We start from the raw sequence: 144,179 nt of genomic DNA on the forward strand, positions 1-144,179 counted from the left end.
TGCAGTATTTGTCTTTCTGTGCCTGGCTTATTTCATTTAGCATAATGTCTCTAGGTTCATCCTTGTTACAAATGATAAGATTTCCTTCTTTTTGAGACAGAGTCAAAAAGACTGGCCAGTTTTCCTTCTTTTTTATAAGGCTGAATAGTATTCCAATTTTAAAAAGTCATGCATCCCGGACAGACGCACTGGCTCACGCCTGTAATCCCAGCACTTTGGGAGGCTGAGGCAGGCAGATCACCTGAGGTCAGGAGTTCCAGACCAGCCTGGCCAACATTGCGAAACCCTGTCTCTACTAAAAATACCAAAAAATTAGCTGGGCATGGTGGCACATGCCTGTAATCCCAGCTATTCAGGTGGCTGAGACATGAGAATCATTTGAACCCTGGAGGCAGAGGTTGCAGTGAGCTGAGATTGTGCCACCGCACTACAGCCTGGATGACAGAGCGAGACTCTGTCTCAAATAATAAATAAAATTCATGCATCGCTTGAGGGACACTCGGGTTGATTTCATATTTTGGCTATTGTAAATAGCACTGCAATGAACAAGAGAGTGCAGATATATCTTTAACATGCTGATTTCATTTCCTTTGGGTAAATACTACAGAAGTGTGACTGCTGGGTCATATGGTAGTTCTATTTTTAATTTTTTGAGGAGTCTCCATACTGTTTTTCCATAATGATTGTACCAGTTTCCATTCTTATCAACAATATAGGCTGGGCATAGTGGCTCACGCCTGTAATCCCAGCACTTTGGGAGGCTGAGGCAGGCGGATTACCAGAGGTTGGGAGTTCGAGACCAGCCTGAGCAACATGGAGAAACCCTATCTCTACTAAAAATACAAAATTAGCCAGGCGTGGTGGCACATGCCTGTAGTCCCATTCCCAGCTACTTGGGAGGCTGAGGCAGGAGAATCGCTTGAACCCGGGAAGTGGAGGTTGCAGTGAGCCGAGATCGCGCCATTGCACTCCAGCCTGGGCAACAAGAGCAAAGCTCTGTCTCAAACAACAACAACAATATATAAGGTTTGCTTTTTTTTACGTCTACATCAAGATTTGTCTTCTTTTTGATAATGGCTATTCTAACAGGTGTGAGATGATATTTCATTGTGGTTTTAATTTGCATTTTCCTAATGATTAGCGAAGTTGAGCATTTTTTTGTATATATATATACTTGTTGGCCATTTTTACGTATTTTTTGAGAAATACCTGTTCAGGTCCTTTGCTCATTTTTAAATTGGGTTATTAGTTTCCTTGCTGTTGAGTTGAGTTCTTATATATTTCAGCTATTAACCCCTTATCAGATGTATGGTTTGCAAATATTTTCTCCCATTTTGTAGGTTGTCTCTTCACTGTTGAGTGTTTCCTTTGCTGTGCAGCAGCTTTTTATTTTTATTTATTTTTTTTGAGATGGAGTATTGCTCTGTTGCCCAGGCTGGAGTGCAGTGGTGCGATCTCGGCTCACTGCAACCACTGCTTCCCAGGATCAAGCGATTCTCCTGCCTCAGCCTCCCAAGTAGCTGGGACTACAGGTGTGTGCCACCATGCCTGGCTAATTTTTTGTATTTCTAGTAGAGATGAGGTTTCACCATGTTGGCCAGGCTGGTCCTAAACTCCTGACCTCAAGTGATGCCCCCACCTTGGACTCTCAAAGTGCTGGGATTACAGGCGCAAGTCACTGCACCCAGGCTGCAGCAGCTTTTTAGTCTGATGCAATCCCATTTGTCTATTTTTGCTTTTGTTGCCTGTGTTTTAGGGTCATATCCAAAAAATCATTGCCCAAACCAATGTCAAGAAGCTTTTCTCCTATGTTTTCTTCTAGTAGTTTTACAGCTTCAGGTTTTGTGTTTAAGTCTTTAATCTACTGTGAATTCATTTTTGTATATTGTGTGAGATAAAGGTCTAATTTCATTCTTTTGTATGTGGATATCCAGTTTTCCCAGTGCCATTTGTTGAAAAGACTGTCTTTTTCCCGTTGTATGTTCTCAGTACTTTTGCAGAAGAGCAATTGACTATAAATGTGTGGATTTATTTCTGGGCTCTCTATTCTGTTCCATTGGTCTGTATGTCTGTTTTCATAGCAGTGCCATGCTATTTTGATTGCTGTAGCTTTGCAGTATATTTTGAAATCAGGTGGTGATGTATTCTTTTCATTCAAGATTGTTTTGGCTATTCAGGGTCTTTTTTGTTTTCATATGGACTTTAGGATTATTTTTTCTATTTTTATGAAAAATGTCATTGGAATTTGGATAGGGATTGCATGGAATCTGTAGATCACTTTAGTAATATCATTTTAACAACATTAATTTTTCCATTCAATGAACAAAGGATATCTTTCCATTTGTGTCTGTAATTTCTTTCATTGATTTTTTTGGGGGAATATCTGTCATCTCAAACATTTATCCTTTCTTTATGTTTCAAACAATCCAATTATACTCTTTTAGTTATTTTAAAATGTACAATAAATTATTGCTGTCGGCCGGGTGCGGTAGCTCACGCCTGCAATCTCAGCACTTTGGGAGGCTGAGGCAGGCAGATCACCTGAGGTCAGGAGTTCCAGACCAGCCTGGCCAACATTGCGAAACCCTGTCTCTACTAAAAATACCAAAAAATTAGCTGTGCATGGTGGCACGTGCCTGTAATCCCAGCTATTCAGGTGGCTGAGACATGAGAATCATTTGAACCCTGGAGGCAGAGGTTGCAGTGAGCTGAGATTGTGTCACTGCACTCCAGCCTGGATGACAGAGCGAGACTTTGTCTCAAATAATAAATAAAATTCATGCATCCCTTGATGGACACTCAGGTTGATTTCATATTTTGGCTATTGTAAATAGCACTGCAATGAACAAGAGAGTGCAGATATATCTTTAACATGCTGATTTCATTTCCTTTGGGTAAATACTACAGAAGTGTGACTGCTGGGTCATATGGTAGTTCTATTTTTAATTTTTTGAGGAGTCTCCATACTGTTTTTCCATAATGATTGTACTAGTTTCCATTCTTATCAACAATATAGGCTGGGCATAGTGGCTCACGCCTGTAATCCCAGCACTTTGGGAGGCTGAGGCAGGCGGATTACCAGAGGTTGGGAGTTCGAGACCAGCCTGAGCAACATGGAGAAACCCTATCTCTACTAAAAATACAAAATTAGCCAGGCGTGGTGGCACATGCCTGTAGTCCCATTCCCAGCTACTTGGGAGGCTGAGGCAGGAGAATCACTTGAACCCGGGAAGTGGAGGTTGCAGTGAGCCGAGATCGCGCCATTGCACTCCAGCCTGGGCAACAAGAGCAAAGCTCTGTCTCAAACAACAACAACAATATATAAGGTTTGCTTTTTTTTACGTCTACATCAAGATTTGTCTTCTTTTTGATAATGGCTATTCTAACAGGTGTGAGATGATATTTCATTGTGGTTTTAATTTGCATTTTCCTAACGATTAGCGAAGTTGAGCATTTTTTTGTATATATATATACTTGTTGGCCATTTTTATGTATTTTTTGAGAAATATCTGTTCAGGTCCTTTGCTCATTTTTAAATTGGGTTATTAGTTTCCTTGCTGTTGAGTTGAGTTCTTATATATTTCAGCTATTAACCCCGTATCAGATGTATGGTTTGCAAATATTTTCTCCCATTTTGTAGGTTGTCTCTTCACTGTTGAGTGTTTCCTTTGCTGTGCAGCAGCTTTTTATTTTTATTTATTTTTTTTGAGATGGAGTCTTGCTCTGTTGCCCAGGCTGGAGTGCAGTGGTGCGATCTCGGCTCACTGCAACCACTGCTTCCCAGGATCAAGCGATTCTCCTGCCTCAGCCTCCCAAGTAGCTGGGACTACAGGTGTGTGCCACCATGCCTGGCTAATTTTTTGTATTTCTAGTAGAGATGAGGTTTCACCATGTTGGCCAGGCTGGTCCTAAACTCCTGACCTCAAGTGATGCCCCCACCTTGGACTCTCAAAGTGCTGGGATTACAGGCGCAAGTCACTGCACCCAGGCTGCAGCAGCTTTTTAGTCTGATGCAATCCCATTTGTCTATTTTTGCTTTTGTTGCCTGTGTTTTAGGGTCATATCCAAAAAATCATTGCCCAAACCAATGTCAAGAAGCTTTTCTCCTATGTTTTCTTCTAGTAGTTTTACAGCTTCAGGTTTTGTGTTTAAGTCTTTAATCTACTGTGAGTTCATTTTTGTATATTGTGTGAGATAAAGGTCTAATTTCATTCTTTTGTATGTGGATATCCAGTTTTCCCAGTGCCATTTATTGAAAAGACTGTCTTTTTCCCGTTGTATGTTCTCAGTACTTTTGCAGAAGAGCAATTGACTATAAATGTGTGGATTTATTTCTGGGCTCTCTATTCTGTTCCATTGGTCTATATGTCTGTTTTCATAGCAGTGCCATGCTATTTTGATTGCTGTAGCTTTGCAGTATATTTTGAAATCAGGTGGTGATGTGTTCTTTTCATTCAAGATTGTTTTGGCCATTCAGGGTCTTTTTTGTTTCATATGGACTTTAGGATTATTTTTTCTATTTTTATGAAAAATGTCATTGGAATTTGGATAGGGATTGCATGGAATCTGTAGATCACTTTAGTAATATGATCATTTTAACAACATTAATTTTTCCATTCAATGAACAAAGGATATCTTTCCATTTGTGTCTGTAATTTCTTTCATTGATTTTTTTGGGGGGAATATCTGTCATTTCAAACATGTATCCTTTCTTTATGTTTCAAACAATCCAATTATACTCTTTTAGTTATTTTAAAATGTACAATAAATTATTGCTGTCGGCCGGGTGCGGTAGCTCATGCCTGCAATCCCAGCACTTTGGGAGGCCGAGGCAGGTGGATCACAAGGTCAGGTGATCGAGACCATCCTGACTAACACGGTGAAACCCCGTCTCTACTAAAAATACAAAAAATTAGTAAAATACAAAAAATTAGTAAAAATACAAAAAATTAGGCGTGGTGGTAGGCACCTGTAGTCTCAGCTACTCAGGAGGCTGAGGCAGGAGAATGGCGAGAACCCGGGAGGTGGAGCTTGCAGTGAGCTGAGATTGCCCCACTGCACTCCCGCCTGGGCCACTGTGCGAGACTCCATCTCAAAAAAAAAATTTATTGCTGTCTATAGTCACCCTGTTGTGCTATCAAATACTAGATCTTATTCATTGTTTCTAACGATATTTTTGTGCCCATTAACCATCCCCCCTTTCCCCCACCACTGCCCTTTCCAGCCTCAGGTAACCATTGTTGTTCTACTCTCTATCTCCATGAATTCAGTTGTTTTAATTCTTAGCTCCCACAAATACGTGAGAACATGAAGTTTGTCTTTTTGTGCCTGGCTAATTTCACTTAGCATAATGACCTCTGTTTCTATCCATGTTGCTGCAGGTGTCAAGGTCTCATTTTTATATGGCTGAATAGTCCTTCCTTGTGTATATGCACCACATTTTCCTTATCCATTTGTCTACTGATGAACACTTAGGTTGCTTCCAAATTTTGGCTATTGTGAATAGTGCCTCAGTAAACATGGGAGTGCAGCTATCTTTTTGATATACTGATTTTCCTTCTTTTGAGTATATACCCAGCAGTGGGATTGGTGGATCATATGGTAGTTCTATTTTTAGTTTTTTGAGGAACCTCAAAACTCTTCTTCATAGTGGTTGTACTGTCTATCATCAGTGCTTTTTGGTTTTCAGAAGGCATTATTTCTATCTGAGGTGGCTCTGTAAAAATATTTTTTTATTTTCACTGGGCACGATGCATGATGGCTCACCCTTGTAATCCTAGTACTTTGGGAGGCTGAGGTGGGAGGATTGCTTGAGGATAGGAGTTGGAGACCAGCTTGGGCAACACAGCAAGACTTGTTTCTGTAGAAAATAAAAAATGTTGCTGGGTATGGTGGTACATGGCTGTAGTCCCAGCTACTCGGGAGGCTGGGGTGAGAGGGTCACTTGAACCGAGGAATTTGAGGCTGCAGTGAGCTGTGATTTTGGCACTGCACTGCACTGCAGCCTGGGCAACAGAGTGAGACCCTGCCTGAGAAAAAATATTTTTTAAAAAAGTTAATTTTGAAAACATTTCAAACGTGCAGAAAAGTTGTAAAAGTGGTAAATCTTAATACAGATTTATCAATTGTTAATATTTTGCTATATTTTTTTCTCTCTCTAGACACACATATGAACAGACTATTTATCTGAAACATTTTAAAGTTGAACATATCGTGATCCTTTGCCCTTAAATATTTTAGCATGAATTTTTTAAAGCACTAGGCCATTCTCTTACATAACTACAGAATAACTTTTAAATTCAAAACATTTAGCATTGTTATAATGCTATTATATAATAAAACGTCAATTTGCAAATTTCACCACTTGTTCCAATAATGTTGTTTTTTTTTTTTTTTTTGAGATGGAGTCTTGCTCTGTCCCCCAGGCTGGAGTGCAGTGCCACAATCACAGCTCACTGCAACCTCTGCCTCCTGGGTTCAAGTGATTCTCCTGCCTCAGCCTCCTGAGTAGCTGGGACTACAGGCACGTGCCACCACGCACAGCTAATTTTTATATTTTAAGTAGAGATGGGGTTTCACCATGTTGGCCAGGCTGGTCTCGAACTCCTGACATCGTGATCCACCCACCTCGGCCTCCCAAAGTGCTGGGATTACAGGTGTGAGCCACTGTGCCCAGCCAAGTAATGTATTTTATAGCAGTTTTTTTTAAATGCCAATTTAACATCCAATCCAGGATCACACATCGCATTTAGCTCTCATGTTTGTCTTCTCTAATCTTGAACGTTTCTTCAGCTTCCCCTTCTTTCTTCCTGTCTCCCTTTTCCTTTCCTTTCCCCCTCCCCTTCTCCCTCTTCCTCCTTTTTTTCCTTCTGCCCTTGCTTTTTTTGACGACATTGACATTTTTAAAACAGGCTAGTTGTTTGGCCCTGTTGTCCAGGCTGGAGTGAAGTGGCAGGATCATAACTCACTGTAATCTTGAGCTCCTGGGCTCAAGTGATCCTCCTGCCTCTGCTTCCTAAAGGGCTGGGATTACAGGCACAAACCACCCTGCCCGTCCTTTCTTTTTTCTTTTGAAATATTTTCAAATTTACAGAAATCTTGCCAGAATTATATAGCATTTTGCAAGTTTTTTGTACATTTGAAATTATTTTTACCCAGATTCACCAGTTTTTGATGTTTTGCCACATCCACGTTTTAGCACTTGTTCTCTCTCTCTTCCTTTGTGTGTGTGTATATATGTATATTATGTATGTGTGTGTGTGTATATATACATATTTTATATTTTTATTTTTTATTTTTATTTTTTTCTTGAGACAGAGTTTTGTCTTGTCACCCAAGCTGGAGTGCAGTGGCACCATCTTGCCTCACCTACAACCTCTGCCTCCCAGGTTCAAGCAGTTCTCCTGCCTCAGCCTCCTGAGTAGCTGGGATTACAGGTGACTGCCACCATGCCCAGTTAATGTTTGTATCTCTAGTAGAGATGAGATTTCACCATGTTTTTCAGATTGGTCTCTAACTCCTGACCTCAAGTGATCTGCTCGCCTTGGCCTTCCAAAGTGCTGGGATTACAGGCCTGAGCCACGGTGCCTGGCCTATGTTTGTGTATGTGTAAAAAATAGTTTTAAAAAATTGAACCAGGCCAGGTGCAGAGGCTTACACTTGTAATCCCAGCATTTTGGGAGGCTGACATGGGGGTGGATCACTTGAGCGCAGGAGTTGAAGACCAGCCTGAGCAACATAACAACACCCTCTCTCTCTCTCAAAAAAAAAAAAATAAAAAAAGAAAAAAATTGAACCACTTAAGAATAGGTATCACCCTTTATATGATAGTTTTTGAAGTGGGCCTTGAGGTTCTTGCCAATTGGACAGAACTTGGTGTGAGGAAGGAAATTAGCCAAAGGGCTCTGCATGTGTGGAGATTAAGCCCGTATGTACGTGAAGTGGCTGGCAAAAAGCCAATGTTTTGGAGTAAGTGGGCTTGGGGAACAGGGAACAGAAAGGCAGCTGGAACTTACCCTTACATTAAGGAATTGGGACTTCATTCCATAGGAAAAAAGAAAACGTTGAAGGTTTTAAAGCCAGCGATGATAGTACCAGATTTATTTATTTATTTATTTTAGAAAAATTAACTCTAGGGCAATTAGGAGGACAAAGGACAAGATAGACCAAGTAGGTAGATATTGCATTCCACCAGGTAGCGATGGAGACCCAAAGGAAGGGGATGCAGTGGAATGTTTGTTGAGTGCTTACTGTGTGCCAGCTATTTTACATATGATATCACATTTAATTATCATAAAAAGCTGAGGTCAGAGAGGTTAAGTCACTTGACCAAAAATAGTCATTAGTAGGTTTATGGCATAGTTAATATTTGAACCCAGGCCCATGTGACTCTAAAGCCCACTCTGAAATACACTGGGGTCACATAGGATGGAGCAGGACTCGGGGAAGCCATGAGACTCTGAGGTGGGACTCTCAGGCCCTGATAGCCAGTTGGACATGCTGGGTGAGGGAGACATAAGGATAACAACTGATGTTTCCAGCTTGGACTCCTGGCTAGACTATAACAATGACATTCCAGTCCAAGCTGGAAACTTGAGAAAATGATTACTAGGGGCTGGGCGTGGTGGCTCACGCCTGTAATCCCAGCTTTTTGGGAGGCTGAGGTGGATGGATCACTTGAGGTCAGGAGTTCGTGACCAGCCTGGCCAAGACAGTGAAACCTTGCCTCTACTTAAAATACAAAAATTAGCCAGGTGTGGCAGCATGCGCCTGTAATCCCAGCTACTTGGGAGGCTGAGGCAGGAGAATCGCTTGAACCCAGGAGGTGGAGGTTGCAGTGAGCCGAGATCACACCACTGCACTCCAGCCTGGGCAACAGAGCGAGACTCCATCTCAAAAGGGAAAAAAAAGAAAATGATTACTAGGGAAGGGAAAGAATTGGGTAAGGGAGAGAAAATAATGATTTAGTTAACAGTCTCTATAAATTTGGTTTGGATGACTGAGTTTGTGAAAACCTTAGACAGTAAATTTAGTGGACAGTTTGGCTCAAGAGCTCAGAAGGAACATCTGGGCTAAAGATAGAGATTTGGTTGCTGAAGTCTTAGAAGTGTTCACCTAGTGATAAAAAGATGGCTAAGGGTGGAAACCCAGGCACACAAGCATTTAAGGGATGGTGGAGAATTAAGACTCAGTGAAAGAAAAGAGAAAGGATGGGGAGAGGCAATACCATGCAAAGCAAAGACTGGACCATTTCAAGAAGGTGAGTGACTGGGTCTGTTAAGTTCTAAAGAAGAGTTCCAAAGGCCTGAAAGATTAAGTGGGATAATGAATTAGGAAGTTGCTGGTTCTTTTTTTCATTTTGTGTTTTCGTTTGTTTTTTCTATAACCTTATATTAGAAGTTATCACTGGTCATCTTAATGAGAGCAGTTTCAGTAGATTGACAGCAGCCAGCCCCCCCAGGGATTAAAGAGTGAATGACAGTAGAGAATAGATGACTTTTTTTTTTTTTTTTTTTGAGACGGGGTTTTGCTTTTGTCACCCAGGCTGGAGTGCAGTGGCGCGATCTTGGCTCACGGCAATCTCTGCCTCCCAGGTTCAAGCAATTCTTCTGTCTCAGCCTCCCAAGTAGCTGGGATTACAGGTGCCTGCTACCACACCTGGCTAATTTTTTTTGTATTTTTAGTAGAGACGGGGTTTCACCATGTTAGCCAGGCTGGTCTGGAACTCCTGACCTCAGGTGATCCTTCCAGCTTGGCCTCCTAAAGTCCTGGGATTACAGGCATGAGCCACTGTGCCCAGCCTGAGATGACTCAAGAATTGGGGCAAATAATGATGATGACAGCAGTTGGTTAGTGAAGGCTTACTGTATACCAGGCCCTGGACTAACAATTTACATGCATTATCTGGGATAATCCTTACACTACTCCTATGGGTAGGTACCATTATTATCCCCATGTTCTGATGAGGAAATTGTAGTGGAGAGACTATAGAGAGGTTATGTAATATGCCCAGGGTGTTCTACCATGAATACATAGTGGAACAAGGATTCAAATCTAAATCTTTCTGGGTTCAGTGCCCGTGTTGTAAGATGGTGGTAGCTTGAGCTGAGTTATTCTCTTATTTTCCCCAGGCCTGAGACTGAGCCTGTTTATAAGCAGAATGGGGGTAAAACCCTATAGTAAGGAGGATATTGACCATGTATGTAGCAAGGAGAATAACTGATCAAGCAAGAGTTAAAGGAAGGATATTAGATCACATTAAAAAATGGAGCACCTAGTTTCAGAAAGGAGTTAAGGACATCTCTTTGTCAAGGGCCAGAACAGATGAAAGAAGAATCAGTGAATATGTACTCAGCTGTCAGCTTAAGGCAACATTCTTTTCTGAGATTTAAGTAACATTGGCTTAAGTCCCCATTCTTCATCCATTGGGAAACTCAATCCAAGATTTCTGTGAATTCCTGGAAGCTCTCCTTCTTATGGTTTCTTTGGCTTTGAGTTTCTGCTTCCATTAAATTCTTTATTTTACTTGTAACTGAACTTCCGTGGCTGTTCTCATTTCTTGGTTCTTTGCTGACCCAGTTGTGGAGCTCAGCCCCTTGCAATCCTTTTTCTTAATTCTCCCCCAAATCACTCACATAAGGCATTTGTGCATGTGACAGATATTACTGAAGGCTTAGGGGATTTTATATCCTTAGCAACACAAATAACTTAAAATTCCGACAATAGATATCTCTATTTTAAACATTCTCCAGCTCCCCTATCACTGGGAACTCTCTCCCGCAGCTCCAGCCTCCCACACTGTTATTTGAGCCCCATCTCTTCTTATCCACCTCCATTTCCTCTCCTCCAGTCCCCATGTTTTTGGATTTTAAAAAATATAGATCTGACTAGCTGTCTCATTGCTTCAGAGTTTTATTCTAAGTCATTCTCTTTTTCCATACTTCAAATGTCATTTCAAAGTATTTTCCTAAATAAGGCATTTTCCATCCTTAAGAACTCTAGCATCTACTAAAATAATAGTTTTCACCTCAATACTTATAGTTTTAAAGGTGGAAGGAAGGCATTTCAAAGAGTTCATATCTGTTGTCTTTTATTTTCTTAGTGAAATATAAGACATGCTCCTCTTTTGAGGTAGGGATGAGTCTAGCAAAGATTTGGACAGCTGGGGTTAGGGATTCTGTCAATAGACATTTACCAGTTTTCTAAAATTTCATAAAATACAATATTTACATAAAGTAATTCCTTTAAGCATATAAACTTGCAGGATTGATTCCCTTGCTAGAGATGGATTATTCGGTTTACTGAGTACCCTGGTCAATAGAAGAAAAGTAGAAAAAGCAACAGAGAAGAAAAAAGTCAGAGTATGTAAACTAAAGCCAGGGTAAAGGAGATCACAGTCTTTGCTGATCCAATCTCTCTTCCAACTCAGCCATAAATACAGTTTCTGCATTGCACCACATTGCATCCCAGGGGGGCTACAGGAATGTTCATTTTGTGGCTGAAATAGGATAAAAGCGTTGTATTTATTATCTATTGGTTGATAACAAATCACCTCAAACTTGATGGTTGAAAGTACAAATATTTATTTATTTAATTTTAATTTAAAAAATATTCTACACATTAATTTTAATTTTTCTTTTTTTTTTTTTTTTTTTTTGAGAGTCTCGCTCTGCTGCCCAGGCTGGAGTGCAGTGGCACAATCTTGGCTCACTGCAACCTCTGCCTCTCAGGTTCAAGTGATTCTCATGCCTCAGCCTCTCAAGTAGCTGGGATTACAAGCACATGGCACCACACCCAGCTAATTTTGAAAATATAAATATTTATTATTTCATAGTTTCTGTAGGTTAGGAATTCAGAAGTGGCTTAGCTGGGTGTTTTTTGTCGGTGGTGGTGGTAGTGGTTTTGTTTTAAGTTCAGGGGTACATGTGCAGGTTTGTTGTAGTAAACTTGTATCATGGGGGTTTGTTGTACAGATTATTTCATCAAGCTGGGTGGTTTTGGCGCAGGGTCTTTCATGAGACTGCAGTCATCTGAAGGCTTGACTGGGGCTGGAGGATCTGTTCCCAATCTTATTCATGTGGCTGTTGGCAGGAAGCCTCAGTCCCTCACCTGGGCCTCTCCACAGTGTTGTCACAACATGGCAGTGAGTTTCTCCCAGAGTGATCTAAGAAGGAGAAAGCAAACAAGTTGGAAGCTGAAATGCCTCGTGTCGTTTAATCCTGGGAGTGACATACCATCACTTTTGCTGTGTTCCACTGGCCACACAGATGGATCCTAGTTAGGGTGTGGGTGGAGACTTCACAACAGTGTGAATACCAGGGGGCAGGGATCACTGGGGGCCCTTTCAGAGGCTGGCTGCCATGGGAGTCTCCAAAAACATTCTGTATTGTGGGGGTGAAGTTGGGGGGAAGTGTATGCCTTAATATATATGTGTGTTGTTAGACAGGCTAGACTGGTATTATAGTTACCAGACTTTTAGATTTAATAGACCAGTAAAATAAAAAAATAACTGGGTAGGGGATACCAAAATTAGTATATTTCAGTGTTTTGCTGAATGAGGAAAATACAGAAAAAGCTGCCGTTCACCACCACCACGATCATTTCATAAACACACATTTTAACATAAAAAAGGGAGAAGAACATAATCTCAGAATAAAGTCTAATCCTTTCAGTTGAATCATTCAACTTTGTTAAAAACTCACAAACTTGTCTGTGCTTTTCACATTTAACTGTGGACTGATGAAAACTTCATCCTAGCTTGGTCAATAAATTGTTATTCAGGAATCACTGAGCTAGACCATAGGATGCTCCAGTAACTTTCAAGATGACTGTGAGGATCATGTAGAAACATAATAGTTCATTCAAAGTAAGTGAAAAAGAAGGACTTGAAATGGTTGACACATAGGGATAGCAATTTTATAAAATTATGCTCGTGTGCTGGAAAGAAGCCACAGAGTTGGTAAATATTTAATGTATCAGTTTTTGTGATTTTTTTTTTTTTTTTTTTGCTATTGTGTTCCTACTAATATTTAGATGTTGGCCGGCCACGGTGGCTCACGCCTGTAATCCCAGCACTTTGGGAGGCTGAGGTGGGTGGATCACCTGAGGTCAGGAGTTTGAGACCAGCCTGACCAACATGGAGAAACCCCGTCTCTACTAAAAATACAGAATTAGCCAGGCGTGGTGGCGCATGCCTGTAATCCCAGCTACTTGGGAGGCTGAGGCAGGAGAATCGCTTGAACCCGGGAGGCAGAAGTTGTGGTGAGCCGAGATCACACTGTTGCACTCCAGCCTGGGGGACAACAGAGAAACTCCGTCTCAAAAAATAAAAAAAAAAATTTAAATGTTTATTATTTAATTAATGAAATAAAGATAAATAGAGCATTATTGAAGCCTGGTTAAATGTACATAAAAGTAATACAAGGCTCGGCATGAGCTTTTAAAGAGCTTTCATAGTTAATACATTTCACAGATACTTAATATATTTTTTGAGTATTTGCATCATTTATGTCAAGTATCCTTTTTCTAAATAATCACCTCTTCACTTTAAAGATATGCTTTTCTTAGTAACCTAGATGATGTAATTATACATGTTTCTTTTGACATGAGGATGAAATATCTAACACTATCCATTAGAGATGGGCTTTGGATTGTTAGTTTTTTGCCCTCCAAATTGATGGATTTGTAGAAATATGGTCACATTTTCATTTGGTTCCACTTTTGATCTGTGGCACAGTGTTTGCAAGGCTGAAGGTTTGGGTTGGGGAAGGGATCAATTATTATTGTGTTCTGGGATTGACTTGGACCCTACTAGAATCATGCTGTCACCTTTTGGGTTGAGAATTAATTTTGAGTAATATTTAGGAAAATAGGGGAAAACTTTCTCTTCAATAAAATCTTATTGCAGATCTTCATAAATTGGTTTAAAACCTATATATTTTTCTTTTGAAAATTCCTGTGGTGGAAACTACTGTTTCTTTCCATACATAAAGTCCAAATGTTATTATCAAGTTATATATATTTCAAAGTATTTAGCATAATTAGTTTTGGAAATTGCACTTTCAGTTTTGATTTTACAGCCAAATTGGTTGACTAAGAAGCTAATTGATGTTCTTTAAGAACCTCTATGAATTTTGCCAGTTTTCAGTTGGAATGCCTTGTTCACACAAGGCATTTTTAAATGAAAGCAGTGAGCAGTTGATTTTTTGAATCTATGAATAACTTTTTTTTGGTGTAAGGACAATTCTAGAGTCATTGAGCTGTATATAAATGTGACACTGGAACTCAGCCATCAACACTCTGCCTAATTTTACTTCTTTCCTCTGGGTATAGCTCTAACTGCACTAAGTTCTTCCAACAGTCAGACCATGTTGTGACATGTTGCGTCTAACTGAGCACATTTTTGCTACTCACTGGCATAATTTAGGGTAAATGTTAGATGCCTTTATGCTTGCCTTAGGGAACATTTGTAGGTGCAAGCTTAGAAAACTTTGATGGCATTTTGATACCCGCTGTTGGTGCTAGCTAATTTGAGTCTTAATTGGTCATTACAGGTTAGGTGTCTTATGCAGATAACAGATTTTTTTTTTTTTTTTTTTTTTTTGAGATGGAGTCTTGCTCTGTCACCCAGGCTGGAGTGCAATGGCATAATCTCGGCTCACAGCAACCTCCGCCTCCCAGGTTCAAGCAATTCTCCTGCCTCAGGCTCCTAAGTAGCTGGGATTACAGGCGCCTGCCACCACACCAGGATAATTTTTGTATTTTCAGTAGAGGTGGGTTTTTGCCATGTTGGCCAGTCTGGTCTCAAACTCCTGACTTCAGGTGATCCCCCCACCTCTGCCTCCCAAAAGTGCTGGGATTATAGGCATGAGCCACAGTGCCCAGCCACAGATAACAGATTTGAATCAGGCTAAGCTTTCTAATGTGAAACTTGAATGTTTATTTTTTTTTAACAGCCACATGGCAAGGCAGAGAATACTATCACATGAGGTAATGAGTTAACAAATAGTTTTTTAACAATAAAATGTGTTTTGTCTTGCAACTGATATTAACTCAGTGTTCTTGCCACAAATTATCTGTGAGCCACCCAAATGGCCCCACCTTTGGCCAGACAAAAACCAGCCACTTTTAAAAGGTAACATCAAAGCCAGGACTTCTAGAGTCAGCCATTTATCAGAGTAATGAGTGCTATCCCTGGAGTCTTAGAAGATGACCTTTTGGCTTTTTGGCACTGATAGACCAAAGAGAAGAGTAACCTTGGAATCTCAATCTAGAAATTGTCATGCATTGTTCTAATTATAAGCCACAAAATTGCTCAGTCATTTATATATAGAAAAGATCTTGAATAGTGGCTGTCAGCACTTTCTTTTAAAATCGAAGCCTTACAAATAGACTAAGTTCTTATCTGACTTAACCTCACTGATAATTCCCTTTGAAGATTGCTGGGGGTCACCAATGGCTTGTTTGGGATTGATCTAGAAGGCTTGCTGAGTGGATTGTGGGGCTGGCAGCCATTAACATGGAAAATGACTCAGGCACCTCCCTCTCTGAGACTTGAAGTAACTGTTATCACCAGTTTCTCCTTCTGTGGGACTCAAATCCCCTTCTCCTGGATATTAAACACGTGGGGAAAAATAAGCAATCAGTGAGGGCCCCCAAGAGAGTATTTGCTGAAATCTGTAAAATAATTTATTGGTAAGAGAACACAGACTTGTTTGGCATATTTGTCACACTCTATGCAGTTTACATTTCTCTGGCTTGTATACCTCAAACGATCATTCCCTTGTGAAAGAAATGTGCGCACCAGCTTCTCTGGACAGCTGATCTTTTGTATCATTTCTACATTTGAACTCATTTAACAAATCAAATGCCTTTGTTAAATCTACTAATGCAGCAGACAATTCACATCACCATGGTCAGCATTTCTCTTGCACCACAGCGGAGCACAGTTGGTAAAGTTTCAGGCTCTGGAGTTAGACTGTCCGGGTCCAAAACCTGGCACCACCACTTACTAGGCTGGTGATTTAGGCAAATTAGTTAACCTCCCTGGGCTTCATTTTTCTCATTTGTGACAAAGGACTAATAATGGTCCTTATTGTTTAGGGTCGTTAAAGGAGCACATGGGATGACACATGCAAAGTGCTTAAGAGTCTGGCTCTGAAATAACTACTTAGGGGCTGGGCGCAGTGGTTCAAGCCTGTAATCCCAGCACTTTGGGAGGCCAAAGCGGGCAGGTTGCCTGAGTTCAGGAGTTTGAGACCAGACTGGGCAACCTGGCGAAACCCCATCTCTGCTAAAAATACAAAAAATTAGCTGGGCGTGGTGGCACATGCCTGTAATCCAGCTACTCAGGAGGCTGAAGCAGAATTTCTTGAACCCAGGAGGCAGAGGTTGCCAAAACTGAGCCGAGATCACGCCACTGCACTTCAGCCTGGGCGACAGAGTGAGACTCTGTCTCCAAATAAACAAACCAACAAAATAACTACTTAGTTTCTTCCAGGGAAGAACACGCAGGGTCATGTTTGGTGGCCGGAGACAGAAACGTATTCATGTTATTTAAGTAAATGAGGATTTTTTTTTTTTTTTTTGAGGTGGAGTTTCGCTCTTGTCACTCAGGCTGCAGTGCAGTGGCGGCATCTCGGCTCACTGCAACCTCTGCCTCCTGGGTTCAAGTGATTCTCTGCCTCAGCCTCCTGAGTAGCTGGGATTAGAGGCACCCACCACCATGCCCGGCTAATTTTTGTATTTTTAGTAGAGATGGGGTTTCACCATGTTGGCCAGGCTGGTCTTGAACTCCTGACCTCGTGATACACCCGCCACGGCCTCCTAAAGTGCTGGGATTATGAGAATTTTTTAAATAGTAAGGCTACATAAGCAATCACGTGGACACCCAGTGTCACCTGGGACATGTGGGTACCAGAGGTCAATGTCAACAGCCTCTGAGGCTTCTCCATCTCTGGTGGGTTTGTTTGTTTCCCTCTCTATGCTGACTCTATTTGCTTCTGTTTTCTGCAGACTAGATTTCTGGGCTTATCACTGTGCACATGCCCAGAAATTCTTTCTTCCAAATCTGTGTAAATTAATAGATCAAGCACTCTCTCTGTCACGTGACTCAGTTACAGTGACCTGTTCCCACAATTCCAGGTGAGAAGTCCAGTAGGCTGGGACCAGAGGGGAGGAGGTCATGCGGTAAATATAGTGGCTCCTTCCAAAGGCTCCAGTGTCTTATGTCTCTAAGAAGGGGGCATAATGGTGGTGGTGGTGGGGAGGAGGTAGGGAGTGTGGGGATAATTGGCAACTCCAGGATAATCATGGTGCTGATGTTCAAGGGAGATTAAAGGTGTCTTACTTTGAGTGCCAATTATTTATTTTTATTTTTTTAAGACATAGTCTCGCTTTGTCACTCAGGCTGGTATGCAGTGGTGCGATCACGGCCCACTGCAGCCTCAGCCTCCTGGCTCAAGCGATCCTCCCACCTTACCCACCTAAGTGTGCCACCATGCCAGGCTTTTAAAATTTTTTTGTGGAGACAGGGTCTTCCTGTGTTGCCCAGGCTGGTCAAACTCCTGGACTCAAGTGCTCCTCCCACATCAGCCTCCCAAAGTGCTGGGATTACAGGTGTGAGCCCACCACACAAGCCCAATTATTTATTTTTTAAAAACTTTTTATTGAAGGATGACATACATATAGAAAAGAAGATGTATGAGAAGTGTAAGCTTGATGAATGTGACAAACTGAACACACCTGTGAACCCAGCACCCAGCTCAAGAAACAGCATTATCACTGCCCAGATGGCCCCTTTTGTTCCCCTTACTTAAGACTCCATAAGGGTGAATTAATTTTGCCTGTTTTTAAGCTTTCCATCAATGGAATCATATACTGTACACATTTTTGTGTGTCTGGATGCTTTTGTTTAACATTGTTTGGGAGAGTCAGCAATATTGTGTATATTTGTAGAACACTCATTCTTATTGCTGTAAAGTATTCTGTGCATGCATACACTATACATATACACTTTTTTCTTTTTTTTTGAGATGGAGTCTCGCTCTTTTACCCAGGCTGGAGTGCAGTGGTGTGATCTCGGCTCACTGCAACCTTGGCCTCCCAGGTTCAAGCGATTCTCTTGCCTCGGCCTCCTGAGTAGCTGGGATTACAGGCATGTGCCTGGCTAAGTTTTGTATTTTTAGTAGAGATGGGGTTTCACCATGTTGATCAGGCTGGTCTCAAACTCGTGACCTCAAGTGATCTGCCCGCCTCAGCCTCCCAAAGTACTGGGATTACAGGTGTGAGCCATTGTGTGGTGTTATATTTTATATTTTGTTTATCTGGTCTACCTCTGATCGACATCTGGGTACTTTTCTGTTTTTGTGTAAATGGTGCTGCTGTGAGCTTTTGTTGATCACGTACACATTGCTGCTAACTACTTTTACCGCCAGTGGCTTATACTAGGTATAATGAATTATCTTCCATCATGTGTAACTGAATTGATGGTCACTCATGAGTACTTATGAATACTGTTATGCTTTTTTATCTGGTGACTTCTTTTTATGTGGTAACTTTCATGGTGTGAGGGCAGGGCCATGTTTTATACATTTTGCATACATAATAGAACCTTGCATATATTTCTATAGATGCTCAACTATTTGCTGATTGAATGAATGAATAAACAAATGAATGATGTGTACCTCCCTCTTTTTTGGGAACAAGCTCTATTTACAGGTGAGGCCCCCAACTGCGATGTTTGGACCCGGATGACCTGCTGCTTGGCCAAAGCTGATTGATTAAAGGGGTGGACACGTGACCCAAGCTGGGCCAATGATGTCTCTCTTATGGGAGTTTAAAATTTGGAGCTGAAAGGACAGTGGATGCTGCTGATGCTCGGTCCTTGTGATTGTGCTCCAGACAGAAGACACACAGGCTCCTGCTGCTGGGTACCAAAGGTTCAATGCATCCTGCTTTTCCTAATTTCTGGATGTGGATAAATATCTACACACATTGGGGGGCTGGGTGCAGTGGCTGATGCCTGTAATCTCACCACTTTGGGAGGCTGAGGTGGGCAGATTGCCTGAGCTCAGGAGTTCAAGATCAGCCTGGGCAACATGGTGAAACCCCATCTCTACTAAAAATAAATTAGCCGGGCATGGTGGTGTATGCTTGTATTCCCAGATACTCAGGAGGCTAAGGCACGAGAACTGCTTGAACCCAGAAGGCGGAGGTTGCAGTGAGCCGAAATCACGCCACTGAACTCTAGCCTGGGTGACAGAGCCAGACTCTGTCTCCAAAAACCAAAAAAAAAAAATCTACATACATGACTGTTAAACAACAATGCAAAACTATTTTGGATTCAGTTTCAAAATACAAAGTAGAGATAATAAGTGCTGTAAAATGTCAAAATATGGAGAGATCAGTGAAGACTCACTTCATTGTGCATACTGTTGCCTTGGCTTCCTTCTTGGGGACAGCTGCTGTGAATGTGATCATATTTTCCAAGCCAGGATTTCAGTGTTAAGGGATGGGCCAGGAGAGAAGTTATGGGGATTTGGGAATGAGAATGGGATGTAGGTGTGAAACTGTAGAGGATCAATGGTAGAGATCCTACAAATAAAGCCTTTAAGTCTTGGAAACTGTTGAATGTGAAGGTAAAAAGAGAAGTCAAAGATGATGCCAGGTTTTGAGTTTCTGGGTTAGGAAAGATAAAGGTAACTATTTTAAACAAGGACATTGGAGGAGTGCAAAGTGGGAAGGGATAAAGATGAGTTCAGTTTGGGATATATTAAATTTAAGGCCCTGGTGAGATAGCCAGATGAGCACATGAGTTAGGAAGATTTGGAGTCCCGTGTCCTTTGCTCCATGCTCTGTGGTGCTGGACACCTTATTTAGCTTCTTGAAGTCTCAGCTCCCTATCTGGCAGCCGATACCTCCCTGTAAGGATTAAAGTGAGACAGTGAATAAAAGGGTTTAGCTTATTGCCTGGCAATTATCATAAAGTATATATTAATAGGGCGATGAAGGCCCCGTGTGGTGGCTCACGCCTGCATCCTAGCACTTTGGGAGGCCAAGACAGGCTGATTGCTTAAGCTCAGGAATTTGAGACCAGCCTGGTCAACATGGTTGAAACCCCGTCTCTACAAAAAAAAAAAAAGCAAAACAAAAATTAGGCTGGGCATGGTGGCTCATGCCTGTAATCCCAGCACTTTGGGAGGCCGAGGTGGGCGGATCACTTGAGGTCAGGAGTTCGAGACCAGCCTGGCCAACATGGTGAAACCCTGTCTCTACTAAAAATGCAAAAATTAGCTGGGCATGGTAGTGCGTGCCTGTAATCCCAGTTACTTGGGAGGGTGGGGTAGGAGATCACTTGAACCCAGGAGGCAGAGTTTGCAGAGAGTCGAGATCATGCCACTGCACTCCAGCCTCGGCAAAAAGAGTGAGACTCCGTCTCAAAACAAAAAACAAAAATTAGGCAGAGTGGAAGGGATCTGTGGTCCCAGTTATTCCAGAGGCTGAGGTGGGAGGAACACCTGAGCCCAGGGACATCGGGGCTGCAGTGAGCCATGATCGCACTACTGCACTACTACACTCCAGTGTGGGCGACAGAGCAAGACCCTGTCTCCAAAAAATAAATAAAAATAGGATGATGATGATGATGTGAGGGTGTCCAGAGTGCTACTGGGCAGCAGGGCCCCAAGCTCTGCTGTAAAGGACCAGCTTGCAGGTGGAGATGATGCAGGGAAATTGGTTGAAATTAGCAAGAAGAGAGTGTGAGAAGGAAAAAAGAAAGTAGCCCCAGTCATATCATTGGCAGAGAATACAAGGTAGGAGAAGGAACAGGAGCTAGAGGAGACTGAGAGAGGGGAGCAGGAGAGTGCAGGCTCACAAGATCAAAGCGGAGGGGGGCTCAGCAGCAGGTGAATATCCCTGTTCTTCCTAAGGCTTCATAATCTTTTTTTTGTTGTTGTTCCCTAGATGGAGACTTGCTCTGTTGCCCAGGCTGGAGTGCAGTGGTGCGATCTCGGCTCCCTGCAACTTCTGCCTCCTGGGTTCAAGTGATTCTCCTGCCTCAGCCTCCCGAGTAGCTGGGATTATAGGCGCGCGCCACCACGCCCAGCTAAGTTTTGTATTTTTGGTAGAGACAGGTTTTCACCATGTTGGCCAGGCTGGTCTCGAACAGCTGACCTCGTGATCCACCTGCTTCGGCCTCCCAAAATGCTGGGATTATAGGCATGAGTCACCGCGCCTGGCCAGCGTCATCATCTTTAAAAGCAAGTAGGTCAAAGTTAAGGGCAGCAATGTGTTAAGTTACTCCAACGTAAAAGACTGAGTCCAACAGGTAGCAGGTACCTGCACGTCCTCTCTCGCCAGTGTGGAGATGAACCAAGGCCTGGTAGTTCTTCCCTGTCTTCTGTAGTGTCTCCTCCCACACTGCCAAGCCCCTGCCTGCTGCGGCCGCGTACCTTTGGAGGAGAGCCAAGTAGAGGAACTGTTAAAAAAAAAAAAAAAAAATTTATGATACCCAGGCAACACTCACTCCATTTTCATTTCCTGCAATGCTTCTGATTTTTAAACTTTGCCTCCTCCTGTCTTGACTTCAACAAATTGGTAACAGTAAGGGTTGCATATGTACACATATGATGGCGGTAAGACTTGGAAAGCATTTGTTTATAGTAATCAAGAGGAAAGGAGAGGAAAAGTGAATAGGAGAGGGGAGAGCAAGAGAAAGAGGATAGGAAAAGGAGGATCCGAGTTGGGACTAGTTTGGGGGTGGAGAGATGAAGAGTGTGCTCTAGGAAACAGGTTGCTGTGGGTTTTCAAAGGTTTGTTTTGCAAACGTTATCCTTAGCCCAAGCTGTCCCCCGTGGGCATCAGTCTTCAGCATTTTCTCAGCCTCCTTGCTGGAACACTGGGCCTGGGCTCCAGCAGGAAGGGCGAGTGGATAAGGTCGGCAGCTGCGAGCCTGTCTCTGGGGTGCAGTTCTTCTTAAGGCAGCCGACCACCCAAGCGCAGGGCCAGGAGCCAGCTCTACCCGGCTTCTCCAGGTCCTGTGTGTTTGGGGTTCCCTGGCGAGGAAACCCTGGAGTAGAAGCCCTGTGTTCTGGGTATTAAAAACATTAAAAAAAAAAAAAAAACGTTAAGGCAAATTTGATCGTAGCTCATACTGCAGTTACAGGTTTTAAAAGCTGGTTTCTAAGTTAAGCAGGTGACCAGGTAGGGTGCCTGCTCCCACCCCCATCCCCTGTTCCATTATCCAAGGGGTCTCGTCCTGACTTCCCAAGTGTGGAAACACAGTCACGTGTTCCTTGGGACTGTGGAAAACGTGCACTTTGGGGCTCACAGGGGCTGGCTTTTCAGCATTGACACGGTGTTCTTCTTTCCTGTCTTGTTTTGGTGATCATCCCACACGACTAGATTAACCTGTTGTTTTTGCAAAGCCCCAGGATTTTCCTAAGTGTCCAAGCGGCCCGGCCTTGTCTTTGTTATGAAATAGTCAAAGGGCTTCAAAACTGCAGGCAGTTGCCGCGCACGGTGCCCGTCCTTGGAGGCCTTTTCTCTGAGGATGGAGTTTTAGATTCGGGGATTTATGACTTGACTTTCCCGGGGCCGGCGCCCCTGCGGAAGCGGCGGTGGCTCGGCAGTCAGACCCGGTTCCCGCGCCGCCGGGAGCATCCTCCCCGCCATTCGCAGTCGGGTCTTCTCGACAGGGCCCTGCGGCCTTTGCAGGACGCGGGTCGCGGGGCTCCGAAGGCAGCCGGCGCGCCCCCCGCGCCACCCACAATCCCCGGCGCCCGGCCCCGCGCCCCTGACCCGGGTGTCACTGAGGTGCTGCGGCAGGCCTCGGCGGTCTTCAGACGCGGTCGGGAAAGTGGCGAGCGCGCGCTCGCGTCCGCGCCCCCGCTCCCGAACGCCGGCTTCGGCCATTTCCGGCGCGGCGCCCTTCGGCAAGTTCCGCAGTCGCCTGTCGGAAATGGCTGCCGGCCGGCAGGGGGAGCGGCGGATCAGGCGCGGCCTGGAAGGCGGGCGGCCGGCAGCCAGAGCGGCTTCTGGGACGCCGACTTTCGCGCAGGCAGCGGCAGCGGCGGCGGCGGGTCCCTGAGCTGGAAGCCGGTAGGACTGCTGGCCGCGCGTGAGCCCGAGGAGCGGGGGCCGCGCCGGGAAGGGCTCATGGGAGGGTGCCGGGGCTGGCCCCGAGCGCTGGGGACGCGGCGGGAGGGACAGGGTCCGCCGTGCCCTGGGGAGGCTGCTGCCCGGCGGCGGGAGGTGTGCAGCCTCCGAGCGGAGTAGGCCTGCCCGGTGGCTTGGGGGCCCGGGGAGAGGCCGCCAGGCCCTCGGCCGGCAGCGGGGAGGGCTAACGGGTCCCTGGGCTGGGGCACCCCCTCCCCGCCCCCACACGCCCTCTCTCGCCCCAGTTTGGGCTGCTCGGGACCCGCCTCCACCTTTTTTTGGACGCTCGGCTGCAGCTGTTGGGCTTCCTCTGCTCCCTGAAGCCCTCCACCCTCTGTGACCTGCGGCGTTTCTCCGGCTGCTGGCCCGGAGCATCTTCTGTCGGCGGAGGCGCAGCTCCGGACTACCCCCACCCCTTCCCGTGCACACCTTCCCACATCTGCCACCCGCTTCTACACGCAGTCGCCTGCTGCCCTCCCCGCTGGCTCTTTTTGCCGGGCTCGTCTCCTTTCAGGAGCCACGGTCAGAGGAGCCGCTTCCTGTCCGAGGGTCCAGGTGCTGCAGGACCCTGGTTCCCAGGCCCAGCTCCCCTAGAGCCGGCCTCGCGCTGCACGGGCTGGACCGGACAGGGCTGCGCGGGGCGTGTGTGCGCGGCGGAGCTCCGAGCCCAGTGACGGGGACAGCACCTATTCCGAGCCCCTCGGAGGCGAGCCAGGGCTGCCCGGCTGCTGATGGGTGCTGCTTTTTCTTCCCCACATTGAGCGAGAGCTTCGGCTCCTTTTATTAATAAAATCTGTATAGCTCTCAGAAGACTTAAATTTTGTGGATCTTGCCCCTCCCCCGCCACTCGCACCACCCCACCCCCGCCCTTCCCCGCAACCTGGATTGTTTTTCTTCCCTTTTTAAAAACTCTAAAAGCTTCATCAAGTTCTCTTGGTTCGACTCTTTTGGTGGAGGAGGAAGCGCAGAACACCACCACATGTCCATTTTTTCCCCCATATGTGATTTACTTAAGAGTCGTCTTTAGCATTTCTTGTCACTTTGTCCTATTCTTTGTCCAATTTAGGTAGCTTCATTTTTACTGGCCGAGCTCCCCGTGCTTTCTTTTGTTTTTAAAGGCTTTGTGTGTTGCAGCCATGCAGACTCTGCAGTTTTCTGTATTTTGTTCGGCAGTGAGTCCTGCATTCTGATACAGTGACTATCGCTGTGACCTGTGTGCTGGGATAGTAACTGCGGGGCACAGAGTCTGGAGCGAAGCGAAGCCTTCTCAGCGACTTGCTATTTAGCAGAGGGACTTTGAAATATTTTGTGATGAAAGAAAAACCGTTTTCTTAAACTGTTATTTGATGTGTTAAAAATACCTTATCCTGTGGGAATTTCCCATTCATTTGCCTGTGGGGAGCCGGAGGAATCATAAGAACTCAAGAGCATGAGAGAATCTAGCCTAAGTGCTTTCTGGAAGAGTCAGAATTGTGGCTCTTCAGACTTCCGGAAACGTGCTTAATATCCAGAGATGTGAGGGGCATACCTACCTAAAAAATGATTGACAGGCGTATGTCTGTATCCCTCCACTTCTTGCTTTTCTAGTGGGGGAAAACCCTGTTAATACTTGGTGCGTAGTTGGGATCTTTCAGTGATTAGGCCTCAGAGTTTTGACCTCGGAGTAAAAAGATTTTAAGTGAACAGTTTGGAGAGAAGTAAGTCAGGGGCCAGGCTGAGGATGGGAAATGTATTTCTAGGAGAGAGGGCAAGTCCAGAGGGTGGTTTGAAGCCAGCAGAAGAATGTCTTAGACTAGAGAGAGACCAGTTCTTTTCCGCAGGGCCCTAGGCCAGCTGTGGATTGGAGGGTTATGGGTGATGAGGGGCTGCAGGAGTGATGCAGGGTCCCTGTCTCAGTTGAGACTGGTGGTCTTCTGGAGGAGGGTGGGAGGGATTCCCTGATGTAGACTCAGGTGTTAGGAGAAAAATGAAGGTCCCATCAGACCTACTCTTGGTAAAGGTTCGAGCGCCTTTGTATGTTACTCTAGAGTGAGGCAAGGAATATGAAACCAGGACCTTTCATAACGTCCTAAAACTGCCTACTCCATTCGCTGGTTATTAAGTTTAGCTCAGAAAACTTCTATTAACATATTTCTATTTTATTTTTGTTACCTCTTCATTTCGGCAACTATCAATTCGAAGACTTTCAATGATAGGGCAACTGACTAAGAGGGAAGAAAGGATTTTTCACGTTTGGAGGTTTCATGGAAATAGCATAGCCTAGGCAGAGAGAGTTTGTGAGCGCAAGAGGGACAGAGGTGGGCTCACCTGTAAGCTTCATCTTTTCTTTTCTTGCCTGAACCAGTTGCACAGTCCCTTTAAATTTTCAATCATTCAGACCTCTTGGGTGATGTTACTAGGGAGAAGCGAAGCAGGATTTAAAAAACCTGTGATCTTGAAAATAGAAGAGGAATGGGGAGACTCATTACTAACATACTTCCCTCTCCCACACTTAGGCCATAAAGTGCAATGTAGGATACTACTCACATGCACCCAAATGACCCATTAAAAGTCTAGAAGTGGAGCCATAGGAAGATGAACTGTAGAATCTGTTGGAGAGTAAAAGCATCATATACATAATATATAAGAATGCCTACCAAACGCAGCCATACAAACGGAATCCATAACTGAATGAGCAAAGCTGTATTCCAGTGAAACTTCATCTACAAAAACAGGCAGCTGCCGCTTGCAGGTGCCTGCCTTAGAGTGCCACCCCTCACACACATGCCTTTCCTTTGGTATATTCCTTCATTTGGCTGTGTCCAATACCTTTTGGACTGGTCAATAATATTAATGGTTAACGTCCTGGATGTTTGCTTTTTTGACCATTTTCTCTTTCAAGCCTCTTTTCCAACTTGCTTTTAAATGTTTTCTCAGCAATTTTGACCTACTCTTTCCAGCATGGCTTCTTTTTTCTTTTTTTGTTTTTTTTTTTGAGACGGCGTCTCGCTCTTTTCGCCCAGGCTAGAGTGCAATGGCATGATCTCAGGTGACTGCAAACTTCCGCCTTCCAGGTTCAAGTAATTCTCCTGCCTCAACCTCCCGAGTAGCTGGCATTACAGGTGTGCGCCACCACACCTGGCTAATTTTGTATTTTCAGTAGAGACAGGGTTTCACCAAGTTGGCCAGGCTGGTCTTGAACTTCCACCCACCTTGGCCTCCCAAAGTGCTGGGATATAGGTGTGAGCCGCCGCATCCGGCTTCCTTTGTTTCTGAAATAGAGCTGTAAAATATAAAAGCACAGTGGCTTCGAATGGAGAAAATAGTTGATGGGATCCCAAATTATTAATGGAGTCTGTGGAAAATTAAGGGGGGGCCTTAAAGGAAAGCCTTATGCTTGAAATCTTGGAGGTGAAATGAGAAGGAGGTCTTGGGAATGGCCTTGCTGCCTTGAGTAGATAGGGTGGTGAAATTTTCCCCACAGTGCAACAATTGTCAGTGAGGGCCTAGAGTCTAAAAGGATCTTTGAGGTCATCTGGTCTAACCCCTTAATTTATGAGTTAACAAAGGACAAGGAGCTTATGAGTCAAGAACAAGGAATTGGGAAGTTAGGGGACCTGATTAATCAGAAAGATGGTAATGATGATGGGATGGTAAAGCGTCTCAAGCTGAATTCACCCACAAAGGTTGAAGGAGGATGCCCGAGTCATAAGCTGATTTAAGGCTGGGCACGGTGGCTCACACCTGTAATACCAGCACTTTGGGAGGCAGAGGTGAGAGGATCACCTTGAGTCCAGGAGTTCAAGACCAGCTTGAGCAACATTATAGTAAGACCCTGTCTCTTAAAAAAAGAAATAAAAAACCTGATTTATGTATGGCTTAGCAAACTTGCTTCACTTTCTCTATCTCATTCAGGGAGGCCCAGGACATTAACGATATCAATTGTATGCCTCCACAGCATAAAATAAGAATCATGTGTGTTTGAGAAGCGGAAACCGTTAGAGAGATTAGTTTATACTCCGGGCACTTGCATACTAAGTTGACTGTTCTGAGAATAAGTTAGCAAAATCCATCTGAAGACCTTATTTAAAAACCTTGTTTCTACATCTCTACCCAGTCCTTATGAAAATGATGCATCTCATTTTAGGAGGGAGAGTAAGAAAGATAGGAAGAATGCAGAAATCACCTATAATTTCACAATCTAGAAGTGCCTCTGTTGGTGTTTTTGTTTCCGTTTTTCTATTCAGAAATATATACATATGCATTTTAAGCATGTTATACTGCATATATGGCTTTGAATCTGTATTTTTCCGGTTAACATTATATTGTGAACATGTTTTCATTTTATTTAAAACCATTGAAAAGCTTCCTAATGGTATCATAGTCATATCAGTGACAGTCACACTTTGTTTAACCTTGCTCCTAGTCTTGGACATTTAATTTATATATTTTATATAGATGATAAAGAATGAGGTGATTGCATCTTTATATACAAATCTTGCTCACCTAAAATATATTCCTAGAAAGTGAAATTGTTGAATCAGAGATAAGAAAATTTTGAAGGTTTTTTTCTTACAAATGGCAGATTACTTTTTAGTTTACCTTTCTACTAACACAAGAGTACCTGCCACATTGTAGCTTTAATCACTTTATTTTAATGTTTTAGTATGAACATTTTGGAAGTTAAATCTTTTTTCTCGCTCATGATTCTTTAAGAATAGTTTCTGGGATAGAATAACAGGGAAAGAGGATAAACACAGTTTCAGTGTTTTTGTTACTGCCAAATTGTGCTCCAGAAAGGTGTGCCAATTTGCAATCTCAGCAGCCAAGTGTGGGAATGTTTACCCTGGATCCTGCTTAGCACCAGATATTATAATTTTACAATTCTTTGATGATTTATTAGTGGAAAATATCACATTATCTTGTTTGAAATATGTATTTCTTTGATTGCTAGGAAGGTTAAACATACAAACATGTTTATCACTTGAACCCTTTTTTGTATAACTTCTTGTTTATATCCATTGACTACTGTTGATTGCCTTCTTTTAATTCTGTCATATTGCGCAGGCTTCCCCGTTTTTAATCAAATTTAAGCTTTTTTTTTTCCTTCTGAATACATAGAATCCTTTGATTCTTATATAGTCAAACCTGTTAAACATTTCTGGATTTTACTTTTGCTTGGATTCCTGGAAAAGTGGCTGTACTTGAGATGAAATTACATGTATGTTTTCCTTTTCTTGTTACAGTTCATTTATTATAATTAACTCTTGAATCCATCTGGAACTTATTTTTGGATTTGGTTTGTCATGCAGTAATCTGACTTTATTTTTTTTTCCAAATAGGTGTGTCACATTATTTATTGAAAAATGTAATGAGATGTTTTTTAAAAAGATTGCAACAAGGTAATATTTTTAATTACAAAAGTAATACATAATGATTGTAAAATGAATTAAGACAAAATGAATCCTCTAAGTAAACAAATGGTAGATAAGCAAGAAGCAGTATACAGGGCTGTAGGTCATACGGACCTGGATTTGTAACTTGGTTGCTGTGTTGCCTTGAACAAGTTTCCTATCCTCAATGATACACCACTGCTTCATTGGTGAAGTGGAAATGACAGTACTCCCATGTGGCTGATGAAATGAGGTAATATGTCTGAAGTGTGTTATCTAGAGTACTGTGCCTAGCACACTGTAAATGTAAATCAGTAGCAATTATGAGAAAGCCCTCTCCTCCCCATCTTCCAAGGATATGTGGTGCATTGTAGTGCGGACTTTCTGCATTAGCTAAGGGATAGTGCTGTTTGTCTTCCTTAGCTGTCTACATTGATTCAGCTGCCGTCAATCTGAATCTCCATTACTATCAATTCTTCATTAGACCAATAGTTTTGGAGTTAGGGTTGTGTGCTCTGCATTAAAATCACCTGGGAACTTTGTCAAACTGCAGGAGTTTGGCCCCCACACCTAGGAATTCTGATTTAGTTAATGTAGCACGGGCCCCAGTTTGTTATTTGAAAAAATTCTTAAGTGGTGAATCTGATTTTGACACATAATTAAACTGACTGGTAAGACAATACGATTTGGATTTGTGGGACATTAGCAAACTGGTAGGAAGGGAAGCAGATAAGGCAATGGCATAATTTTCAAATTGAGGACTTATCCTGCGAGTTGAGACTTCTGGGCCCAGGTTTGTTGCCAAGTAAACAGGTAACTTGGAGTAATCAATAGCCTCATTTTCCTTGTTAATATCTATATATTCAGCAGCGGAAGGAATGCTCACCACTTATTGATGAGTTCCTCTTGTATTTTGTGATTTGTCTGCTAGTGGCATTTGTGGAACACCTCGGGATTTAGAAATCTGCTCTTAAGCCCAAAGAATAAATTGTTTTCCCTTTCAAACAGCCCTGTAATAAGGGCGGCTCAAACTCGGGTTCTCTGGTTGCATCATCATCTTCACTCTTCAGTCAGTAGTAGGTCAAGGCACAACCAGTTTTTCACACTTCATTTTGCTTTTTAATTGCTGAGGATGTTGTTTCCCTTTTTTCGTCCAGGCTAGGTTATACAGTAAGAAACCACTGTGGCCGTTGGATTGTGAAAAACATAGGGCCTTGGTCTCCTATAACTTGGGAAGTGTCTACATGTAGTTCTTACAGCTTACTCTTTATCTACAATTAGCTTCCCTGGGAAGTGCCTTTTTTTTTTTTTTTAAACAGAAGACAAATCAGTGATAGCGTTGGGAAATGTGTTTTAGCGCTTATTAACATACTTCCTGACTTCATGAACTAGGTACTGTCTTGCCTTGACAGGCTGTTTGTCATGCCTGTAGTTAGGAAATCAGGAAATGATGCTTTTTGGGTTGTTAGTACTTAAAAACAAAACAATCCTCTGAAATACTGCTTTCAACGACCTCACTGAAATGGTTTCCTGTGGAGAACTCTCTTTACCTAATTGGAGGGGCTCCTGGTGATGGCAGCAATGGCAGCAGCGTGCAGACAGCTCTGTAGAACCCGCACCTGGGTTGTCATGGAGTTCTGCCACTTGATGGGCCCATTTTGACCTAAATGAAAAAGAGAAAATAGTACTACAAGCACAGATATACAGGTGGGCCATAGGCACGGTGGCAAACATATTTTGTTCTGAGTCTGCTATTCTCTTTAGCAGGTAAATACTTTGAATATAGTGTTGGCTTTGGGTTTTAGAGGAATATTATGTGTGTCAATTGTAATTATTATTCATGGTTACAGCGGAGTAGCAGTGATATGGAGAATGTAAAAATGATACACATGATAAGCATGTGTGTGCGCCTGCTCACACTGTTACTTGAATTAATATAGACAGTGTAACATAATTAAGGCATTAAAGGTATGAGCCTTACAGCCAGCTTGCTTTGGTTTGAATTCAAGTTTTACCACATAACATGGGTGATCCATGGCTCATTAGCCTCTGTGCTTTGGTTTCCTCATGTACAGAACAGGAATAACAGTAAACCCACTTCATGGGATTGCTGTGAGGATTAAGTGAGTGTGTTGAGGAATATGTGGTAATAGGTTTAACCCGGCATACAGTAAGCATTCAATATCTGTTAGCTATTATCGTAATTATTTAAGATATTAGAGGCCGTTGAAGGTTTCATTGGGAACATCTGGAAAGCGTCTAGCCTCTCTCTCTCTCTTTCTCGCTCTGTTCTCTCTTCATACCTTCCACGTGGAAGGCATAATAGCCAGATGGAGCAGCGACTCCCTTCTTTCCCGTCGTGCCTCCTGTCTCTCTGGGTGAGTGTTTTAGTGTAGTTTAACTTTTTTTCTTTCTTTTGGAGCTGCATTGTAGTCTGATAATTTTCTGCGTATAAAAAAATTATACAGTTTTATTAAAAGATGCAAAAGAAGACCTAAATAGAGGCATATCCCAGATCCGCAATGGGAAGTTTCAATATCAGTGTTTTAGTTTTACAAGGAGAAAAGTCGAGTCCGTAGGATGGTTGTTATATCAACAAACTCTTGAAAGCAAGGCCGTGAGTAATGTTCCTGCAGATAATCGCAGTTTGCTGTTGTGATAAGGGATGTGAGAGGAGGAGGGCCCTGGTATGTGGAGGTGGAGGGGCGAGAAGGTGAAGGGGAACACCAGCACGTGCACAGTTCTGGATTGGAACTCTGAGCCTCGACTTCTCAGCCCACCGCTCAGACTCTTGAATGGAGTGATTACATTACAGCTTTCCAGGGCTACGGCTTGATTCAGCCCTCCAGTGAGTAGCTAGCAGATGGAGACTTCTACTTTGCATTTGTCAGCAAAAATGTCTGATTAGGGAAAAGAGTGAAAGGTAGAATGCTGGCCACAATCTGAATGATAAATCTCTGTATACAACTATTTTAATTTTTTTTCCCCTGGGAGAAGACACTGTCATGATCCTGTTCTAGTCATAGAAGATGTGCTTGCTGCCATTGGACCTCTGAGGTGTAGATGTCTGTGTTGCTGACCACTGGAAAAAGGATATCAGGAGGGAGGTGAAGATGGGAAAAGTAAATTTGAGAGTCAGCCCATCAGGGGGCCAACCGAAGCTCATTGGCAAGCTCTGGGAAGTGAAGGCAGAGAAGAGGTTAAGGACAATCCTGCAGGAACAGCTACATTTGGGAGTGGTGAAAAGGGATCAGAGAAAGAGAACCAGGAGAGGACATGGGCAGGAAGTGTAAAATGCAGACTGACTTAATATGAGGTGCACAGCATGGGTGAGAATGCAAGACACTTTGATAGGAGAAGTGAAGGTGTAAGTGGGGAGAATTTTTATGCTTCTGGGTAGGATTAACTATATTAAAATACTTAAGACTTTGCTACTTAAATGCAATATAATGGGATTCTTTTTATGTATCGCTGAATTCTATCCCTAATATTGTGTTAAGTATTTTTGTGCCTATATTCATGAGAGATTTTTTTTGTAGTTTTCTTTCTTTTTTTTTCTTTTTTTGAGGCAAGGTCTTGCTCTGTCACCCAGGTGTGATCTCACTTCCCACCTCAGCCTCTAGTAGCTGGGACCATGCGTGGCTAATTTACATTTTTTTTTTTTTTTTGGTAGAGATGAGGGTCTCACTGTGTTGCCAGGGCTGGTCTCAAGTCATCCTCTCCCCTCAGCCTTCCGGAGTGGTGGGATTACAGGCATGAGCCGCAGCGCCTGGCTTGTGGTGGTCTTTATTTTGGTACTGTCTTTGGCTTTAGTCAGGGCAATGCTAGGTTTATAAAATGAACTGGGAAGTGTTCCTTCCTCTGGAAGAGACAGTGTAGAATAGGTGTTTATTTTTCTTTAAATGTTCAGTAGAATTCTTCAGTGAAACCATCTGGGGCTGGAGATTTCTTTCTTGGGATTTTCAAAAGTATGAAGTCAGTTTACTTAATAGTTATAAAACTAATTCAGATTATTCCCTATTGGATGAGTTGTGGTACTTTGTGTTTTCCAAGGAGTTGGTCTATTTCACTGAAGTGTACAGAGTTGTTTGTAGCCTGCAGGGACTGTGGTGATAGCCCGTTTCATTCCTGCTATTGGAAATTTGTGTCTTTTGCCTTTTTTCTTTGTCATTCTTGTAGGTTTTTCAAACCAGTGACAAACCTCTTTGTTTTCTTGATTTTTCTCTTCTGCTTTTCTGTTTTTGATTTCGTTGATTTCTGCTCTTTAGGTTTTTTTTTTTTTTTTTCTGGGTTCTTGAAGGAGGAGCATAGGTTATTGATTCGAGACTTTTCTTCAATGCAAGAATTTATGCATAAATTTTCCTCTTAGCACTGTTTTAGCCATGTTCCCGTTTTTTTTTTCCTCCAACTATAATATCTTACTTAATTTGTGCAATAACCCTGGCGGTAGGTAGAGATTTTCAGCCTCACTTTACAAAGGAGGAAATGAGCTCAGGGAGATTATGTAACATTCTGAAATTCTCAAGGCTGAGCTGCATCCTGAGTCAGGTAGTCTAGCTGCAGGTCCATATGGCCATCCAGCTGCCTCCTGGCTCTGAAGTTCTCTCTCTGTAGTTTATAATGTATTCAATACAATATATTATTTGTTAATGGATTCATTAACATTGTGTTGAGAGCCATGGGGAACACTTTCAGTATGAGGTAGGAGGACTGGGTCCCAGCAAAGCAGAAAGGGAGGATGAGTCAGGGAAGTAGATGGAACACTAAAAAAGCACAGCTTCATGGAAGTCCAGGGGAGAATTGAGAGTTTGTAGGATGAGGAAGTGATCAGTGATACGATTCATTTATTTAACAAATATTTATAGAGTGTTTACAGTGTTCTGGACACTGGGCTGGGTGCTGGCCACACAGCAGTGATCCAAGCACAAAGGGTTCCTCCCTTTGAGGATTAGGCTTTGGTGGGGAAGGGACGGAATTAATAAATTAAAAGATATTAGGAAGTAAATCAGTGGGTCAGTGCCAGAGAGCATCAAGGGGTAAGAAAGGCAACTTTAAATGGGAATGCCAGGAAAGTTGAGGCCTGAAGGATGAGAAAGAGTCTGCGAGGCAGAAGCCTGGGGAAGAACATTTCAGACAAAACAGGCATAAAGTTTTGAGAGCGAGAAGCTTGGCACAGTCGAGGAGGTAAGAGGAGGCCAGTGTGACTGAAGCTGAGAGAGCAAGGGGAAGAGCGATGGTAACTGAGATGGGTCTGGGGGGCCCGGCAGTACAGTGGGCAGCCTTGAAAATATTGAGAGGGGAGGCGTGGTCTGACTCACGTTTCAAGATGGTCCTGGTTGCTGTGTATGGAGTGCATTGTAGGGGCAGGAATGGAGGCCAGCTGGCAAGTTAAGCATGAAATGCTGTGGCAGGTGACTAAGAATGAATTAGACATGTACATTGTATATGGAATAAAAAAATCTGAAGGTTGCTCCTTATCATTGTTTCAGTGACATTTATTTCTAGAGGCTGATATGTTTATTGTCATTTTCCAGAGAATGACGGAAGAGATTCTGAGGGTATTCTTTTTCTTTTGTGCTTGAAATAATTTATTTAGCTGTTTAGGAAGGAATGCTCATACTATTGGACATGGATGATGCTTTTGCCTAGCTCCAGTAAAAGAGATGGGAATTTAGTGGGGATGCATTCTTTTGAATCATTGTCGAATTATTGGTTTCTGTGAGAACATTTGTTTCTACTCTCAGCTCTGCTTATATGTAAGTTGGTAGCACTAGAAATATTAGACTAGGTATAGTCAGTCTCCAAATGACTTTTTAATAACCTCTGTTTAGACGCTGTATGTAGTATCTTTTTGAATTTTTGGTATGAAAAATTTCAAACCTAGACAAAAGCAGAGAGCCTGATATAATAATCCCCCATGGGTACCCATCATTCAGTGTCAACAGCAGTTAGCTCATGGCCGATCTTGGATTTATTTCTACCTGCAAACATTCCCCGCCACCCTCATCCTGTTTATTCTGAAGCAAATTCCAGGTATATCGTTTCATCTGTAAATATCTCAGTATATACTTTCAACAAGTAAGGACTTTTCCATATTTTAGTGTTTGGTTTTATTCCCCCTTAGAGCACATAAATAGGTAACGTCTGTCTGGACGGTTTGCCTGTGAGAGTCCCCGTGTATACCTCTTGTCCCAGTGTATTTATTAATAGTCTCCCTTTCCACTTCAAAGAGTCTCTGTTTGGACAGTAAATTATTCGGTGACCTCATGTACATAAGAGAAATCTTTTCATAGGGGACAATAAATAGGTTCTTTAATAGCACTTTCAGTATTGAGTATTTTTCTAATAGTATGTCACTGTTCAATTTGTGTTGTTGTTTTTTTTAATCAGGAGAGCAAGCCCTGGAGGTTCACTCTTTCAAGAAGTCGTGTGCTGAGGTGTAATGCTACACAAGTCAGAGGAAGGAAGGGTCCTGAAACACATGGTGAGGAAGGAATGAGTCAGCTGGATTGCTATGATTAAGCATTCTTTTCTTTTTCTTCCATTCTGTTGTTTCTTTGTTACAATTTGGTCATGAGTGCAAAGAAGATTCTTTTGAAAGCAAGAGATTTAAATGTTTGAATCACAAGGATAATGTAAATTTGAGTATTTAGTCAGCTGCTAATTATCCAAGTTTAGATTATCCAAATACTTAAACATTTTAGTAATATTATCATCAACTTTAGGTCTGATGTCTTGTCAGTGTTCTTTCTAATGGACAAAGTGACTCACACCATCATTTCCCTCCTCTCATTCTTTGCTGTTAGCCGATTCTAATATCCTCTTTTCTTTCTTTTTTTTTTTTTGAGATGGTGTTTCACTCTTGTTGCCCGGGCTGGAGTGCAACGGTGCGATCTCGGCTCACTGCAACCTCTGCCTCCCGGGTTCAGGCGATTCTCCTGCCTCAGCCTCCTGAGTAGCTGGGATTACAGTTGCGTGCCACCACACCCAGCTAATTTTGTATTTTTAGGAGAGATGGGGTTTTGCCATGTTGGCCAGGCTGGTCTCAAACTCCTGACCTCAGGTGATGCACTCGCCTCGGCCTCTCAAAGTGCTGGGATTACAGGCGTGAGCCACCACGCCCGGCCTAATATCCCCTTGTCTTTAGAAATTGTTATTATAATTTATTGACAGATTAAAATTTAATGTCAGATGTTACGATGAAATCAAATGTTGCTTGAAAAAATGTTAGAATGTTTAAAAAATCTTTATTGTGAAACATAATTAAAATTATGTTTATAAAAATGGTAAAAAGGAGAGAAGACTATTACACCTTTAATAGTTAAACATCTTTGACAGAGGTAGAAGCTAGAGAAAGTGGTTGTGCCTCTGTGAAGTCCTACTCATTTTATGCTACGTGTACCCTTGTTTGTTTATATCTTATCTCTTAGGGTAAGGAAAGTTCCATGAGGTCAAGGATTATACATCCTAGATTCTCCCACAGTTATACTTGGCATGTCTTAGCCCTGTTAAGAGTATGGTGAATATTTTTTGGAAGAATTAAAAAAAGAAACCAGGAATATTCCCTGGCATAGAATATTATGATTTGCTTCTAGCTGTGTTGAGTTTGAGGGAAAGCAAGTGGCAAGCCTCTGTAGCCGGTGGCAGTGAAGCTTGGTGAGAGAGCAGGGCTGGGAGTGTTGCTGAAGGACTGAGTCGCTACAAGCATCCTCCCATCCACTGCACTTTGTATCACAGCAACGTGGTGCATTGCCATCTCCGTGCACCTATCTCCATTTTAGAAGATTAGGAAACCGAGGTCTGATAGCAAATCTGTCAGCAAAGAAGGAGAACGAATGCCTCTCATTTCTAAGTATAGTGTTCTTTCTAAAAGAGCAAGTTACTATTTATATTTTAAGAAAGAGCACATGATGTCTGCTAATGGAAGATAAATGAGAAGCAAACTGGGAAATACATTTTATCTCAGGATTACTGCATCTACTACTGGATAAAGATCAAGAGTTCTCTTCAACCCTTTCAACTCTACATGGAACAAATTGAGCTTTTCAGAGTCTTTTTTTGTAAAGTATTTCCAAAGAAGACTTACAGGTTAGGAGTAAACATAAACTACCCCGGTTGGCTAGGAAGGTATTTCTCTTCATCTAAAGATGATGCCCAGGTGTGGAACAGGATGAGAAAAGACCATGGACATCTTTGTCCCATGAATTTAGTTGGTCATCATGTTGTAGGGCTGTAATGCTGCTCTAGATCCAGTTAAATAAGAAGTGGGGAGGGGTTGTAAACTGCAGCTTTTTGGGGCACTTATCCATTTATTACCCCAAGTAAAAGACCTATACCAAACAGCAAACAACATCTCTGCATTGTCATTATAATGTTCTTTGAGACACAACCAGTGTTCCAGCCATTGTTCCATCTAAGATTTAAGCATTTTCTAGAAATGTATGGTGGCAGGGGTGTTGAACATAACTTCTTCAAGACTGACATGGTTCTCTTTCTTTTGCAGGCCTGATTGTTGGCAAAGGCATCGTAAGAAGCTGGAGTTTATTTCTGTTCTAACCCATTACTGTATAACTGTGAATAGACACTATGCATATTTGTTGGTCAGCAAAACCAAGAAACAAGAGCTATGGCAGTTGAAAAAGTCTGTCTCATTCCAGGGTGTTTTTCCTGGGTTTCATCATCAGGTACCTCCTCCCTTTCATCTCAGCAAGAATGTGGCACCTTTTACCGTTTGATAAAGATTAAGGACATGTTCTTTGGTCGACAGCCAGAACTTAAAATCTGCTGGAATAGGGTCAGAGACCATTTCAGCTGCAGCTGAGGAAAATGAAATTTTCATTTTATTTGGTGCCTTGTCCAGGGAGCACACTAACTCTTCCAGAAACGTGTCAGTGAAACGGAGATCGTTTTGTGGAATAGCAACCCATGGTTATGGCGAGTGACCCGACGTGATCTGGGGGGCAGGCTGCAGAGGACTCATGACAGGCTATACCATGCTGCGGAATGGGGGTGTGGGGAATGGAGGTCAGACCTGCATGCTGCGCTGGTCCAACCGCATCCGTCTCACATGGCTCAGCTTCACGCTCTTTGTCATCCTGGTCTTCTTCCCGCTCATCGCCCACTATTACCTCACCACTCTGGATGAGGCTGACGAGGCAGGCAAGCGGATTTTTGGCCCCCGGGTGGGGAACGAGCTGTGCGAGGTGAAGCACGTGCTGGATCTCTGCCGCATCCGGGAGTCGGTGAGTGAAGAGCTCCTGCAGCTGGAGGCCAAGCGCCAAGAGCTGAACAGCGAGATCGCCAAGCTGAATCTGAAGATCGAAGCCTGTAAGAAGAGCATTGAGAACGCCAAGCAGGACCTGCTCCAGCTCAAGAATGTCATCAGCCAGACCGAGCATTCCTACAAGGAGCTCATGGCCCAGAACCAGCCCAAGCTGTCCCTGCCCATCCGACTGCTCCCAGAGAAGGACGATGCCGGCCTCCCTCCCCCGAAGGCCACTCGGGGCTGCCGGCTACACAACTGCTTTGATTATTCTCGTTGCCCTCTCACCTCTGGCTTCCCGGTCTACGTCTATGACAGTGACCAGTTTGTCTTTGGCAGCTACCTGGATCCCTTGGTCAAGCAGGCTTTTCAGGCGACAGCACGAGCTAACGTTTATGTTACAGAAAATGCAGACATTGCCTGCCTTTACGTGATACTAGTGGGAGAGATGCAGGAGCCGATGGTGCTGCGGCCTGCAGAACTGGAGAAGCAGTTGTATTCCCTGCCACACTGGCGGACGGATGGACACAACCATGTCATCATCAATCTGTCACGTAAGTCAGATACACAGAACCTCCTATATAACGTCAGTACTGGCCGTGCCATGGTGGCCCAGTCCACCTTCTACGCTGTCCAGTACAGACCTGGCTTTGACTTGGTCGTATCACCGCTGGTCCATGCCATGTCTGAGCCCAACTTCATGGAAATCCCACCACAGGTGCCGGTGAAGCGGAAATATCTCTTCACCTTCCAGGGTGAGAAGATTGAGTCTCTGAGGTCTAGCCTTCAGGAGGCCCGCTCCTTCGAAGAGGAAATGGAGGGTGACCCTCCCGCCGACTACGATGACCGGATCATTGCCACCCTGAAGGCGGTGCAGGACAGCAAGCTGGATCAGGTCCTGGTGGAATTCACCTGCAAAAACCAGCCCAAACCCAGCCTGCCGACTGAGTGGGCGCTGTGTGGGGAGCGGGAGGACCGCTTGGAATTGCTGAAGCTCTCCACCTTCGCCCTCATCATTACCCCCGGGGACCCTCGCTTGGTTATTTCGTCTGGGTGTGCAACACGGCTCTTCGAAGCCCTGGAAGTCGGTGCCGTCCCGGTGGTGCTGGGGGAGCAGGTCCAGCTTCCGTACCAGGACATGCTGCAGTGGAACGAGGCGGCCCTGGTGGTGCCCAAGCCTCGTGTTACCGAGGTTCATTTCCTGCTCAGAAGCCTCTCCGATAGTGACCTCCTGGCTATGAGGCGGCAAGGCCGCTTTCTCTGGGAGACTTACTTCTCCACTGCTGACAGTATTTTTAATACCGTGCTGGCTATGATTAGGACTCGCATCCAGATCCCAGCCGCTCCCATCCGGGAAGAGGCGGCAGCTGAGATCCCCCACCGTTCAGGCAAGGCGGCTGGAACTGACCCCAACATGGCTGACAACGGGGACCTGGACCTGGGGCCAGTGGAGACGGAGCCGCCCTACGCCTCACCCAGATACCTCCGCAATTTCACTCTGACTGTCACTGACTTTTACCGCAGCTGGAACTGTGCTCCAGGGCCTTTCCATCTTTTCCCCCACACTCCCTTTGACCCTGTGTTGCCCTCAGAGGCCAAATTCTTGGGCTCAGGGACTGGCTTTCGGCCTATTGGTGGTGGAGCTGGGGGTTCTGGCAAGGAGTTTCAGGCAGCGCTTGGAGGCAATGTTCCCCGAGAGCAGTTCACGGTGGTGATGTTGACTTATGAGCGGGAGGAAGTGCTTATGAACTCTTTAGAGAGGCTGAATGGCCTCCCTTACCTGAACAAGGTCGTGGTGGTGTGGAATTCTCCCAAGCTGCCATCAGAGGACCTTCTGTGGCCTGACATTGGCGTCCCCATCATGGTAATAGAGAAACGAACAGTTCATTTTGGTGCATGAAATAGTATTTCACTCTTAATCCCTTTTCCAACTTCCTTCACTTGAGCAATCGTAACTTCTAGCAGAGGAGAATACATGCATACTCATGAAAAACCTGTATAGATTCCTTTCTTCCTGAAGGGTTTGCTTGCTGCTTTTTCAAGCCTTGGTAGTTCTGTTGCTGTTACTCACTTCCTAAACTGAGGATCCCCAAAACTGAAACTGATTGTATATTCAATATACAAAACCTTGTCAGTTATCCCATAGACTTCCATGTCATAACAAGATGATAATGATAATGATAAGCTACCATTTAGGAAGCACTTAGCCTCTAGGCACTATAATAAGCATTTTGTGACATATTATCACTGTTTCTTCAGCTTATTCATATGGGAGCTGAAGCTTAGGTTAATGAATTTGCCCAAGATCATGGTGAGTAATGGAGAAGCTGAGATTAAGTATGTCTGATTCCAGAAGCGGCAGCTTTAGTCACCTCCCAAAGGGTTTAGGAAGGCCTGTGTCATTTTCCAGGTATTCATAGAAGTCTTTTGGAAGACTGGAGTTGGGGTTTGATATTTTGGAGTTGGAGAACCAACTCCAATTGAACCTTCCAGGGTGTCTTGTAGGTTCTTTCTCATTCTTTACTCCATCTCATGGTTAGGTGCTGTATTTTACAGGAAAAATAATAGCTAAATATTGCAGGACAGGGCATTAGTTCTGAGAGTTTATCCATCTTCAGAATTAAACTTGGCATTCTAGAAGAGAGATGGCGACCATCTCTCTTAAATGTGCAGCCTTAGAGCAGGTCTTAAGCAGACTGCCAACTATTTAACCTGCTGCATATGTAGTTACTTCCTGGCAAAAGGTAGCAAAAGGTCTAATGGGCCACACGTTGCTAGAAGTCTTGGTTTTTAAAAAATGTATTTCACTGGGAAGCCAATTCATTTGAATTATTTTTCTAAGCAGCAGCATGGTGTAATAAGTATGAGATTTGGAGTGATACAGACCTGGGATTAAGTAGTCATTTCGTGATCTTTGATAATTAGCTTTTTTGATCTCAGCATTAGAGAGGAATCTAAGATAAGACAACTAAGGATTCTAGAAAGGTGCTCACTTATTTGATTCCTTCTTACCCCTTAATGTTAAAGGAGATGGAAGCCAGTATGTTTGTCTTGCCTATGCTCTGGGCAGCTTTAACTGATTTCACTCATAAAGGCTTCTTGTATCCTCTCTACATCATTTCCGTTTGTGTCATAGTTGTTACTGCCTACTTCCTTGTGCAAAGTACCTCTTTGCTTTAAAGTTTTTCTTACTGCTGCTAATCTTTTTTTTATTTAATTGAATTTATAATCAGAAGCTATTCAAAGACTGTAGAGTTATAAATCCTTTTTATCCCAGTTTATTTTGTATATTAAGTTTTGTAAATAGGGAATTTTTTTAATAGACTTCTCAAAGTTCACTTTTTTTCTTTCTGTTACAACTTTATGTCATTGAAATTAAGAAAGCATTTGCTCTGTGAAAGATAGATGCTCCTCAAATAGTGGAATAATAGAGCAGCCATTGTTTTCCATTTTTCCTGAGTTTTCTTTGATTTTGATAGGGATGTAGAGAAGCTGGTGCCACACCAGTTAAGTTGACTGAAATTCATCGAGAACTTACCAGAATGAATCTTTTTTAAAAAAACTCTGGTGGGAAATAACTAGTCCTGACTATTGGGCAGCCCATCGCAATAATACCTAATTGGAAAATGCCAGAAACTTTACAGATAGGCCATTCTAAACAGCTTTCTCATATTAGCAATACAAGTTTTTTTTCTGGTCCTTTTAAAAAAGAGGAAATAGCTTCAGATGGAGAATTTCACTCCATCCTGTAAATATTCTGGTTGTGCTTTCTATCTAGGAGAGGCGGGTGTTCTGGGCAGCAGTTGAAGTTGCTGACATCTTGGATGTACTCAACTATCAGAGCTAGAAAGAGACTGGTAGCTCTCTCTGGTATAGAAAAATGGCACTACTGTGATACACCTCAGAGTGGGTTTTCCATCTAGATGTAGATATAGCCAATTCAATATGCTAAGGTTAATTTTTATAAATTTAGCACCAAGGTTGTTCCCAGGCATCAGTGAATCTAGCCAGGAACCTCCGTGCCATTTCAGAAAGTGCTGGGTAATACGGGCTCCTCTTATGTTTAGGTTCCCACTAAGCAACAGGCATAAATGCTGGATGTTTGTGGGCTGTGAAGTGTATTGAGCCCCAGCTATTTTAAGTGGAGGAGGATTGTCTTAGGGGTGCCCCATAGGACTTATATGTTAAAATTCCTCATTCTTTTAAATAATTATTTGCATAAAAAGATCTAGCTTAGAGTGAAGGTGATCTTTATTGCCACCACCCTTGAACACTCCTGATTCAAATGCTCTGTGTAAAGAGAACTTCAGCACAAATGGGATGGTGGCGGGCCAAGGAGACAGGACTTGCAGAGAGATGGGAGAAGTGCCACCAGTTGAAGTGGGTCTCCTGTTGAATGGGGAGGACTACCAAACAGAGGGGCAATGGTGGGTGTCTGCTCTCTCCCTTGCTCTTGTATATTTTGTAAACACACGGATCAGGTCCCTTAGCTCCTGGAGCGTAACAACAAAGATATCTAATGAAAGCCAACTGAGAGTATTATTATGCAAGGGATTTGAGGTCTAGCCTTTTGTTGAAAAACTCTCCACTATGTTGGGGACCACCACTTTCATGGCACCTGAAAGATGTTCCACTGTTTCCAGGCCTCCGTTGTTTCTGAGGATATATCAGTGGTTTTCAAATTTTTGTTTCCTTGTATGTGAGGTGTGGTTTTCTCTGGCTACTTTTGAAATTTTTTCTTTGTATTTGGTTTTCAGCAGTTTGACTGTGGTATGCCTTAGCATGGTTTTCTTTGATTTTTATTCTGGAAAGTGTTGATATTTTTGTTTTAGTAGGTGGTTAGCTGTATTGACTCAGACTGAAAGCCCTGTCTCGTGAATGGCCACTCTCATGTTGAGTACTTTTATATGTAGCTGCTCTGCTTACAGCCTGCACCAAGCATGCATGGCTTAGGGGTGGGCCAGAGACAGGGCAGTTTCTACGCAGAACTTGGAGCTCCCTCTCTCTGGCTTTCTCCTGTCTGGAATTTCCTCCATTCTTTCTACGGGCTATGGTTACCTTATACATTTCCTTTACAGGCCAGAAAGACCATGGGTTTTGTGTGAGAGTTTTAGCTGTCTTTCTTGTACCAACTCTGGCCTACTCTCAGGGTGAAAGCAACAGTAATTCTCCCTGTGTCAGTAATTCCCTCCCTCTGAATTTTAGCACCCCTCCATAATTGGTTGTCTTTTGTTCACTCTCTAGTGCGTTCTGGAGATTCTTTTCTTGGTATTTTTGTGTAGAGGTTATAGTTGTCATCTGAGGGAGGACTGGGTCTGGCAGGAGCTTACTGAACTCTTCTGGAGGCAGAAACACCAAGTGATGCCTTCTTGATAGATAGTCCCATTAAAAATTTTGGTTTGAGTTACTGCTTTATTCTGACCAGTTTACACATCTTCCTTACTCTGCTTTATACTCTGGAAAATAGTAAGTAGGGTGGCTGTTTTAGAGTCTGTCCTTTTGGAGTTGTAACATGTGGGCTGTTAGGAAAGGGACATCTTTCGGTTACTAACAGTGTAGTCTAGTTCACTCAAGGCATTGCTTCCCTTCACACTGTATACTCACTGATTGCTGAGACAGTCTCTTGGCAGCCCGTCCCTGAGTCTTAGGTTTTCATTCTCTTCTTCATAAAAGGTATGGCTAATTGACGCAGGGTGCCTTGGAAGGGGGCTTTTAGAAGGGGTGACATTTGAGCAGAAGCCTGAATGAAGCGAGAGAGAAAGCCACGTAAATTCTGGAGGGATGTATGGGGAATGGCAAGCACCAGAAGCAATGCCCAGTGCATCCGGGTGGCGCGTTTGAAGGAGGTTGGAGAAGGCAGTGGGACCAGCAGGTGCAGGGCAGTGCAGGTCGTGGTTAGGAAGTCTGGGTTTTATCCTGTCTGCCTTAGGATGCCCTTGGAGGGTATTGAGCAGAGGAGGCACATGATTTTTATGGAACTATGGGGAAAAGAGCAGAAGCAAAAAGACTTGCAGTAGCCTAGGCGAGGAGTGGTGGTGGAGAGAACCAGTTCAGAGATCAGCATAGCACACATCCTTGCAGACTGCAAGGTCTCTGTGGAAGTGATGAGGTCAGAATGCACCATTTTTTTTCCAAATGAAAATGATAGTGCCGGGCGCAGTGGCTCACGCCTGTAATCCAGCACTTTGGGAGACTGAGGTGGGTGGACTGCTTGAGCCTAGGGGTTTGAGACCAGCCTGGGCAACATAGGGAGACCCTGTCTCTACAAAAAAATAGAAAAAATTAGCCAGGCATCATGCATGCCTGTAATCCAGGTTCTTGGGAAGCTGGAGGGTGGGGGGGGGATTGCTTGAGCCTGGTAAGTCAAGGCTGCAGTGAGCTGTGATTGTGCCACCGCGCTCCAGCCTGGGTGATAGAGGGAGACCCTGTCTCAAAAAAAAAAAAAAAAGAAAGAGATACAAGATTATTTTTCAGTGACCTTTTCTCTCTCTCCCAGCCCTTGATATTCAAATTGAACACGGAGAGTTCTTTGTTTGGGTAATATAAATATCATTCCAGGGGAGTTATTTTCATCCTCTCCCCAGTAGTCTATTAGGGAAAAGGGAAGACTGGAAGAGAAGCTGCATCCGTAGTGAGCTCCTGGTGTCAGGAACTTTCTGGCTGGGGACTCTGCCTCTCAGGCTAAGAGGCTTGGCTTCTGGCTAGACCTTAGGCAAGAGAGTAGAGACCGTTCTCAGGGCTTACTCCTTAAAGTGTTGGTAAGCTGTATTTTTTATCTCTGCCCACTCTACTTTTAAAAATATACCTTGAACGAATGAGATGATAATTTCCTAAAATTGTGATAGCTAGGTGAAGCCAGCAGGAAAAACCTTGTCCAGCTTCTCCAGGTCCAAGACTGTGCAAGGTCTGGTGCACTTCACTAGGAGTTGGCACATCTGGGTGGTTTGTTTTTCTCTTTGACAACATTTTACGTAATAACTTGGTGGCTATAGCTGTGGGTTGCTGTTTGCGAATGGGCTGTATGGCTGCAAAGGAAAATTATATAAAACAAGGCTACCCCAAACTGAAAATTAATAGCAAGAAATACAGAAGTTTAAAGGAATTGCTGGAAAGTCATGATGCATAATTTACTAATTGCAGCAAATTGATTCTTGAGGTAATGTCTTCCCCTCTTAGTGTATATGTACTCTTTTTACTAATTCAAAGTAAGGAATCTGAGACTGTAAGAATTCTGTTGCTTCAGGTCACTTGACTAACTGATACCTGTATTAGAACGAGGGCTCAGGCTTTTTTTTTTTTTTTTTTTTTTTGAGACAGAGTCTCACGCTGTTGCCCAGGCTGGAGCACAGTGGTGTGATCTTGGCTCAGTGCAGTCTCCGCCTCCTGGGTTTAAGTGATTCTTGTACCTCAGCCTCTTTTGTAGCTGGGACTACAGGCGCACACCACCACGCCTGGCTAATTTTTGTATTTTTAGTAGAGTCGGGGTTTTGCCATGTTGGCCAGGCTGGTCTCGAACTCCTGACCTCAGGTGATCTGCCCACCTCTGCCTCCCAAAGTACTGGGATTACAGGTGTGAGCCACCACCAGCCCCAGGTCTTAGGACTTCTGACAATAGATATGTATTTTTTTCTTTTTTTTTTTTCCACATGTAAATTTCTTGGAGAAGCACAAACTTGTTTTTTAAATAAAAATATGTATAAAATATAGAAAATGTATAAAAATTAAAATACATACAGAATATGAAATATACATGTAAAATGTATGAAAATTAAAATAGAGACTGCTAATATCACATTATAATAATTGTTAACAGTTTTTGGGCATTTTCTGTGTGCTAGGCACTGTGGATGGTCTTTATCTGCATTCTCTCTTTTGTTGACCTGCTAACCTAGGCTTTGTTACCTGCACTTGCACTGGGATCATTGGCAACTTTTTCTCTTATAAGTTAAAACAGACTTGTCTCATCTAAAACATGTACAATTTTGTTTGTACTGTATAACATCCCTATGTAAAGTTATAAATGGAAAACCAATGCACTGTTACCTTCTTATTCTCTTTTCTTCCTTTGCATTTTCTTGCTTTCTGCCCCATCACTTGATGTTTATTGAATGAATCCCTTAAATAATGTAGTCCTTGGCCGGGCGCGGTGGCTCACACCTGTAATCCCAGCACTTTGGGAGGCCGAGATGGGTGGATCACGAGGTCAGGAGTTGGAGAGCAGCCTGGCCAAGATGGTGAAACCCTGTCTCTGCTTTAAAAAAAAAAAAAAAGAAGAAGAAGAAAAAAAGAAAAAAAAAAATACAAAAATTAGCTGGGTGCGGTGGCAGACGCCTGTAATCTCAGCTACTCGGGAGGCTGAGGCAGGAGAATCGTTTGAACCCGGGAGGCAGAGGTTGCAGTGAGCCGAGATTGTGCCACTGCACTCTAGCCTGGGTGACAGGGCAAGACTCCGTCTCAACAATAATGATGATGACAATGTAGTCCTCCTTCTATCATCTTCTCTCTGTCGCTCACCTCCCTCCCCGTTGCTCACTTCGCTCCCCACTCCAAGCTCTGTTACGTAGGTCCTCCTGAGTTAGGTGGGCATGACTGTGTGCCTCTTCCTGGATCTCATTTTCCTGATTCGTGAGTTCTCTGATGGTTCCTCTTTTAAGTTGGAGGAAGGGTATGATGGAAAACTAAGGTCAGTTGCTGTTTCCTTTCTTGCCTGTGTGATGGCTTGATGTTAAGTTTCGTTCTCAGATATGGATTTGCTATAGGGATGTATTATGTACGTATATATGTTTTGTTGGAGGATGGAAATTGTCGGGCTTGGCTGGGCTGGATGTAATCTGAAAAAGGGCATTTCAAGTGTATTTAAATGGCCAAATTTCATAGGTGGCGGGTTCTAGGCCACAGTTGCTGTCCCTTTTCCTTTGTGATGGGAGAAGGTCAAGGGTCCCGTGAATGATATTGTGCAGAAGAGCTAGTGAGGCACCGTCAGGGAGCCCTGTGTGAGACAAGCCAAGCAAAGAGTGGGCATTGCTCCTGGCTTGATGGAGGTGGATGGGTTTTTTGCTATAGAAAACTACACTAAATACTAAGAGGTTTCCTAATTCCTCTCTATCATTCTTTAAGATTATTAAAGATATTGAATGTTTACCTATAATTTTGATCTAGAAACTTCTCAAGTCCTTATTTCATATTCTGTAAATAGAATGGCAGGGCTAAATTATGTTCTATTTTCTGCCCATTCATTCATTTATAAAACATTTGTTGAACATCTGCTATATTGCCAGGCACTATGGTCTATTCATTTTGGTTAATGTCATACCAGTAATTAAAGCAATCACTTGAAAGTGAGTCTTCCTGTTAGCAAGTTACTAAGGTGTAATCATAAGGCATCTAATAGCAATATGCTATATAACATGAAGAAATAGCCAGTATTGTGGGGTTGGGGGAAGAGTGTTGGTTTAATTTGATACAAAACAACATCAACAAAAATGAGAACCTTTCCTAAACATGACACAGTCCCTCTGGTTGACTTGTTTCTTTTATGTTCGATCTGTCTTTTCTCAGATTCTTAGAGGCCGTGCTGATCTGTGAGTCTGCATTTAGAAATGTTTTTTTTTTTCCTCCCCCCCTCCCCGAGATAGAGTCTCGCTCTCTCACCCAGGCTACAGTGCAGTGGCACAATCTTGGCTCACTGCAGCCTCTGCCTCCCGGGCTCAAGCAATTCTCCTGCCTCAGCCTCTGAGTAGCTGGGATTACAGGCGCACACCACCACGCCCGGCTAATTTTTGTGTTTTCAGTAGAGACTGGGTTTCATCATGTTCGCCAGGATGGTCTGGATCTCTTGACCTTGTGATCCGCCCGCCTGGACCTCCTAAAGTGCTGGGATTACAGGCATGAGCCACCGCGCCCGGCCTGCATTTAGAAATGTTTGAGCCTTTCTGTTCTGATTTTGGTACCAGAATGGATAATAGTTGGTTTGCTGAGCTTTAGTTTAGCCATTAAGCACTGTACCTTTGGAGCAAAACTGTTAGAAGAAAACTTTTACTCTTCCACCCATTTAGTTTTAGTTGGTGTTTGCAAAGTTTGTGAGGGCAGAAATCTTTTTGGGGTTATGGGGAAAAGGGGAACGTATTAGGTAATGAACTATAGTTAGTCTTCCAAGTGCTGTTTGGTTTACTGTCTCCTGCAGGTTGACTCTAAATCAGGGTGTTTCAGCAGTGGCACAGTGACATTTTGGGTCAGATAATTCTCTGTTGTGGGGGCTGTCTTGTGCACTGTAGGATCTGGCAGCATCCCTGGCTTCTGCCCACTAAATACTAGATGCAAGTAGCACACCCTTTTCTCCAGTTGTGACAACCAAAAATCTCTTCGGACATTGCCACACGTAGCCCGGGGCAAAATCATTCCTGGTTGAGAACCACTGCTCCGAATTCTTAAAGCTGACTTAACTGCCTGCAGTTACTTTTGTCAGCTAACCACAAACTGTAGTGCTTGGTATTGTGTTTCTGTGAATCTTTAATAGCTTTTCTTTTCTTTTTTCTTTTTTTTTTTTGAGACAGAGTCTCACTCTGTTGCCCAGCGTGGAGTGCAGTGGTGCAATCTTGGCTCACTGTAACCTCCACTTCCTGGGTTCAAGCGATTCTCCTGCCTCAGCCTCCTGAGTAACCGGGATTACAGGTGCCCTCCCTCATGCCTGGCTAGATTTTTAAAAAATTATTTTTAGTAGAGATGGGGTTTCGCCATATTGGCCAGGCTGGTCTTGAACTCCTGACCTCAGGTGATCCGCCCGCCTTGGCCTCCCAAAGTGCTGGGATTACAGGCATGAGCCACCATGCCTGGCCCTTTTATTCTGATTGCTGTTCTGATTGTTAAAATGCAGTTTGCTATACCTGAACAGCTGCTGTCATCCAGCCCAGAGCAGTTGTGCTCAGAGGGTGAGCAGAGGTGGCAGGCACCCTGTGTTCCTGGAGTCCTTAATAGTTGTTCTCTTGTTGCTTCTTGATATCTAAGTAATGGACTTTAATAAACTTACTGAAAAAAAAAAAAACTAATGTGAAATCTAGGCCAAAACACTTTGATATTTGACCTCCAGCTCCATGACCTCACCTAAGTCTTCTAAAGCACAAGTAGGTTCTCTTGATTTGGTTATTTGTAAATTAGATAATTTTGGATATGATCTAGATATCAAATCATTGTAGTTTTTCTTGTTTTTCATTTTCAGGTGCAGAGTTAGGTTGTTTATATGATTGTCAAGTTTGGCTGATAAGTAACTTTAGATTTTGCAAACAGCGTGGTGCTATGTTGATTTAGCAGAGAGGGTGCTGACATTCACACGTCTAGTAAGTGGAGGAGTTGGAATTTGAACCCAAGCTTTTCTGATTGGCTCCAAAGCCATGCTTTCTCCCTCTGTACCAGTGCTTCGCCCCTTTTAATGTGCACAGGAATCCCCCAGGGGCATGTTAAAATGCAGATTCTGACTCAGTGGGCTTGGGGTGTGCCTGCACCCCTGCAGGCCCCGGTGGTGTGTGCTGCTGGTCTTCGCCTCACACTTTGAACTCTGAAGCTCCTTGCTATATTCCTGGTTTACTAATTGTGCCGTAGATAATCCACCTGAAGGTTAACCCACAAAACTGATAATCTACAAGCCAATATTCAAGAACTGAAGTGGTTTTTCTTCATTTTAAGCTGTGCGAGGGGGAGCTTTGTTTGGCTGAATTGGCAGAATCAGTTCTGTACTGAGTGAACGCTAGGTGTGTTAGGTAAAGTGAATGTTCGAGGGGAGTTTGTGAACAGCTACCATATGCCGTTGTTTCCAAGGGGGACCTTATTTTACATTTTGTCGTCTCTGAAATTGAGATGTGTCTTACAATGGATGACCTCTTACCACTGCTGAGCTTGCCATTCAAGTCCGGCCCCTTCTTGTCACCCTCTCGCCCTTTGGCGAGTGGAACCGACAGCTGCTAAGGTGAGCACTTGGCATCTCCTCTCCTTGCCGCTCTCTCTTGTCTGACCTAGGCCTCACTCGGTCCTTCGTTTTGTCATTGTGGAGTCTGAGCTTAGAATACCCTGGGCTGTACACTTGGGGATTTTTATGCTGGTCAGACATGCTGCAGGGCAAGGTGGATTTCTCGGTCTGTTGCTTGGCTTGAACATCTGTTAACTGTGGTAGTGAATCTGTTACCGATCCTTCTTTGTCTTGAGTTGGGCAGGAACTCCCCTGGGGCTGAGGTGAAGTCTTAAAGAAAGCTCTGGCCAAGAGTGTTGGCTCTCGCCTGTAATCCTGTCACTTTTTTTGGAAGGCTAAGGGAGGGGGAATGGTTGAGACCAGGAGTTTGAGGCCAGTCTAGGCTACATAGCCAGACCATGTCTCTACAAGTTTTTTTTGAAATTACCAAAGTGTGGTGGTGTATGCCTGTAGGTCCCAGCTACTTGGGATGCTGAGGCAAGAGGATCAATCACTTGAGCTAAGGAGCTCTAGGCTGCAGTTGAGCTATGATAGCACCATTGCACTCCAGCCTAGGTGACAACTCAAGACTCCATCTCTTAAAAGAAAAAAAAAATTAAGTTCTGTAATCAAGTAAACAAGGGATCATCAATTTCACATGCTTTCTTAATTGGCAACATTGTTTTTCCTTGATGGTACACAGATTAATAATGCATTTTCAGGCCAGGTGTGGTGACTCATGCCTGTAATCCCAGCACTTTGAGAGGCTGAGGCAGGCAGATGCCATGAGATCAGGAGTTCGAGACCAGCCTAGGCAATATGGTGAAACCCCGTCTCTACAAAGATACAAAAATTAAATGGGCATGGTGGTATCTGCTTGTAATTCCAGCTACTTGGGAGGCTGAGGCAGGAGGATCACTTGAGCCTGGCAGGTGGAAGTTGTAGTGAGCCGAGATCGCACCACTGCACTCCAGTCTGGGCCACAGTGAGACTCTATCTCAAAAAAAAAAAAAAAAAAAAAAAGGCTGGGCGCAGTGGCTCGTGCCTGTAGTCCCAGCGCTTTGGGAGGCCGAGGTGGGCAGATCATGAGGTCAGGAGTTCAAGACCAGCCTGGCCAAGATGGTGAAAGCCAGTCTTTACTAAAAACACAAAAAAATAGCCGGGCGCAGTGGCAGGCGCCTGTAATCCCAGCTACTCGGGAGGCTGAGGCAGGAGAATCGCTTGAACTCAGAGGGGCGGAGGCTGCAGTGAGCCAAGATTGTGCCACTGCACTCCAGCCTGGGTGACAGAGTGAGACTCCATCTCAAAAAAAAAAAAAAAAAAAAAGCGTTTTCTATGGTGGCTTTGGTTTGAAGAAGTTTATAAAGTTAACAAAAGTTTAGCAGGAAAAGGACTGGGTTTGGAATCAAAGTATGAGTTAGGACCGGGTGTGGTGGCTCATGCCTGTAATCCTTGCACTTTCGGAGCCAAGATGGGAGAATCACTTGAGCTCAGGAGTTCGAGACCAGCCTGGGGGGAACATAGTGATGAGACTTCGAGAACTCACTTTTTTTTTTAAAGGTATGAATTAGAGTTTTGGCTCTTGCAGCTTGCCAGTTGTATGACATCACTCTGGGCCTCAGTTTCTGCATGTGTAAAGTGAGAGTTAGACGCAATAGTCTCCAAAGCCCTTCTAGCTCTGAATTAATTGGATTTTTAGTGTGCTAGAATGAATTAATTGAAGTATGAGGGCTCTGCATTAAGAACATAGAATAAATGATTCTCCTGGCAAGGAGGGTGTGGCAAGAGGCGTCTGAACTGGACCTCCAGGGGGAGGATGGAAGAGAAGGTATTTGAAGCTGAAGAGACATGCTAGTAGGTCACAGAGCTCCTTGGAAACCATTCATAAATTTAAGTCCTCGGATGCAATTAATTCATCATGCCAGGTAGAGGTTGTCCTCAGTACAAGTAAAACAGTCTGTTGGAAGTAAGGTGATTTTTCGTGGCATTCGAAAAAGATTATTCTTCATGAGATGCTCTTTGTTTTTGGGGTTTGAGAACAAAATAATGGTTCCCCTTTGGTTGGACTAATCAGACAAAGACACTCTAAGAATAAAATGAGCCATCCAAGTACTGGCTGTGGTCATCATTTATATGAGTATTAGGTGGCAAGGTGAATAACACAGCTACCCACCCACATTGTAGGTAAACTATACTTAACTGAGATATGGTTAAATAAAAATTGTTTTATTATGTAGTTGTACTGTTTGAAGCACCAATTTCTGTTTTATGAAGGAAATACTGCTTTGCATATGTGTTGAATCACTTAGATGTGTTTTGAATTGGGATTTGCTGAAGACGCAGAAGCTGTTGTACTGACTGCATGGCACCTTGAAAAGAAAGAAAAAGTTTGTGTATGAGTAGTCAGCATTGTAGGTAGGAATTGCAAAGGTGAAGTAATCAATCTCGACCAGATGGGCTGTGCTCTTTTTTGGGGTTTATATCCCAAAAAGGCATTAGAATTGGGAGTCAGAAGTGACAGACAATGAGGTTTCTGAGTTAGGTTTTAAAATTAACAAGCATGCTGGGAATTCCATAGCCATTGGAATCTCAGATCCACTCTGCCACCTTGTGTTCTCTTGGGAGAGTTGTTTTTAATTTCCCTACATGGTGTTTATTGTGTGTATAAAATAATCCTCAGCTTTTGCTTGATTCACAAGAAAATTAGCTAACAAATGAATGAAGCTTAAAAGGTAAATCCATATTTGTTGAAGTATAAGGCAGCTTTTATTCCTGAAAGGCATATGCTAGATTTTACAAGCTCAGAGATCAGGCAAAATTATTCAGTAAATCCAGCCATGGTCTCCTTGGACCTAAATACAGATTTTGTTTGGCCTTCCATAACACAGCCTTAATTTTTAATGTTTTTCCTTCCTCATCACAGGTGGTCCGTACTGAGAAGAACAGTTTGAACAACCGATTCTTACCCTGGAATGAAATCGAGACAGAGGCCATCCTGTCCATCGATGACGATGCTCACCTCCGCCATGACGAAATCATGTTTGGGTTCCGGTGAGAGACTAATCTCCAATCAAAACTTTAGGTTGCAAGTGACAGAAAACCTGGATTAGGCAGCAAAATGAATTTCTTGGCTGATGGTAACTGAGAACCCCTTACAGGTAGTCAGGGCTGATGTACGACGTGGCTGGATGCAGGCTCGTAGATGGCGTTGGAGGAGTCCATCTTTCTTCATCTGTAGGCTCCGCTCTGTGTTCCCACAGGCCTTTCCTCTGTGGCCAGGAAGGTGGAATTCTTTGATTGGCTAGACCCTGGTTACCTGCCTGCTCCTGGTGCTGCAGGTGTATCATCCTTAAATCCAAACCATATGGGCAGAGAGTAGAGGCAACCGGTAGGGTAGTTCTCTAAAGGAAATAGGAGAGTTTTGTTTTTAGAGGGATGGGAAGTAACTCCCAGGTAGGCAGAAGTGACATGTTGCTGTGTGTTGGAGCAATGGAACAGTGCCAGGATCCTGGACCCAAAAAGATTTGGGGGAATGAGGGTGTCAGAAGCAGTGATTTAAAAGGAAAAAGAACGGGAGGAGGAAAAGGAAGTGGTGGTAATGATGACGACGATGATGATGCTAAACATATGTTGGACCCGTACTGTGTGCCAGGGGCTAGCCTAGGACTTTGTCTTATCTCATTCATCCTTCTAAAATTTGGTGACATAAATTGTAGCTGTCTCCATTTCATATAGGAGTAAATTGAGATAGAAGAGAACAGAACCACGTAGAAGCTAGAAAGTGGCAGCAGAGCTCTGGGTTCAAACGCAGGTTTGTCACACTCCCAACCTTCACCCGGCCTTCAATTCTCCTGCCTTCTTGAGTCTTAGGAATTGCTGAAGGATCCCACTTTTGAGGGTCACTGCAGGGAAGAGGATGGAGTAGATGAAAGCTACTCCAAGTATGTCAGGGACTGGGATGTTGGTTTAGGGACAGTTTGTTACCTGTTTATGGTGAGGTAAGTATAAAAATTGAGGGTAAGCATTCAGAAACTTGTAAAGCAATTTGACATTTACTATGAAATCCAAGTATATGATTATTTTTCTTGCAGTTCCTTTTTTTGCGACATTTCTTCAGTATAATTCATACACCATAAAATTCACTCATTTAAGTGTACAATTCAGTGGTTTTAGTATATTCAGAGTTGTGCAAACATCACCATGGTTAATTTGAGAAATCTTCATCACCACTGAAAGAAACCCTGTACCTATTAACAGCCACTCCCAATTTTTCTCCAAACCCCCTCAGTCCTAGATAGCCACTCAATCTTTGCGTCTCTATAGATTTGCCTATTCTGGACATTTTCTATAAATAGAACTGTACAACCATGCATGGCCTTTCATGACTCTCTTCTTTCACTGAACATGATGTTTTCAAGGTTCAACCATGTTGTAGCAGGTACCAGTTCTTTTTTTTTTTTTTTGAGATGGAGTCTCACTCTGTTGCCCAGGCTGGAGTGCAGTGGCTTGATCTCAGTTCATTGCAACCTCTGCCTCCTGGGTTCAAGCGATTCTCTCACGTCAGCCTCCCGAGTAGCTGGGATTACAGGTACGGACCACCATCATGCCAAGCTAATTTTATTTTTTGTATTTTAGTAGAGATGGGGTTTCACCATGTTGCCCAGGCTGGTCTTGAACTCCTGAGCTCAGGCAACCTGCCCGCCTCGGCCTCCCAAAGTGCTGGGATTACAGGCATGAGCCACGATGCCCAGCCCAGGTACCAGTTCTTCATTCATTTTCTGTTGATGGATCTGTTTGGGTCATTTCTATTTCTTGGCTATTATGAATAATGCTGTGAACCTTCATGTGCAAGTTTTTGTATGAACATGTCATTCCTCTTGAGTGTCTACCTAAGAGTAATGTGGGTGGATCATGATAGCTGCTTTAACATTTTGAGCCTGTCAGGCTGTTTCTCGTGGTGGCGGCCACATATTGCATTCTCACCAGCAGCGTATGAAGGTTCTAGTTTCTCCACATCCTTGTCAACGCTTGTTATTTTCCATTTTCAAAATTTATAGCCGTCCTAGTCATTGTAAAGTGACAACTAATTTTATATATGTGTGTGTGCGTGTACACACACACAGAGATGGGGTGTCACACTGTTGCTGAGGCTGGAGTGCAGTGGTGCAATCTTAGCATGTGGTAACCTTGAACTCCTGGGCTCAAGTGATCCTCCTGAGTAGCTGGGACTACAGGCTCACATCACCACACCTGTCTTGTCTTTACATTTTTTTTTTTTTTTTTTTGTAGAGGTGGGGTCTCAGTTTATTGTTCAAGCTGGTCTGAAACTCCTGGCCTTGAGCAAGCCTCCCAAGTGCTGGGATTACAGGCATGAGCCACAGAACCTGCCCATACAGTTGTGATTTGCATTTCTCTCAACGATGTTGAGCATCTTTTCATGCGCTTATTGATCAGTTAGCCTTTGTATATCTTCTTTGGAGAAACAGCTTTTCATATTCTTTGTCCATTTTTGTTTGGATTGTCGTTTGTTTTTTTTTTTTCTGAGACAGAGTCTCACTCTGTTGCCCAGGCTGGAGTGCAGTGGCGTGATCTCGGCTCACTGCAAGCTCCACCTCCTGGGTTCACGCCATTCTCCTGCCTCAGCCTCCCGAGTAGCTGGGACTACAGGCGCCTGCCACCACGCCCGGCTAATGTTTGTATTTTTAGTAGAGACGGGGTTTCACTGTGTTGGTCAGGCTGGTCTCCAACTCCTGACCTCAGATGATCTGCCCGCCTTGGCCTCCCAAAGTGCTGGGATTACAGGCGTGAGCCACCGCACCAGGCCAGGATTGTCTTTTTATTATCACGTTATAAGAGTTCTTTATATATTCTAGATGCAAGTCCCTTTTCAGAGATTGGAGTTGCACAATTTTCTCCCATTCCATGGGTTATTTTCTTGCTTTCTTGATGGTATTATTTGAAGCACAGGGTTCGTGTTTTGAAGTTCAATGGGTCTATTTTCTTTGGTTGCGTGTGCTTTGGATGTCATATTTAAGAAACCAGGCAGTTCATTTTTGTTGTATTTTACCAAAGTATTAATCTATAATAATTTTGGGGAAAAATTAGTTCTTCCCCACATCATTTGAAAACCACTGGAGGCCGGGTGTAGTGGCTTAACGCCTGTAATCCCAGCATTTTGGGAGGCCAAGGCGAGTGGATCACCTGAGGTCAGGAGTTTGAGACCAGCCTGGCCAACATGGCAAAACCCTGCCTTTACTAAAAATATAAAAATTAGCGGGGCGTGTTGGCGCGCGCTTGTAATCCCAGCTACTCAGGAGGCTGAGACAGGAGAATTGCTTGAAGCCGGGAGGCGGAGTTTGCAGTGAGCCAAGATCATGCCACTTCTAGCCTGGGCAACAGAGCTAAAACAAAACAAAACAAAAAAACACTGGAGTAGATTTCTTTGGCGATCTTGTTCAAATTAAGTGTGGATCCAGGATAGAGAGTTCTTTCTCTGTGCTTCCATTCTGTTCGCTGAAGGCCTAACCTGACCTACCTGGCTCTGGGGCTGCCTTTGGCTTAGGCTTGTAAGAGCAGATGCTCAGATGAAAGGAGCAGTGGCTTTATTGCTCATCTGTCTTAAATCCATCTGTAAAGAATGATTTGACACATTTCTGAAAAATTAGAACATCTGTTCTTATTCTCCCCCACCCAGCCTCTCACATTTCCTTTGACCTCTTGCTTAGTGTATTATTGAAGCAAGTCTGTTGATAGCTGTGATTTAAAAAAATCCTGGTAAACCGAGGTGTATTTTTTTTACACGATAATAAGTAGCTGACTCTCTCCACTGGTTTTTATGAAAGGAAAAAAGCCATGCAGTAACTCCAGGCATGATCTTTGCTGCTGCAGGTGGTAGCGGCGGGGGGCAGGTGGTAGGGAGTGTTTATGCTGCAGCGTGATGCAGTTTGGAGCGTGCTGAAGGACTGGCGTGGTGAGCATAGTCGTGGGGTGTTAACAGGAGAACTGCCAACCCTTAGATCCAAGAGTGATTTTGATAAGGAGCCCAGCTTTAAGGAGTTTGAAGCTTATTAACATAGCTGGCATTAACATAGCTTCCAAGCCCCTGATTTAGGGACTTCTTACCTTGCCTGTGCTATTTTCCAGCAGATTTGCAGGTGGTGAGAGAATAATGGGAAGCTTTTTAATGTGTCTCTTAACTGTCATTCATGTTTGAGATTTAGCCTGTGGTAATGGAGCTGGTGAATTATCCTGCCCTGACCCTTTTCTCATGTGTTTGGGCATCCTTTGATCTAAAACCTTTCTCTTATTAATCTCCCCAATTTGCTTATTTCACCTGAGTGGGAATGAAACAGACCTAAGTTCAAAGGAAAGGTTAAGTCTAAGCATTCTTTCTTCTGGCAAAGATAGATCTTGACTCACTTCAACTTAGGTAGCCAAGAAAGAGGCAGATAGAATCAATCATAAGGGACAGATAGAAAAGGTATACCAAGAGACTCGAGAGCATGTGTCCATACAGAAAGGAATACACGAATGGCCAGAGCAGCATTATTTGTAACAGAAGTGAAAACAACACAGAAGGATAAATACCGAGGTTCCATTATGTGAGGTCCCTAGGTAGTCATTCATAGAGACGGAGAGTAGAATAGGGGCTGCCGGGCTGCGGGAAGTGGGAGTGGGGATTAGTGTTTAATGGGGACAGAGTTTCCGTTTGGGAAGATGAATGAGTTCTGGAGATGGATGGCGGGGATGGTTGCACGACACTATGAATGTCCGTAATGCCACTGAACCATACATTTAAAAATGATTAAGATGTTACATTTTATGTTTGTTTTGCCACAATTAAAAAAAAAATCAGTTGTCTAAAAAAACCCACCTAGAAGGCTATTACATTGTGATAGAAGTTGTGATTTATCATCTTTTGGATTAGATTAGATGCTTCCAGACTTACTAGGAGAGGAACTATTTTGAAATAAAATCTTCTGTGTCTTAGGAACTGAAGTTCCATGTAAGTGATGAGGGAGTTTGCAGGCAGTTTAAATCTCTGGCAGCCCTTCTGCAGGCCTGTCGGGTTCTGTGGAGCTTAAACGCTTTCAGTTCTCCAATTTATCCTGTGAAACTGGGGACCAATTTTATTTGTTCTACTTTACCTATAAATTTGGAGATGATATAGAAGTTTCTACCGAAACATACTGAATTCTCCATTTATTTCTTCCATTTAATGAAACCTTTCAGTTGGATGGTTCTGTAGGCCACTTCTCATGATACATGTTTCTCCCTCAGCCCTGCTCAAATTTGGAATTAGGAGTGGTGCAGTTCAGTAGTCTTCTGTGGTTAAAACAGTGTTCTCTAAACCTTTTTATTATGTTCCTTCTCTGTAAAAGAAAAGTGTGCAATATATGTAAATTACATACATGTCCTACTGAACTAATATGTCGTGCTTATTAAGAACACCTTTCTTGGAAATGCTTGTTCATTCATTTTTAGAGCCAGGTCTTGCGCTGTTGCTCAGGCCAAGGGAGGTGGTGCAATCATAGCTCACTGCAGCCTTGAACTCTTAGACTCAGGCAGTCCTTCCACCTCAGCCTCCCAAGTAGCTGGTAGTACAGGTGTGCTCCACCATACCCAGCTAATTACAAATAAAAATTTTTTTTTGTAGAGACAGGATCTTGCTATGTTGCCCAGGCTGGTCTCCAACTCCTTGCTTCAAGCAATCCTCCTGTGTTGGCCTCCCAAGTGCTGAGGTTACAGGCATGAGCCACCCCACCCGGCCCGTTCTTGGAAATTAAATAAGCTAAAAAAAGAATTGGAATTGATATCATCTTTCTGCTTCTTAGTAGATTATTGTATATACCCCATTCTGGAGCCCTCCTTAGTAGATTATTGTACATATCCAATTCTGGAGATCCCCTTTCCAAACTTACGGCTTATTCTTTCTGGAAGGGCTGGAGGATGCTGACTGCTAGAGGGACAATGTGCAGGTGCTTATTAAGGAAGCTGAATATGGTACCTTATTTGCTTTTATCCTGTTTGGCTTGTTGTTGATTTTGTTTTATTTTGAAAGGATACGAGAAGTAAAAGCCTAAGGGCCAGAGCTTGTAAGGTGGAGGCAATAACTACACTTGTGATGACCCTAGAGCTCTGTACTCAGGTCTGTGTATGCACTTGTGTTTTTCAAGGGTGTGGAGAGAAGCTCGGGACCGCATCGTCGGCTTCCCTGGCCGTTACCACGCATGGGACATCCCCCATCAGTCCTGGCTCTACAACTCCAACTACTCCTGTGAGCTGTCCATGGTGCTGACAGGTGCTGCCTTCTTTCACAAGGTAAGAAAAAGCTGGTAATAATGGCATCGACTTGGTGAGAGTTTCACCTTTGTGTGGTAGTGGAATGCTGCCCTCAGCTTAGCTCTCCTAACGCTTCTTACATGTTTCTTTTGTGCTAGAAGTCAGTTTTTTCTATTTTTAGAGACAATGATCAAGATGCTTAGAGCAACTTGGATAAAAAGTCAAGATGAGAGGGCTGCCTGTACGGTTGCACATAGGCCATTTGGAAACCACTTTATCTTTCTGGGCGTTGGCTCTCCCTTTGTAAAACTGAGGGCACTGGGTTAAAAGACACCTCAAATACCTTCCAGTTTCAATACTGCCACCCTAGACATGGCCCAGCCATCAGGTGGTGACCTGGGCACTTTTCTGACTTAGATGTACCATGCCCGTCCTAGGCCCCACAATGAGCCTCTGTGTGGCTCTGCCAGTTCTTTGTGATGCTTTAGTGCTTATTACTTTGACTGTGCCTCCTAATCTGATTTTCACTGAATATCTGAAGCTTAGGACCCTGCAGTCTTTCCTCCTCTACTGTTCTGTATTCTGTTTTTTGCTCCTGGCCCATCTTCCCTCTCTACCTCTTCCATCCTGTAAAGTGGCCCCTGACCACATGTGGCCGCTGAGCACCTGGTGCATGACTGGTCAGAATGGAGACATGCTGTTAACTGTAAAGTGCATAACAGCTTTCGAAAACTTGTAACAAAGGGTGTCAGATAGCTCAGTAATTGTTTATGTTGATTGCATCTTGAAATGCAGTCAGTGTGGATTACTGGGTTAAATACAATTATTGATTTTTACTGTCTCTTTTTACTTTTTAACGATGTGGCTTCTAGAAAGTTTACAGTGCCGTATGTGGTTTGCCTTCTGTGTCCGTGAGTGCTGCTCTCTACCTCCCTCCTGAGGTCTTCCTGGGCCCTGAGGAGTCCCTGTTCTAAGATTACCCTGGCATTACCCCTACTGCCCACCACACAGAGCACCTCTTCTGTGCCCTGAGTCTTCTCTGAGGACAGTGCTCCCATTAGCCTTTTCCTGTAGACCTTGAGGCACTAATTTCCCCACATGTGTGCTTTGGCACAGGGCAGGTGTAGGGAACATTTTCATTGCTTACCAATGACATGTCCCTCCCAGCTGTCACATAAAGTCTCATTTGCAGCTCCTGTCGTCTGTCTTGCTGCCATCAACCAGCCTTTTCATCGTGCCCTGACAGTCACCAAAGACGGTGGCACCTGCCTCCTTCTCTTTGTCTGCATCCATGCCCTCCATGGTTCTGGCGCCTTCACTGTCCTCACGGAAGACCCTGCCACCACACTCTCTGCATGGATGGTGAACTGTCCCGGGGTCTAGCCTCTGTTGCTCTTTTTATTTTCCCTAGGCATTCTCTCTCACACACAAGGTTTTGAGGCTTTTCTTAGCATCTGCAGGCTGGTGATTTCCTCATCTGTATTCCAGCCTTGGCCTTTCTTGCTGAGGTCTGCGTTTGTGTATTTCATTGTTTCCAGCATATCTCCCATTTGTCCCTCAGACACTTCAGGTAAACTTTTCCCAGAAAAGCTCACCATCTCTCCCTAGCTCCGTGAAGTCTTTTCTCCCTTACATATCTCCCATCTGAGATGGTGGCATCTTGCCAGTCACCTCAAATAGAACAATAAAATTCATTTTTATAGGAACCTTTTTAATTTTTTAAGACAGGGTCTCACTGTCGCCCAGGTTGGAGTGTAATGGTGGGGTCTCAGCTCATTTTAGCCTCCACCTCTTGGGCCCAGGTGACCCTCCTGCCTCTGTCTCCTGGGACTACAGGCATGCATCACCACACCTGGCTAATTTTTTTTGGTATTTTTTGTAGAGATGCAGTTTTGCCATGTTGCTCAGGCTGGTCTCGAACTCCTGGACTCAAGCGATCTGTCCGCCTTCGCCTCCCAGAGTGTTGGGATTACAGATGTGAGGCACCGTGCCTGACATATAGGGACATTTTGAACCAGCCTAAGCAGTCATTAAACTTTCAGCTGTTCTTTTTCTTTTAAAAACTTAATGTGTGAAGTTGATACACTCATCCCATTCTTGCATTTCACCTCAGGACTTCCTTTCCTTCGGTGGGCCTTGTTTGGGTAGGGGATTGCAAGTAGAGTCAGAGGATTAGGGTGTCAGCAGCTGGCCAAGATTTTCACACTTGCTTAGCTAAGAAGGAGCCACTGATCTTAGCAGTGTCTACTCATACCTTGAGGATGTACTTATCTTCTGAATTGTCTTCCCAGATTCAGATTGTTCTTTAAAACCATGAATGGTCAGGTACCTCTACTTTCAAGAAATCATTTACTTAATGAAATTTAGTATTTTTCCTGTGTGAAAATCTATAAAGATTACAGACTAGCAACGCTCAAGCCTCAGTTAGCTTACAGAGAGATTTTTGGGCCCTCTAGTGTTGTCCTATGCACTGACAACTTCTAAAAATCACAAGATTTCACAAAAAGACCTGAGCTGCAATACAAATGAAGATCAGGTCCTCTGAGGCCCTGGCTGGGGCTTCATGGTGGCTGCTCCTGTAGTTGGGGCCCATGATGGGGCCTTCATGCGCTCACCTGCCTGTGGTTCCTCGTTTTTCTTACACCTATTTCTTTTTTTTATTTTTTTGAGACTGAGTTTTGCTGTGTGGCCCAGGCTGGAGTGCAGTGGCACCAGCTCAGCTCCCTGCAACCTCCACCTCCTAGGTTTAGGCAATTCTCCTGCCTCAGCCTCCCGAGTAGCTGGGATTACAGGAGCATGCCACCACACCTGGCTAATTTTTGTATTTTTAGTAGAGATGGGGTTTCACCATGTTGGTCAGGCTGGTCTTGAATTCCTGACCTCATGATCTGCCCGCTTTGGCCTCCCAAAGTGTTGGGATTACAGGCGTGAGCCACAGCACCCGGCCTACACCCATTTCTTTAAAATGTCACTCATTTGTCTTACTTGCTTGGTCCAGGAAAGCAGTTAGATTGGTCCTCTCTAATCAACAGCTGTCAAGTTTTTTTCTTTTTTTTTTAAATCATAAGTGCCTGTCAATAACACTTTTTAGACCTGTACCTAATATATGTATATTTACTTATAAATTTTATGCATGTGTATATTACTGATAGATATTTTTTAAAGGCTGAAATAATGATGAAACAAAATTTTAAAATAATGTGATCACTAAATTATTAAATTTTAGTGAAAGCAGTAGGATTGAATATATTTTTTTATTTTTGAAAATCTTGATTGGATACTGTGTGTTATAGCAAGTCAGGTCTGTTTCTAAATTAAACTTTTTTTTTTTTCTTTTCTTTTTGAGATGGAGTCTTCTTGCTTCTTTGTCCAGGCTGGAGTGCAGTAGTGCAATCTTGGCTCACTGCAGTCTGTGTCTCCTGGGTTCAAGCAGTTCTGCCTCAGCCTCCCCAGTAGCTGGGATTACAGGCATGTGCCACCATGCCCGGCTAATTTTTGTATTTTTAGTAGAGACGGGGTTTCACCCTGTTGGCCAGGCTGGTCTCGAACTCCTGACCTCAAGTGATCCACCCGCCTCGGCCTCCCAAAGTGCTGGGATTATAGGCGTGAGCCACCACACCTGGACAACATAAATCATTTTTGACAGCAAAACCACATACTGATGGAAATACCTCTGAACAGTTATTCTCATAATGCTTTCATCAGTTTTTTTAAATTATTATTAAAAGGCAGTTCTTATTGTTAAAATGTCATTTCTTTCAAGACATGTGTTATGTTAGTATATTCTCATCAGTATACTAAGGACAGTCACTGGCCATTTAAAGGGTCAATAAATTTGAATTACCTTTTTTAAAAAGTGTATTATTTTTTATTTTATTTATTCTTACTCTTTTTTTTAGACGAAATCTCACTCTGTCACCCAGGCTGGATTGCAGTGGCACAGCCATGGCTCAGTGCAGCCTAGAACTCCCAGGCTCAAGTGATCTTCTCACTTCAGCCTCCTGAGTAGCAGGCGGTACAGGCACATGCCACTACATCTGGCTAATTTTTTAATTTTTTGTAGTTACGGGGTCTTCTCCCTATGTTGCCCAGGCTGGCCTTGAACTCCTGGGCTCAAGCATTTCACCCACCTTCGCCTCCCAAACAAAGTGTTGGGATTACAGGCATAAGCCACCATGCCCAGCCTGGATCACCTTTTTGTTTAAAAAAAAAAAAAAAAAAAAAAAAAGTACAATTCATGTTTTTAAGTTCACCAACTCTTAAGTACTTTGCTATAAGATAATTAGCACATTTATTCTGTGTTACAAAAAAATTTTATCATTATTTCACTCAACAGATTATATTGTAGGTAATGAAATATGTTAATCAGTTAATCAGTTTAACTGGGCACCTCACCTATTCATTTGTTCATTACAGCAAATTGCAACATATAGCAGTTAACATGTGCCTTGTCTTGTAGTAGTTGCTAATTTCTATGGTATAAATACTCTTACCTTGGCTGATTTGAAGTTATCAACATGAGTCACTGAACACGGATTTGGGAAGAGATACACAGTTGTACACCATTACATAGTAATTTCAACATCAACAGTAGATATAGGTAACCTCAAGTTAATAGTAAAATACAAATTAGGAAGTAATGAGTTTAAGGTATTTATTGCATGGATTTTTAATATAATTTTAATTTATTTAATTTGAAGTTTATGTAATTACATCTTTAATAATGGCTATGTTTAACAACAAGCTAACAACATTCTGAAAATGTAGAAATCGGCATTCATGAGCAGGTGTGAGTGGCTCCAACATGCCCGTCTGTGGGCCTTGTAGGACAGTCTGAGAACTTTGCCTTTTACTCTGAGTGAGATGGGAAGTGTTGGAGGCTTTGGAGCGAAGGGGTGACATGTTCAGTTGGTTTGAGTGTTAGTTAACACAGTCACCTGCTGTGCTGGGACTAGCACATGGGGAAGAGAATATGGCAGCAGGGAGAATATTTAGGAGCTGATGTGGAGAATCCAGGCAAGAGACGAAGGTGGTTGGCAGCAGGGAGTAGCCAGGGCCGATGGCAAGTACTGACCAGACTCAAGAATCTGTACAGGAGGCAGCGAGGGATCATGTGTTTCATGGTTCTGTGATTTATTGAGGTCTGAGAAAATAACCAGGCTTTTTTCCCTCAATTATCTTTTTTTTTTTTTTTTTTTTGCCATTGTTAGAGATGAAATAGTGTTCAACTGAACCAGCATCTGACCTAGTTTGACAAATCTTTGTATTGATTTCAAAATCACTGTGTACCAGGGAGATGATATGACGTTCTTTTACTAAAGTGGGTGATGATGGCAGTTTGAATGGGATAATTCCTCACTGCAGAAGATCCACACAACAGGATGTCTCGAATCCCCTGCCCCAGTCCCTAAGTGCCAGTAATACCTCCTGGTTACTGCCACACCCAAACAGCCCCTCCATCCATGCATATTTTGGCTGAAAGCCAACAACCTGTGTCTTCTAACAGAGCATATGGTTCTTTTTCTTCCCCTGACAGTATTATGCCTACCTGTATTCTTATGTGATGCCCCAGGCCATCCGGGACATGGTGGATGAATACATCAACTGTGAGGACATCGCCATGAACTTCCTTGTCTCCCACATCACTCGGAAGCCCCCCATCAAGGTGAGGTCCCACCACTGGTGGGGCTGTGGATGCGTGCATGTTTACTTCACTTGTTTTGCAGTAGTGCAGCATGTAACTGCACTGTACCTCAGAGTCCTCATTTGTACAATAGGGATGATACTACCTACCTCATCAAAGGATTGTCTGTGGGCTTAAATGAGTTGTTACTACAGGGGCCCTTCATTCTTAAGGGCAATGGATAGAAATCAGAAGGTTGGGAACTTGGGTGGGAAAGATGTTGCATCATTATTTTTATTAATGTCTTACTGGAATAAAGCATTTTCTTCAATTATGAAACAGCCTATAATTCATAAGAGTATTTGTAGTAACTGATTTGTCACCAGTAGAAATCACTGATATCTTCATATCACAATACCTTTGTTGCAATATCTGCAAAAAGTATTGTTTGTATTTGTTACTGCTTTGAATTCACGGCAGTTATTCCCTTTCCCCTAGGTGTTGTTATTTAATACATTAAGAAAAGAGCATGTATGTCACTGTGTTTTACTGTAACTTGTTTCCTTTGTCATCCTATGTATTATAGTTTATATATCTAAAAACATTACTTTGAGGAGTCCACAGTCTTGACCAGATTGCCAAGCCAGAGGCACACGCAATGTCCATCAAACAAAAAACTGAAGAATTTCTGAGTTAATATATGTAAAGCTCTAAGAATAGTGCCTGGCACATAAGTACTATATAAATTATTTGCTCACAACCAAAAATAACCTCAGAATTCTAGAAATTCTGAGGGTATTGTTCTGTTTTTTTCTTGGAGGTATTAAAACATACACTCAGTGCACAGAAAGCCTGGTTCCACCCCCTTCCTGTCATCTTTGTGGGCTCTGTCAGCAAGTTAGAGCATGCTGGTAAGGGTTAGGATAGCTCAGTCCTTACAGAAGCAGATGTTATTGGAACCAATAATACTATAGAATCTGTCACTTCAAATGAATATTTGTAACTGTGCTTCATCTGTGTTTGTCTGTTTCATATTATGTCTGTTTCATAATTGAAGAAAATGCTAAATTCCAGTAAGAGATTTATACCTGATATCCTTAGAAGGGTCAACAAACTAATGAGGTCTTATTTTCATTATTATCAAAAAGGCATATTATTTAATTTTATGAAATAAGTTTACCTTCATGGATAACATTGCCATGAGTAAATAGTTATGTTCGACTGGGTGCGGTGGCTCATGCCTCTAATCCCAGCACTTTTGGAGGCTGAGGCGGGCGGATCACTTGAGGTCAGGAGTTTGTGACCAGCCTGGCCAACATGGTGAAACCCCGACTCCACTAAAAAATATACAAATTAGGCTGGGCGCAGTGGCTTATGCCTATAATCCCGGCACTTTGGGAGGCTGAGGCAGGTGGATCACAAGGTCAGGAGCTGGAGACCATCCTGGCTAACACGGTGAAACCTTGTCTCTACTAAAAATACAAAAAATTAGCCAGGCGTGGTGGCACGTGCCTGTAGTCTCAGCTACTCAGGAGGCCAAGGCAGGAGAATCACTTGAACCCGGAGGTAGAGGTTGCAGTGAGCCAAGATCGCGCCACTGCACTCCTGCCTGGGTGACAGAGTGAGACTCCATCTCAAAAAAAAAAAAAAAAAATACACACACACACACACACACACTAGCTGGGCGTGGTGGCATGTGCCTGTAATCCCAGCTACTCAGAAGGCTGAGGCAGGAGAATCACTTGAATCCAGGAGGCAGAGATTGCAGTGAGCTGAGATCATGCCACTGCACTCCAGCCTGGGCGACTGAGTGAGACTCCGTCTCAAAAAGAAAATAATAATAATAATAATAATTGTGTTCTAGACTAAGTACCCACCAGCATGTACTAATAACGATAATGAAATCATATCTTTAGAAGCCGGTTGTAGTGGCACATGCCTAGTAGTCTCAGCTACTCAGGAGGCTGAGGCAGGAGGATTGCTTGAATCCAGGAGTTCAAGGCTGAATGTGCCATGGGCGTGTCTGTGAATAGCCACTGCAGTCCAGCCTGGGCATTGTAGTGAGAAAGAAGTCGTAGCTTGACTGCTAAGCAGAGTGGCCACCAGAGGACGCTGGTTCCATGCAGCAAAGCATAACAAAGAAATGCATTTGGAGGCCAACTGTGGCCCCTGGGTAGAACGTCACTCCTGATTGTCCCAGGGTTTCTTCTGTTGCCGAGACTTCTGCGAAAGCCTCACAAGAGAAGAATAATTAGCAACATAATGTATCAATTTTTTTTAACTGTGAAAAATAATAGTCACAAGTATTTATATAAAAATAGTATGTTTTCCAGGTACAGTGGTAGGTCTCAAACAGTGAAAAGACTTTGTAGACTTTGAGGTAGGGAGGAAAAGGTTTTAGAAAGCAACTAATGATGGGAGCAATTTTTATTCCTTATATATCCTTTCTTATGTAGCCAGGGACTGGACTTGAGTCAAGATGTATGCATCAATTTATGCCTCTCTAGTAGACCAGAAGACATGGTCCATGAAAATTTAAAGTATCTGAGTGATTAGGTACCTAATAATAGCATCAGTTACCTGAGCAGGCACAGACATGGGGAATTCTTCATCTTTGTTAAAGTGTGTTTGTCTACTGCATTATTAGGCCAGGGTTCCATTAGTTAAGCCATCTCTTCAGTGCAGGTAGAAGTAATGTGGACATGGTGCACATGATTCTTACCAAGTGAAAACTTCAAAACTGAGTATTCTCTGTGAATTTTCTTCATCTTTCTGGAATATATGAAGAATTCAAGATTGGGATGACTTTTCAAATTCAAAGGCTGAAATTAAGAGTGTTTTCAAACTCTTAGTAATTCCTTCAACTTATGAATCTAATTCTTCATAATAACCAGTTTGAATTAAATATTTTATTTACCTAATTTTAATGGTATCAGGTCTATGTACTATTTTATGTTCAAAAATAGTAATTTTTTTTGTTGTGCTTTAAATACCTCAAATTTTTACTGTCAAACTATTCCTTGTTTGAGTTAGGGAGATTTGACTGCTTTGTATGATTGGCGGTGTTCTTCCAGTAATGTTAATATCTTAATATTGACTAATGAATGGGGAGTTAATGTCATATTATTATTTTTGAGTAATGTACTACTTTTGCAAGGAGAACACAGAATGTAAATAGGCTTCATTCAGGATAAGAGATTAAAAAATCACCCGTAAAGTTTTGAGAAAACAGATGGCTTAGGTGGTAAGGAAGCCGAAATGCAAGTGAACGTCTTGGTTCTCTGGGGTAATGTAGGTTCTTGGCATCTATCAAGGATTTTCCTCATTGTTACTAAGCATAAAACGAATATTTCTCTTAGATTGAGTTACCTGGAATCTTCCATGTAAACTGTGATCCACAATATTGGTTAAATAAGTAAATATCCAGACTTCAGTTTATATTATAGTTGCTTCATTCTTTTTAAATTTTTTGCATGTTTTATTATGTAACACAGTTATATATTTACAAATATATTGGGGATGCAGTCTTAAATGGTTTTTTGTTTTTTTTTTTTTTGAGATGGAGTCTCGCTCTTTTGCCAGGCTGGAGTGCAGTGGCGCAATCTCGGCTCACTGCAACCTCTGCCTCCCAGGTTCAAGCGATTTTCCTGCCTCAGCCTTCTGAGTAGCTGGGACTATAGGCGTGTGCCACCACTCCCAGCTAATTTTTGTATTTTTAGTAGAGACGGTGTTTCACCATGTTGGCCAGGCTGGTCTTGATCTCTTGACCTCGTGATCCGCCAGCCTCGGCCTCCCAAAGTGCTGGGATTACAGGTGTGAACCACCACACCTGGCTTAAATGTTTTTTTTTTTTTTTTTTTTACTGATGGATTACATGATTAAAAACATTTGGAAACCACTGCTTCCGTGAAAACAACAGTTATAAAGTCACTTTTTGTGTCACATGGAGTAATGTGCAGGTTAAAGGACATTTCTCCTGGGGTTGGATTCTGGTGTCTGGGATGACGAGAAAGGTTTTTAGATCCAGTGAGAGCCCCATGGAATACTGGACATAGATGTTGTTTGAGAACATCCTTCCCCAGATTCCTGGCCCGTACATCCTGTTCCGGTGGGAACCGTGGAAGAGCAATAACTCAGTGTTGACGTGACCCCGACGGGTTCTAAGAGAGCAGCAGTGAGTGAGGGGAGAAGTGAGGAGACAGGTGGGACCCTGGAGGGGGACCTGTGGAGGTCATGACTGTCCAGAGACTCGGTTCTGAGGGGAGCCACCCTTCGAGCACTGGCCTGTGTCTCCTCCCAGTTTAAACTCTGGGACCTGGGCTCTGACGGCACATACTGGCTGTACACAATGATTACTCTTCCCCTATTAAGTTTTGGGATGTGTCTTTCAATTAAAAAATTTCCCCTTAATTTATAATAGAAATTTAAAAATTATTCGGGAAAAGATAGACATGCAGAAAGAAATCAAAAGTACTAAAACTTTTGGCTTATTTCTTTTGGCTCTCTGGTATCCTGTTTATCGTGGTGACTTATTTATTTATACATACATATATATACACACACATATGTGGTAAAAATACATATATATGTACTTTTTCTTTTTTTTTTTTTTTTTTTTTGAGATGGAGTCTTGCTCTGCTCTGTCACCCAGGCTGCAGTGCAGTAGCATGATCTCAGCTCACTGCAACCTCTGCCTCCCAGGTTCAAATGATTTTCCTGCTTTAGCCTCCACAGTAGCTGGGATTACAGGCATGTGCCACCATGCCCAGCTAATTTTTTTGTATTTTTAGTAGAAACGGGGTCTTGCCATGTTGGCCAGGCTGGTCTCAAACTGAGCTCAAGTGATCCCCCCACCTTGGCCTCCCAAAGTGCTGGGATTACAGGTGGGAACCACCACATCTGGCCTTATTTTTATATTTTAAATTTATATACTTGATTTGCAGTCTGCTTTTTAAAAACTTGACAGTAGGCTGGGCGCTGTGGCTTACGCCTGTAATCCCAACACTTGGGGAGGCTGAGGCGGACAGATCACAAGGTCAGGAGATCGAGACCATCCTGGCTAACACAGCGAAACCAATCTCTACTAAAAATACAAAAAATTAGCTGGGTGTGGTGGCAGGCGCCTGTAGTCCCAGCTACTTGGGAGGCTGAGGCAGGAGAATGGCGTAAACCTGGGAGGCGGAGTTCGTAGTGAGCCGAGATCACCGCACTGTACTCCAGCCTGGGCGACAGAGTGAGACTCTGTCTCAAAAAAAAAAAAAAAAAAAAAACTTGACAGTAAATTTTTGGGTTTTGTAATATAGTGGATTAGGTAGTTTGAAAACCTGATCACTATAAGTAACAAACTTATTTTTTCAGTGTATAGTTGAGCTAATAAAAAGGTAAGAGAATTGCCAGAAAGGAAGCAGGTGGGAGGACTAAAACTTAGGGTGGCAAGCGTGGTGGCATCACTGAGGCCACCATGGGGAGCTGCTCTCACCTTAGCTGTCTAGAGGCTTGGATTTTATCACTCATGTCAAGGAGTGTAGAGCCTGTTAAGGGTGGAGAATTAGAATGGAAATCTCCTACCTGTTGCCCTGGGGAGATGGCACGCACCTTGTTTATTTTAACCTTGGCTCTGACAGGTTGTCGGGGAAGTGTAGGTTGAGAATATTAAATAGTCTTTTGAGCCTCCACGGGCTTAGGGAGTCATTCTGTATGAAATCTAGACCCAGGGTCACATGAGGTGGCTCAAGTCTGTAATCCCAGCACGTTGAGAGGCTGAGGCAGGAGGATTTCTTGAGGCCAGGTGTTCCACACCAGCCTGGGCAATATAGGGAGTCCCCAGGGAAAAAACAAAAAAGAAAACTAGACCCAGTCATTGATACCCTTGGACTGTTTGACAAAATAAAACCAAAAATCTGTTATAAGGAGAAATTACTCTCAGCAGAGGAAGTTCCCACTGAAGAAAAAGAGAAATTTCTTCACCTCAGGCCACATAGGACACACACAGGTAAAGCCTCATTGAAGATGGAGCTTGAAATGTAAAGTCAGCAGCCAGCCACCAAGGAAACAGCTGATCACGAGCAAGAGTGAACACATATAACAAACAGGTTATAGTTCTCCAAGGATTTCACATAATAAAGCCATTAGATAGACTATAAAACAAGTAGGCTTAAAATTAGTAACCTGAAAACATAAAAAAGCAACAAATCACTCCAAAAAGAACAAACAGATTGGAAAGACCTAAATGGAACTATTGAAAATGAGAATCATAGTTATTAAATCTCAGTGAAATGGGATAAAAAGATCAGACTTAGGTGAAAAGAAAAGGAAGTAGAAGATAAATTTAAAGACACTTCCCCATCTTTCTTTGTGTGGCATCCTCCCCTCCCTGCTCCCCTCCATGCTCCCTTCCGTGGAGCCAGTGTTTCCAAAGGCCCCCAGCCCGCTTTGCAGGTGTCGCTTCTCCAGCCCATTTAAAACCCAAGTTCATGGCTATCTTGCAGGATTTGCTTTTTCATTGTTTGGCCTCTGAGGATTTCATTCATTCATTCATTATGCATGCATGCATGCATGTGTGTATGTGAGTGAGTGACAGGGTCTCACTGTCACCCAGGCTGGAGTGCGGTGGTACCATCATAGCTCACTGCAGCCTCGAACTCCTGGGCTCAAGCAGCCTCCCATCTCAGCCTCCCAAGTAGCTGGGACTACACCAAATAGCTGGCCTGCTGCCACACCCTGCTAATATTTTTATCTCTTGTGGAGATGAGGTTTTGCTTTGTTGCCCAGGCTGGTTTTGAACTCCTGGGCTCAAGCGATCTTCCTGCCTTGGCCTCCCAAAGTGCTGGGATTAATCATCAGGTAATTTCATTTCTTATTACAGGCTCAGCCCTGTATTTAAAGAGATGGTTTCTGTATTTCTTCTTGCATGTTCAGGTGTTCTGAGGGGTTTTTATGCCATTCGGCCTGCCACATTGTAATGAAGCTGTCCCTCTTCATACTTGCTAGACATTTTCTAATTAATAATAATATGACTAGACTATAGTATGGCCACTTTCCCACGGCTTTAAATGTAGTTAAGCATCTTTTTTATGGACAGTATTCAAGAATGATTTGACTAGCCCCTCTCTGGGTAGTCTTCAATATTTTGATTCAAAACATTGATGAAACAAACAACTCGGTACCTACCTATGGCTCTGCAACCAAGTACATACTAGGAGTAGACTTACTGAGACAGCTGACACTAAACACGTTAAGGCTTTTGGCATCTGAGAAGTGTAGGCCATCTCAGCAGAATACCTGACGATGTTCTGGAGACACCTGGTAGGCAGGAGGCCTGGGGCCGGGCTCTGGCTCCTGCCATGCTCTGCAGGGATGTTGCCCCTGACGGAATCAGCGTCTTCACCATGGACATGGGGGTGTGGGATCGGCTCAGCTGCAAGGGTTCTGTTGGTATTAGCTGGGATTCCCACTCTGTGTCTCTCTCCCGTTTCCAGGTGACCTCACGGTGGACATTCCGATGCCCAGGATGCCCTCAGGCCCTGTCGCACGATGACTCCCACTTCCATGAGCGGCACAAGTGCATCAACTTCTTCGTGAAGGTGTATGGCTACATGCCCCTCCTGTACACGCAGTTCAGGGTGGACTCTGTGCTCTTCAAGACGCGCCTGCCCCATGACAAGACCAAGTGCTTCAAGTTCATCTAGGGGCAGCGCAAGGTCTGGGGAAGAGGATGAGCAGAGGGAGGAAGATGGCTCCCAAGGTTCTTAGGCATTGCAGGACCTTGGGCACATCTGCTGGGTGGGTGGCCCAGACCCTCTGCTGGGAGGGGCAGCAGGAAGAGTGGAAGGAAACCGCTGCCTTTATCTTGAAGTCGGCCACACTGGGCCTGGAGCCCTGGGCGGAGGCCCCGGGGTTCCCCACACAGGGCACTGACTGATAGCTTACACTGAGGACTGTGGCGACTCTGCAGAGTCACTCACACCGTTCATATGCCCAGGACAGCTGGTTCGTGGTTTTTAAATTCAATAACAACTATTATGATTATTTAAAAAGAGAAAGTTTCAGATTTGCCATTCAAGGCTTATTTATATATATGTGTGTGTATATAAATATATGCACACACACTTGCATACATATATATTTTTGGCTGGGGGAGTGTGTTTTGCCTCTCTAAGGGAGGGACCGCGCAGGCTCCTTTGTTCTGTATTCTGGCGGAGATGGGTCCTGGCCTTGTGTCACTGGCTTATCCTTAAAGATCATCTCCCATCCTCCCCAGCGCCATCTGTGTGCAGAAACCAGAAAGGGATGAACTTGGCCCTCTTACGGGCCTGGATGAGATCTCTTCCTTACCCTTTCTGTTGCCAGTCAGCAACCTGTAACTCACATTCTCTTTCCAGTGAATCCCTGGGAGCGCCTGACCCTGGTGGGCTGCTCAGCTTCCTGCTGCTGGGGCCAGTGATTTTTGAGGATTTATCTTAAGCCAGGCTTGCCTCAGTACTTATTCCTGCTCTCCCATTTCTCTCTTGTTTGAGAGAGAATGAGGAAGCAAAGAATGAGAAAGAATAGGGCCTGAAGACGCCACTCCCAGATGGCTCTTTCTGTCCTGCTCTTCTGTTGAAACACACGTGCTATGGGCTTCAGGCTTTTCTGAAGTGCTCTTTCTTGGATTGGATAGGAAATCAGTAGGGTGCACATCTGCTGTGGTCTGAAGTGGTTTATAGGTCAGCCTCCTCTCCCTGGTATAGAGCAAGCCAGTGTCCTTCGAGGACCCCACCCGGCTGGCCGGGAAGTTTTACAGCAAGGCGCCTGCCTTGGGATAATTCCTTGGTGAAATTCACCTTCCCCCCGCCTCTGTCTGGAGCCCCATCCTGTGTTATCTGTGGTTTTTGGACCCCTAATGTCAGCTTGGCTGTAGGACCCCCTGAGGTTTGGTATGTGCTAGAACAATGGGAGGCCATGATTTGCTGTGTAAGCTCACATCCAGCCTTGGAGTCTAACAGGCATTCACACCCCGAGTTACCACTTTCCACTCCCCGCTTAGGATTCTGTTCCCTGGGCTGAAACTGAAATAAGCTCATTTTTTGGGTCATGGTGGCCGTAGGGGAACCTAGGAGGGTGTGAGTGGCATTTGTCAGGGATTTAGCCTGTTTCTTGAACCCTACTTTCTCGAAGTGGAGTTGACTCTGGAAGTTTTCTAGCAACTGAACAAAAGCTCAGGTCTGTCCTGGTCATGCACATGCCTTAAGCCAGTTCCGTCTTCCCTAGACCTTGGCATCCTGTGCTTCTATTTCTCGGAATACGTTCTCCTCTGACCTGCCTGTACCACGTGGGTCCTCTTCAAGTACTGTTTTGAAGCTGGGCTCTTTTGTTTCGCTCCCACCCACCTGTAGGGCTAGCTCGGCTTAAGGGAACTCTCCCCATTGGCAAACCGGACCCGGCCACCGCCAGGACTGTGTTTCCAAAGGTTCCCCCTGGCATCAGCCTGTAGCTCCCCTGCTGAGGCAGTGTGGTTATGTTCCCAGCAGTGGGGGGTCGGACGCCCTTCCTCAGAACTTTCTAGTTGCCCTCTACCTGACTCCTGACTTGTATTCCTTTTAGCAGTAGCCTTCTTCCCTCGGGGAGCCAAAGAGTGTGATGTGTGGCGCTATATTGTAGCTGCTATTTTCTCTGGTTTCTTTTAATGTGAGGAACTCATATACTGACTTCAGCGGGACTCGGTGAGCCAGGGCCATCTGTGTGCTGGGACCCCCTTTAGCGGGACTCGGTGAGCCAGGGCCATCTGTGTGCTGGGACCCCCTTTAGCGGGACTCGGTGAGCCGGGGCCATCTGTGTGGTGGGACCCCCTTTAGCGGGACTCGGTGAGCCGGGGCTGTGTGGTGGGACCCCCTTTAGTGGGACTTAGTGAGCAAAGGTCGTCTGTGTGGTGGGGCTAGGGCCTGTCCCTTTAGTGGAGCCAGGTTGTCGGGCCCCGAATGTCACTGGTGGATCTAAGAAGGGCTGAGTGGTCTGACACCAAAACGTGCTACAGGGAGGGCTGTGGTGCCAGTGCTTCCAACAAGGACAGCCCTCCTTGACCCTGAAAGGAACACTGGCTTGAAGGACTGCACACAGGCTCTGAGGGGCACGCCCTCCTCAGCGAGAGGCAGCAAGGTGGCCGCAGTGTCACTGGTCAGGTGCTTCTCACCATGGGAAAGTTGCCGACCTGTGACTTGCTTGAGATGGGAAAGCAGCACCACAGACCCCGGGTCTCCTTGGCTGTCTGTGGGCCGCCCCTGGCCACCTTGTCCTGGCTCGCAGGGTGCAGGACTGCCTCGTTCTCTGGGTGGCCGGCTTGCTGCTCTGGTTTGGGCCGTCCTACTGTAATGCCATCCCAGGGCTCCGCAGGCCACTGTGAGCTCTGGCTCCCTGGGTAGTGCTCCTCCATGTGGACTGTGCCTCAGGCCAGGGCTCACCAGCTGGGGTCCTGTCCAGAAGGATGGGATCTTTCTGAGAGCTGCGCCGGACAGAGTGGGGAGCTCCTAGTTCGGAGGGGGAAGCTTTGATATCCATGCCACATCCATCCACCCTACCCCTTTTCGTCATGAGCACAATGGTCTTACATTGGATTTTTGTAAAAAAATAAAAATAAATGGAGACTTTAACTCAAGCAGCTTGGAGGTCTTTTGTGGTTTTCCTTGGCAGGTATGGAAGAGTGACCTGAGAGGAGGCACCTGCTTGATTGCTTGATTCCAGGTAGCCACCTGTGTATGCCAGCTGGGCCTGCTCGCAGAAGATGATGGGAGGCAGCGTGACCAGGCCCTGGTGTGGGCTGTGGACCAGAGATGGGTGAACAGACTCACACTCACACGGGCAGCCTTGTCTGTGCCCGGTTCCAGGGCAAGTCATTTTGACTAAACAGGAACTTAGGGGCTGTTGAGGTGCTTTAAGCAGGATGTGGAAGGGCATGTGGCCCATATATGCAAAGTTAATTTTTTCATGGGAATTTAAAAGAGTGTGTGTGTGTGTGTGTGTGTGTGTGTGTGGAGTGGTTGTGGGGAGCTGTGTGTGCCTGCGATCCCAGGACAGGCGAGGCCTCACTGTGAATGGCTCAATTCGGTCCATAGGTCATGCCCCTGACCTATAGGTCACTAAGGCACCTGTACCTGCACTGAGCTCACACTCCCCGACTGCAGAGCCCCATCCTGTTGGTACCCACAGGCCTATAACTTGTGCTTGACTGTGGGATCAGAGGCTTCCTCAGGAGAGGGCACTGAGCTGTGGGCTTCGGGGAGAAGGATGGAGAAGGGAAAGGGGGTAAAGGCGATTTCTCCTCTCCTGGGCTCTGCAGGTAGCAGCTTCGGTCACACTGACAGTTCTAAGAATGGGTGAGACCTAACAGTCAGTGTCCCTCCTCAAGTGGGGTTCATGACTGATCAGGCAGGTTTGCAGCAGCTGATGGGCGAGATGTCATCGAGGGGCATTCCTCTTTGGGTCTGGAGTTTTGGCTGTCAAGCTCCTATTCTTGCAGCCATCCATCTCCATGTTACGACTGTCCTGGGACCAGAGAGACTTGAGAAGGTGGCATGAAGCTGTAGAAAATGTATCTTCCTATACACAGAGAGATGATGTCTGCTTTGAGTCTATACCTGTCGAGCTGTGTCTTGGACTTGCGGTCTGCCAAGGTGGTAAATGTTAGCTGTTGATGGGATCATCGCCGAAGTGGAAGGCTCCACAAGGTTTACAAAAATGTGTTAAGAAGAATGTTGATGGCGGGGTGTGGTGCCTAACGTCTTCATCTCAGCATTTGGTGAGGCGGAAGTGGGAGGATCACATGAGGCCAGTTCAAGACCAGTCTGGGCAACATAGCAAGACCCCCATCTCTACAAAAAAATTAGAATGTTATGAAGAAACTGAAAAGAAGAAAGGAGAATGTAGCAGGAAAAGGTCTGGGCCCTGGAACAGACTGGGTGCAGATCCTGGGCTGCCCATCACACTGGTGGAGAGCAAGTTATCTATTAATATTTTAGGCTCTAAGCCCACCATACGGTGGCAAAAGTTGTGCCCATCTCTTCAGCATATGTTAAAAGTTAAATAACATAATATATGTAGAGTCCACTGTTTGACACAATAAAAATGAACTATTACTGGAGTAAAATAGTGTCCATTCTTCATGGCTCTTTCTGCCTTCCACTAGGTTTGAGTGCCAGCGCCTGGCTGAGTGCCCTGCCCACCTCCTATTAGAGCCCCCATGCTCTGTCACCTCACCATGCTGTGTGCTGGCCACTGCTCTGCCTCCCACACCGGACTGCAGCCTCTCGAGAACACAGGAGTTCCATAGTTTTCTCATGAATGAATGCTTTGACAAACTGAAGAGAGTCACTTAGAAATCACAGCTTAGGCAAATTGTTTTACCTTTCTTCATCTGTCTTCACGTTTATGAAAGAGTACAGGCTGGGTGCGGTGGCTCATGCCTGTAATCCCAGCACGTGGGGAGGCCAAGGCGGGTGGATCACCTGAGGTCAGGAGTTTGAGACCAGCCTTGCCAAAATGGTGAAACCCCATCTCTACTAAAAATACAAAAGTTAGCCAGGTGTGGTGGCACGTGCCTGTAATCCCAGCTACTCAGGAGGCTGAGGCAGGAGAATTGCTTGAACCCAGGAGGCGGAGGTTGCAGTGAGCTGCGATTGCGCCATTGCACTCCAGCCTGGGCAACAAGAAACTCCGTCTCATAAAAATAAAAAAGTAAAGTACAACTGCTGGTCCTGTTGTAGGACTGTCCTGTTAGCATTGAAACTACTTACGTTCTATTGATTTAAATGATTGGTCCCACATTTCAAACATACGGCAATGTTGAAATCATTTCTAGGGCATAAATGTCTATGTTATTTTACTGGACCCGCCTTGGAGCGTCCCATCTGCCCATGCCCCATCCCTTCACCCATCCCGCCATTCATCCTTTCATGGTGCACTGCTCGGTTACGTTTCTGAGTAAACTGGCAACATCAATGCATTTCCTTCTAAATACATGGGCATACAACTGTTCATTATAGGTCAATATTTGTGTTTTTAATGTAAACTTTATTTTAAACATGCACACTGAAATGCACACATCGTAAGTGCGCATTCTTTTGAGTTCTGACAAACGCACACACCTGTGTAACCCAGACCCCTCTCAATATATGGAACACTACTATCAACCCAAGAAGTCCCCTCCTGCTCCTTCCTCCTAGTCAGTCCCCATGTCCTCCATCCTCGGACATAGCCAATGCTGATTGTTTTTTTCATTTTGGATTAGTTTTCCATATTCTAGAATTTCATATAAATGGTGTCCTACAATTTCTACTCTTGTGTGTGTCCGTCTTCTACACACCCAGCATAACATTTTGGAGATGCATCCATCGTTGCTGTATAGATGGTGATTAGTTACTTTTTATTGCTTAGTATTCCCTTGTATGAATTGAGTAAAATCTGTCCGTTCTATTATATAGGTGCTGGGGCTTTTTCCAGTTTTTGGATATTATGAATAAAGTTTCTGTGAACATTCATGTGCAAGTCTTTCTGTGGATTTTTATTTCTCTTGGGTAAACACCTGGGAGTGGAATTGTTGGGTAATATGGTAGATATATACGTGTTTAGTTTTATAAGAAACTTCTAGACCTTTTCTCAATGCGATCATTCCATTTTGTACTTCCACCAGTAATTATGAGACCCCCAGTTCCACATCCTCACCAATCCGTGGTCTGGTCAGTCTTTTTAATTTGAGCCATTCTGGTGAGTAATGGTGTCTTATCATTTCATTCTGCATTTTCCTGATGACTGGTGATTTAAGCGCCTTTTCATGTGTTTACGCCATTTGTATATGTTTCCTTTGTGAATTATCTGTACACATCTTTTGCCCAGTAAGAAAAACTGGATTGTCCTTTTTTGAATTGCTTTCTTTTCTTCCTACATTTTTAATAGATTTTGGGGGGAGCAGTTTCAGATTTACAGCAAAACTGCATGGGAAGTACAAAGAGTTTTCCTCCTCTTCCACCTTACCCCTCACTTGTCCTTTATTAACATCTGCCATTAGTGTGATAGATTTGATACAACTGATGAGTCAGTGTCGACACATTGTCCACTCAAGCCCATGGTTTACATTAGGCTTCATTCATCGTGTTGTATGTTCTATGGGTTTTGACAAATATGTAATGACACATATTCACCATTACAGTCTCACACAGAACAGCCTCACTCCCCTAAAAACTTCCTGTGCTGCACCTATTGGTCCCTCCCTCCCTCTCTGAATCTCTGGCAACCACTGATCTTTTTACTGTTTTCACACTATGGCCTTTTCCAGAATGTCACATAAAATCATACAGCATGTAGCCTTTTCACATTGGCTGCTTTCATGTAATATAATATGCACTTAAGGCTCTTTTGTATCTTTTCCCGGTTTGATAACCAGTTTCTTTTCTCAATGAATAGTATTGTATGGATGTATTTAGTCTTTTTTATTGCTGAGTTACAGGAATTTTTTGCCCTGGACACTAGTCCATTGTCAGATATGTTTTGTAAATTATTTGTTTAATTTGTGGCTTGCCTGATCATTTTCTGTATGGTGTCATCTGATTAGCAGAAGTTTTCCATTTTGAGGAGATACAGTTCTCTTGTTACTACTTTCTGTGACCCAAGAAACCTCTGCCTACCCAACATCATGAAGATATTTTCAGTGTTTTTCACCAAATGCTTTATGGTATTAGCTCTTATAATTAAAGATCCATCTCAATGTTTATGGTGTGTGGCAGTGGTCAGGTTTCTGATACTTTTTCTATATGGGCATTGCAGCACCATTTGTTAAAAAGACTTTCCCTTCCCTTTGTTGAAAAGGTGGTTATTATAGAAGTGGGGCTCTATTTCTGAGCCATCTTTGTTGTTATGCTGCTTTGTTCATCCTCGTGCCAGTTCCATACTGTCTTGATGAATGTAGCTTTCCAACTTTGTTCATCTCCAAGATTGCTTTCAATGTTATAGTTACTTTGTATTTCTCTGTAAGTTTCAGAATTAGCTCTATGGCATTAGCTCTTATGCTTACATAAAATTCATCTTGATATTGCCAGTCTCTTCTAAGAAACCTGGGATTATCAGATTAAAAAAATTTAAACATAAAACTTGCCATGTTAGCCATTTTGGAGTGTACAATTTAGTTCCATTAAGTATATTCACAATGTTGTGTAACCCTCACCACTAGCTAGTTATAAAACTTTTTCATCGCAAACAAATTCTGTACTCATTAAACAATAATTTCCCATTCCCCCACTACTTCCAGCCTCTGATAACCTCTATTCTCTCTATGGATTTGTCTATTCTGGATATTTGAATATAAATGAAATCATAAAATATGTGGTCTTTTGTGTCTGGCTTATTTCACTTAGCATGTTTTCAAGGTTCACCCATTGCAGCATGTATCAGAATCTCATACGTTTCTATGGGTGGATATTTCATTGTGTGTATATTCCACATTTTGTTTATCTGTTCATCTGTTGATAGATACTTGGGTTGCATCCATTTTTTGGTTACTAAGGTGGTGAATAATATTACTAAGAACATAGGTGGCCAAATATTTGAGTCCCTTCTCTCAATTCTTTTGGGTATCTATAGAGGAATGGAGTTGCTGGACAATATGGTAATTCTGTATTTAACTTTTTGAGGAACTGCCAAACCATCTTCCATAGCAGCTTTGTCATTTTACATTCCACTAGCAGCGTATGAAGGTTCCAATTTCTCCATTCTCCCAACACTTACTTTCTGATAAAAATTTTAAAAAACGTTACAGCCATCCTAGTAGGTGTGAAGTGGTACCTGGTCATGGGTTTGATTTTCATTTCCCTAATGACCAGTGTTGAATATCTCTTTATGTGCTATTGGCCATCTGTGTATCATCTTTGGAAAAATGTTTATTCAAGTCCTTTACCTACTTAAAACATTGGGTTAGGTTGTGGTGTGGCTGTCTGCTGGGATGGTATTGTATCAAATCCGTAAATCAATAGGCAGAATTAAAATGTTAGTATTGAGTCTTCTAATCCATCAATATGGTATATTTCTCCATTTATTCAAATCGTTAATTTCTATCAGCAAGGTTTTGAGACTTTTAGTGTAGAGATCTTACATATTTTTTCAAAATTTATCTCACACTATTATGAATGAAGTTGCTGTTTTAAAAACATTTTATTTTCTGGCCAGGTGTTGTGCCTCACACCTGTAATCTGAGCACTTTGGGAAGCCAAGGTGGGTCTCTATAAAAGTAAAAAGAAAAAAAAAATTAGCTGGATGTGGTGGCATGTGCCTGTGGGCCCAGCTACTCAGGAAGCTGAGGTGGGAGCATCACTTGACTCTGGGAGTTTAAGGCTGCAGTGAGCCATGAGTGTGCCACTGCATTCCAGCCTGGGTGACAGAGTAAGACTCTCTCTCAAAAACTTGTTAATATATAAAATACAGTTGACTTTTGGATACTAACCTTGTATTCTGCAGTCTTGTGAGCTTATTCCAGTAGTTTTCTAGATTTCTTAGAACTTTCTATGTAAAAAGTCTCATCTGAAAACAGTTTTACTTCTTTCCTACCTTTATGCTTTATCTGTATGCCTGCCTTCCTTCTCCTCTTCATTTTTGCCTTATTGCAATGACTGGGACTCCAAGAACACTATAGAACAGTAGTATGGATCGGCACCTTGCTTTGCTCTCAATATTTGGGGAAAAGCTCTAGTATTTCACTGAGCTGTTAAGTTTTTCATACATGACCTTTATCAGGTTGAGTATGTTCCCTTTTATTCCTGTGTGCTGAGTGCTGTTAGAGAATTTCATCAAATGCTTTTTTCCTGTACTATTGAAATGATCCTCTATTCTATTATAAATTAGATTGGCTTTCAAATATTTAATTATCCTTGCATTCCAGGGATAAACCCTACTTGGTCATGTCATATTATCCTATTTGTGTATTGCTGGATTCAGGTTGCTGGTAAGTTTTTTTTTTTTTTTTTTTTTTTGCATTGATGTTCATGAGAGATATTTGCCTCTCATTTTCTTTTTTGGTAATGACTTTGTAAGGTTTTGGTATTAGAGTTATGCTGGCCCCTTAAAAGGGATTGGAAGTATTCCCCCTTCCTCTTTTTGATAGAAGTTATACAAGATTGGTGTTATTTCTTCCTTTTTTTTTTGTCATTAACATTTATTTCAATTAAAGAAATGTGAATCCAGGATTAATGTAAGGTGAAATATTAAAGTATCTGGCAAAAGAAATGCTATTAAGAGTTTAAGTATAAAATGTTTGCGGTACCGGTGCTATGTATAACAGACAAACATTAACAAAATAAAAAACACATTCTTTTTTTGTTTTAAATTGAGATGGAGTCTCGCTCTGTCGCCCAGGCTAGGAGTGCAGTGGCATGATCTCAGCTCACTGCAACCTCTGTTGCCCGGGTTCAAACAATTCTTGTGCCTCAGCCTCCCGAGTAGCTGGTACTACAGGTGTGCACCACCATGCCCGGCTAATCTTTTTGTATTTTTAGTAGAGATGGGGCTTCACCACGCTGGCCAGGCTGGTCTCAAACTCCTGACCTCAGGGGATCTGCCCGCCTCGGCCTCCCAAAGTGCTGGGATTACTGGCATGAGCCACTGCACCTGGCCAAAAGCATTCTGTAGAGAATCAAATTCTGATAAACTCTGGTTTGTAAAAATCAATTCAGTGGTACAGTCCTCCCAGGGGAGAAGCAGTTTGCCTTTTTACCATCAGTTAAAAATCAAAAGAGCATATGTATTTTTTCCTTATCTAGTTGTAACCATTACAGCACTGTATTTCTTCCTTAAATGTTTGATAGTTTCCCAGGGAAACCATCTAGGCCTGGAGTTTTCCTTGTGAGAAGATAATAAATTTAATTTAAGTGAATATCAAGTTCTTTTTCTTATTGAATGAGCTTTGTCTATTTGTGTCTTCAAAGGAAATTTTCCATTTTATCTGTGGTGGTAAATTTGTTGGCATAAGTTGGTATTCTTTTTATCCCTTTAATATTTGTAGGCTTTTTAGTAATACCCCCCTTTTGCTTTCTGATTGGCTGTCTTCTTCATATCTGTAGGATCTGTAGTGATAACCAGTTTTTTCACTGCCCGTATGGGCAGTCGGTCCTGTGTTTCCTTGATCAGTCTAATGAGATGTGTATCAATTCTGCTGATGTTTTCAAAAATCAGCTTTTGGCTTTGTTAGTTTTCTCTATTCTGTTTTGTTCATTTGTCCTTATTTTTATGATTTCTTTCCTCTACTTTCTTTGGGTTTATTTGGCTCTTTTTATAGTCTTCTAAGGTAAAAATTTAGGTAAATTTTAGGCCTTTTCATTTTTTCTGTAAGCATTTAAAGGTATAAAATGACTTTTAAGCACTACTTTAGCAGTATCCTGTAAATTTTGAGCTTTAATTTTCTGTTCAAAATACTTTCTAATTCATTTTGTGATGTCTTCTTTGATCCATGAGCTATTTTAGAAGTGTTTAATTTCTAAATATTTGTGGTTTTCCAAAATACTTTGTTGAGTTTGAATTTACTTCCATTGTGGTGAGAAAAGGTTTTGTGTATGCGTTCAGTCCTTTTAAATGTAATGAGATGTGTTTTATCACCTAGCATATGGTTTTCATAGTAAACATTCTGCTGCTGTAGAGCAAGTACCCTAAAAAGTATCAATTAAGTCAAAGTTTTTGACAGTTTTGTTCAGGTCATCTATGACTTTACTTTTTTTTGTCTAGTTGTTTTAATAATTATTACAAGGTGATAAAATCCCTAATGGAATTGTTTTTTGTGGTAGGTTGTTCTAGCTACCTACTTACCTAACTACATACATCTGGAGTTTATAGTTTTACCTCTAGAAGGGTCAGGTCTGATGGGAGCTGTTACATCGCCATTCCACTATTTGACCTTTACTTTAATCAACTACAGAAATGTTTGAACACACAACACTCGAGCAGGGATTGGCATACTTTTCCTGTAAAGGGTCAGCCAATGTTTTAGGCTTTGTGGGCCACATGTGATTTCTGTTGCATCTTTTTTCTAACAACTCTGCTTGTGGGCCACATTTGGCTTGTCGGCCACAGCTACCGACCTCTGATTCATCTCATCAGGAAGCTGCCCACTGAATCAAGTAGCTATTTTAAAGCATGGGCTAAATGATAGGGATTTTTACACTTATGTGCAGGTTCCCATGTTTAGAACATTGCAGTTAAAAAACTGACCCACTAGGAAATGTTGTTTTGGTCTGTAATTCCTAAATATTTCTGAAATTTTCTCTCCTTACCTTCTTCCACAAGCCTTATGCTGGGACAAGGTGGAAAAAACAGACCCTGACCCCAGGGTGCTCATGGTCCTGGAAATGTGCTCCTCCCTAGCTGTAAGTCTGGGGGAAATGCTTATCTGTGATGGTGAGCTAAAGCCATGAGATAGAGCACAACACACCGAATATGTGAGCAGCTGCCGACTAATGCCCACTGATGACTGGAAGCTGCTTACTGATGACTGGGAAAGGCTTTGTGAAATGAAAGTCCATTATTTCCAAAGTATGTGAAGCAAGTGTAAATAGTTACTAGAGTAAAAACTTATATTGGATAATTTAACAAAATGTTAGCAAACTTATTTTAATTGATAATGTGGTAACTCAGAATTTATTGTATGAGAATTAAGTTACTTTTTACTGGTGATTGATTTGATAACTACATCAGGGAGGCTTACACATGGGTTAGGAATGTTTATTGTAGAGAAAAGTAAAGGGTAAATCCTTCTAACACAAACACCATTACGCGGGGGCTTTGCACATTTTTTTCAATGGCCTGCAATACCAACATAAGAGAAGCAAGAAATATTCTACGTGCCTAAGGAGATGGGCGTTTATACCCCTTTCAAAGATCTGTGGTCCTGTGACTCAAAAGTTTACATTTAATGTGTGTATGTGTGTGTGTATATATATACATATAGGTAAGTTTTTTTTTTTTTTTTTTGAGACACAGTCTTGCTCTGTCTCCCAGGCTGGAGTGTGGTGGTGCGATCTTGGCTCACTGCAACCTCCATCCCCCCACCCCCTCCCTGGGTTTAAGCATTTCTCTGCCTCAGCCTCGCAAGTAGCTGGGACTACAGGCGCCTGCCACCACGCCTGGCTAATTTTTGTATTTTTAGTAGAGACGGGGTTTCACCATCTTGGCCAGGCTGGTCTTTTCTGACCTTGTGATTCACCCGCCTTGGCCTCCCAAAGTGCTGGGATTAGAGGTGTAAGCCACTGTACCTGGCCATAATGTATATAATGTTTTATGATGTGATTAAAACCCATAATGGGCTGCCAAGGAGCAGTAGAGACTCTGGTATTTGATCTTCAGAAGATCAGTTCCTGATGGAGGCTGGCTCAAGTCTATGGTGAGACTGGCCCTCTGGCTCAGCTCGGCACTGTTGGTCTCCAGGATTTACCTGTGACTTCCTCCAGAATTGTCATTGGTTATTTCCACTCTATTTTAGGTTCAAAGGAGACTACTGTTATTTATGTGTAGTCCCACTGCAGTGCATTTGAAAGATAAGTGTTGTCTACATTCTTATAGATGGCATAAAGCAGTGAGACAGCACTAACTATTCCTCTTGGCTGCAGGAAAAAAACTGGACTTGGGGCCAGAGGAAAAGTGTCCTCCTTCCCTTCCCACTGGTTACTTGGCTCTTGTTAATATGTCATTATGCAGGTTTAAAGGTTTCTTCACTATTGCTTCTGTTGATACTTCATTACAGTTTGGAAACGCCTTTATAGGATAACTGTGAGGGCCAAAAGCTTCAAGCTCTCCAGGGATCAGGAGAGATGGAGTAGATGTGACTTGAAAAGCAATGGCCTAAAAGACAGATTTCCATTTCCTGGCTGGCTGCTGACCTGATACTCACCCACGGTGTTGCGGTAAGGCAGAGGCCACTCACTGGCTGTTTTGCGGAAAGTTACTTAAGCTCTGTTCCCTCACCCAACACCTGACTGCAGCCGTGTGAAGAGGAGACCCTGAGCCAGGGTCGACCAGCTAAGCCACACCACACCACACCAGATTCCCGACCATAGAAACAGTGAGATGAGAAACGTCAGGTTTTTTTTTTTTTTTTGAGACGGAGTCTCGCTGTGTTGCCCAGGCTAGAGTGCAGTGGCATGATCTTGGCTCACTGCAAGCTCCACCTCCCAGGTTCATGCCATTCTCCTGCCTCAGCCTCCCGAGTAGCTGGGACTACAGGCGCCCACCATGCCTGGCTAATTTTTTGTATTTTTAGTAGAGACGGGGTTTCACCGTGTTAGCCAGGATGGTCTCGATCTCCTGACCTTGTGATCTGCCTGCCTCGGCCTCCCAAAGTGCTGGGATTACAGGCGTGAGCCACTGTGTTTTGGGGTAATTTATTGTGCAATAGATACCTAATATATCACTTTGTACTAAGACTTAACTAATATGAAGTCTCTGCACTATTAAGTTTTTTTCAATTAATCATTAGGATTCCACTGGGTTTGAGTACAAACTTTTATGGATGTCAGAGTCTTCGCCAGGTTGGTGTCAATGTCAGTCAATGTCAGTTAATGTCGGTGGGCTGCATCTCTGATAGAACCAGGCCACGTCTGACACTTATGCCACTTCTTTTGAGTCTTCTAACCAACCTGGCACGGTATCCAAATACCTGAACTTTAGGCAGGTACTCATAACTGCTCTTCTCATACCTGGAAAGGCCGGCTCTGGATTTTCTCTCTGCTTTTTATAAAGCGTGAGTCTTTGCTGCTTCCTGCCTCTGACTTCTGCCACTAAGTGAGTGGTGATGACTTGATTAAAACCTACTAAGTTGCACCCTGCTCATTGGGCACCCAATGACTCACTTGCTCTTACTGCTCACTTCTTTTGCAACCCCCCTCAAGGGACCAGCACTGGGCTCTCTGATCAAGCCCTTTCACAGCAGATAGGCTTGACAGATCCCATCATTCCTAGTCAGTCCTAGACAGCATTGCTAGGACATTTAAATAAAATAACCATTTTTGGTTTCTCCTGAGCTCTAGTTTACACTGTTTTTGCATTTCAGATTTTTTTTTTTTCGATATGGAGTCTTGCTGTGTTGCCCAGGCTGGAGTGCAATGGCATGATCTCGGCTCACTGCAACCTCCACCTCCCGGGTTCAAGTGATTCTCCTGCCTCAGCCTCACCAGTAGCTGGGATTACAGGTGTGTGCCATCATGCCTGGCTAATTTTTTTTGTATCTTTAGTAGAGACGGGGTTTCACCATGTTGGCCAGGCTGGTCTCAAACTCCTGACCTTGTGATCCGCCTGCCTCAGCCTCCCAAAGTGTTGGGATTACAGGTGTGAGCCACCGTGCCTGGCCCTCAGATGGTTTTTAAAATTTAATTTCACTTGATTCTCTCAAAGGTTCTGTTGCAAGTATGCCTGCTTGGGATGCCTACTTGCAATTCTAAAAAGAAAACTAAATGTTCATAGCCATGGCACATTCATCTCTTGTAATGTCAGTCCTGCCCCATGGTTGGAAGCCTCTCATTTATTCTGTAGCCTATCCCTTGACTGGAGTGGACCCAAACCTTGGAAAATAGAAACCTACTTAAGCATTCCCGTGCCCAGGTTTGGCAAGGTTGGAGATGGCAAACATGAAGTAGTCTTTTCCCTGCTTTAGTGAAGCACTCATTCCCACCGATACAATCGTTCCAAGAGGAGTGATAATGTGCCATAAAGCCAGAGCAGTCAGTTCTGCAGCTGTTCATGTTATGTATTTATTGGGTCACTAAATCCCTGTGTGCTGTTTAGTTGTTAGCCGAGTTGGAGGACTGACTGCTGACTGAATTTCAATCACTCCAACAAGATAATGGTTAAGAACAGCCTGCGCTGGGCATACTACCTAGCATGGCCCGCCAGGGCTAAGACTTGTTCTTAATACTTGCAAAGTTGGCCTGGGTGTCACAGCTCATGCTATCTGACCTGGTAACTGTCGGTTTTGTACATTTCAAAAGCGGTCATCTTTTGTGAGGTTACTTTTGTCTGAGAGCTTCCTATGACCAGTGGCTCTGAGGGTATCCGTGAGTAACGCCCGGTTTAACGCAGAGACTGAGGATCTGTGGGAGAGGCGGTGCAGGTGGAGCCTGAGGCTGGTGTACCAACCTGCATCACTCTCCATGCAGCCACAGCTTAAAGGTGAGCACCTTCTTATGCAATGTAAGGAGAAGAACAGATCTGTGTTTTTATAAACAAACAGTGTAAATTATATGATTTAACATACACATCAAAATTCAATTTCCTGTGGTGTTTTCTAAGTTCATGCTGTTCTGTGTATTTTCATATTTTTTCAGCTACTAAATCAATATATAGATTGTAGGTTCAACAGAGGACAGCTAATTATATAAAAATAAGTTTTTATTAACAAATGGGCTCAGAGTAGAAAATGCAGACAGATGGGTTCACTTTACCGTATTTTGGGATCATCTTATTGGGTACAGCACTGTAGGCAAGTAAACGAAACCAAAGGCTGGCTCCCCTGCCCGAGGCCTGGGACTCATGCAAGACAGCCAGCCAGTCTCCTCCACCTCCCTGACTCCTACGAACCTCTTGGAAAACTGCTCCTGTCCCACTTCTGCCACCCTCCAGCATCTCAGAGCCACAGTTGAGAAGAAAATGAGCCTGAAGTTGAAAGGGAAAGTTCTTGCCTGAAACAGTGCTGGGAATAAGTCCAGACCATTTCCCTCAAGAGCCACCTCTTCACTCCTTAAGCCAGAGGACACCACAAAGACACGGTTAATGGCCTCTCATGTCACTCCTCAGGTGGCTTGTGAGGGCAGCCAGTGAGGGACTGCAGGATTTCAGGGAAGTGGCTCAGATGGCCCACTCAGAACTTCTGTAAGAATTTGAGGACAAGGTCCCGCAGTCGCACTCTGAGCATCTCGTCATTGTCGCAGATGATATGGGTTGAGTCTTCTTCAATCTGGATGAGCGTCTCAGCTTCCTGGAGCAGGACGATATGGCCCTTGGCTGTGTCCTCCACCTTAATATCACTGAAGCCATGCTGCTCCAGAAGAAAAGAAAGGGGAGGGGTGGGTGGACTGCAGCTGTGAGATCTATATATGACACTTTGCAGACTCGGCTGAACTTTCTAGAAACTGACATGTCTCAACACAATTCTTCAGACTAGTCATAGGCCTATGATAGTGATAGTTTCATATACTTGAAAAGAGACCCTAAACATGCAAAATCTCATGCAAAACAGAACAGAATTTTCACAACCTGCCTAAGCTTTTGTGAGTTCTTTGAGGGCACGTCCAAGCACTGTGTTCAGGAGTCTGGGACGCTTAGCTGCTTGCACCATGCCGTTCCCTGGTGACAGCTCCCTCCTAAGTCTCAGCTGTCTGAGCTCCCAGGAAAATGCCAGGTGACACCAAGATACCCCTGTGGGACTTGGCAGAGCCCTCTCAAGAGTGAAGGAGAGAAGGCAGCAGTGCAAACTTCTCAGCTATTGCTAATGCTAAGGACAGAAATTCCTTACAAATCAGACGTGACATGGAAAGGAGGCATGTGCCTGAAACAGACACACAGCAGGTGAAGGGCCTCGGTGTGGGGAGGCCACCTGTACTTCACGGCTGCAGGCTCCCCTAGGGACTTGGACAGGTGCTTGCTCCTTCTGCAGAGAGGAGCCGAGGTGGACGTGCCGGGATGGAACACTGGGTCAGGACATAGGCTGGGCCAGGCAGAAGGTCCTCATCTTAAGTTTTAAAAAGTCCAGCTTGAGGCCCATCGATAGGGCCCAGGAGCCCTGCAAGGTCTTGGGGGAGGGTGGAAGAGAGCCGCAACCACCCAGCCAGAGCCTTTTCCCTACAGGAAAATCAAAGACAGGTGGAGAAAACCAATCCTAGGAAAGGGAAAGCCTTTAAGATTTGAAAGTCGGCAATTGTGATATTTACATTGGATAGAAAATTCGTAGAAATCTCCTTCCTTGTAATGATTATAATTTGTTGCAGTTCTTGCAAGCAGCAGCATGAAGAGTATTACCTTTAGCCAATTCCTTCTCTTTCCTATCAAAGATTCTATAATCCTAATAAAGTCATCTCTGAAGTCCTGTGACTGAAGCCAAAATTACAACCTTTAAGGTTAGATTTTTTTCTTTTAATCATAGTCAAGAAATCTCATCTCTGGGAGAAGCAGCCATCAGGGCTGCTGAGACAGAGGGGAAGGACCAGTGCCCCCTCCCCCCACTGCCTCCTGCAAATCCTGACACTCAGCTGGAGCCTTGGCTCCCCTCTGACAGCAAGGAGTCATCTGTGGAAGCGCAAGACTCTGGCAGGGCGGGGTCCTTCTTTGTCCTGGCCTCACTACCCTGGCCCACTCGTCACATGTGTGTGTGGAAGCAGCTTTTTCTTCAGTCTGGAGAGGCCTTCTGGTGACCTCGTGCTGGGAGGAAGGATGGGGCACTCCTCACTCTGCTTTCTAATTTTCTCCTGGGTCTCCCAGCAGGACCTTAGACCAAGCAGATGCCACAGGACAGTGGGGACTAAGTGACAAGCAGCAACATCCACTCCCTGCGGCCAGGGGGCCATAGTGAGCCAGGGAAAGGCTGCCACATGTGGAGTTTCCACGGGGCCAGCGAAACCTGCTCACCTTCTCCAGGGTCTGCACGAACTGCTCCACGGGGATGGAACCGCTCAACAAAGGCTTCAGAACTTTGCAGTCCGGTACGTCATCGCTCACCCGCTTTCTCTTCTTCCCGCTCGTGGGCTGGGCGGGCCGAGGAGGGGGCTAGAGCAGAAGGAAAGAGTGGCTTTCATGAGCTTCCTCTCAGCAGCAGGGGCCACCGCGGGCCACATTGAGAGCCTGGGACTATCCTGTCCTCACAGGCCACAGAGCCCCGGCCCGGTTTCCTCAGCCGGCACTCGGTTCGGGTTCCCTGGCTGCCGGGAGCCCCAGATCCACGCGCTCTAATGCTCAACTGTCCAGCTGACCAACACCTTATTCGCTAAGATCTCTGCCTTCTATCAAGATCCATTTTAAAACTTTCAGGTGGTTCACTTCAGTATCTGCTGAGTAAATTCTCCACAATACACTGTCGTGCTGCAGGTACAGTCATGACCCCGTGGCTGGGCACACTGGCTGTGGGGTCAGACCAAAGGGGGAAACCCCAGCTTTGCCACCATCTGGCCAAGGTTAGAGAAGCTACCTACGAAATGATGACAGCAGCGAATTCTGAGGGCTCAGTAAGACAAGGCAGGTCAAGGACCCAGCACAGGGTCTAACAGACTTTAAGTGGTAGCTAGGAGCAACTCTACGTATGGCATAAAGGTGACACAGTCCAGATCTGAAAGGAATTCTTAAGACACAGTGCCTGCCCTGGAGCTGAAGTGCCACCCACCTGTGTGTGGGTCAGTGGCAGGGCCAGGCGCTCAGGCAGCCACAGCCTCACGCAGGTGCCCTCCGGTTCCAGCCCCCAAGGGCAGGGCTGCACCTGCCACCCTGCACATCTCGCCACAGCCCTGCCTCGCGTGGCAGCGCTCCCCAACGGAATGTGCCTGTAGCAGCCCTTGGGATGATGTGCGGCCTCATCTCTGGGCACAGCAGCCTCTCTGAGGCACATGGCCAGGGAAATAATTCTTCAAGAATTCATATGAAGCGCTGTTTCAAATATAATCTGTTAAGTGGTCTGGTTTCTTGCTGGGGAGAGGGTCCCCTGCATTCCCACCCAGCACCCCCTACCTGAAGCAAGTGCTTGTTATCTTTGGTGTGCAGCACGGCCGAGACAGTTGCCAAGGAGATGCCAGGCTTGATCTCCATGGGCACCAGTGAATCTGCGAGCTGAAAGCAAAGGGCGCAGTTCAGGCTGGGGGCCTTTAATGATGACCATTACTCTTCCTTTAATCTGTATTTACGTCACTGCAGTCTAAAAAGACGAAATAACTTTAAAGGTAAACAATTTTTTTTTTTGAGATGGAGTCTTGCTCTGTCGCCCAGGTGACACACGAAGTGCAGCCTTTCATTCATTCTGGCCTTTACTTCACCCTCATCCCCTCTCCAGGTGACTAGTGGCAGGAAGGACGGGGACAGCAGCATGGCGGTTGAGGGAGCTCTCTGCTTCCTGAAAGTCTGACTTCTCCTGATGGTGGGAGCCATGGCTTTACCTGGGGGGTGGTGTCTTTCCGACCACCTGCACCTGATGGGTGCCCTGCCGTGCAGCCTGACCTTATTAGGTGCTCTGTTGCTGGGTTTAGCTGCATGGTTTTTAAGACATGTAGACCCCTACCTAGCCAAGCCACTTTTATTTAAAAACGAAAACATGCAAGAGGCCATTATGTAAACACGAAGATCAATGCCAAACGGGCAGAGGAAGCAGCTTAGGATAGTTAAGCAGATTGGCAAATGGTACGTGAGGCCTGTTTCATGAAATAAGAAAACGGCCTATGGTGAGCGTGAAGCGGCCCTTGCCGAGGAGCAGGGTGTGCGCCAGATCCCGTTCTTCACCTCAGGCCTCCTCCACACGCAGGCCCCTCCTCCCTGCACGAGGCTGGGGTGGGAGCTTTGGGGATGGCGTTCTACACTCTCCCTGGGCAGCCGTGCACTATTTCCAAGACGACTCTGAAGGAGTCTTTATTTTTTTTTTGAGATGGAGCCTCACTCTGTTGCCCAGGCTGGAGCATGGTGGTGTGATCATAGCTCATTGCAATCTCAACCTCCTGGGCTCAAGTGATGTTCCCTCCTCAGCCTCCCCAGTAGGTGGGACTACAGGCATGAACCACCACGCCTGGCTAATTTATTATTGTTTTGTAGATATGGGGGTCTTGCTGTGTTGCCCAGGCTGGTCTTGAACTCCTGGCATCAAGTGATCCTCCTGCCTTGGCCTCCCAAGGGCTGGGATTACAGGCCTAAGCCAATGTGCTTGGCCATAATGTCCATTTTAAAGGCAATCACTGTAGCAAGTTGGATTGAGACAGTTATCTCCATTAATTATCAAAGACATACAATTTGGCTGGGTGTGGTGGCTCACGCCTGTAATCCCAGCACTTTGAGAGGCCACGGTGGGCGGACTGGAGTTTGAGACCAGCCTGGCCAATATGGTGAAACCCCATCTCTACTAAAAATACAAAAATTAGCTAGAATTGGTGGCATGTGCCTATAATCCCAGCTACTCGGGAGGCTAGGGAGGAGAACTGGGTGCACCCGGGAGGTGGAGGTTGCAGTGAGCCAAGATTGTGCCACTACACTCCAGCCTGGGCAACAGAGCAAGACTCCGTCTCAAAAAAACACATACAGCCGGGCACGGTGGCTCATGCCTGTAATCCCAGCACTTTGGGAGGCTGAGGCGGGCAGATCATGAGGTCAGGAGATCGAGACCATCCTGGCTAACACAGTGAAACCCCGTCTCTACTAAAAATACAAAAAATTAGCTGGGTGTGGTGGCGGCTGCCTGTAGTCCCAGATACTCGGAAGGCTGAGGCAGGAGAATGGCGTGAACTAAGGAGGCAGCACTTGCAGTGAGCCGAGATCATGCCACTGCACTCCAGCCTGGGCGACAGAGCGAGACTCTGACTCAAAAAAAAAAAAAAAAAAAGACATACAATTTAAAATTAGGTATCAGTGTATACTTATATAACTGGAAAAGACTTGAATAAAATTGGAAAATAACTAAAAAAGGACAACATCCAATATTAGCAAGGAGGCAGAAATAAGAGCTGTCTCCAGCTCTGCTGTGGGAGTATAAACTATTGCACTCATTCTAGAGGACAAGCTGGCAATATATAGCCTCGAGCCAGAAAGGGATGTTCATAATCTTTGACCCAGAAATTCTAATTTCAGAAAATTTTCTTATGGAAATAAACATATATGGACAAAGGTTTATGTAAAAGGATGCTCCTAAAAGTGTTATTTATAACACAGAAAAACCAGAAATGAAAATCTATGAAAAAAGGGGCCGGGTGCAGTGGCTCACGCCTATAATCCCAGCACTCTGGGAGGCCGAGGCGGGCTGATCACGAGGTCAAGAGATCGAGACCATCCTGGCTAACACGATGAAACCTCGTCTCTACTAAAAATACAAAAAATTAGCTGGGCGTGGTGGCGGGTGCCTGTGGTCCCAGATACTAGGGAGGCTGAGGCAGGAGAATGGCGTGAACCCGGGAGGCAGAGCTTGCAGTGAGCCAAGATTGCGCCACTGCACTACAGCCTGGGCGACAGAGTGAGACTCCGTCTCAAAAAAAAAAAAAATCTATGAAAAAAGGAACTGTTAAATTATGACAGACCATTATGCAACCATTAAAGCTGAAGCTTTTGAAATATCTTTTTTTCTTGAGACGGAGTCTCACTATGTTGCCCAGGCTGGAGTGCAGTGGTGCGATTTTGGCTCACTGCAACCTCAGCCTCCCGAGTAGCTGCGATTACAGGTGCCTGCCACCACGCCTGTGGCTAATTTTTGTCTTTTTATTAGAGACAAGGTTTCATCATATTGGCCAGGCTGGTGTTGAACTCCTGACCTTCAGTGATTCACCCCCGCCTCAGCCTCCCAAGTGCTGGGGTTTATCACCCCCGCCTCAGCCTCCCAAGTGCTGGGGTTTACAGGTGTGAGCCACTGTGCCCAGCTGAAATATATATATATATTTTGAGACAGAGTCTCACTCTGTCATCCGGGTAGGAGTGCGGTGGCACGATCTTGGCTTACTGCAACCTCTGCCTCCCCGTTCAAGCAATTCTCTGCCACAGCCTCCCAAGTAGCTGAGATTACAGGTGCGTGACACCACGCCCAGCTAATTTTTTTTTAGTAGAGATGGGGTTTCACCATCTTGGCCAGGCTAGTCTTGAACTCCTGACCTTATGGTCCACGTGCCTCGGCCTCCCAAAGTGCTAGGATTACAGGCGTGAGCTACCATGCCTGGCCGAAATATCTTAAATGATATAATGTACTTACTGTTAAGTGAGAAAGACAGTGTATGAGGTGTGATTCCAGTAGGCACACACACAGTGAAGAGACAAGGCAAATACATCAAAATCTTAACATTTATCCCTGGCACTGGGACTGATTTTTGCTTTTGTCTTTATCCCTTAGTTATGTTAACATATAATAGGTTTGTATTATTCTTAAATGAATATTTTTAAAATGTCTTAGTTTTAATTTCTCATATAGCAAACATCAATAGACATAACCCACATAAACAAAACCTCTTTGGAGTTCTATTTGTAAGGATGTCTGAGACCAAAAGGTTTAAGGAATGCTGGCTTAGAGAGTTGAAATCTAAACCAAGGCCATCAATCCCAGCCCCTGTAAAATACCAGACAAAAACAATCCAGAGACATCCAGAGAAAGTGAAAAACAAAATCATAACAAAATGATAAAAACATATTAAACATTAAACAACCATAAAGATGGCACCTGGTGGTCCCTAGCAGCCTCTCCAGGCTCATGGAAATGAGTCACATTCAGGAGCGGAGACCTCCAACCCAAGGTCTGGAAGCCATTTCTGAACCTCAAACTCCAAAAGAAGTTTGGGCACACTGGTTTTAACAATAAGTTTTTATATTTCTTTTTCCTGTCTGTTGAAAACACATTCAAGTTGCCTCAAGAGGTGAAAGGAAGCCAGAGGTAGCCTCCAACCGTCCTCAACGCCGTCTTTCAGGAGAGGCCGCGTCCCTCTGTCTCCCTCTCAGAGGAGCGGCCCAAGCGCAGCGTGCCACAGCTGTTCCACATGGACGGCATGCTTTGGCTCTTTCCCTGCTAAAACTGAAGCTAAGAGTTCACAGACCTATAAAATAGTTAGACTTTGATAGACCAAAACCTGCAAGTATGCTCAAGAGGATATAAATAACCCAGTTTACAATCCTTATTTTTTGGTTCCTGTTATCTCCCCCATCTACCTCTGAATTCAGCGAACTCTGACACTCACTCATAACTGAGGTGCAGGAAGAGAAAAGTCACCACCCTATGGTATTTAGGGACAGAGCGGGTGTCAGCATCTCCACTCCCCAGGGCTCTGACCCGTGATGTGGCCCAGGGGTCACACTGCTGAATGCTAGGTAAGGAGCAGTCCTGACTAACAGCTGTTATTTTATTACTTGAAAAACAAGAAGGCCCTGAAAATCCCCCCTCTTCCTGGTTACTTGGTTAAGGGTCCATGTTCTTTGGTCATTCATACTTGGAGTCTCACTCTGTTGCCCAGGCTGGAGTGCAGTGGTGTGATCTTGGCTCACTGCAACCTCCACCTCCTGGTTCAAGTGATTCTCAGGCTTCAGCCTCCCAAGTAGCTGGGATTACAGATGCGTGCCACCACACTTGGCTACTTTTTTTTGCGTTTTTAGTAGAGATGGGGTTTCGCCATGTTGGCTGGGCTGGGTTGGCCAGGCTGGTCTCGAACTCCTGACCTCAAGTGATCCGCCCACCTTGGCCTCCCCAAGTGCTGGGATTACAGGCGTGAGCTACTGCGCCCAGCCTGGTTCACTCATACTTGACATAAATCCAAAAGAAGGCCACCCCTGCACGATCTCCAAGAGCCTCTGTGGAAAGCTCTAGTTTAACCCTAGGAAGGAGAACAGCTCACCTCTGGCATGATCTCGATCTTCTCATACCGACGTTTGAAGGGCAGGGCGAGAACCTCGGCCCGCCGATAGGACATGGCGGGGGGCTGGCAGTCGATCATGAGGTCCATCCTGTGGGACTGGGCTGGGGGCGGCTGGGTGTACTGCTCGGGACACACCACGTGCAGGGGCTGAGGAACCAATGGGACAGGTGAGAAAGGAGGTGTGAAGTACAGTGGTCCCTGCGGAAGGCCCGTTCCTGACCCCGATCCACTCCCCGCCATCACAGGCTCACCACTTCCAGGTCAAGGTGAACTTTCATCCTCTCAAGCCCAATGAACCGTAGACAGGAGAGGGAACGTGAAGGCACTGGGGCAGAAGAAACCCTAAACTGGGGCAGAGGAAACCCCTAAACTGCCTCAGCTTAATTTGTTTTATCTTTTTTACTGTTTACATAAGTTTCATGGTAACTTCCATGTGTCTGCTCCCAGCGGTCTCTGGGCTTCCTCGGGGCACGGTCTTTCTCTAACATTCCCACATGCCTGCTATTATAAGCTCTTGGCTGATTACCAAGAACAGTAGCTTTTCGTGCCGGGCTGGCACTGTGGGTTTGGAGTTTCTGCCGGATCTGCAGGTCAACTGGTATTAGGCAATGGGCACTGCTCTGGTCATGTGCTCACCGTGTACAACTAAGAAGCAGAGACAGAATTTTTTTTTTTTTTAAACAAAATGTCTCTTTTTCTTATCTTGAGAAAAAAAGATTAGTAAACTAATTTTTATTTTGCACAAATATCACCCAAGTGAAAAGAAATGCTGGCAGCCCACAGGGGCACTGTGTCGTGCCTGCTTCTACTTAAGACCTTGGACAAAGCCCTGAATTCGGCTTTCCACCAGGCTGACCGGGCTGAGCTTCCAGAAGCACCTGTTCCTTAGGGCTAATACTTTTCTCCTCCAAACTGCCCTTTGCTCCTCTTCTTGACCTGTCTCAAAGCATCTCATGCCACAGCTGCAGCCTGATGGCTTCTCCCAGGTTTTCCTCATGTAAAGTGGAGACCAGGTGGCCTCCAGTTTCCACGATTAGCACCTGACAGAGGGGGGTCAAGAGCTGGTTTAGGTTCTGGGATTTGAAGTTAATAATGAAAAGCAACACGCCCTTCACCGCTGCTTCTAACATGTGGATGAGCATACAGCGGGGTAGCGAACCACTGCAGACAGGCCCCACGTTTGCTGTCTGCTCTCATCACGCCTAGAGAGTGCCAATATTCTTTCTTCGTTGGGCAAGAACATTAATAATCACCAGAATCCGCTCTTGGGGCTCTTCTGGGGTTCTCCGGCTTTCTCTGTTTCTTGTTCCCCTGCCTTAGAGTTTTGTGAAAGGGCCTCTCTCATCCTGAGGTTGAAGGTGCTGTGCTGGGCCCCTCGGCCATCATCTCACTCCTGGGAACACCAGGGAGTGGAAAGGGAGAGCTCTTCCTCGCCGGTGTCAGCTGTTCTCCTTGCTAATTCCAGTTCCTCTCCTGACTCTCAAGAGCCAGAAACCCAGCGAGCAGTGGCTGAGCCAGCACAGTGGCTCCTTGCTAATTCCAGTTCTTCTCCTGACTCTCAAGAGCCAGAAACCCAGCGAGCAGTGGCTGAGCCAGCACAGTGGTTCCGTGGCCCTGCCTTCCTGCTATGCGCTGCTCCTGTGCGCGGATTCTCCTGGTCTACACTGCATCCCAGCTACTTCTTCCCTTTCTCCAGGGCAGAAAATGCGAAGTGAAACAAATGACCAAAAACTACCACAAAACCCAAACCCAACAGCACTGTTTGTGGTACCAGCCTACACATGTGACACGGCCCCAGTACGTGTTTCAGTTAAACTGTCTCAGCTTGTTGAGTATGTTTCTAGAATGATCTTTTTTTTGGCAAGGGTGAGAGGGTTTGCTTTTATTATTATTATTATTATTATTATTATTATTATACTTTAGGTTTTAGGGTACATGTGCACAATGTGCAGGTTAGTTACATATGTATACATGTGCCATGCTGGTGCACTGCACCCACTAACTTGTCATCTAGCATTAGGTTTATCTCCCAATGCTATCCCTCCCCTCTCCTCCCACCCCACAACAGTCCCCAGAGTGTGATGATCCCCTTCCTGTGTCCATGTGTTCTCATTGTTCAATTCCCACCTATGAATGAGAAAAAATTTTTGCAACCTACTCATCTGACAAAGGGCTAATCTCCAGAATCTACAATGAAGTCAAACAAATTTACAAGAAAAAAACAAACAACCCCATCAAAAAGTGGGCAAAGGACATGAACAGACACTTCTCAAAAGAAGACATTTATGCAGCCAAAAAACACATGAAAAAATGCTCACCATCACTGGCCATCAGAGAAATGCAAATCAAAACCACAATGAGATACCATATCACACCAGTTAGAATGGCAATCATTAAAAAGTCAGGAAACAACAGGTGCTGGAGAGGATGTGGAGAAATAGGAACACTTTTACACTGTTGGTGGGACTGTAAACTAGTTCAACCCTTGTGGAAGTCAGTGTGGCGATTCCTCAGGGATCTAGAACTAGAAATTCCATTAGACCCAGCCATCCCATTACTGGGTATATACCCAAAGGACTATAAATCATGCTGCTATAAAGACACATGCACACGTATGTTTATTGCAGCATTATTCACAATAGCAAAGACTTGGAACCAACCCAAATGTCCAAAAACGATAGACTGGATTAAGAAAATGTGGCACATATACACCATGGAATACTATGCAGCCATCAAAAATGATGAGTTCATGTCCTTTGTAGGGACATGGATGAAATTGGAAATCATCATTCTCAGTAAACTATCGCAAGAGAGGGTTTGCTTTTAAGTGGACACAGATGGTTTTCTTTCCCTTCCACATCTGATTTCTTTAGAATGGAAACTGCGGTCAGGGTGTAAAGACCACTCCTTTTCAGTGTGGAGGGGGGCTGGCATGTGTCCCAGCATCCTGCAGATGCATGAGAACTGAAGACAAGAATCAAACGCAGCTAGATCTCTCTCCCCTCACCCCACACAAGCATGAGCCACACCAAGGTGACATGACTATGTGAAGGCACGAGCAGTGTCCTTCATTACCTGCACTTCTTTAAGCAGCTTTGACACCTGGATGAAGTTCAGCCGGGTGTCGATGGGGCAGTAGATGCATTTCATGGCCAGCGGCTGGTAAGGAGCCAGGGCTTCCAGGTAGGAGAAGTCTGGTTCTAGGGAAAGTACAAGAAAGAAATCTTACAATGCAGACTACACAGGAGCTGCCGAGCCAGACGGCGACTGGGGCGCTGAGGGCCCACAGACAGTCAGGGGGTCAGGAGGGAGCCAGGAAGCACACGCGGGGGACGGAGGTCAAAGGGGCCCTGTGGAAGGAGGGGCAGGCTGGGATGGACCCTGTGGGTGGGCTCCAAGCTTCAGCAGAGGCAGATGAGGTAAATGAGGGAGAAATACGTATGTGGGGGAGAAAAGAAAGCTCTTTTTACAACGAAATGCCAAGAAACGATGAAATAAAAACCAAAACCACCATTTGGCAACCATTACAGTTCACTACTTATTCAGATGAGAATCATCAATAAATGCTAAAAATATTAGATACCATTTTGAGGGAGAACAGAATATATATATAGTTTCAAAGAGTCCCCCACAAGGTACTGATTTAATACAATGAGAAAAACAGTGACTTCACAGTGGAGAGGCCTGGCACAGACCCCAGGAACCTAGAATCAGCTCCGAGTTAACGCCCAGGTGTGAGATGCACCCGGAAGACAAGCGCACGGCCCCGCCGCCAGGCCCGTGAATGGTCTGTAGACTGAGACTGTGATGCTCCCCAGCAGGCCCAGCCCCTCTGACCGGGAAGAGTCCTCGCCCTCTGCTCAGCCTGTCTCCTGAGGGCTGCTGCAGCCTGCTTGGCAGGGAACATTCTCCCAACTTGAGGGAGCTGCCCGCCTTGAGCTAGAAGACCTCGCTCAGTCCTAACTGATGTGACGCTTTGATTCCCAGCACAGTCTGTGCCCAGCGACTAGGGACCCTGGCTTAGGCACACCAGACACACAGACGTCTCCACTGTTGTCAGGACAAACTGGCAGAGCTGCCATGTACGTAAATGCCCATTCCAGTGGATCGTGCTTCTCTGAGAATACTGACCCCCTTTTCATGTATCCAGAAGTCACAAAACAATAAAAAAAGGTGGCCCCAACCTCTCCCAGACACAACTTCTGCCCTGGAAGCCCCATAAACCAGTTTAAATGCAAACCCATTATCCAGAGTTGTCACGGGAAATCACATAGTCCTGGTTTCCTTTTAGCTGAAGTAACATTTGTACTAAAGCCAGGTTACCTACTGTGCTGTGTAGATGCTGTCACCACTGTCATGTCAAATGTCGAGTCACCACTCAGCAGCAGGAGCAGGAGACACCAACCTCAGCCTCACTATGTAGGACATTCTCTGGACAACCTCCTGATTAATGAAATCTTGGCAGCTATGAAGTTCTGGGTGTTGTGAATCAATATCTTGTGGCCCAACTTCCTCCACCTTTAGCCCAAAGCGGGCCTGAGAAGAGGAAAGCAGTCCTGGTGACCGGGGCCTCGCCTGACACTTTCTGCCTGGCCTGGTATCAGCAAGAGCCGGCCTGGCACCCACAGCAAAGCCGTGTGTCCTCCTGCTGTGTGAATGCAACTTCCTGGAACAGCAACACCTTGTCTGACAATGATGGATCCGGCCAAAGACAAGACCCCTCTGTAATCATCCTGAACACGGAACACAGAACTGTCCTGACCACAGCATAAGCAAACTTCCCGCTATGCCAGCTCCATTCTTCCTGTGTTCTAGATAAGAATGAGTTAAGAAACCCATCGCAGAATGACCCTGCATCCTGACACCACCCCATACAGGGTGACGCCTCACCTCCGCGAACACCTGCGCATCACCGAATACCAGCCTGAGTCCTACAAGGTCTTTTTACCTTGCTTTTATCCACGGTGTGTGTTCCCCTTGCTGAAATGAGGCAATAAACCCAACTTGGTTTGACCACAGGCGTGTTCCTGGTGGCCTCTAGGTCACAAATAAAAGCTGGGGGAAGGGCCGAAGCATTCCTGACCCCTGTGCTTCTGGTGTAACTGGACTCCCAGCTCCTAAAGCTAGGAAGGGAGCTGGTGACGACACTTTCCCAACAGCCGCCATGTGCCGGGTGCTGTGCCTGGTGCCCAGAGTGACCCACAGAGGTAGCTACTGACAGTCCCATTTACCATGGGGACAGTCATGCTTGCTGGTGAATTGGCTGAGGTCGCTGCAAGCTCGGCCAGATTTCAAATCAAGGTGTTTTTTTTTTTTCTTTCTTTTCTTTTTTCTTCATAGCCTGTAAGATTTCTAAAACCCAAGGCCGACTGAAGACCCTAACCCATGGGTGTCCAAGCTTTTGGCTTCTTTGGGCCACACTGGAAGAAGAACTATCTTGTGCCACACATAAAATACACTAATGACGACTGATGAGCTAAAAAAAAAAAAAAAAGATCTGTGCATAATTTCCAAGATATCCCCCATCAGAGATAAGCAGAAAAGACCTAGCATTCAAAGGGCTGGGCGTGCTACACTGATAAAATGATACAGTGATTATCTATGTAAACACTTTACTTGACCTTATCAAAGGAATTCTTTCCCCTAAGGGATTTGTCTCCAGAAGAAAATCCATAGTTAGAGTAAACCACAATCAGAAGAGAAAGATCTACCTCTGTAAACAATTCCTAACAGGTAAAACAAGACCGTTACTGAATCACTGCACTTCTTGAAATGGCTGATGATATCCTAGCAAAAAGCACTCGGCAGGATTCTGTCTTGGAGAAATCTGAAAACACAGGCATGAAGGCCTCGCTGGATGCCCAGCTGTCCAATGGCACACGCTGCTTCACTCTTTCTCTGCGGTTTCTTCATTCTTTGGTACCTACAGTAGAACAATGTTCGTATTTATGTCTCACTGCAAACTCCTTCCCTGGGTCTCTACCTTGTAGGTGCATTCACTCATGGCCTCAGTGGAGAGAACCAATTTGTTTCTTTATTTTTTTCACTTACCCGTGAATATGACGGTGTTGAGACTAGATTTTCCCCAGAGCTCCATGAAGTGGACCACGTCCCCGAAGCGGAGGGAAGGGTGCCCGGTGAACACCACACAGGGCTGTCTGAAGTCGTTGCTGAAGTCTCCGTGGATGCTGGGGTAGTGCTTCAGCTTATTGGTCTGAATGAGCTGGAAAATATAGAAAAAATACAAAGAGATGTGAGCCTGCCCAGGCTGAAGGGGGAACCAAAGTACGGGAGGGTGAGTGGGACTGGATCTAAAATACCAACAAAGAAGACAAGCCACGGATTGGGAGAAAATACCTGCAAAAGTCACACCTGAGAGAGGACTGTGACCCAGAATCTATGAACTCCGAAACCTCAGCAAAAAGAAATGAACAGCCCTATTAAAAAGTGGGCAAAAAACCTAAACAGACACCTCATCAGAGAAGAGAGATGGCAAATGAGCATATGAAAAAATGCTCCACACCGTATGTCATTAGGAAACTGCAAATTAAAATGATGAGATACCACTATACACCTGTTATAATAAAATGGCCAAAATCCAGAACACTGACAGCACCAAATGCTGACAAGGATATGGAAGAACAAGGACTCTCATTCACTGCTGGTGGGAATGCAAAATGATACAGCCACTTTGAAAGATATTTTGAAAAATTATGTCCACAAGAAACCTGCACATGAATGTCCTAATTGCTAAAACTTGGAAACAACCAAGATGTGTCCTTCAGCAGGTGAATGATAAAACTGTGATGCATCCAGACAATGGAATACTATTCAGCACTGAAAAAAAATGAGCTGCCAAGCTATGAAAAGACATGAAGGAACCTATTCCTAAGTGAAGGGCGCCACTCCGAAAAGGCAAGGCCCCTATGATTCCAACTGTATGACATTCTGGAAAAGGCAGAACTATACAGATAGTAAAAGGCTCAGCGGTCACCAGGGATTCGTGGAGGGTGAAATGAACAGGCCGAGCACAGAGGATTTGCAGAGTGAGGAAGCTACTCTGTGTGATGATGTCATGGTGGATCCAGGTCACTGTTCATTTGTCCAAAACCATAGAAAGCACAATGCCAAGGGAACCCCTAATGTAAACTCTGGGCTTTGGGCGAGAGTGGCGTGTCAATGTGGGTTCATCGGCTGTAGCAAATGCACCTCTCTGGTGTGGGATGGTGCAGTGGGCAACTACGTGTGTGGGCAGGGGCATATGATTGCCATGAACCTAAAACTGCTGTGAAAAGTAACACTTATTAATTTAAAAAAATACAAGTGAATCTTATTAAAATAGTTTTTACCCAGAATGTGATTTGTGGAACACATGGGCAAGTCAAGTCTTTCTGGTAATACTGACATACTTCCTGGAAACTTATTCAGATTGTTATGGCCTGATTTAGCTGGACTCTTCCTTTATAAGCTGCCTGATACCCCACGCCAGGCCTGAAGTTCTCATTATCACTTCTTGTTTGAAGTACAAGTGACTTTCCCAACACTAGTGAATCACCAAGTCCTGGTGACAGTAACCACATCCGTCACGCCAGAAACACTGTTTGCCAGTACAGGACCTCCTCCTGCAAAGCTAGAGCTGTGTTAAGCTACTGCAGCAACTGAATAAGGACCAAGACCAAAGACTGTGCTTTCAGGGATCATTTCTGTTGTTTGCTACTAGAGAAGCTTCTCTGAAATGTGTACAGCATGTGGATGTGTGTGCACACATGCACACATACACGCACACACACATGCACGACAAAGATCAAATTGGCTTTTAGAAATGTGATGTCCTGGTAACACAGACAGTTATATTAAGAAACGGGCCAGGCACAATGGATTACGCCTGTAATTCCAGCACTTTGGGAGACCGAGACAAGAGGATTGCTTGAGTCGAGAAGTTTGAGACCAGGCTGGGCAACAAAACAATACCCTGTCTCTACAAAAAATAAAAAAGTTGTTGGATACTGTGGCTAGAGCCCAGGAGTTTAAGGTTGCAGTAAGCTATGATTGCAACGTTGTATTCCAGCGTGGGTGACTGAGACCCTGTCACTAAAAAAAACACAAATTAAAAAAAAAAAAAAAAACAGCACTTTGGGATGCTCAGGTGGGCAGATCACAAGGTCAGGAGATTGAGACCATCCTGGCTAACACGGTGAAACCCTGTCTCTACTAAAAATACAAAAAATTAGCTGGGCCTGGTGGCGGGCACCTGTAGTCCCAGTTACTCGGGAGGCTGAGGCAGGAGAATGGCGTGAACCTGGGAGGCGGAGCTTGCAGTGAGCCGAGATCGCGCCACTGCACTCCAGCCTGGGTGACAGAGTGAGACTCCATCTCAAAAAAAAAAAAAAAAAAAAAAAAAAAAAAAAAAAAAAGAAGCAGGTGCCCCACAGCTTCAAAGCTTTCTTTCAAGTGTACGTTTTGAACCAAGAGTCTCCCCTGCAGCACAACACTTGACAATCATCTCCCAGTGTCAGGCCCATTCAAGGCAACAGCAAAGACAGTTATGACTAGATGGCATCTTGTAACGTCTCAGACACTGTGCCTGCTGCCCAGGCCTCCTTGCCCCACCCCAGCATCCAGAGGGTAGACACCCAGACTTCACAGACCCTAAATATCAACAAGGGCAAAGGAAGCACTGCTCTGGGAGGCTGTTTCATGGATAAAGCAATGGCCTGTGATAGGCTCAATCCTGTGGCCACACATTGTGCATGAGAGGGCCCTGGGCAACACCTTGAAGTGCAAATGAAGTCACCCTAAGGGTGGGGATGTGGCCAGAATGGGACATACCCCAAACAGAAGCCAAACTCTCTTCACCTTGAAGACCTCATCTTTAATTAAAGAGACCTGGTTGTATTAGGAAGACACTAACACCATCCCGGAGATCTTCATCAGCTGTCGCATGCTTGGATGGAATATGAATAGTAAAGCCGGAGCAAACATCGAATTCCCACTTTCCTTCCAGGTAGTCTGCAAGTTGAACTGACATTCTTTTTATAAACTATATGGCCAAAATCATTAGTTGTCTCAGTTAAATGGGTGAGCGGCTGTCAAAAGGGGTCTATTGTATCCAGAGATGTCAAGGTGAATGTGATTCTAAGAATAGCAGCAGGTCTCTGCACACTTAAGTCACTTTTAAGCATTATCTATAGTTCCTGTAGCTCTACTGATCAATGCACAGAAACTAAGATAAATTCATCATTTTTTGCCAATTGGATCTACCTTTCTAGCCAACTTACTGCATTTGACCAGTGGAAATGAAGCTGTGGGGCAGGAATTCTGAACAGTAATTTGTTACCAGTACTAAGGGCGGAACCATCATTTCTCATGGGCAATGGTAACAATACCAAGGATTGACTCCCTCATGCCCTAACAATGACAAGTGCACCTGAGGAACCCTCATGGTACGACCACAGTCTACTCACATTCCTAACTCTAAATGGCACCAGGTCATCTGTGACAGGTGCGTGAGTGAGAATGCAATCACACTCCTAGAAAACAAGCTCTACAGCAAGGCTGACTGCAAAGGAAGCAAAACAGACATTCAAGAGCAAGTCCACCACAAGATATTTTGCCACACTTAATTTTCTGACATTTTTATAATATTTCTAGCCTGTGTTTCACTATGGCATTGACACAGCTTGCAAAAACCCTGGCTGCTAAAATACTATTCAGACTACAGGGACCAAAAAATAACTTCTTCAAAACCTTCTACTTGGCATCCTGGTTCATAAAAGACCTATCCTTTACAATATGAAAACAGCAATTACATTTAAAGTAATTAGCAGGACATTTGTTGAAATACGTGTTAAATAGTTAACTGTAAAACAAAACAACTAAATCCCTAAACATATCTATCTGCACTGACATGCTCTAAGTAAAAACAGTCTATCTGCCTTAGTTGAGGAGGGGTTGTAAATATGACAATCAAAGAAATGAGTGTGGGGAGATAATCGCAGTTAACATGGATGTATTATAACATAGTACAACCACCAAAAGCAGGAAATGAACAGTGACACAACACTGCCCCCTCTCATCTACACACCCGATTCAGACTTTACCAACTGTTATCAATGCTCCTAACAGCAAACAAACTAGATCTTTCTTCTTCCATTTCCAGATCCAGCCCATGGCCATGGAGTACATCTATCTGTCACATCTCTTCATTCTCTCAGCAGTTCCTCAGTCTTCCCTTGTCCTCTAGGTCTCTGACATTCTCAAAGGGTACAGGTCAGTTATTTTGTTGAGCATCCTCAACTTGGGTCTGAATGCTCATTAGATTCAGGTGAGGCATTTTTAGCAGCAGGATCGCAGAATCATGCTGCTTTCTCAATAATTTGCGTTAAGAGCCACGCAATGTCAATTAGTCCAATTACTGGTGATGTTAACGTTGATTGCATATATGTCAAGTTTGCCCAAACTCCAGTTACTATTTCTCTTTGTAATAAACATGACTTTTGTGGGGACATACTTTTTGGGACTATAAATGATCTAGTTCTTCATAAAATTTTCACCCACTGGTTTTAGCACCCACTGGTGTTTCTTGCAGGAATAAATTACTACTGTGGTGGCTGCCAAATGCTGATTTTCTAATTCTAAGGTTCTTTCCTACATTAATTATGTGAGTTTACTGTTGGAAGAACTTTCCCCTCTTGCCTACATACTCAGTTACCTCACTATGGATGCGGGAGTTTCTGTTATTCAGTGGATTATATTCATTACTAGCATTATTTATTTTGATGTTCCAGTGATCTCAGATGTGGCTTCTGACATGTCCCCATCATTCTCTGAGCATACAGCAAGATCTTACAGCCTCATCTTGTATTTTCCAAAGAGGCCTGGTTCCTTTTAGTGGAGAATGGTATCTAGAAACCAATATCTGGGAGCTAAATGTGTTCCTCAGTTAGTGGCATGTCACTGCTCCCAGGCCCTCTCTGTGGCCAGAGCTGGAAGATACGTATGTGCACAGACACATGTATACACACACACGCACAAGTGGATTTCTTTCTGTGTCTATCTACATATATTGAAAACAGGAATTCACACCAACACCATCAATTCTATCCAACAGCACAGGATTCATTCCAGCCTTCACTCTTCCCTTATATCTAACTCTCTACACCTTGATGGATTTTTTACAAGGTGAACACATGTACATTAAGAAATAAAGCATTACTAGCTCCTCAGAAATCCCTCTTTGCCCCCTTCCTGTCACTACCGTCCCCTCCCCTCCAGGATCGCTACCACACTGGCATCTAATACCACAGATCAGTTTATTGTGTTTTTGAACTTTTATATAAATAAAATCATCCATATCTACTCTTTTATATCTGGATCTTTCACTCACATTATGTTTGTGAAGTTTATCTACACTGCATATAATTGGAGCTTATTTGTTCACAGTGATGTAAGGGACTGTGTGAGTATACCACAAAATCCATGCTATTGTTCATGGGAATTTTAGTATATTTCAGTACTATTACCAAAAATTTTAGATTTTTTTTTTGAGACAGGGTCTTACTCTGTCACCCAGACTGGTGTGCAGTAAGTAGCACGATTGCAGTTCACTGCAGCAGCCTGGAACTCCCTCGGCTCAGGTGATCCTCCCACCCCAGCCTCTAGGGTAGCTAGAACTACAGGCATGTGCCACCACACCCGGCTAATTTTTTGTATTTTTTTGTAGAGACAGGGTTTTGCCATGATGTCAAGGTTGGTCTCAAATTCCTGGCCTCCAGTGATCCTCCCACTTCAGCCTCCCAAACTGTTGGGATTATAGGTGTGAGCCACCACACCTGACCAAATTCTAGATTTGTGTGTGTGTCTTTTGGTAACATCTCTATGCATTTCTGTTCGATGTATACTTTAGGAACAAAACTGTGGAGGCATAGAGTACATTGTTCAGCTTTAGCAGATACTGTCAGTTTTCTTTTTTTTTTTTTTTTTTGAGACGGAGTCTCACTCTGTCACCCAGACTAGAGTGCAGTGGCGTGATCTCAGTTCACTGCAAGCTCCGCCTCCTGGGTTCATGCCATTCTCCTGCCTCAGCCTCCCGAGTAGCTGGGACTACAGGCGCCCGCCACCACGCCTGGCTAATTTTTTGTATTTTTAGTAGAGATGGGGTTTCACTGTGTTAGCCAGGATGGTCTCGATCTCCTGACCTCGTGATCCACCCGCCTCGGCCTCCCAAAGTGCTGGGATTACAGGCATGAGCCACCGCGCCCGGCCGATACTGTCAGTTTTCTAAGGTGGTGATACCAATTTAGAGAATCTTTGAGTGAAAATATAACCAAAAATGAGGAGTAACTATTGTCTGTTAGCTTCATTGTAGTAGAGCAATAATAACATGAGACACAGAAAAACATTCATAATATACCCTTGGGTGAAAAGAACCTGACAACAAAGCTGGGTATTCAGCTATATAGAAAACACCCATTTGTTCTGTGAGGGAGGAAGTAGCCTTTTATTTTTTGAACTGAAATGTTATTTTCATCATTAAAAATGTACATATATGACTGACGTAACTGGAAAGAACACTCTGACAATACATAAACCCAATTTAAAAAGGTAGTAGTATGTATCAAAATACCATTCATCATGCGGTCAGTAGAACAGAAGCAGGCTATGAATTGCATGAACATGGTACAGGCTGAGCATCCCTAATCCAAAATGTTCCAGAATCTGAATTTTTTGGGCACCAACATGATGCTCAAAGGAAATGCTCATTGGAGCATTTTGATTTCAGACTTTCAAATTTGGGATGCTCAAACCAGTAAGTATATTCCCGAATCCCAAGTCTGAAACAATTCTGTGGTCCCCAACATTTCGGGGAAGGGCTGCTCCACGTGTGCAATAGAAAGTGTTAACAGGAGGAAAGCAAGTGAAGCTTGAGTTAAAATACTTCCCTGTGTCTGACTTGGGAGGCAAAGGGGTCTACAGGTTTACATAGCAATCTATTTTATCTAACGACCTGCTTTCTGCATCTGCATCAGGTTATTCACATTGCTTCCTTTCCATGTCCCAGTGATTTTGTTTTCTTACCTCTGCATGAGGAAAAGGTGGTTCTGGAAGATACACCTTACTCTGTTTGTTGTGACAAAGCCTATTAAAGAGGAAAAACACATCAGCATGAGAGGAAGAGCATACGGTGGCATCTGTTGCCACCTAGTGGCAGCAGTGCAAATATTAAATACTGAAGTTTATTTAAAAATTTCCTGCCAGTGAATTTCACTGTGAATGAAATCCAGTGCCTACAGAGAAAAGATGTATCTTGTATTTTTTTAAACTTTAGAATTTCTCAATACATTTTTTCTTAAAACATAAACTTGTTATTTTGGAATAATTTTAGATTTAAAGAAAAGCTGCAAAGACAGTATAGAGTTCCCATGGCCCCTTCACCCTATGTCCGCAGAGTTAACATCTGATATAACTGGCACAGTCGTCAACTAAGAAATTAACATCAGGACATGACAATCAACTAAACTCCAGACTTCATTCAGATTTCACTAGTTTTTCCAATCGTGTCCCTTTTCTGTTCCAGGATCCAATCCATGATATCATATTGCATTTAGTTGTGGTCAATTTCACAAAGAAAGTGATCTACACCTTGAGACATGGCTTCTGTTTTTGTCCATGCACTTTTTTTTTTTGAGACAGAGTTTTGCTCTTGTTGCCCAGCTGGAGTGCAATGGCGCGATCTCGGCTCACTGCAACCTCCACCTCCTGGGTTCGAGCGGTTCTCCTGTCAAAGCCTCCCAAGTAGCTGGGATTACAGGCACCTGCCACCACACTCGGCGAATTTTTGTATTTTTAGTAGAGACGGGGTTTCACCATGTTGGCCAGGCTGGTCTCAAACTGCTGACCTCAGGTGATTCGCCTGCCTTGGCCTCCCAAAGTGCTGAGATTACAGGCGTGAGCCATTGTACCTGGCCCTCGCACTCTTTTTAACAGCAGCATTGCTAACTCCAACTAGAGAAGAACGAAGGATCACAGGCTAGAGACACTGTGAATGTTTTTGGTAATTTACATTTGCTTTTTCCTAGTCAGTTATGACTTTATAATACTGAGATGTCTGGATAAAGCAAATGTGGCAAAAAGTTTACAGTTGATAAATCAATATATGTGGGTTTTGTGCAGGTTTGACATTTAAAAAAAAGTCACTACTTTGAGGGGAGGAGCTCAGGACTTCAGGGCTTGGATTTTCTATTAATACATTGTATCTAATTTTTCCTACCCTTAGTTTCGTTTAAGTTTGGTTTAAAAAAAAACATCACTTTATACCCTACTTGGAAGATATAAATATGGAAGAGCAAGATGCTTTTGGAGGGTTACCTTATATTATCTAAATAGACACTAGTTCTCTCTTTATTTCTAGCTCAGGGAGACAAATATAAGAGCTTGGTTCTAAACTTATTTTGATTGTTCCAAAGGACATTATCCTACATGCATTAAAGGCAGAGATTAGGGATACAGAAGAGATTACAATATGATTAGAGATTGTGAAGCCCACCTATATAACACTTAGGCCAGTTCTGCTAACAGATCCTTCATGCTCTGCTCTAGAATCCTCATGCAGGCACAGTAGATAGGGACCCACCCCCTTTCTAAGACAGAGGCTGAAGGACCTGATTAGAGTTTGCTTCTTCTGGGGATAGCTGCTAGAGTTCAAAAGGAGATCTGTGTATACCAGATTATCAGGAAGAATAAAGAATAAATGCCATTTCTAGGATCATCTCTAATTGGGAATGTGACAGACCCTCCTGCTCCCTGATGGCCAGACCTCAGGTACCGCACACTCTTCCACTGCTTGTTCAACAAAGGATCAGAGCCAGGCACTGTGGCTCAGGCCTGTAATCCCACCACTCTGGAAGGCCAAGGTGGGCAGATTACTTGAACCCAGGAGTTCATGGGTTCAGACGAGATGAAACCTTGTCTGTACAAAAATTAGCTGGGCATGATGGTGACACCTGTAGTCCCAGGTACTCAGGAGGCTGAGGTGGGAGGATCGCTTGAGACCAGGAGGTTGAGGCTTCAGTGAGCCGTGATCGTGCTACTGCACTCCAGCCTGGGCGACAGAGTGAGAGCCTGTCTCAAAAACCAACCAACGAACCAACACTCCAAACCCCACAAAAGATCAGAGAGGTCTTTCAAGAGCTATTCCCTCCCATCTCCATCCCCTGCAAAAACAAAACCAACCCAAACAACCAAGCCCCTTAGCTCGGAGCAAGGGCAGACACTGGATAGCAAGGGGCTGGGCTTCTGCAGACATCAAAGCAGGACCATGTAGAAGCCAGAGCAGAACCCCTGAGAACGGGAAGCACAGAGCCAGGGAACCAGAGTGGCAGGGAACAGCAGGCCGGGCCTGAGGCTGAGCACAGAGCAGCCAGGCTGTGAAGCACCTGTTCAGAACACCAAAGAGGAGAGGAAGCCAAACCCTCAGAACAGGCCTGTGGTGGTCCTGGCGTGGGGGGCTGGGACTTGCTAAGTTAATGCAAGTCTGGAGCTAGCAGTTATCCATTTTGGTAACTGAGTTCCTTATTTAGGGAAAAAGGGTGCTTTACAGCAAGGCTGCATGAAAGAGAACAGCACAGTGAAACAGAAACACAGAGAAATCTCCCAGGCTCAAGAAATCCTCCTGCCTCAGCCTCCCGAGTAGCTGGAACTATGGACCTGCACCACCATACCCTGCTACTATTTTAATCTTTTGTGGAAATGAGGTCTTGCTATGTTGCTCAGGCTGATCTCAAACTCCTGGCCTCAAGCAATCCTCCCGCCTCGGCCTCCTAAAGTGCTGGGATTACAGGTGTGAGCCACCCTGATCGGCCTCTTTCTACTTCTTTAACTGTTTGTCTTCACACTTTTCCTAAATATTTGTTATCTAACGACCCCAAAAATGCAGGCATTACTTAAGTCTATCCTTTCCCCACTGCCTGTTCTTCTAACCTGAAATCCTCTCCTCAGACAATCCTATTCATTCTTGTGGCAATCCCAGCCACTCAACTACCTCAACGCTGAGGACACCCCAACCTGTGACTCCAGGCTGGGCTTCTCAGATCTTTGGATTGGACAAGTTTCACCTGCACATCCCCTGCCTCAGGTACCGTCAATGCCCTCAGGGACAAAACCAAACTAAGCTAACCACGCTTGCTGTATGAACCCACCCTTCCTTTGTAGAACCTATTTTGTTTAGGGTCAACACGATCTACTACACTAGAAATTGCGGTGTCAATCTTGATTGCTATCTTTTCTGTATCAAGTAACCAGTAAGTCCTGCCCATTGTATTTCCTAATCGCCTCTCAAATCGGTTCCTGCCTTGCTTTCCTCCAGGATGGTAGAGACTGGAGTCTTCTGTCCCTCGACCTCTGCAAAGACTCTTTGTCTTGTACTTCAGTTGCACCCCCTCCCACCACCTCCCAACAAACTTCACATAAATGCAGAAGGCTCTATATAAAATGCACATATAATCATGTTCATTTCCTGCTTAGAATCCTGCAATGAATCCCCACCATGGACAGGATCCCTCTAGCCTCATACCCTGCCACTCCCCACCCTGAACTTCATACTGTAACAATAAAGAACTATGGATAGTTCTCTGAACAAACCAAACCATTAAAACTTCCCATCTATGTCTTGGCCTGTGTTATCCTCTCCACCCACACATCACCCCAGGCAGACCACCCAACTCATCCTTAAATAGTGTTTCTGTCTGGCTGATTCTTGGTCATTCTTCAGGAGCACCTCCTTCCAGAATGCCTTTCTTAAACCCCCAAACGGGGTCACCACCCACCCCCCTCTCCGAATACCATACAGATACATGTAGGTATGTGCGTGGGTATGTGTGTATATATCTCCATCAGATTATTTCCGAGTGGTAAGAGGTTTACACAGCTGCCTCTTCCTTCATGGTATAGATTCCTCAAGGTCAGGGATCTCTTTGTATCCTCAGTGCTTTGGCACTTAAAGGTTTATGGATTTGAGTAAAACTATCGATGGAAACAAGAATAATATGATCACTGAGTTTAAGAGTCTACGGGAGGAGTATTTGAAAAGCTTAAAAGACAGACACACATCCCATGTCTCAGCATGGGAAAACTGCAAACTGTAATTTATAGGTTTTGTGGACTCAAAAAGATAGTCTGAAAACTGATACAGTGATTCCACAATTCTTCCACAAAAATAAGTAAGCAAAAGTAGCTCCAAGAATTCTAAGAAAAATAATGGAGAAATGTACTTTACCACAGAGTACAATTATAAGTGAGGCTGCAGTTATTAAAATATATTAGCATCACGTTGGCCAAAGCATGAATGGATCACTCAATCAGGATAGTCTAGAAACAAAACCTAGTACATATGAAAGTCTGGCATACGGCATTAACACAAATCAGCTGAAAAAGTTAACATTACTCAATAAATAGTACTTGGACAGGTAAAAGTACTTGACTAATTGGGAAAGAATGAAATTAATGCTTCTCTTCATACTATATACTAAAACAAATTCCAGATAAAATAGTTAAGGGGTGATGTAAAAAAAGAAAGAAAGAAGCTACAATAAAACTGAAAGAAAGTATGTTTAGCCATGTGACACCTATAGAGGCAAGAATTTTCTAAACATAGTATCAACAAAAGAAACTGCAAAAGAGACTAAAACTATCAGTATAAAAAACTAAAAAAAATTCTTGCAAAAAAAAAAAACAAAAAAATCAAAGGCCTAAATGCAATGTGTTACCCTGGATTGGATCCTGAACAAAAACAACAAAAAAAATTTGTGGAAAAACTGGTGCAATCAGAATAAAGATTCAGAGTTAATAATAACGTACTAATGTTATTTAAGGGTGGGCGCAGTGGCTCACGCCTGTAATCCCAGCACTTTGGGAGGCCGAGGAGGGTGGATCACCTGAGGTCAGGAGTTTGAGACCACCCTGGCCAACATGGTGAAACCCCATCTCTACTAAAAATACAAAAATTAGCTGGGCATGGTGGCGGGCACCTGTAATCCCAGCTACTCAGGAGGCTGAGGCAGAATTGCTTGAACCCAGGAGGCAGAGGTTGCAGTGAGCCAAATTGCACCATTGCACTCCAGCCTCAGCGAAAAGAGACAAGGGCAAGACTCCGTCTTAAAAAAAAAAAAAAAAGTACTGTTATTTTAAAAATTTGGACTAATGAACATGGCCACGTGAGACATTAACATTAGGGGAAACCGAGTAAGAGGTATATGGGAACCCTCTGTACTATCTGTGTACTTTTCTGTAAATCTAAAATCATTCCAAAGTAGTAAGTTTATTATTTTAAAAATGGAAAAAAAACAAAGACAAAAATGTGCCAAAATGAGAAAAAAGTCTACATAAATATATCCTTAATACATATAGAAGGAGTTTGAATAAATGTATGAGAGACGTACAAAACCTCTAATAAGTAAATGGGCAAAAAGAGAACAATTTATAGAAAAATCTTCCTGGAAAGCAATTTAGATTCAGATAGTAAACATTAAAAAATATTTATACCCTTTATTCCAGTAATTCTACTTTTAGTAATTTACCTAAAGCAAAAGATGTCATCATATACACAGAAAATGATATTAACTGAACATTTATTACGAAAAGCAAAAAAACTGGGAAAAGCCCTTCCATCTAGCAAGAAATAGTTAACCAAATCATACCATATATAAATGATGTACAAATGATGTAATAATGTAGTCATGTAAAATTTATGTTCTTAAAGATGTGATAATGCTTTAATCTAATATTTAATTTTTAAAAGCAGGATTCAATATTAAACATTCAGTATGATACTGATATAGGTCGAAGAAATACATCAGAATGCTAAGAGTGGTGAGTTATTTCTGGATAGCAGGATGATGGGGTCAGTTTTTTTTTTTTTTTTTTGAGATGAAGTCTTACTTTGTTGCCCAGGCTGGAGTACAGTGGCGTGATCTCGGCTCACTGCAACCTCTGCCTCCCAGATTCAAGCAGTTCTCCTGCCTCAGCCTCCCAGGTAGCTGGGATTACAGGCATGCACCACCACCATGCCTGGCTAATTTTTGTATTTTAGAAGAGATGGGGTTTCACTGTGTTGGCCAGACAGGTCTCAAACTCCTGACCTCAGGTGATCCACCTGCCTCAGCCTCCTAAACTGCTGGGATTATAGGTGTGAGCCACTGTGCCTGGCCGGGGTCAGTTTTTTTTTTACTGTTTTCTGTAATTTTAATTTTTTTCCTATGGTAAACACATATTACATGTATATTAGAAACTAACAAATATCTAAAAACCAGAAACACAAAAAACCTCATCTCATTTTTGTATTCCCGGCTTCTGTCGAATAAAATATTCCAACAACATAAAACATATGTGGTGGGTGAAAACTGGACTTGAAGAGTGCACACCCTGCTGGGATCCAACCACAGAAGCCCACAGGGCTGGCCTGGGGAGTATCTTCTTCAGTATTTTTATTAAGGATTTGGAAGCAGAAATTCAGAGCACACTGATTAAATGTGCAAGTGATACTGAGGGTAGACTGCTCATTACTCAAGATGACCTTCCTCTGTTGGGAAAAAGGAGACCCTGTGGACAAAGGATAAAATTCACCGGGTACCAACAAAAAGTGACAAAGGGCCGGGCGCAGTGGCTCACTCCTGTTAATCCCAGCACTTTGGGAGGCCAAGGCAGGCGGATCACCTGAGGTCAGGAGTTCGAGACCAGCTGACCAGCACAGTGAAACCCCGTCCCTACTAAGAATATAAAAATTAGCCGGGCATGGTGGCGGGTGCCTGTAATCCCAGCTACTTGGGAGGCTGAGGCAGGAGAATTGCTTGAACCCAGGAGGCGGAGGTTGCAGTGAGCGGAGATTGTGCCACTGTACTCCAGACTGGGTGACAGAGCAAGACTCCGTCTCAAAAAAAAAAAAAAAAAAAAAAAAGTGACAAAGGAGAATAATTTGTACATGGGATAGAGACGCCTGTATGAGTCTAAACACAGAGGGGAAAAAAAGACCACAGAAGGGAATGAAAAAAGTACTTTACAAAGGCAAGGGTTGGGGGCAGCGTAACTGAATATATCACGAGAAGATGATGTACAAATTCCTTTTTAATTAGAAACTCAGTACATGCTGTGTCTATCTGGCTACCTCATGACTAAAAGGGATTAAATGCAGCCTAGACTGCCTGTGTCACAGTCCTGGAACGTTTGGGAAGCACCATTCTAAGGCACCATTGGGGATACTGTAAAAGTTATTTCCCACTTCTCCTTTTATTTTTGGTCAGGTGAGTTACATTCAAACATGCATCTAAATAACTCTAAAAAGGCTCACTAATTTCGTATTGTTTCATATTTTGCCAACTCTAGGATTTGATCAATTTTCTAATGTAATAAAATTTTGTCAAATATCATACTATTGCAATTTTTAAAAATCTAGTTTTTCTTCTCAGATTTGGCACTATACATTTTAGACAACATGAGCTTGGGCTTGAAAATTTTTTTTAACTTTTAGAATGTTATTTCACCTAGTAACAGGCAGAGGGTGACATGTGATAAGTATATAAGATTTTTGTTACCAGTTTTGAAAGTGCTGGGCTAAGGTAAGTCTCTGCCTTGCATTCTTCCGTCTTTGACAACTATTATTCTAAACTTAGCAATGCAACAGATTTGGCTTTTAATAATGCAATCTTAGACAGAAAAACAACAAAATGAAATTTCCATAGTAATGTGAGAAAAAATACGATTATTTTTATTCTTACTGCTTGAATGTCCTGAATCAAATAAAATTCATAGAAAAAAACCACTGACATACCACTCAGCAAAGATCTGGGAAAACTCCAGTGAACTGTTGGCCACAGGGGAGATGAAGTAGAGGGGGACGCTAGAGAGCCCGGCTGAGTCGATGTACTGATACAGGCACTCCAGGAGGTCATAGATCACTCCAGAAGGGTAGCAGGGAACCAACACGTTTCCTCCATTCCGGACTGTCAGAGCTAGAAAAGTGGATGCCAGAGGAGAAAAAATATTGTATCAAAAGGGCAGTGTTATAAAGATAGACTGTAACTTGTAAAATAAGATTTGCACTTGTTTTCCTACTTCTGTTTTTACGATTTACTCACATGACTAATAAGCTGCTTCTTTTGAAGAACACATCAAAGCAGGGGATGCTACAGGCTGATACTGATTTTCTCATCATTGTCTAATCTAGGACCCTGGGAATAGAGCATGTGATTAGGGGTTTGGGTTTTTACCAATGGCAGCTGAGCTTCAGGACAGAGCCTCCAAGCTCCTTCCCGTTTTAGATCCTGCTCAAAAATTTGCTGGATTTGTCTCTGTTCAGTCTCTGACCATGGCTGAATGACCTATAAGAAAATAGGCCAAGTTTTTCTGTTTGGCTAACGTTTGTCTGCAGGAGTTAGTAGTATTTTCTTTCATTAACGTTTGTCTGCAGGAAAATCCCCTATACTTTAAGTACTTAGGCTTACCTAGATACTGTAACTTGAGGGCTGGTGGACTTGCTATTGCTAGAGTATGGTACTAGAGTAGGGTACAGTGGAGAAAATCAACATCGCTGGTCATAGCTCAAGAGCCTGGCTCAAATCCTACCTTTGTCCCAACCCACAGGACCACAGGAAAGCCATTACAACCTTTCTTGGCCTCAGTTTCTGCATCAGTTACATGAAAACAATGAATGAGATCAGTAATTTTCAAGCTTTAGTTTGCGTGGAAAATGCCAGAGAATATGTTGAAAATGCAACTTTTCTTCTGGATGTCTCCTTTCCCCAGAGATTCTGACTTACTAGGTCTAAGGTATGGCCCCCAAATTTGCATTTTTAATAAGTAATCCCATTGGTCTTAAGGAAGGCGGTTAGTGGACCCCACTTTGGTAGACTGAATTAAATGTAAGGTTCCTTTCAAGCCTAAAGTTCTTTGAGTCTATGATTCTAGATTATAAACATACAAACCAAGACTCTATTTGAGATTAGTCCAATTATTTTTCTAAGGTACAAATAAATTACCTTTGGATTGGTATCAAAGAACAAAAACAGACTATGTTTATTAGCATGGCTAAGTTTAATTTCTAAGAACAGTGCCTTCCATGTAAATATAAGATAACCACTTCTTCTTCCTAGAGCAGAAGTAGTATCACTTAAAGTTGCTGGAGCTGAAGGTCTGAGCTCATTAATACCTCTTTGATAGCTGTTACGGACTGAATGTGTGTGTCCCCCACACGATTCTCATGTTGTAGGCCTAACCCCCACTGTGATGGTACGGAGAGGCAGGGACTTTGGGAAGTGATTAGGTTTAGATGAGGTCATGAGGGTGCAGGCCCCATGATGGGATTCATGCCCTCATAAGAAGAGGAGGAGAGGCCGGGCATGGTGGCTCACACCTGTAATCCCAGCACTTTGGGAGGCCGAGGCAGACGGATCATGAGGTCAGGAGTTCGAGACCAGCCTGGTCAACACAGTAAAACCTTGTCTGTACTAAAAATACAAAAATTAGCCGGGCACAGTGGTGCACACCTGTAGTCCCAGCTATTTGGGAGGCTGAGGCAGGAGAATCACTTGAACCTGGGAGGCGGAGGTTGCAGTGAGCCAAGATCGTGCCACTGCGCTCTAGCCTGGGCAACAGAGCAAGACTCCATCTCAAAAAAAAAAAAAAAAAAAAAAGAAGAAGAGGAAGAGACACCAGAGCTTCCCCTCTTCTCCACGAGGACGCAGCAAGATGGCAGTCATCTGCATCAAGAAACGACCATGCTGGCACCCTGATCTCAGACTTCCCAGTCTCCAGAATTGTGAGAAGTTAATGTCTGCAGTATTTTGTTACGGCAGCTCAAACTGACTAAGACAGTAACCAACCTATTTGTCTAAATGAGAGGCAGAACTTCCAGATTTAGTGAGTTATATCCGAAGGAAAATAAATTTCTTCCAGGTAGAAAATGCCCCATACCTCTCTTAATTTAGCCTTTCCTCAAAAGAAGAAAAAATAAAACCAACCAAATATTAGTGGGGAAAAAATATACCTGTTCGGCCGGGCGCTGTGGCTCACGCCTGAAATCCCAGCATTTTGGGAGGCCAAAGAGGACGGATCGCCTGAGGTCAGGAGTTCCAGACCAGCCTGGCCAACATGGTGAAACCCTGTCTCTACAAAAAATACAGAAATTAGCCGGATGTGTTGGCACACGCCTGTAGTCCCAGCTATTCAGGAGGTTGAGTCAGGAGAATTGCTTGAACCCAGGAGACAGAGGTTGCAGTAAGCCAAGATTATGCCACTGCACACAAGCCTGGGTGACAGAGCAAGACTCTGTCTCAAAAACAAACAAACATTCATACATATATATCTGTTCACTGTATTGCTTCTGTGAGTTCAAAGTGTAACACTCTTTTCTGTGCTATTATTTGCAAAGATGTACTGCCTCCCTCCTTTGACAACTGCTACCCTGTAAGCACTCCTTCCCCCATTATTGTAAAATATTATATTTATTATTGTAAAATAAATGCAAGATAGATCATCCAACGTAAGATGAGAGATGGTTGCACACCTAGGTTGCTGCAGAACTCTCCCACCATTCCATCTGGGTTTGCAGTGGGGATCTGGGTAAGCCCTGTCAGAACAAGAACATCGCTGTTTTTGAGAGAAGCTTGGTCCATGGGCTGAAAAAGAACACAGAAATATGGTTAGTAATTTTAAAAGGAACATTACCTACAAATACTGAAAGTATACGAGAACACAGACATTGCTCTTTCTACGTTTAACCCATCATTGAGTTCTCTTATGTTCTCTAAGGAATAGTCTGTCCTTAACCACTGGCTGCCTAAGTTGGGTGGGGACTGATGGGAGGAGGCAAGACAGAGCTTTACAGAGGGATGAACAAGTTCTGTATCTTCACTGGGGCAGTGATTATATCAAAATTCAGTTTTACACATTTAAGATCTTTGTGTTTCACCATATATACATTTTACCTCCATTAAAACAAGGTATCTCGTATTTCTGTAATGCTTTCTTCTTTTCAAAATGCCATCTCCCATGTCATCAGTGGTTCTCAAGCTTCATGTGAGTCAGAATCCCCTGGAGGGTGTGCTAAAACACAGACTGTGCTAAAATTGGGCCCCTCCCAGAGTTTCAGATTCAGGTTGGGGTGGGGCCTGAGAATCTGCATTTTCACATCTTCCCAGGAGCTGCTGCCATTGCTGGCCTGGGGAATCACAATTTGAGAAGCATACATTATGGAATTTGATTCTCAAAATAACTCCGAAGCACAGGAAATAAGCACACACTATGGGAATATGGAATTTAGGACTCAAAGAAGTAAGGAGATTTACACTAAGTCCCAGTGGCATAGAAGCCATGAAGAACCCTAGATTGGGAACTAGAAGGTCAAATCTACTCCCAGTTCCATGACCAGCCTCATGACCTCAGTCACAGCTCTGAGCTGGGTTTCTTATAAAATGGGGCTATTTCTTGACCCATCTCCCCTAGATGACTTCTGTAAGTCTCATAGGTTAACATCCACGATCTTCTTGTGAACTAGGAACTCCCAGGGCACACTACTGTGTGATTCTTAGGATGCTGTGTTTTTATTTTTACTCACCACAGCTTGAATTTAATTTTGATTGTTTTCAAAGCATTTCAAAAAATATTACCCTTTCTAAATAAATTAGGATTAAAATAAGAAACCAAAACGAGGGCCCATGGATTGAGACGCTGGAGAGCTCACAGGAGGGCTCATAAAGGTTTCCATCTGAAACACATCCTTTCCTCATCTCCACTGAAAATATCCAGTGGATCGTCAGAAGAAAAAAACCAGCAACACAGTTTACTAAGAAGGCTTACCCCTCTTTTTTCTGTCCCACCCAATTTTGCAGTAAATAAAATTCCAAATAATAGCAAAGTCTCAACATCTGCATTGTGGTCTCCGAGTAGCTGTGCCTTGAGTATTTTCCTTTCACCTTCTATTATATATAAGCATGGATACATGAGCTTCATTATTTTTTAAATAACATAATTTTGGTCTTACGTTATAAGCAGCTTTATAACCTGAAAAACATTTAATATGGAAACAGAAAAAGGCCAGTGGTGAAGACAGCTATATGTGAATACCTTCTATTTTCTATTTGCACAAGTATATTCACAGAAGTATGTAAGAGCTCTTTCTCTGCTTGGGCAGAACTCATCTATTTGTACTTTTCCAACAAATACATATGCATCCATTGTTTCCAGAGAAGAGAGGAAGGGAAGTACAGGACAGTGATTCTTAGCAGCAGATGTGTAAGGGGCCTCAGATTGTTTCTCGTGTGCGAGTTATCAACTGCAAGGAAACTGGAATGGTGAGAAAGGAACCAAGCATCAATGGGTAGCACAGTTAGCTTAAAATGGCAACCATTTTATATGGACCTTGTTAGAATGAACCAACAATGATCCCGAGGGCTGAAGGGAGATGAGGGACTTTAGAGGGTCCAGGAACCTCCTAAAATGGTATATACAATTCTGTGTGTGCCTGTGTAAACTTCTTTTTTCTTTTTTTCGGAGACAGCTCTGTTGCCCAGGCTGGAGTGCAGTGGCGCCATCTCGGCTCACTGCAACCTCCACCTCCTGGGTTCAAGCAATTCTCCTGCCTCAGCCTCCTGAGTAGCTGGGATTACAGTGCTCACCACCAAGCCTGGCTAACTTTTGTATTTTTAGTAGAGAAAAGTTTTCACCATGTTGGCCAGGTTGGTCTTGTACTCCTGACCTCAAGCGATCTGCCTGCCTTGATCTCCCAAAGTGCTGGGATTACAATCGTGAGCCACCACGCCCAGCCTCTGTGTATACTTTCCCATAAATTTAACTGGGTGGTGAAATGGGGCCATGACCCCAAAAAGATGAGGAACTACTGATTCACACTTGAACTCCGACATTTGAGGCTGCAGTGAGCTATGTTTGCACCACTGCACTTTAGCCTGGGCGGCAGTGCAAGACTCTCTCCCTCTCAAATAAAACAAAAGAACTACTGATCCAGATAAAAATACATAACACAGGTCAGGCTCAGTGGCTCATGCCTGTAATCCCAGCATTTTGTGAGGCCAAGGTGGGTGGATCATGAGGTCAGGCGTTCGAGAACAGCCTGGCCAACATAGCGAAACCCAGTCTCTACTAAAAATACAAATAATTAGCTAGGCGTGGTGGCGGATGCCTGTAATCTCACCTACTAGGGAGGCTGAGGCAGGGGAATTGTTGAACCCGGGAGGCGGAGGTTGCAGTGAGCCAAGATCACGCCATTGCACTCCAGCCTGGGCAACAAGAGCAAAACTCCGTCTCAAACAAAACAAAACAAAACATATAACACAGAGCAAACTCTGAAAACATTATCTCTGAACCTTGGCCATTAGCATCTTCTTCCTTTGAATGTTAAATGACCACCAACAAACAAACAGAGGCAGTGCTACAGTACGTCGAATGTCGAATGTCGAGGAGGTGGAACCATGTAAGATACCTCATGATCAGGTCAGACTGGATGTTTGTAATTTTAGCCCTTAACTCAGAGACATTTGTCGTTGATTCCCAGGGCTACTGTGATGAAGCAGGCTTAAAAGGCTTTTAGTGACACTCCAAACCAAGCTGACACCTCCAACTACTCCATTTCACCACTAAAGGGCAAATGTATAGATTACTGGTATCAATGACCACTCACTGAGTGCTGCAAACGGGAACATTTTGTTCAAATACACACACAAAGAAAAAGCCATCTTGTCCAAGTACCAACTTAAAATACCTTACAAAGTTGAAAGTCACAAACAAGTGATTCTTCTTCTTGGTCACTTTGCAAGCCGGGGACCCCTAGCCAGTGACGCCCCACTCGGGCCTCAATCAGCCACATTGGTGTGCTGAGGTCAGTAATACATGGCTTTTTGGCAGATGATGTTTTGCTCCAGTTTTCTTTCATTCCTTGGCTAAGGAACTTAAGACTCAATTTCAACAGCCTGGGTCACTCACTGCCTTTGGAACATCTCCTGGACATCTCTCCCTTCCCCTATACCAAGTTGTCCCTTTAACATGTGCCCTGGGGCATCTAATACTTTCTATCTCAGCACTGATCACTCCAAAATGAAAGTACTATTTACTTGTCTGTGCCCCCCACAGGACTCTGAAGCTCTGTGAAGGCAAGAACTTTGTTTCCCTGTTGCCTAGCAAAATGCTTGGCATACAGCATTTACTAAACAAACATTTGCTGAATAGATGAATACATAAAAAGAACATGGTCTGGTAGGAAACGTGAGAATTTCACAGTGGGAAAGAGTGCAGTGGGAGTCAGGAAGGTGAGGGGAAGCACGCCCACTGCAGGAGGCAGGGAGGGCATGGGCAGGGCAAGGCAGCGTGCATATGCCAAATGAATCTACTTGGCCAGGATGGGGAGTGTACTTTGGGCTGGAGAAAGGAGTTGAGTAAAGAGAGTGTAATTGGTAAAGGGCCAAAAAGGTCAGGATCATGCCCACTGACAGAGCAGGCAGTGAGGAGCCAACAGTCTGAAGCAGCAAATGACATTCTGGTAACAGCAATTACGGGAGATTTCGCTAAAGGAGGTGGGTGAGAGCAAACAGAGAACATTTTTAAGGCCCCTATAGCAGTCCAGACAGAGAGAAACAAATTATAATGTCATGGCAGGTGAGGAGATGGAAGCAGCAGATCCACTTGACTCACCCTGGAGAAAAGTTCTGCATGTACACATCTTCTCCCCCCATTATAACTTCTGTAAATTTCATGTTTCTCCTATAGCCTAGTTTACTCTGTTCCCCAAAGTAGGGGTTTAGGAAATATCACTAACTATATGAGGTAATGAATGAACAACTAAACAAATGCACATAAATGGTATACATTACTTCTGAGAGAAGGAAATATTCTGCAGAGAGAAGCTGTACAGCCAGATAAGACAAACAAGATAGCGAGTATGGAAAGAAATAGGTGGAGGGCCAGTAAATTGTCCGGTCTCCCCCTCCTTGCTTCATGGGACCAACCTCCAACTGATCCATGGACTATTAGTAGCTCAGCTTACCTGCCACCCTAGCCCCCAAATATATTAGGTTTAACTTTTACTGTAGAGCTTCCAAATCAGAGCATAGTATTGCAGAAACAGCAAAACATTTGGGGAAATTCAGGGGGAAGAAAACATTACAAAAAAACAAAACAAACCTACCTAGCAACTGCCTTAGTTCTTAAAAATTTGATTCGGCTGGGCACGGTGGCTCACGCCTATAATCCCAGAACTTTGGGAGGCCAAGGCAGGTGGATCACTTGAGCCCAGGAGTTTGAAACCAGCCTGGGCAACATGGCAAAACCCCATCTCTACAAAAAATACAAAAAAATTAGCCTGGCATGGCGGTGTGCGCCTATACCTCTAGCTACTCAGGAGGCTGAGATGGGAGGAACTCTTAAGCCCAGGAGGCAGAAGCTGCAGTGAACTGAGATCATGCCCTTGCCCTCCAGCCTGAGTGAGAGAGTAAGACTCTGTCTCAAAACAAACAAACAAAAAACAAAAAAAAACCCAAAAAACAAAAAACTTGATAAAAGAAATCCAAATTTATTTTCTTTAGATTTAAGAAACTATATTACTGCCAGTCTTTGTTTATTTATTTACTTATTTATTTTTGAGACAGAATCTTGCTCTGTTGCTCAGACTGCAGTGCAGTGGCGTGATCTCAGCTCACTGCAGCCTCAACCTCCTTGGGCTAAAGTAAGACTCCCACCTCAGCTTCCCAAGTAGCTGGGACCACAGGTGTGTGCCACCATGGCCAGCTAATTTTTGTATTTTTTGTAGAGATGGAGTTTTACCATGTTGCCCAGCCTGGTCTCAAACTCCTGGGCTCAAGCAATTCTCCTGCCTCGACCTCCCAAAGTGCTGGGATTACAGGCGGGAGCCACCAGGCCCAACCAGTGCCAGAGTCTTTAAGACCTCAAGAAAATGAGCCAATAGGAGCACTCCCCTGACCTTCAAAGGGAAAAGGATCATGAAGTACAGGTGCGGGAACTGTGCCAGCTCTAGGAGACCTTCTCATAGGCCAACCACTGCCTTCCAACCCCATGGATAAGAAGGAATTCCCACAGTGAAGAATAAAACATCATAAGCTCAGGGAATGACTGGATGGAAAATGCCAATTCATTTTCTTTTATTTCATTTCTTAGACAAATTCTTTCCAAAATTCTAAGCCAGAGATTCTTAACCTGATAAATAACAATGGGCTTCTGAGGACTCCATAAACTCAGGGTCCCCAGAAATAAAAAGCGAAGTCTGTGTCAATGTGCATAAATGTTTTATTACTTTTTTTGGAGCAGTTCTCATCAGATTCTTACTATCAGGCTTTTGGTTAATGACCCACAAAATGTTAAGAACCACTGCTCGAAGGCAGACATCTCCCTGTGGAATCCTTGCTTTCAAATAATCTCTCCTCTCCTTCTCCCTCATAGACCCAAGGAGCCTTAGAAACCAGAGAACCACGTGTCTTAGCTTCATGGCCAAAAGTTATATGGGAAGGAAATAGCCCATTGACTGGCTGTGCTTGGTTTTCCAAATTTATTCCAGAACAGAGACCAAGTTGTTGGTGTTGGAGAGTCTTCAAGGCCTTCAGGTAAGAGCTAAAGGGGTAGGATGGATACCTTTCCAGGTCTCTTTTGTGGTCAGAAAGATGAGAAAAGATCAAAACAATAAACTAACTAAACCTAAACACAAACGAAAACGTACTGCCAAGAGTAACAACAAAATACTCTACCATGCCCTACAATTTTCCATACTTCAAATCTTAGCCTGGTAAGGACATCAGTGTCACATTCTATTATAGATAATTTTCTAAAACTAACCAGGCCTGGCTCATGCCTGTAATCCCACCACTTTGGGAGGCTGAGATGGGTGAATCGCTTGAGCCTAGGAGTTCGAGACCAGCCTGGGCAACATGGTAAAACCCTGTTTCTACCAAAAAAAAAAAAAAAAAAAAAAAAATAGCCAGATGTGCTGGTGCACTGTAGTCCCAGCTACTTGGGAGGCTGAGGTGGGAGGATCATCTGAGCCCATAGACTTTGAGGTTGCAGTGAGTCATGATCACGCCACTGCACTCCAACTTGGGCAACAGAGTGAGACTGTCTCAAAAGTAAATAAATAAAGTAAGTAAATAATAAAAACAAGCCCTAACATCTAGGTATATGTAGCTTTTGCTATACTATACTGGGGAATTTCACATCTAAAACTCAAGTCTACCCCTGAAGTCAGGCAGAGTAGCCAAGAAGCTATTGAAATAATACGACTATTAAGTTGCCTTTTCAAACCAACATAATACAAAATGTAGTATTCAAATACAGGTTCGCAGGTCACAAGCAAATCCATTCATTTGATTAGCCAGGGCCAGAAAGGCTGTGGCTTCAATAATCAAAAGTGCTTGCTAGTTATTGCCAATACATTTATGGGATCTTTCCAACAGGTGCTGCTTGTTTTGTTCTATTAGTATTATCATTTTTAAACTGTGTCCTGGGCCCTTTTTCTGGGCAGACTGTACAACTGTCTGAAATAAGTTTTTTTAAGGAAAAAAGTTTTAAGCCATTTAAATGTCCAACAGTGCGAAGAGTTAAACATTTAATGGTATATCCACGTGATAGACCACCAGACAGATATCATATGTCATGTGGTAGAATCCATGATGACCTAAGTAAAGTTCACTATACAGTTCATCAGAAAGAGTAGAAAAGCAGGCTGCAAATAGCTCTTTATGTCAGGATTCATACAGTTTTTCTCTTTTCTCTGAGATTTTTGTATTTTCCAAAATTATTACAATAAATACAAATTAAAATTTTCTAATCAGAAATAGAAGAAAATAATATTATTTCAAAATAAGATGTCTATTATAACTCCTGACAAGACCACATATGGGCATGAGCTGCTGGCATGCTCCCAGAATCTATTTTTATTTTTATTTATTTATTTTGAGACAGGGTCTCACTTTGTTGCCCAGGCTGGAGCACACTGGTGCAGTCACAGCTCACTGCAGCCTCAACCTCCCTAACTCAAGCGATCCTCCCACCTCAGCATCCCGAGTAGCTGGGACCACACGCGTGTGCCACCATGCCCAGCTTCTTTCTTGATTTTTTGTAGAGACGGGGTCCCACTATATTGTCCAAGCTGGTCTTGAACACTCCTGAGCTCAAGCAATCCTCCCACCTTGGCCTCCCAAGGTGTTGGGATTACAGGCGTGAGCCAATATGCTCTGCCACACTCCCAGAATCTAAACTGAGAGGACAGAGACGCTCAGAAGCAAGGGCAGCTGACAAATTTGAGAAACTAAATCAAAACCGGAATAAATTCCTGGGGAAACTAGGGGTCTTGGAATGAGGACAAAATGGCAGGCAATCACCTCTACTGTGGGTGGAGGAGAGGCTGGGTAAAAACGCTTTGTCCTTTTTTCTTTCCTCCATATTACAGTTGACAGATTGTGGAAGGTTCAACACCCCCACTCCTCCTGCGTGAGGAAGGAAATGCCAGAACAGTGGGATGAAGGTTCACAGAACACCAAGCCACTCCTTGCTTGTTCCCTCACACCACAAGGGCAAAGTGGTGACAAGTCAGGGAGACACTCAGGAGAAACAATGTCTGAAGCAGTGGTATGAGGAGGGTCCCTGAGGGTCAAGCAAGAAGAGATCACAGGGAATCAAACAAGACCACCAAGGAAGGCAGCATCTACTAAACATGGTGAGCTAAAACCTATCCCCACAGGGAGAATTAGTGAACCAGAGAGTAGGAATATATGTATTAAAATGTCCCAAAAATACACAGAGGGCGATTAAAATGAGCAGGTATAAAGAGAAACATCTAGAAATACTGTGAACAAAAGTATAGTTGTGGAAATGAAGAGTTCAATACATAGGCTGAGGAGCAGCATGAATACGGCTGAGAATGAATTCAGGAACTGGAAGATTTTTTCCAGGAGGCTTCATGAAGTAGACGGGAAATATACAAGAAAAGAGACATGCAATACACAGAAGTGTCAGTATCTATATACTAGAAATACCATAAAAAGAAAAAGAAAATCAACCAGGAGTAAGTAATTTAAAATATGACTAAGAATTTATTTAAGTTAAAGGAAATTGGAAGATCTCACAGATACTACATTCACTGGAAAAACACACATTGAAGAGAAATCATTGTAAAACTTACAAATATTAAAGTGAAAATTCTAAAAGCAAGATCCCATATAATGGAATGCAAATCTAAATGGCTTTAGGGTTCTTAATGACAACAAGCGATACAAGTGGAAAATGAAGTCATATTTCCAAAGCTTTATCCTATCAAAGTTTTTTGCCTCTGATTTTTAATCCATCCAAGCTATCATTTAAATGTGAGAAAAAAATTAAAGACATTCTTAATAACTCAAGGCCTCATAGGCTTACCACTTCAAGACCCTCTAGATTCCCATTCCTCAAGCATTCCTGGAAGAAGAAAAGTCAATCTAGCAGGATGTTATGAGATCCTGTTTATGGAAAGTAAGGTTGAAAAACTTGCAATATATCTCAATGAAGATCACTGTCGTTGCAATAATGAATATATTCACCACCGTATGTATATTCTAAACGACCCAGAACTAAAATTCTAGATGGTTTCACCATGGTCAGCATGGGGTATGGTTTGCAAAGGAAGAGAGAAAGATAGGGGGAGACGAGGACAGTGTGGCTTTGGGAGGAAAGATACAGATACTGATAAGTAAGATAGTCACAGAAAAAATAAACTAAGAAATAACTCAGAAGAATAAAAATAAAATGTGCATTTTCACATATACAGAAGGAAATTTACCCTTCTAAAGGAAGGCAAGAAAGGACTAGGAAAAGAATGAACTAAAAACATGAAAGAAGATGGCAAAACTACAATAGTCATCACAAGAAACATAAACAGGCTCACCAACCAAGAGACACTAGATTAAGAAAAAACCCCTGGCCAAGCACGGTGGCTCATGCCTGTAATCCCAGCACTTCGGGAGGCCAAAGGTGGACCGATTGCTTGAGCCCAGGAGTTTGAGACCAGCCTGGGCAATACAGGAAGATCCTGTGTCTACAAAAAATACAAAAATTAGCCAGGCATGGTGACATATGCCTGTAGTCCCAGCTACTTGGGAGGCTGAGGTGGGAGGACTGCTTGAACTGCGGAGGCAGAGGCTGCAGTGAGTTGAGATTGCACCACTGTACTCCAGCCTGAGCGACAGAGCAAGACCTTGTCTCAAAAAAACAAAACAAAACAAAAAAAACCAGGCACATATGAAATGGGAAAAAGCCTCTTGGCTTTTAATGCAGTTTTTATAGAGAAAAAAAGCAAGCATCGAAGCATCCTGATAAAAAGAATAACTGATGGATAAAACACAATGATCATGAATATATGGACTCCTGAGTATACAGCTTAGAAATATTAAAAAAGTAAAAATTGGTAAAACTACAGTGAGAAATAGATAAATCAACAACATACCCTTTTCAGAAATCAGTAGCTAAGCAAAGATATAAGACTTGAATAATGCAAAAAACTCAAATACATATAGAAATATTTTACCCAACAGTGAATACACGTTCTTTTCCAAGACACGTAGAACATTTACAAAAATAGATTGCGCTTCAAAGGAAGACTAATCAAATTTCAGTCCATCAGGATATGTTTATTATAATGCAAAAGATTAGAATCCTGAAACATATGCTTAAAAAAATTTCCCCTAATCCTATGTCTAATCAGACTGGATGGACTAGAAACAAACAATTATACTGTAAAATAACCTTTGGTTATTTAAATCATGAACATTAAAGAGAAAATTATGATATACTTAGAGATGAATGACAAAGCACTGCATATCAAAAATGTAACAGAGTAAAATTATACTAAGATAGAAACCGGTTGCTTTAAATACATTTACGGAAAAGCAAACACTGAAACACACTTAGTAAGTATTAAACAGAGTAAATCCAAAGAAGGAAGGAAGGAAATAAAGGGCAGAACAAAGGATGAAAATACAACCAAAACAATTAAAAGCAAAAACTTATTTTTTGAATAAAATCAATAATACAGACAAACTTCTGGCAAGTCTGATCAAGATGATGAAAATAAAATTTAGAATGAAAACAGACTTACACAAAAAGGTTAAACAAATAAAAGAGGATTATAAATAGCTCTATGCCTATGATTTTGAAAACCTAAGCAAAAAGGACAAATCTCTGCCAAAATTCTGGTACAATTTTGGCCCAGAAAATATAGTTCAATAATGGTAATCCAGGTCCAGACAGTTTTATGGAACATTTGACCAAACTTTCAGGAAAAGATAATCCCTACCTCATATATTTTTTCTGACATTAGAAAAAGAGGGAAAGGCTCCCAAATCACCTTATGAGACTAATATACCTTGGTTTCCAACAAACAAAGGTAGTACAAGAAAATAATGTATGGGCCCATTTTTCACCTATGACTACGGATTTTAAACTTCAATAAAATATTCACCAACTCATTCCTGGAGAGTATTTTAAAAAGAATAGATTGTAATCAAGCAAGATTTATCCCAGGAATACTGGATGGTTAAATGTGAGAAAAGCTAACACTGCAGTTCACTACATTAATGGTCTCAAAGGAGAGAAATCAAAGTTGATCTCACATGCTCAAAAGCATTTGATAAGGTATAATACTTATATCTGACTTCTAAAAAATCAGAAAGTTGGGGATAAAGGAGACACTCCTTAACTTGACAAATAAAAATGGTGCAGTAAGTGTGATGTTTAATGAAGAAACTACAAAAGCTTTCCTTTTACAGCCTTATACAAGACAAGGATGTCCACTATCATCATTGTTGTGCAACGTAGTATTACAGGGCTCAGTCACAGGATAAGAAAAATAAAAGATACAAAGGTTAGAAGAGAGGTGAGAAAACTGTTAATTCTTTGCAAGATAATATAAATAGATTATTAGAATTAAGAGAATTCAGCATGGTTGCTAAATATCAAATCAATTAAAAAATTAATACTGAGACCTCATGCTCAGTAAAGGCTAGTTCTCTTCCTTCTCCCTTTGGGAGGCTGCACTCTTTGGCCTCAATTTTCCTTTAACTCTCCAACCATTCTTACACAAGACTATTTTTCTTTCTTCCACTGTCTGTTGGTAAAAGTTCCCTATGGATCAGTCTTTGGCCCTCAGCCCTTTATTTAGATTTTTTTTTTTTTTGAGACAGAGTCTCTCTCTGTTGCCCTGGCTGGAGTGCAATAATGCAATCTTGGCTCATTGTAACCTCCACCTCCCGGGTTCAAGCGATTCTCCTGCCTCAGCCTCCCGAGTAGTTAGGATTACAGGTGAACACCACCACACCGGTTAATTTTTGTATTTTTAGTAGAGACGGGGTTTCACCATGTTGGGGTCTTGAACTCCTGACCTTGTGATCTGCCTGCCTTGGTCTCCCAAAGTGCTGAGATTACAGGCGTGAGCCACCGTGCCCGGTTAGATTTTTAAAACGTGACAACCCTCCAGTTTGTCTCCAGACTTGCCTCCACATCCCAGTTCCAGCCCCATATTTCCATCTGTCTAATGTTCTCTCAAATTCACATTCATGAAACCTACTACCCTCTTCTGCAACAAATGTCCCTCTGCCAACTCTTCCTTGTTAATTGGAATGGCCATTAACACTATTCTCAATGTCATGCAGACATAAGATCTGTAACTTTTATTCTTTCTTTTCTGAAGACATTGGGCATTCAACAAATGTTTCTTGCATGAAACACCCGCCAATGTTTTAACTCTTTTCTCCATTCTTACTGCCTCAGGCTTAATCCAAAGCCTTATTTCCCTATGTTAATCAGAATTCTACAGCAGCCTGTGATATTCTTCCTAGTTAGTAAAGATTGTACTCAAGTAGACCAGGAGTTAGCAAAGTTTGCTGTAACTTTAAAGTAGAATTCTGCCATTATAACTTTTTTTTTTTGAGACAAGGTCTTGCTCTGTTGCCCAGGCTACAGTGCAATGGCACAAACATGGCTCACTGCAGCCTTAACCTCCCAGGCTGAAGAAATCCTCATGCCTCCCGAGTAGCTGGGACCACAGGCACATGCCACCACACCTGGCCTTTTTTTTGTTTTTTTAAACTTTTTTGTAGAGACGGGGTCTTGCCATGTTGCCCAGGCTGGTTTCGAATTCCTGGGCTCAAGCAGTCATCTTGCCTTGGCCTCCCAAAATGCTGTGATTACAGGCATGAGCCACCCTGTCCAGCCTATGGTGTATATTCAGCCATAAACATTCCATAAACAAGTGGGTGTGGCTGTACTTCAACAAAATATTATATGCCAAAATAGGTGGGATGCTACATTTAGTGCCCAGGCCACAGTTTGCTAACATCTGCATTAGTCTATCAAGTTTTTCAAACCAAAACTTTTCTCATCCCTGCCAATTCAATACAGAATCCAATTATGTGGGTAGAGAAAAATCTAATTTTTTTCTTTTTTACATATAACACAGGTTGCCAGCTAGAAATTAAAATTAATTACTTAGGTATGTTGCTCATTACTTTCAAGACATTATTTTCCCTTTAAATTTATGGACCTTGTAAGAATAATTTACTGGAAATTACATCAATAGTACTGTAAAGGCTTTGAACTAAGCAGGACAAATCGCAACAGTTGGCAGCCAAGTCATCTTTCTGTCTTTTATGGAAGAACATATCAGGAATGATAGAAGCTGCCAATAAAAAATTTTGATTCAATGAAGCAGATGATGGTGACATTGATGGGCTTTTGATTTCAATAACCAGGAAGGCCTCAGAATTCCGCCAGATGCAGGAAAAAATAGCAACGTCCCCTCTAGACCTTGAGATGAAACTTGGCTATAAAAGAAGGTATAAAGAAATAATACAGAATGGCAGCTCAGACATCCTATTGTTCAACATAGAGCACAGCATGGTTCTCCCTGTATTAAAATGGGGTCTGTTAATTATTGACTTAGCCATTCCATAATGCATGCATATATCAAGACATCATGCATACCATATATACAATTTTTATTTGTAATTAAAAAATGAATAATTTCTTTCTTTCCTTACTGATAGTGCTCTAACATGGTGAATGTTCTTCAAACCCACTGGACTTTGTGTAAGAAGCATGGTTAGCACCAATCCCACAGAGTGACATGGTACAAGAAGGGAAAAGATGATCTGTATGCCGAGGGAAAGTGGCTTAATAGCAGGAAGGAGTGGCTATGTAGGCAGACCAAGCCAATCTTCTGGAAAAAGGCTAAAACTACAAACAAGATTGTGCTGAAGCTTAAGTGTTGGGCCCAACTGCAGATCTAAGAGAATGCTGGCTACTAAGAGATACAAGCATTTTTAACTGGGAAGGGATAAAAGGAGAAAAGGCCAAGTGATCCAGTTCTTAGCTTCATTTTTGGTTTTATTATGAAGACAATAAAAATTTGAGGTTATGTTAAAAAATAAATAAATAGGCTAGGTGTGGTGGCTATAGTCCTAGTTACTTGGGAGGATTGCTTGAGCCCAGGAGTTTGAGATTACAGTGAGCTATGACTACACCACTGTACTCCAGTCTGGGTGACAGAACAAGACCTTCTCTCTCTCTCTCTCTCTCTCCGTAAACAGATGTAGATAAATAAATGTAATATGGACTTCCACAAGTTACCTAATGTATCTATATACCCATTCAACAGCTAACTAATGTCCCCCCACTCCCTATTACAAACATAGAAATAACCAACATTCAGGAAATGAACAGTAAATTATTTACAAATACCTAAAAAGGAGTAAGTATCACATTCATAACAATGTTTATACATGCTGGGCTTCTTGCCAAATATGACTGGAATGAATAACTTAAAACCTTCCAATAGTTTCCCTCTCCATATTAAAATAAAACCAAAATTCCTCCTCACAGCCTGCTAGCACTACATGACATGGTGTCTGCCACTCTCTTTGACCTCACTGCTGACCTCCATGCTGCGACCACAATAGCCTTCTCTGCCCTTCAAACATGCCCAGCTTATTCTTACTTTAGGGGCCCTTCACTGGCCATCCCTCCGTAATACAAACACTCACAGCTTTACGTGGCTAATTTCTCTGTTTTTCTCTTTTCTTTTTGAGATGGAGTCTCACTCTGTCACCCAGGCTGGGTACAGCAGCATGATCTCGGCTCACTGCAACCTCTGTCTCCCGAGTTCAAGTGATTCTCCCGCCTCAGCCTCCCAAGTAGCTGGGATTATAGGTGCACACCATCACACCTAATTTTTGTATTTTTAGTAGAGATGGGGTTTCACCATGTTGGGCAGGTTGGAATTGAACTCCTGACCTAAAGTGATCCACTCGCCCTGGCTTCCCAAAGTGCTGGGATTACAGGCATGAGCCACCATACCCGGCCTTTTTTTTTTTTTCTTGAGGCAGAATCTCACTCTGTTACCCACACTGGAGTGCAGTGGCGCAATCTCGGCTGACTGCAACCTCCGCTTCCCAGGCTCAAGTGATCCTTCTGCCTTAGCTTCCCGAGTAGCTGGGACCACAGTGTGTGCCACCACACCTGGCTAATTTTTGTATTTTTTGTAGAGACAGGGTTTTGCCATATTGCCCAGGCTGGTCCTGAACTCCTAGGCTCAAGCCGTTATCCCATTTCGGCCTCCCAAAGTGATGGGATTACAGGTGTGAGCCACTGCGCTCAGCTGACATGGTTTATCTCTACGGGTCTCAGCTCAGCTGACATGGTTTATCTCTCCGGGTCTCAGTTCAAGTGAGATCTTCCCACCGGCTTTCCTGGGCACCCAATCTAAACCAGTCTCCATCACTCTGAAAATCACCCTGCTTTACTGTTTTCAGTACTTGTATCTCATCGGAAATGACCATGCACTTTATTTGTTTACCTACTATACACCATCCTCTCCCCAACATCATCAACTCCCCTACAACGTAAAGACCCACAGGCACCAGTGAATCCCCAATACCCAGATGTGTGCATGACACTTGACACTTGGCCCTTGGGAAGGATTTTAAACAGTTAATATTTGCTGAGTAATTGCATAACCATCTGTGTCCCACATCAGGCTATGGTCTTTGGAAGGCCTGGGGGATTTCAGAATCCTAGTGATGACCCTCAAGGTAGCAGGACTATTTCAGAGAAACCTGTAGGCCAAAATGTTGAGACTCAAATAGTCTACCTTGGCTAGAGAGTATCTGTAGAAAACCAAATTTGGAAGATTTAAAAATGGCTGATGGTTCCTTGGATACATTCTGAATTTGAGTTAAGTAACCAAAAAGCTGAGTTGCTAGAAGAGAATTTGGTATTACCTGGGGGTGTGTGGTAAGCAAGGAGGATCCAGAGACATAAGACACTTTCTCGTAATGAGACTGGATGATCCAGTTGGAGCTCCCAAGGGCATAGCCAGAGCTCAGAGGAGTCACCTGGACCGCACCAAAAAGCTCCTAAAAGAGAACCACAGTAAGAATGTGCAATGAGCTTACAGTGACAGTCACACGAGGTAATTCTGCAGGGAAAAACAACATAAATATCCTCAGTTTAAAACAAAAATTATTTTAAAGTAAACCAGAGACTGGGCGCAATGGCTCACGCCTGTAATCCCAGCACTTTGGGAGGCTGAGGTCAGGAGTTCAAGATCAGCCTGGGCAACATGGTGAAACCCTGTCTCTACAAAAAAATACAAAAATTAGCTGGGCATGGTGGCACATGCCTGTAGTCCCCAAGTAGCTACTTGGGGCAGGAGGATCACTTGAGCCCAGGAAGTTGAGGCTGCAGTGAGCCGTGTTTGTACCACTGCACTCCAGCCTGGGTAACAAAGTGGGACCTTGTCTCAGTCAATCAATCAATAAAGTAAACTAGAAAGTTTTAAGGAAAACAGAAAGATGATGGAGATCAACTGGCAGACAAAGAAAGCAATCCTATAATCTTTACTTGTCACCTGAGAGCTTCAGCTCTCTTCCATGTCCCCAGGCACTCAAGGTTCACACATTAAAAGGGAGAGATGAAATATTACCATATAGAACAAAGACTCACACACTTTGGCTTTCCTTTTTCATTTTCAGTTAGGTGTTAGGCCCTTGTTGTTCGGTACTGAGTAGCTCTGGGTACAGGATGACAATAAGAAATGGGAAGGCTTATCATTTAGCTCAGAGCTCAAAAGTCACACTCGGCACACTCTTCTCTTTTCCTGTTTCACCCATCCAAAATCTATAAAATCTAATGTGAACAGGATGAGACGCCTTTCTCCTGACTCCCTGCACACTGACCAGTCGAATGCTGGCTGGTGATGGAGATGTGAGGGTGGGGAAAGAGCACCAATAAAATCCTGCGCCGAACGGAGGAAAGAACAGAGGCTCTGGATCCTCAGCAACGGAATGGCTTTAAAAACGTAACTATAGGATTCTTCCAAACAAGAAACAACAATATGAATGGAAAGCATTCATGAATGACTGAAATGTAATATGAATACTCACAATTTTCTGAGAATATCCCACCAGCTGGATTTTACTAAGGGCAGAGTTCACCTCTTGCATTGTATAGCATCTTCTCCAGGTTGAGACTTCCACTGCATCCTTGAGAGGAGAAGGTAACAGCCTGAAAATGGATCACAATGTCAACTACCAGGTGAACAGTTCTTCATGTTCTACAGCATTCCTTTCCAGTAATTTGTCCATTTGATCCAAATGGTTTAATTTACTGGCATATAATTGTTCATAGGATTCCTTTATGATCATTTCTCTTTTTTTATTTTTACTTTGAGACAAGAGTCTCGCTGTGTCACCAGGCTGGAGTGCTACGGCACGATCTCGGCTCACTGCAACCTCCGCCTCCCAGGTTCAAGCGAATCTCCTGCCTCAGCCTCCTAAGTAGCTGGGATTACAAGCACCCACCACCATGCCCAGCTAATTTTTGTATTTTTAGTAGAGATGGGGTTTCACCATGTTGGCCATGATGGTCTCAATCTCCTGTCCTTGTGATAAGCCCAACTCGGCCTCCCAAAGTGCTGGGATTACAGGCGTGAGCCACTGCACCCAGCCATTTCTTTTTTTTAAAAAAATAGAGACATGGTCTTGCTATGTCACCCAAAATGTGTCAACAGAAAAACGTTTTATCATTTGCTCCAAAAGAATCAGGAGGAGACCTGAAGAGTAACTTCCCTGACATTCACTGTACAATACGGGTCCAAGTACTGGGGTGAAATGAATGTATGCCATTAGCCTCTCCTCTCTCTCCTGAAACAACACTGAACAATAGAAGAGGGCTTCACACACGCGCGCACACACACACACACACTCACACACACCCTTAAGACAAAGAGAATGAGAGAAGAGAAAACAGCAAGGCATTTTAGAAAGTAGACAGACAAATGATAACTGACTTCATAGGCCCAGGAAAGTTCAATACAAACGTTTAATTTCTACTGCAGAACCCACAAAAAATATGGCAACTGAAAACAACAGGTATATCAGGAAGTTTAATCAACCTAAAAACAAGAGGAACTGTTGAAAAAAGAGACGAGATACTTAGAACCTGCCAGATCTCCTCATTCCTTCCATATAGCTCAGCAGCTGTCCCTTCTCCTCTCAGGCATGCTACCAGAGGTTGTTCTCTGGAGGGAGTAAAAATGAAATTCTGGACTAGGGGAAACCATCAACTGAGGCAGCCTTCCTAAACAAAAATTTGCATATTCAGAGGAACAATGTTCCTCTCTTGATTTGGCTGCCAAAGCACTATGAGTAAGCTTATACCCCCCCAGGGTAGGGGGCTGAAAGAATCTTCTCTGAAGAATCCGATCAGCCTCAAAGAAAAAAAATTAATGAAAAGATTCTAATGCAGAGGATTCCACAAAGAAACAGATTACTTTCTGGTAAAGTGTGGAATTGAACAAGCCCTACCCATTGCACACAGACTTTCTAATTAGTTTTTTTAATTGTCCAACTCTTAAACATGAGCCAATAGCCAAGGACCACCACAAATTTGAGAAAAGTCTCTAAAATAATAAAGGCCTCAAATGGGGGCAGAAGAGCAGGCACGGAAATTAGAAGAAATAAATTAGGCAGGTAGAAGAAACCTTTAAGAACAGCTTGTCCTTACTATCATTAGAAAAATAAGGTAGTATAGTTAAGAAATGAGAAGAGATTGCTACAAAAAAAAAAGATTCAGAGAATAAAAAGAGCTGTTAGAAATTAGAAATACAATGTCATATAGAGAATGAAAGCATGCCAACAATACATTAGAATTTCAAAATAAGCTAAAAAGATTTAAAAGCTATACAAACATGAAAGAGGTACATACATGAAAAACCAGCAAAGCTTATAAATGAGGTGACAGAACTCAATAAAGAATTAGAAATAAAAGAAAACATCACTTTGGAAATGAAGACTAAACTACATGTTGAGCATCCCAAATCTGAAAACCTGAAATCAGAAATGGTCTAAAATCTGTAGCTTTTTGAGTGCAAACATGACACTCAAAGGAAATGCTCACTGGATTACTTTGGATTTTGGATTTGGGATGCTCAATCAGCAATATTCCAAAATCAGAAAAAATCTGAAGTCTGAAACACTTTGGTCCCAAGTATTTCACAGAAGGGAAACTCAACCTGTAATAGAAACACAAGAGTAGATTAACAAGAAATACCAAAAAGAAATGAAGAGATTTAAACAATTCAAAAGAACCTAACAAATATTGAAGACAGATAAGCAAGATGCCACATAAGGGTAATAGTAGTCCCTAACAGAAAACCAAGTGAGAGAATAAAAATTAACACTCATAATATTCAATTACTAAATACTGTAATTGCTAAAATAAAGAGACATGAAACTACACACTAAAAGAACACAGTGCACACTTGAGAATACTGACCCAGAACAATGAACACCAGACATATTCTGGGAAAATATTTAGACTACAAGCAAACCTTTGGGATCTAGGAAAAGAGCAAGTGACTTACAAGGAAAGAAAATTAGATTTTATCAGTATTTTTAACAGCAATGTTTAATATTAGAAAAAAATACGAGAACATATTTAAGATACTCAAAGAAAGAAAATGCAAGCCAAGGACTATATATCTAGCAAAACTGACTTTCAAGGCCAAAGATCACAGATAAACAATTATGAACATGCAGGAACTCAGGGAATATTGTTCTTGTGATCCCATCCTGAGAAATCTACTGAAGACTGAGTTTCAGACAATCAGAATGATGACAGAAACATCAGTATGCATGGGCCAGTAGTGAGCATTAAATATACAGTTACTAGTAGCTGACAGACTACATGAAGGTTAAAAGGAAGGGAGAATAGTATGTAATGAATACATATTCTGACAACACAGATATGGTAAAAGTGTAAAAAAAAAGGTGGGGGGAAATATGTATGCTCTGTTCTCCAAAGAGTACTAGAAACAATGACCAATTTAGTAGCAATGAGCATTGCTAACAACCAAAATGGGATCTTAAAATTCCACTTCCCATTGGAGAAACCAGGGTTTCTTGGAGAAATGGGTAATTTAGGGCAGAGAATGTACAAGAGGAGTCTTAAACATCCTGCTATCACAGATGGCAAGGAAACAATCAAAGACTACGAGGGTCACAATAAACGACCCAGAGGACAATTAGTCTGTTTTCACGCTGCTGATAAAGACATACCTGAGACTGGGAAGAAAAATAGGTTTAATTGGACTTACAGTTCCACATGGCTGGGGAGGCCTCAGAATCACGGTGGGAGGTGAAAGATACTTCTTACATGGCGGTGGCAAGAGAAAATGAGGAAGAAGCAAAAGCGGAAGCCCCGATAAACCCATCAGATCTTGTGAGACTTATTCACTATCACGAGAATAGCACAGGAAAAACTGGTCCCCATGATTCCATTATCTCCCCCTGGGACCCTCCCACAACATGTGGGAATTCTGGGAGATACAATTCAAGTTGAGATTTGGGTGGGGACGCAGGCAAACCATATAAACACCTGACAAGGCTTTCAGTGTTCAAAGATGGGACAATTCCAGCTGAAACAACCACCACCACCACCCAATGGGTTGAAACCATGCAATATTTCAGAGGGGGCTGTGATTGGACTGGAGCTTTTGAGTTGCTGGGAATGTTCTCTTCCTTGACCGGGGGTGTGGCTTTAAGAGTGATTGCTTTATAATAATTTATTAAGCAATATATTAGTTTTGTGTGTTTTGATATCTGTGGGGTTTTTTTTTTTTTTTTGCTGCTGTTGTTTTTAGACAAGGTCTTGCTCTGTCACCTAGGCTGGAGTGCAGTGGCATAATCACAGCTCACTGCAGCCTCAACCTCCTGAGCTCAAGCAATCCTCCTGCCTCAGCTTCCAAAGTAGCTGGGACTACAGGTACGTGCCACCATGCCCGGCTCAGTTTATTTTTTGTAGAGATGGGATTTTGCCATGTTGCCCATGCCAGTCTCAAACTCCTGGACTCAAGTGATCTGCCCGCCATGGCCTCCCAAAGTGCTGGGATTATGGGCATGACTAATATCTGTGCTTTATATTACAATAAAAAGGTTAATTTAAAAATCAGAAGAATTGATGTCAAAAAAATATTACAGCAGGAATGAAACACTGATAGGAAGCTTGGGAAATAAAGGGAATTTTGTGGAAGAACAAACAAAAAGAAAAACAGAGATGGAAAACAGGAGAGAAAAATATTTAAATGACAATCTAAGAGGTTCAGCATCTAATAGCAAGAGCTGCAGAAAGAACACAGAAAATGGGGGTAGAAAACTTTTTTTTAAACCAGAATCAAAATTCTTAATTTTCTAAATTGGGAATTGACAAACCTTTTCCATAAGTGGCTGCAGATATTTTAAGCTTTGCAGATCACATATAGTCTCCACCACAACTATTCAACTTAGCCATGTAATAGCATACACAATAAGTAAACAAGTGTGGCTGTGTTCTGATAAAACTTTATAAAAACAGTGGTGGGCCAGATTTGGCCCAAACACAGTGCTGGCCTTAGCTGTCACTCCTGTTCTAAATTGAAAGGGCCCACTAATTACTCAGCACATGAATGAAACTGCTTCAGTAAGACCCATCACCACGAACTCAAGGAATAAAGACAAGATTCTAAAAGCTATCATATGGGAATCAACAGGTACAAACTAAAGATCTAGGTTCAAAATAGCATTGGATATTTCAACAGCACTCCTAGAAGCTAGAAGGAAATATGTTTTCAACATTGTAAGAGAAAATTATATCTAATGTAGATTTCTATCAAATAGTTTGAGGGTTATTTCTACCAAATAGTTTTAGATGTGCAGATCTACTGCACATCCCACACACTTCCCACACACTCTTTGTGTGGGAAAATTTACTTCCCACACACTCTTTGTCAGGCAGTTACTGGAGGATGTGGCCTGAAAAATGAAGGCGTAAACAAGAAAAAGGAAGATACAGAAAACAGAATAAAGAAGCAAAGAAGTCTTCGGGATGATGGTGAGGAAAATCCTCAGCTGAAAGCCATGGCATTGGGCCCAAGACAGCTGACATCAGAGAGAGAAGGCTGGGGAGAAGACTTTTCAAGGAGATAAAAGTTGTCAGAATGCCTACGGAGACTGAACATGATGGGTGGCAGGATATGCCACCCCAAAATATGCCACTTCAGCATAAAGGTTATTTTGAGGTAAAGGCACCTGAAAAACAGCAGGTGCAGGAAGAGCTCTCTGACCATCTCTTTTTCTTCCTGAAAGGAGATGAAATCCCCATATGGAAGATGTCCTCCGTATAGCAGGAGGAAAGTAACATTTTTATCTGTAGGGAAAGGGAATGGAGTTCGAGAAAAACCTGTACCAGCAAACCTTGTTAAACCCTGATCTTCCCAGTCACTTCTCCACCCAATTGACTGCCCTAGCCCAAGTCCCCTTCCCTTGTCACATTTTCCCAATGTCCTGCTCTTTGTCCAACTCAGTGTCTGCGTTCAACTCTAACTGCTCCTTTGGGTCTTCATTCTCCTGTGCGGACTCTTACATATATGTAACTTAATAAAATGTGTGTGCCTTTCTTCTGTTAACCTGTTTTATGTCAGTTTAATTTAGGCACAACTGGACACCCTAAGAGGGTAGAGGAGAAATTTAATCACTTACAAACATATTGAGGAGAGACAAGTAGGGAAACAGTATAGAGACAATAGGTACATAAAACAACTAGACAAATAAGAAAATAAGGTAATTAACTCAAGGGAAAACAAAAAGTTGCGCAAGATAGAAAAAATAATCCTAATAATCTTATATGGCCGGTGAATTGCATTTATACAGCCATAATAATGGAAACACTGAATTAAGATTTAACCAGAGTAGCACATATATCAAATCGTTCCTATGCTTTTTACCCTTGTTTCTTTAGCAACAAAATATCAATGATCCATTTTCATTACCTTCTACATAAACAGATACATGAAGATTTTCTTATTCACTTTCTTAGGTACACATAGTGAACTGCTTTAGGTTTTGCAATATTTATTCTATACATATTTACTGAGCACTGACTGTGGTCTCAGGACTTAAGTCACATAAGGGGAATGACATGCACAATATAGGGCTTCTGTTCACACTGTTCTTAAGTCTAAGAAAAATTTAATAGTACAGGGCAACAGGATGCCAAAAGCCTCGAGTCATCCTTGCCTATAGGCTGGCCTTCCCTCCCAGAAGGGCCTCAACAATACACTACAAATGCAAATCTCAAGATCTTATGCACACCTCCTCTCCTCCTTCCCCCAACTTTAATGATTCACCAATACATTGAGGATAAAATCCAAGGCTCTCAGCATGACTTCCTTCGGCCCTTCTTTATCTGGGTGCTGCTTCTGCCTGTACTGTCTATACTGGGCTTTTCTAGTGCAAGGCCCTGCCTGCCTGCACCCCACCTACCTAAGTCCCTGTGTCTTCTACATTTTGAGTGGACAACATTTACTTGCTCTTGCTTAAAACCTAGACACACTTGTCACTTTTTCTCAGATCTTGTGACCCCAGTCTAGGCCAGGTGCTCACTCATGTGCTCTTCGGGAAGGCTGGCTGGCCCTGAGTCTGGCAGTACAGGGAAGTGGCACAGAAGCCCCCTTTGGACTGAGGCCACCGCAGGTGCTGCTGCTCCTGCATCTCTTACCTCCACATCCCCATAACTCATGACTGCCTGCTTTGAGGAAGGAGAGATTTCTCTCAGAGGCACTAGGAAATAATGGAAAAAAGAGAATTTACAACCAGACAAGTCTAGGTTTACATCTGGGAGTTAGCTCTTCACCTCCAAGCCTTAGTTTCCTCATCTATAAAATGGAGAGAATACTACCTTCCTTTGAGAGTTTCTCTGCAATGGGGAAATTATATATAATATAATGCATGTTAAGTGTCTGGTGCAGAAGAGATGCTGAGTCAAGGTTTGTCTCCAGCCCTGCTCCAACACAGCCCCAGAAGCACATGCATTTCCCTACAATACTGCAGTGGACTCCAACCCAGGGTGATTGACTCTGACGAGCAGCAACGATTCTGAACTTGAGAGGACTTAAGGAAAAACCCAAGGTTCTACCCAGCTTTGACTCCTCCTTTAAGTTCTCAGGATCAGGCAGCACCGGGGCTTGAACCTCCTGGGGCCGCCCTACACAGAAAATGAAGACCTCTCACTCTGGGCCCGGTAGGAGCCAGAGTTTCTTGACTTAATAATGCCAGAGCTGGAAGGCTGTCACGGGAGTGGCTAGAGAGCAGGGACCGTGATGAATAATGATGAATAACACTTGCAACCCCAAGCACATCTCTCCATTCAGCTGAATTTCTTTCACATTGTCCCCAGCTTTGCCAGGGCCCTGCAACGGTCATTTCTCTTAAAGGCTGACTAGAAAGTCACACACAAGGCCAGAACTATACCTGCTTTCTTTCTGTGATTTTCCTTACCCATTATTTGACAACCAGTACTGCCATTACCCAGAACACCATACCACGTGGGCTTTCCTTCCTGCTAGCTCTGTCTTCTCTTGATGGCCCTTCCCAGCACAGCCTCGCCT

General features: G+C 43.5%; 2 protein-coding genes across 2 annotated transcripts in view; one reads left to right on the forward strand and one right to left on the reverse strand.

Annotated features, from left to right (window-relative positions):
* The first annotated feature begins 37,504 nt into the window (after positions 1–37,504).
* Positions 37,505–75,261, forward strand: EXTL3 (exostosin like glycosyltransferase 3). Its single transcript, XM_024251578.3, has 5 exons — positions 37,505–39,652; positions 52,650–52,777; positions 58,903–59,047; positions 64,545–64,673; positions 72,110–75,261. Exons 1-5 carry the CDS (start codon positions 37,505–37,507, stop codon positions 72,317–72,319), a joined length of 2,760 nt encoding a protein of 919 aa, XP_024107346.2. The 3' UTR covers positions 72,320–75,261.
* Positions 75,262–87,992: 12,731 nt separating this feature from the next.
* INTS9 (integrator complex subunit 9) overlaps positions 87,993–144,179 on the reverse strand; it is a 118,547-nt gene continuing 62,360 nt past the window's right edge. Inside the window, exons 7-17 of the mRNA XM_002818956.6 lie at positions 136,642–136,762; positions 135,478–135,612; positions 119,727–119,838; positions 116,994–117,174; positions 109,253–109,313; positions 102,227–102,398; positions 99,251–99,375; positions 96,155–96,322; positions 91,332–91,430; positions 90,243–90,380; positions 87,993–88,656 (exon numbers count right to left, since the gene is read on the reverse strand). Coding sequence (XP_002819002.3) covers positions 88,480–88,656; positions 90,243–90,380; positions 91,332–91,430; positions 96,155–96,322; positions 99,251–99,375; positions 102,227–102,398; positions 109,253–109,313; positions 116,994–117,174; positions 119,727–119,838; positions 135,478–135,612; positions 136,642–136,762 — 1,489 coding nt within the window. The 3' untranslated portion in view covers positions 87,993–88,479. The remainder of the gene's footprint in view (positions 88,657–90,242; positions 90,381–91,331; positions 91,431–96,154; positions 96,323–99,250; positions 99,376–102,226; positions 102,399–109,252; positions 109,314–116,993; positions 117,175–119,726; positions 119,839–135,477; positions 135,613–136,641; positions 136,763–144,179) is intronic.

This window comes from Pongo abelii, chromosome 7, assembly GCF_028885655.2.
Source record: "Pongo abelii isolate AG06213 chromosome 7, NHGRI_mPonAbe1-v2.0_pri, whole genome shotgun sequence".
NCBI classification, from domain to species: domain Eukaryota; kingdom Metazoa; phylum Chordata; class Mammalia; order Primates; family Hominidae; genus Pongo; species Pongo abelii.

Bases quoted from the DNA above. Each gene is read 5' to 3' on its own strand.
- EXTL3 (XM_024251578.3), top strand. From the start codon at position 37,505: ATGACAGGCTATACCATGCTGCGGAATGGGGGTGTGGGGAATGGAGGT. The intron at 39,653-52,649 runs GTAATAGAGAAA...TCCTCATCACAG, and splicing joins ACATTGGCGTCCCCATCATG to GTGGTCCGTACTGAGAAGAA. The intron at 52,778-58,902 runs GTGAGAGACTAA...GTGTTTTTCAAG, and splicing joins GAAATCATGTTTGGGTTCCG to GGTGTGGAGAGAAGCTCGGG.